Raw genomic sequence first — 144,179 nt, forward strand, 5'->3', positions numbered from 1 at the left:
GGAGCACGCCTGCTGCTGAGCAGCACTATCCATCCATTGTGCACATAGACTATGCAAGGCCTACCAATTCAAAATTAATAATGTAAAATAATAAATAAAAAAAAGTAAACTAAAAAATGAAAACAAATAAGGTAACCAGAGTACAATAGCAGGAAATATTAGAAATACAAGTAAAAATAAAAATGCAAGAAAAAAAATATAAGAAATAAAAACATGTGAAAAAAAAATGAATGAAATAAATGAAATAAATAAACCAAAATAAACACTGTAATAGTAATGAATCATAATAAATAAAACTAGTTTTAATAAATACAAACTATGTAAGTCCCATCAGCTCCTGTGTCACCATCCTTTTTAACTACAACACTGTACATAGAATATCAATTAGAACTATAATTCAATTATCCAGAGCGGCCACATGGGCATCTTCCATTTTCGTATAACTTCAAATACTAAAGAAAAAAAAAAAAAAAAAAAACAATTACCTTCATGTAATATATATATAGTTATTAGTGGTGTCATATCTAATGAATTGTATCCAACTCATGCATCAAGCGAGACATCAAAGATACAGAAGACATTATCTAGCTCACAGTATATTTAAACCATATTAAACAATATTAAACTCAATCGTAAATCCTTATCGGTATGTCCCATCTCTGCATAACGTTTAGAGACAGGAAGATCCATTTTACGTTTTCGAATACTGTATCAATGATTGTTGATACATACCTTGAGGGTCCATGTGGTTTGACTCACATAGAGCAAGTTACAGGGAGATATCAATACATATATTACCCAACTTGAGTCACATGTCAAATAATGTCTCAACTCATACGTCTGATCTAATGTAGGTTGAGTAAAAGTTTGTCCCTTTTGCATCTGAGAACAGTTTACGCAATCAAGGCAAGGAAAATAACCTTTCTTTTGAGATCTCAGAAATGTCTGCCCTACATGTTTTGTCTGAGAAAACTTCTGATTTCACCAACTTGTCTCTTAAGTTAAATCACCTCCTATATGACATCAGGGGATTAGATTGAAACTTATCTAAATGTTTAAAACTGTCTCGTAAAATTAGCCAATGTTTGTTCAAAATTTTGGATATAGATTGCTATGGGAAGAGTGAGTGGAAATAAATGTAACTCTGACATGTTTGGTTCTCTCTCTGGTTTGGAGTGTAGAACTCCTATCAAGAGCCAATATTTCATTCTTATGTGCTTCCATGATCTTATTAGGATAGCCACGTTGTTGAACATTTTTTGACATATAATCCAAGGTGTTTATTATCTCAGAGTCATCATCCACAATTCTCCTCAGCATCTGGCTATAGGGCAAGGAGTTCTCCATCTTTCTTGGAATATAACCTTGTATGCAGCTGATGTCCTACCTTGCAAACCATAACATCCAGAAAGCTATCTTCCTCCATAGAATGGAGGGATCATTTTGAATTTAATATTTTCTTCAATATGATTAAGAAAATGGTGGAACGCATGTAGTTCTTCCGCAGAACCATTCCACAGGAGGAAGATGTCATTGATATATCGCCACCAACCCAGACAATGTCTGAAGTGGTGTGATACATAGACGACATTCTCCTCCAATGAACACACATATAAATTAGCATACATTGGCACAACATTCATCCTCATGGCGGTCCCAACTAACTGTAAATAAAACTTTTCCTCAAAAACAAAATAATTATTGGTTAGAATTAACCATAATAACTGTAACATAAATTGTTGGGCCGCCATGGGGAAGTCTAATGTCGCCAATGCATCTCGAACTGCTGCCAAGCCTTTCTGATGATCAATAGTGTTGAGCGGCATAGGCCATATTCGAATTCGCGAATATTCGCGAATATATGGACGAATATTCGTCATATATTCGCGAATATTCGCATATTCGTTATATTCTCGTTTTATTTTCGCATATGCGTATATTCGCGTATGCGAAAATGAACATATGTGAATATTAGCATATACAAAATTAGCATATGCAAAAATTAGCATATGCGAAAATTAGCATATGCTAATTTTCGCATATGCAAATTTTCGCACGCCAGTCTCACACAGTAGTATTACAGCCTTCTTTACACCACGCAAGCTGGAAGCAGAGAGGGGTGATCACTGTGATGTGTACTGTGAAAAAAAAACAAAAACCAAAAAAACGAATATTCGTAATTACGAATATATAGCGCTATATTCGCAAATTCGCGAATATGCGATATTCGCGAATAATATTCGAATTGCGAATATTCGCAAGCAACACTAATGATCAATAGATGTGTAAAGGCTAGAAATATCAAAAGAAACCTGGATACATTTTAAATTTACAGAGCCGGAACTACAGCGCTTGTAGAAAGTAATGCCATGAGCGGCGTTCCACGCTGCCGGCGCCATGCTTGTGTGTTTACATATACAGAGTGGTGTGCACAGGTATCTTCATTATATATCATAATTAATTACTGTCAGCAGGTTTGTTTATTATTATATTTTGCATGAATATATTATTAATTCAAGCCTGTTTTAATCCACTATGCACTTTATTATATGGCACTTTATGATACACTGTTCATTGGTATATGTGATGTACTGCACGATTTTGTAGATGTGATTTTTATATGGATTTTGTATATTTTGATGTTTAATTGAAACACTTGGAATGTATTTGCTTAATCACTTGTGTATGGGTTTACAAACCCTCTTCTTGAATTGTATCACTGAGCCTGAAAATGGTCTTATGGTAGGACAGAAACTTTGCTGCTATGTAAGTGAATAAATTCACTTTTTCTACTATCTGTATCCTATGGATTGTGATCGAGTCTGGGGCGCTTGCACCTGATGTGGACTTGGATAAGTAGTGCTGCAATAATTTTTGTATACATTATAGATATAGAAATTATATATCTGTATATATATTTTTATATTTTTCGCTCATGTAAATGTAGTTGTTAACTTTCACATTAGATCATATATATATTTGTTATATATAAATACAGTGTATATAGCTATCCATATATATATATATATATATATACACGTCTCACGTCTCTCTTTTATATATATATATATATATATATATATATATATATATATATATATATCATATCTGTATATATATATATATATATATATATATATATATATATATTATTTATTTTTTTCGCTCCAACAGCAGACAGAGGAATGAAGAACAGGAAATAGGAGGGAAAGGGAAATTAAATGAATAATGAAGGCACAGCCAATTAAGCTCAAACCACTTCACCTACATTCCTTTGATGTGTTCTATTACCAATTTGACCTTTATTGGCTGTGGTCTCGTTCAAAACTTTCTTTTTTCATTCATACGGCTCCAGTGACTCCCTGCCGTTCCCTGCTGCAACCACTGTGATTGCAAGCGGCGAAAACTGGAATTCAAGAATTACAACTCCCATCATCCCCTACATAAAAATTGTAAGATTTTTCACATATATAAAAAAAATAATCCAACATCCATGGTTACATATTCCCTTCTATAGTTTACAGCAATGAAATTATAGCACCCATCCATGTCTTCCTGCATATGCAGAGACATTGGAATTGCAAGAAGAGTTTTGCAGTAATTTGTCATTTAAAACCAGCTCATATTGTATAATTACAATGACATCGTCCTTCACAATTACATTAAATACATACATATATTATTATCCCGGCCATCTACAATTTGAAGTATCTTTAATTTCTGATAGAAGACCTCTGTAAACTGTCCTCTGCTCGTCTCTGAACCCCGCAATTATTCGTGGCAGCACATCTAAATGCCTGAAAAAATTAAATAAAATAAATTGGGCTAAAATACGGAAGTGAAAATAAAAAAAAATTATGATTTAGAATGAAAACTAGAAAAAAAAAATTATGAAATGCACTCCTCATTAATTTGTAATGGTGATCACGGAATTTTCTGGTCCCTGCCAGCTCCCAAAAATTGTAAGATAAAAAAAAATAAAGATAATGTTTCTAAACAGGGATTAATTTATGTGGGTGGGCAGGGATCTAAAAAATGTAGACGGCAATAATAAAAATGTAGAAAGGGGCCATTTAAATGTAAAAATATTATATTATTTTATCATTAATTTTGAATTTTTTATTAGTAATGTATTTTAATATTATGTTTAATAAAGTGTGTGTGTTTCATTTTTTTCTCTATTTTTTACATTTTTTTAGGTAGTACTACTGCTCCCAGCATGGAACATACTGTTGCATAATGAGAGCTGTAGTACCTGTTCTAATAGACAGATCACCCCGGGTCTCACTCCTGACACTCGTTGCAATTTTATGTTAGGAACAGTGGCAAAATGTTTCCCCTTTAGGCGCAAAAAATTCTCCAGATGGAATCAGGCAGGATAATATGTTTAAGTAAATATTTTATTTAAACCAATGACGCGTTTCAGGTATACACCCTTCCTCAGATTGGAAACTTTTTGCCACTGTTCCTAACCTGCTCTATTGTGGACGGACACCAGCCTGCAACCACCATCCCATGGCTTCTGCAACCCCTCCCGGAATCCAGGATCCATTGCACCCATTTGATTTGGTGAGCACAATACCATTCGCTCATTTCACTTTAATATCTGGGTTAATGCATTAGGCGCCTCGTGTGGTCTTTTTTTCTTCTCTTCTCACACTCGTTACGATTGTCCTTTCTATTGCAGAGATTGAGCGGCTTTCTCCTGTGCTCGCATCTCTGCACTATACTCCAGCTGGCCAGTGATGCAAATATAATTCACATCACTTATTCATATTTCCCGCAGAGAGCTGTTATTGGCCAGATGGTTCAGCCAATCACAGCTCTCTGTGAGAAATAGGAATATGTGTATATATACGGCCTTGCAGGGGACCATAGGAGAGCGGCCGCAGCATCCATACATTATACAGGAGGATCACAGTGGGTGTCAGGAGTGATACCCGCAGTGATCTTTCCTTAACTACAAGTACTACTACTCCCAACATGGAGTACACTCTGCTCCATGCTGGGAGCTGTAGTACCTGCATTAATAGAGAGTTCGCAGCGGGTGTCAGAAGTTACACTCGCTGTGATATGTCTATTAATGCAGGTACTACAGCTCCCAGCATGGAGCAGAGTGTGCTCCATGTTGGGAGTAGTAGTACCTGCAGTAAAGGACAGATCCCAGCGGATGTCACTCCTCCTGACACCCGCTGCGATCTTCCTGGAGTGACTGTCGGGATCAGCTGTTCTCAAGGCTACAGAGCCGGGAGAACAGCTGATCCTGAGCCGTAGGTATATATCGTATATCTACTGCCCAGCAAGAACTTACAGTGAGTCTGCAATGTGTATACACTATACACATTGCTGGCTCACTTAACCCCTTGCTGAGCTGTGCGCTATGCGCAAGCCCAGCAACGAAAGAGTTAACTTACACAGCTGGACAGTGTAGGTTAACCCTTTGGGCGGTATACACTATATACAGCTATCTATAGATAGCTGTATATAGTGTATACAGAAGACAAAGTCCGCTTACTTCCCTCGAGTCCCGAGCAGGTCTGTGTAGCTCCACCCCCTAACAATGATGTCATTAGGGGGTGGGGCTACAGACGGGATTCAGGCTAGTCTGAAGCTCTGTTCACATTGTCCGTTTTGGATAATGGGAACAGACCCTTCTGCCAGTGTCTACCCAGACATGGAGACTCCAGCTGTTGCTAAACTACAACTCCCAGCATGCTGGGAGTTGTAGTTTTGCACCAATTGGTGGCTCCCTGTTTGGGTAGACATTGCATCATGGGTGCTCTCCCCAGCGGACAGCGCCAAAAATGTCATACCCAATTTTTTGTGTTTTTTTCTTCTCGTTTCAGATCCGTGTATGCAGAGGATTCGATGAATTACGACGGATTAATTTTTTTTCTTTTAATAAAATGGTTAACGAGGGCTGTGGGGGAGTGTTTTTTAAAATAAAATAATTTTTCCAATGTGTTGTGTTTTAATAACCTGAATATTATTGGATCATTAAGGCCATACACCAACAGAAAAAAAAAATATACCATTTGCAACAGCTGGAGGTTCGCTAACTGAGACCCACTGCTGCATGTTTGCTAATACAGGGGCATGCCGGCAGCCACTCCCGCAAGTTCCTATCCACCTCCAGCTCATGCACATCTCTCCAGATCCCTGACGTTCACCAACTATAGGCAGGACGCCAGCCATGCCAGTCAGAGTATCGGGAACAGCGGAGCGTAACGTGCAGGTCCCCCGAGATGGCCTTTTTCCCCAGGGCCGGTGCTTCCATGCCAGCTCCGTCTACAAGCTATTGGGACCTCACAGGAACAGGGCGGTGAGTGGTGCTGTGAACCAACAATATACAAGACTATTTTACCATTTTGGAAAACGTTTCTCATACATGCATAAAAGATACAGAAACTACCACTGTATCCCCAACGAGTGTCTAAGGAACTTTGTTGCTTTATACCTAACTTTATACTTTGTTGCATTATACCAAAAGGAACTCTAGTATACTAACTGTATATCGATACACTATTGTACTAAGAAGATACCAGTACCAGTTGGTAGTTTTGGCCTTTTCTTTTAATTGTTATCTCAATATTTTACATTATTTTATAATAAATAGCCTATACTGCCCCGAGCAAGGTCACAAGCTAATAACCAATATGTTTATATTATATGTATTTTTCTAAATAAAAACTAATCAATATATACAGACCGAATCCTATTGCATTATTATTATTTTTACATTTTTACATATACATACTGTATGTGTATATATATATATATATATATATATATATATATATATACACATTTCTTTAAATATCCATTTTTTATATACAAGCTTTTATAAAATATTCTATAATCAAGTCCAGCCTTGAGGAATGCGTATTCTATTTACACATGATTGTGTATATACCTACCTATATTAATTTTTCGTATGTGTTGTGTTTTTTTAAAATTGAATTTTCAGGCTTAGTAGTGGAAGCCGGTCTTATTGACGGAATCCATTACTAAGTCAGGGCTTAGTGCTAGTACCAAAAACAGCTAGCGCTAACCCCCAATTATTACCCCGGTACCCACCGCCACAGGGGTGACGGGAAGAGACGGTACCAACAGGCCCGGAGCGTCAAAAATGGCGCTCCTGGGCCTAGGCGGTAACAGGCTGGCATTATTTAGGGTGGGGAGGGCCAGTAACAATGGTCCTCGCCCACACTGGTAACATCAGGCTGTTGCTGTTTGGTTAGTATTATGCTGAGAATGAAAATTCGGGAAACCCTATGTGTTTTTTTATTTATTTATTTAAATTAAAAAAATTAAAAAAGAAGAACCAGGTGTTGGCGAAACGTTGGGTAGCGTTGACTCATATCCCCTCTGGTCCACTTGGTAATACTATTCCTTACAATCTGTGTAGAGTTGGATGTCTCTTATTTAGCCCCTATGGGTTTTTTTTTCTTAGGACTGCACTTGCGGCAACATACTTATGTATTGCTAATCAATATGTTTATCTTTAACCTGTTACAATGTATGTGGGTATGAGTCTCCATTTCTTCGGCTCTCTGCCAGTTGTTTCCAGTTCATGTTTTTATAGCTTTTTGTGTATTTTTACTACATATCTGTGTATTTTATGTGTTTTAAAAAATTTGTAATTATCCCTTATCACGCAGTTGTGTATGTTGTTCTGTTGTATTGAGATAGCGTGGGATTCACGCCTAGTGGGACACTTTTGTGATTCTACAATACCAACCAAACAGCAACAGCCTGACGTTACCAGCCTAAATAACGCCAGCCTGTTACTGCATCTATACATTATACAAGAGGATCGCAAGGGACCCCGGCGATCTGTCAATTAGTACAGGTAACTACTACTCCCATCATGGAACAGTGTGTTTCATGCTGGGAGTAGTAGTACTACCTAAAAAATGTTAAAAAAAAAGTGAAAGACACGCACACACTACATTTTTATTATTGTCGGCTACATTTTTGGTGCTTTACCCGCTGACATAAATTGATCCGTGTTTAAAAATTAATAAACATTTCATAATAAAAAAAATATACATTTCGTTAGATACAATTTTTTCCATCACTACTGTATCTTTTTTATAATTTTTTTTTTTATGATACCCTACGACATTTTAATAAAAAAGGTATCTCCATAATTTTTTAGGATTGCTAAAGTCCAAAAAAGAATAAAAAGATTTACCCGAATGTACGCGAATACCAAATGTATCCGAAAGAATATAAAAACCCCAATACCGAATGTATCCGAAAAATCAAACCGGACACCCGAATACCGAATGCATATGCATACGCCCTGCATCCCAAGTCCCGAAGGACGTGGGGCGTATGCATACGCCCGTGGGAATTCCGGTCCCTGCCGCTAGCCGGTTGGGGACAGGACCGGGATGCCTGCTGAAATCATTCAGCAGGCATCCCAGCACATCGCCGAGGGGGGTCCTGAGAACCCCCCCCCCATTTCGGCAATCGCAGAAAATCGCATGTCAATTCAGGTCTCTGGTGACCCGATCCCCCGGAAAATAGGGATGATCGGAGCTGTCAGTGACAGCCCTGATCATCCTGAGGGAAAGGAGAGAGGTCGCAGTGCTGCGATCTCCTCCTATTCCCTGCCATTGGTCAGAACTCATTCTGACCAATGGCAGGGCAGGGCAGGACAGTGGGTTGCCATGGCAACTCCTCGTTCTGCCCACCCCTGGATGTCGAGGGGAATGTAGGGAGAAGATGGAGGCCGGTACCTGGAGGAGAAGAGGCCTGGGGACCCCAGATCATCGCTGGAGACTGTTGGATCCTTGCTCAGGTAGGGAAACTACGGTGGGGGGGGGAGGTGAATGAAAGTGAAAGTAAAGTGATCTTTACTGTGGCAACCACTAGGAAGGCCAAACTGCAACTCCCAGCATGCCCAGACAGTCAAAGACATCTGGAGGGTCACAGTTTGGAGACCACTGTTACAGTGGTCCCCAAACGGTAGCCCTCCAGATGTTGCCAAACTACAACTCTCAGCATGCCTAGACTGACCAGGCATGCTGGGAGTTGTAGTTCTGTAACATCTGTCCCTTCAGATTTTGCAATTTTCATGAAATTTTTGAAAATTGCTGCTCTATTTTGAAGCCCTCTAATTTTTTCAAAAAGCAAAAGTATGTCTGTTTTATGATGCCAACATTAAGTGGACATATTGTATTTGTGAATAAAAATAAAATGTATTTGGAATATCCATTTTCCGTACAAGTAGAGAGCTTCAAAGTTCGAAAAATGCAAAATTTTCAAAATTTTCATGAAATTTTGGGATTTTTCACCAAAAAAGGATGCAAGTAACGCTGAATATTTACCACCAAAATAAAGTAGAATATGTCTCGAAAAAACATTCTCAGAATCAGAATATTCGGTAAAAGTGTTTTCGAGTTATTAATTTGTAAAGCGACGGCGGTCAGAATTGCGAAACAGGGCTCAGTCCTTAAGGTGAAAAAGGGCTGCGTCCTTAAGGGGTTAAGGATTCAGCATTTTTCGTTTTTTTGCATTTTAATTTTTTCCTCATCACCTTCTATAAATCATAATGCTTTAAATTTTGCACATAAAATTCCATATGATGGCTTATTTTTTGCGCCACCAATTCTACTTTGCAGATGTGCCCCTACGCTGGGGTGGAGGTCCTGCACTTGCTATGGGCGATCCCCAGCATAATATGCATACAATGGAGGATGCCTGCAGACGGTCACAAGTACCACAATGACATCCTACACCAGATAAATGTGTATGTGGATGTGTATTACATAATTTAGACATTGAACAACTACAGGTATGTCCTTCATAAAAGGATATACTGGCTAATGTCTAAATTTTACATCAGTTTTAAGGGTTAACTAATGTCATTGTTTACATCTACCACAGGAGTGAACCCATAATGTGGTCTACAAGTGCAGGTCCTATCACTTTAGACCACGGTAATGTAGTTGTTTAATGTCTAAATTATGTAATACGCATCCACATACACATTTATCTGGTGTAGGATGCCATTGTGGTACTTGTGACCATCTGCAGGCATCCTCCATTGTATGCATATTATGCTGGGGATCGCCCATAGAGACGGACCACAAGTGCAGGACCTCCACCCCAGCGTAGGTGCACAACTGCACTTGGGGTTGAGTGTCTCCTGCTATGACCACGTTAAAGTTTAATGTAAGCCGTCTTTGATGCTTAAAGCTTATACTAATGCACCCTTTTATCATATTGTGTAGCATTACGGTTTCACCTGTGAGGCCGGCAATATATTAACCAACCAGGGTGGGGCTTGTAGCCTGTCTTCCCCCCTCCCATTGTATGTGTCTAGTCACACTGGAGGTAACCTGGGAAGCAGTCTACAAGTCAGACCTAAGGCTGCTGTAATTTGGCTCCTGGCTTTGCTCATCTGGCACAGGTAGGCTAGTGTTAGGTCCTGCACCATATGAGAAACCTTGGCGTGGTGTGCGGGCTCAGGTATGTCCTTTATATACGGACATACTGGCTAATGTCTCACTTTTACATCAGTTTTGAGGGTTAGCTAATGTCATGGTTTACATCTACCACAGGAGTGAACCACGCTCATTTAGTTGTTCACTGTTCTGTAGTCCTTGCTTCTTTATTGTGCAATTCTTCACTGTGGTGGATGTGGAGAGCTGTGGGGGTATAGCAGCAGTGGCTGACAGTCCATATTGTGTGGTGTGTGCTTCATCAGCTGCTGTATGCTCCACAGTAAGTTCTTTTCTTTTTGAATTTCTTTTCTGTCTGACCACAGTGCTCCCTGCTGACACCTCTGTCCATGTCTGGAACTGTCCAGAGTACAAGCAAATCCTCATAGCAATCCTCTCCTGCTCTGGACATTTCCTGACATGGACAGAGGTGTCAGGAGAGAGCACTGTGGTCAAACTGAAAGAACTATGCAACTTCCTCTGGAGCATACAGCAGCTGATAAGTACTGGAAGGATTATAATTTTTAAATAGAAGTCATTTACAAATCTGTTTGACTTTCTGGCACCAGTTGATTTCCACCGTAGTACCCATAGTAACCATTTCTAATACTTGAAATACTTGAGATATTTGAAAAGTGAGAGCTGAAGATCTTTATAAGTTAAGAAATAAACAAAAGAGTAATCGTGAAGATTATAGGATATCTGCCTTAATTTATTCATGAAATGCAGCTTGTTACCTTTTGAGTATCCTGTGAATCTGTTCTTAAAGAGTTATTATCCAAGCACTAGATGAATGAATTAAAAAGATTTGTACAAGGTTCTCTATGGACCTCAAAAGACTTGATAGGGATGCAGGTACATGGAACATCTAGGTTCAAGCAGATGCAGACAAGCAGGGTCAACTAAGGACTGTTAAACAAGTATTGGGATATTGGAATACTTTTCATTTAAAGGGGTTTTGTGAGATAATCATATAGATGGCCTAAGATTATAGAGGACTGACCTTGGCACCTGACCCCTGATCACCTGTGTAAAGGGTCCATAGTGCGGCAAGCTGGATACTTAATCGCAGATATGCAGTGCATTGCTTGCTTGTCCCATAAAGTATAGGTTGTGCAGGAATATGAACCCAGATAACAAATAGAAGGTGCTCATCCAAGAGCATTTACCGTACCAACAGCTTATGGAGGGGTGCTGAAAGCTGCCCCATCCACTGATCTTCTATTGATGGCCTATTGTAAGAATAGGCCATCAATGTTCCTATCTCAGGAAATCTCTTTAACCCGTTATGGACCAAGCCATTTTGACCTTAAGGACCAGGCCAATTTTATTTTAGCATTTTAGTTTTTTCCTCCTCACCTTCTAAAAATCGTAACTCTTTTATATTTTCATCCACAGACTAGTATGTGGGCTTTTTTTTTTGCGATACTAGTTGTTCTTTGCAATTACATCACTTATTTTACCATAAAATGTATGGCGTAACCAAAGAAATACTATTTGTGTGAGGAAATTGAAAAGAAAACTGCAATTTTGATTTCATTTTATTTTCATTTTCGTTTTCACCGTACAATTTATGGTCAAAATGACATGTGTTCTTTATTCTGTGGGTCAATACGATTAAAATGATACCCATAATTACATACTTTTATATTATTGTTGTGCTTAAAAAAACGCTAACTTTTTAGCCAAATTAGTATGTTAAAAATCCCTCTATTTTGACAACCTATAACTTTTTCATTTTTCTGTATAAGCGGTGGTATAAGGGCAATTTTTTTTCACTGTGATCTGTACTTTTTATTTATACCACATTTGTGTATATAAAACTTTTATTCATTTTTTAATGAATTTTTTTTAAATGTGACAAGAAAAGCAGCAATTTTGGACTTTACACTTTAATAGTCCTCATAGGGGACTATTTATAGCAATCAATTGATTGCTAATACTGTTCAGTGCTATGCTTAGGGCATAGCACTGATCAGTGTTATCGGCTATCGTCTGCTTTGGTCTGCTAGATCTCAGACCAGAGCAGAAGAAGCCGGGAAGGCGGTGGAGGCCAGTGAGGGGACCTCCATCCGCCATGTTAGCTTATCTGATCCGCTCGGCCATGCCACAGGCGATCAGATCAGCATAAAATGTAGCCGGGCTGCCGCCGATTCGTGATCTGTATTGATGGTTTAATGGCAGACATCTATCAGCAGCCGGGACCTGCCGCACATGACCCGATCATCGCTCCACTGCTCGTGGTCACGTACAGGATGTAAATGTACATCCTGGTGCACTAAGTACCACCGTATCAGGACGTACATTTACGTTTGTGGTCGTTAGGGGGTTAGGGTTCAGAAAAAGTGACAGTGTCGCGTCACAGCTAGCGGTTGTCTATGGCAGAAAGTCTAAATTGTACAAAAACTGCATTTGACAGATGTCCTTTCGGTTACTTAGATTTAAAAAAAAGTTAAGCCGTTCAACTATAGTGGTGATAAAATTGTAGTAGTTGGTTTTGTCTACTTTTATTAATTACTAGCTGAGTACCCAGTGCTGCCCGGTATTTCATACCATATCCTTGTGGGGGAGGAAAATCAACAAAGGAGTAAGCTGTTGTCCTCATATGCCATCCTTAAATCCTGACCCCATATCCCCTCCTCGTATCCCGACCCCAAATCGCCTCCTCATATTCCAACTTCATATCCTGTTCTCATGTTTTGTCCTCATATCTCAGCCTCATATCCCATCCTCATATTGCGCCCTTATATTCCATCCTCATATCTCAACCTCATACCCTGTCCTCATATCGCAGCCACATATCCCGACCCCATATCCCAACCCCATATCCCATCCCCATATCCCAACATCATATCCCATTCTCATATCCCGTCCCCATATCCCGACCTCATATTCAGTCCTCATATCCCGACCCCATATCTAATCCTCATTTCTAATCCTTATATCCCATCCTCAGGTGAAGCTGTGTTGTGGTAAAAATATTGAAAGCTAAAAAAAAAAGGTGTGGCTTAAAGGATCGGCATGTCTTTGCACGATGGGGCATGGAAGGCAGGGAGGGTGTGGCTTGCCAGCCAGACTTAGGCATTCACCAGGAGATGCAGAGCTTGTGTAGCAAGGCACTAGAAGTCCCATATACTTGCATGACATATGACACATCCTTCATGTATGGGGGTAGGTTAGGTGTTAATGTAACTATTATATATTTTTATTTGACATATAACTAACATGTGACCAGGTATTATCAAAATATCTCCAGCTGTATGGAAGTTATGCTGGAACATACATTTCCCATAGATTTGCATTGGACTTTAAACAAAAACTCTGACCCTGGTGAATGGGGGGTAGCTTAGGGTTAATTTTTCTATCCTATGTTCTTTTGTGGACATATAAGTAACATGTGACCGAGTATTATCGAAACATGTCCAGCTGTTTGGAAGTTATGCAGTAACATATATTCCCAATAGACTTGTATAGGACTTTAAATAAAAAACCCTGACTCTCGCAAATGTGGGTGGTTAAGGGTTAAATTACCTATCCTATGTTTGTTGTTGACATATAAGTAATATGTGTACCAAGTTTCATGTTTAATATATTTAGCCGATTGGAAGTGATGCTGGAACAAACACACACATACATACATACATACATACATACACACACACACATTGGGGGACATTTATAAAAGCACTTGCTGAGTACCTGGTGCTGCCCGGTTTATACTACGCAATCCTTGTGGGGAAGGAAAAGCAATAAAGGAGGAAGCTTTTTTCCTCATATTCCGTCCTCAAATCCTGACCCCACATCCCCTCCTCATATCCCAACCCCATATGCCCACCTCACATCCCGTTCTTATATCCCGACTTCATATCCCGTCCTCATATCCTGACCTCATATCCCGTCCCCTTATCCTGTTCCCATATCCCGTCCCCATATCCCGTCCCCATATCCCGTCCCCATATCCTGTAACCATATCCTGACCTCATATACATATAATGTCCTCATTTCTAATCCTCATATCCCGTCCTCAAGTGGGGCTAAATTGTGATGAAGATATTGTAAGCTGAAACTAAAAGGGGTGTGGCTTAATGGGTGGGTGTGTCTTTGCAAGACATGGAATGTGGAGAGGGTGTGGCCTGCCAGTGACTGATGCATTCATCAGGAGATGCAGAGCGGAGCTTGTGGAGTAAGGCACCAGAAGTCCTATATACTTGTATGGGACTTGAAGCAAAAACCCCATCCTTCACATATTGGGGTAGGTTAGGGTTAATTTAACTATTATACATTTTTATTTGATATATAAGTAACATGTGACCAGGTGTTATGAAAATATCTCCAGCCGTCCCCATATCTAATCCTCATTTCTAATCCTCATATCCCGTCCTCCAGTAGGGCTGAGTTGTGGTAAAGATATTGTAAGCTAAAAATAAAAGTTGTGTGACTTAAAGGGTGGGCGTGTTTTTGCAAGATGGGGCATGGAACGCAGGGAGGGTGTGGCTTGCCAGCCAGACTGATGCATTCCCCAGGAGATGCTGAGCTTGGGGAGTAAGGTACCCGAAGTCCTATATACTTGCATGGAACTTGAAACCCCATCCATCATATATGGTGGTAGATTAGGGGTTAATTTAACTATTATATGTTTTTATTTGACATATAAGTAACATGACCAAGTATTATCGAAATATCTCCAGCCGCACAGAAGTTATGCTGGAACATACATTTCCCATAGATTTGCATTGGGCTTCAAACAAATACCCTGCACCAATAAGGGTGGGTAAGGGTTAAATTACCTATCCTATGTTTGTTGTTGACATATAAGTAACATGTGTGCCAAGTTTAATGTTAATATCTTTAGCCGTTTGGAAGTGATGCTGGAACATACACACACATACATTGAGTTTTATATATATACTAGCTGAGTACCCGGCATTGCCCGGTTTTTCCTTCCTAATCCTTGTTGTGGAGGAAAATCAACAGAGGAAGCTTTTGACTTCATATCCTGTCATCATATATTGTTGTCATATCCTGTCCTCCTATTCCGTCCTCCTATCCCGACCTCCCATCCCGACTTCCCATCCCGTTCTCCTATCTCGACCTCCTATCTCGACCTCCTATCCCGTCCTTATATCTCGACCTCATATCCCATCCTTATATCTTTTCCTCCTATCTTGACCTCCTATCCTGTCCTCCTATCCCGTTCTTCTATACCGTCCTCATATCGCGACCCGTAGTATGTGAACCAGGTATTGAAATATCTCCAGCCGTACAGAAGTTATGTGGGAACATACATTTCCCATTGATTTGCATGGCACTTTAAACAAAAACCTGACCCTCACAAATGGGGGTAGTTAAGGGTTAAATTAACTATCCTATATTTTAAGTGGACATATTCTACTTTGCAGTGACATTAGTCATTTTACCTAAAAATCCACGGCAAAACGGGAAAAAAAATTATTGTGCGACAAAATTGAAGAAAAAAAATCCTTTTGTAATTTTGGGGGCTTCCGTTTCTACACAGTGCATTTTTTGGTAAAAATAACACCTTATCTTTATTCTGTAGGTCCATACGGTTAAAATGTTACCCTACTTATATAGGTTGGATATTGTCGTACTTCGGGAAAAAAAAATCATAAATACATGCAGGAAAATTTATATGTTAAAAATTCTCATCTTCTAACCCATTATAACTTTTTTATTTTTCTGCGTACCGGCCGGTATGAGGACTGATTTTTTGTGCCGTGTTCTGAAGTTTTTATAAGTACCATTTTTGTATTGATCGGACTTTGTGATCGCTTTTTATTAATTTTTTCATGATATAAAAAGTGACCAAAAATACGCTATTTTGGACTTTGGAATTTTTTTGCGTGTACGTCATTGACCATGAGGTTTAATTAACAATATATTTTTATAGTAGAAAGTGCTGAGTGCTGAGAGGGTATCACTCCTTGGCTAAATTCTCGGTCAGATTTTTGCGTGGTAGATAGAGTACCTCCATGCTTTAGTGTTTCCCAATATATTTTTATAGTTCGGACATTTCCGCACGCGACGATACCACATATGTGTATTTTTATATAGACAGGTGTTTTTTCAATGGGAAAAGGGGGGTGATTCAAACTTTTATTAGGGAAGGGGTTAAATGACCTTTGTTAACTTTTTTTAACTTTTTTTTTGCAGTGCTATAGCTCCCAAAGGGAGCTATAGCACTGCACACACTTATCTCTTATGCTGATCCCTGCAAAGCCATAGCTTTGCATGGATCAGCGAGATATGGGCTCGATTGCTCAAGCCTGTAGCTCAGGCTTGGAGCAATCAAACCCAGAGGTGACGGAGCAAGGTAAGGGGGTCTCTGCTCTTGTCCTAGCTGATCGGAACATTGCATTTTTATTGTGATGTCCCAATCAGCCTGACTGAGCTGCCGGGAAGCGTTTACTTTAATTTTTAGACTTTTTTTTTTACATTTTTAGATTGCCGCATCTAAAGGGTTAATAGCGTGCGGCCCAACGATCGGTGCTGCACGCTATTAGCCCAGGGTCCCAGCTATCGTTAGCAGCTGGGACCGACCCAGTGTGTTTTAAACAACGGGACCGGGAGAGGGGCGTACAGGTACGTCCTTCGTCCTTAAGGAGTTAAACAAAAACCCTGACCCTCACAAATGGGGGTAGTTCAGGGTTAAATTAATTATCATATTTTTTAAGTGGACAAATAAGTAACATGTGATCAAGTAATATTGAAATATCTCCAGCCGATTGGAAGTTATGCAGTAACATATATTTCCCATAGATTTGTATGGGACTTTAAACTAAAAAAACCTGCCCCTGGTAAATGGGGGTGAGTAAGGGTTAAATTACCTATCCTATGTTTGTTGTTGAAATATAAGTAACATGTGTGCCAAGTTTCATGTCTTTAGCCATTTGGATGTGATGCTGGAACATACACACATACATACACACATACACACACACATTAAGTTTTATATATATATAAAGCTGCGTACCCGGAGTTACCCGGTTTTTCCTTCCTAATCCTTGCTGTGGAGGAAAATCAACAGAGGAAGCTTTTGACTTCATCTCCCGTCCTCAAATCTTGTTGTCATATCCCAACCCCATATCCCATCCTTCCACCCTGACCTCCTATCCCGACCTCCTATCCCGACCTCCTATCCCGTCCTCCTATCCCGTCCTCCTATCCCGTCCTCCTATCTCGACCTCCTATCTCGACCTCCTATCCCGACCTCCCATCCCGTCCTTCTATCTCGACCTCCTATCTCGATCTCCTATCCCAACCTCCTAGCACGTCCTCCTATCCCGTCCTCCTATCCCGACCTCCTATCCCGTCCTCCTATCCCGACCTCCTATCCCGACCTCCTATCCCGACCTCCTATCCCGACCTCCTATACCAGTGGTCTTCAACCTACGGACCTCCAGATGTTGCAAAACTTCAACTCCCAGCATGCCCGGACAGCCAACGGTTGTCCGAGCATGCTCGGAGTTATAGTTTTGCAACATCTGGAGGTCCGCAGGTTGAAGAACACTGTCCTATACCGTCCTCATATCCAGTCTTCCTATCCCGACCTCCTATCCCGACCTCCTATCCCGACCTCCTATCCCGTCCTCATATCCCGTCCTCATATCCCAACCTCCATCCTTGTTGTGGAGGAAAATCAACAAAGGAAGAAGCTTTTGACTTCATATCCCGTCCTCATATATTGTTGTCATATCCCAACCCTATATCCTGTCCCCATATCCCTTCCTCATATCTCAACCTCATATCCGACCTCATATCCCGACTTCATATGCTGTCCTCCTATCCTGTCCTCTTATCCCGTTCCTCATATCTTGACCTCCTATCCCGACCTCCTATCCCGACCACATATCTCGACCTCATATCTCGACCTCATATCCCGTCGTCATATCCAGTCGTCATATCCCGTCGTCATATCCCTTCGTCATATCCCGTCCTCATATCCCGTCCTCATATCCCGTCCTCATATCCCGTCCTCATATCCCGTCCTCATATCCCGACCTTCTTTCCCGTCCTCTTATCTCAACCTCATAACCCATCCTCATATCCCATCCTCATATCCTGGCCTCATATCTCGACCTCCTATCCCGACCTCATATCCCATCCTCATATCCTGACTTCATATCCCATCCTCATATCTCGACCTCCTATTCCGACTTCCTTTCCCGACCTCCTATCCTAACCTCCTCTCTTCGTGAGATGCGGTGTGGCTTGCAAGCCGGATTGACACATTCACCAGGAGATGCAGAGTGGAGCTTATGGAGTAACGTACTGGAAGTCCCATATACTTTCATGGGACTTGAAACAAAAACCCATCTTTTATGTAAGAGTGTAGGTAAGGGTTAATTTAACTATCACATATTTTTATTTGACACATAAGTAATATATGTATCAGGTATTATTGAAATATCTCCAGCCATACGGAAATTATAATGGACAAATATTTCCCATTGATTTGCATGGGACTTTAAACAAAAACCCCAACCCTCACAAATGGGGGTAGTTAAGGGTTAAATTAACTATCCTATATTTTAAGTGGACATATAAGTAACATGTGACCAAGTATTATTGAAATATCTCGTTTGGAAGGTATGCAGTAACATATATTTCCCACAGAATTGTATGGAACTTTAAACAAAAACCCTGACACTGGCAAATAGGGGTGAGTAAGGGTTAAATCACCTATCCTATGTTTGTTGTTGACATATAAGTAACACATGTGCCTAGTTTCATGTTAATATCTTCAGCCGTTTGGACGTGATGCTGGAACATACTCACACATACACACACACACACATTGGGGGATATTTACTAATCTAGTCTATTCTGGGTATGCTTATAGACCAGCGTATGTGGTAGTCTCCTGTCTATTGTGCTCCTAATTTATCAAAGGTCTCACAGCCCTTGATAAATTTTGTGCTCAGACTTCAGGGTCAACAGCTTAAACTGCATTTAGACTTGCTCCAACATGGTCTGACATTGCAGCGTATTTTGGGCAGATGCGACTTGTCGCACAAAAGTCACACTTGATAGATTCAGCACCAATGCATTTTCCAATGCATTTCCGTCTAAAATAGACTTGCATGCATCATGTTCTAAAAATCCTCTACAGCAAAGGTCGCAGAAAAGTCGCACATATTTAGACTGCGACTTTCTGTGCGACAAATTTAGACAGGAAAAACCAGTCTAAATCCTTTGATAAATCTCCCCCATTGAGTTTTATATATATAGATATAAAGGACCATATGTTGGTAGATACCAGCTGTTCAGAGATCTGTATGCAATATAAGTGATTGTATACAGGACCATATGGGGGTAGATATCAGCTGTACACAGGATCTGTACACCATAGAAGTGATTACAGTTACATCTAGGGACTCACAATTATGTTGTTTCTGATCAGCGGCATCCTCTTTCTTTTTTCTTCTCTATCCAGTTTAGATCGCCATGTTGATCTTTTAACATCTGCAAGACAACACGTTGGAATGCATTTTTCCAGTGCCCTCTCCTCCTTTATACAATCTCCCCATCTATAGGCCCACAAACTGTAATAATGCCCTCCTTGGTGTCCTGCACAATAAAAGAGCAGGTCGGTAGGTAAGCAGGTAAATAGGTAAATAGGTAGGTACATCAGGAAGCCATATATGTAGGTAGGTGACTAGCCTGGTAGGTAGGTAGGTAGGTAGGTATCCAGGCATGTAGGTAGGTGGCTAGCTAGGTAGTTAGGCAGCCATGTATGAAGTCCAGGTATGTACATAGTAAGATAGCCAGGTATGTATGTAGGTAGCAAGATATGTAGGTTGGTAGTTAGGCAGCCTGGTATGTAGGTAGTTAGATAGCCAGGTAAGTAGTTAGGTATTCAGGTAAAACGGTAGGTAGCCAGGTAATTAGTCAAGTAGATCGTCAGCACCCCCTCCAACCAGTGGCAGATCCAGAGTCTAGTCAGAGTATTTTGTGTTAGCGGACAGAAAATAAGGTGTTGCTTACGGAAGTTACAGGTAGGTAGTGTCCCCAGGAGGTAGTGGCCCCTAGTAGATCATGCCCCCAGGTAGTCAATGTCCCTCAGGAGGTAATCATGCCCCCTTTAGGTAAATCCCCCGGATAGCTGTCCCTTGCATGAAAACCCCCCATGTAGTTAGGAGGTAGCCCTTCTGTTAGTTTGGAAGTTTGTCCCCATATTAGCTAAACAGGAACATAGTAGATAGTCCCTCACATTAGGTGTAGGCAGCAGAGTTCCCCCACAGTAGGGCGTAGGCAGCAGATTTCCCCCCATTAGGTGTAGGCAGCAGAGTTCCCCACAGTAGGGTGTAGGCAGCAGAATTCCCCCACAGTAGGTGTGGGCAGCAGAGTTCCCCCACAGTATGTGTAGGCAGCAGAGTTCCCGCACAGTAGGTGTAGGCAGCAGAGTTCCCCCACAGTATGTGTAGGCAGCAGAGTTCCCGCACAGTAGGTGTAGGCAGCAGAGTTCCCACCATTAGGTGTAGGCTGCAGAGTTCCCCCACTGTAGGTGTAGGCTGCAGAGTTCCCCCACAGCAGAGTTCCCCCACAGTAGGTTTAGGCAGCAGAGTTCCCCCACAGTAGGTTTAGGCAGCAGAGTTCCCCCACAGTAGGTGTAGCCAGCAGAGTACCCCCATGAGGTGTAGGCAGCAGATTTCCCCCACTGTAGGTGTAGGCTGCAGAGTTCCCCCACAGCAGAGTTCCCCCACAGTAGGTGTAGGCTGCAGAGTTCCCCCACAGTAGGTACAGGCAGCAGAGTTCCCCCACAGTAGGTGTAGGCAGCAGAGTCCCCCCCCATTAGGTGTAGGCAGCAGATTTCCCCCACAATTAAAAAATCTTTATCCTTCCAGTACTTATTAGCTGCTATATAGTATGGAGAAAGTTATTTTCATTTTGGATTTCTTTTTTTTTCCCCACAGTGCTCTCTGCTGACACCCCTATCCGTATCAGGAACTGTCCAGTACAGGAGCAAATCCTCATAGCAAACATATGCTGCTCTGGATATTTCCTGATACAGACAAAGGAGTCAGCAGAGAGCACTGTGGACAGAAAAAAAAATTAAGGAATCCAAAAACAAAAGAACTTTCTCTGTAATATACAGCCTCTAATAAATACTGTATGGATAAGGATTTTTTTTTTATAGAAGCAATTATCAAATCTGTTTAATTTTCTGGCACCAGTTGAATATTTTTTTTTTCCCACCGGAGTACCCCTTTAACCACTTAAGGACCCAGGGCATACCTGTACGACCTGAGCCCGGTCCTGGTGTTTAAAACAGGGTTACGCTGTGACCCCGCATCACACCGGGTCGGTCCCTGCTGCTATTCATAGCCGGGACCCTGGGCTAACAGCGCGTGGCACCGATCGTTGTGCTGCGTGCTATAAAACCTTCAGACCTGACGATCAAAGTTGACCTCTGCTTCTGCAAGTGAAAGTAAACGCTTCCCGGCAGCTCAGTCGGGCTGATCGAGACAGGACGCGACTGGGAACCCCCTTACCTTGCTCCATCGCGTCCGATCTGGGTTTGATTGCTCCAAGCCTTAGCTACAGGCTTGAGCAATCGAGCTCCTATCTCACTGATCCATGCAAAGCTATGGCTTTGTAGGAATCAGGGTAAAAGATCAGTGTGTGCAGTGTTATAGCCCTCTATGGGAGCTATAGCACTGCAAAAAAAAAAAATAACAAAGGTCTTTAACCCCTTCCCTAATGAAAGTTTGAATCACCCCCCATTTCCCATAAAACTGTGTAAATAAAAATAAACATGTGGTATCTCCGCGTGCGTAAATGTCCGAACTATAAAAATGTAGCGTTAATTAAACCGCACTGTCAATGGTGTACATGCAAAAAAATTCCAAAGTCCAAAATAGCGTATTTTTGGTCACTTTTTATATCATAAAGAAATTAATAAAAAGCGATCAAAAAGTCCGATCAATGCAAAAATGGTACTGATAAAACCTTCAGAACACTGCGCATAAAATGAACCCTTATACCGGCACATATGTGGAAAAATTAAAATGTTATAGAGGTCAGAACATGACAATTTTAAACGTATACATTTTCCTGCATGTAGTTTTTCAGAAGTACGACAAAATCAAACCTATATAAGTAGGGTATCATTTTAATTGTATGGACCTACAGAATAAAGATAAGGTGTTATTTTTACCAAAAAATGTACTGCATAGAAACGGAAGCCCCCAAAAGTTACAAAATTACATTTTTTTCTTCAATTTTGTCGCACAATGAATTTTTTTTTCCATTTTTCAATGGATTTTTTGGTAAAATGACTAATGTCTCTGCAAAGTAGAATTTGTGGTGCAAAAAATAAGCCATCATATGGAATTTTATGTGCTAAATTGAAAGCGTTATGATTTTTAGAAGGTCACGAGGAAAAAATGAAAATGCAAAAACTGAAAAATGCGGAGTCCTTAAGGGGTTAAAAGGAATGTGTATCAGAAAAGGACCGGTTGTTTAAATCAGGTTTGTATGTCAAACATATTTTTTAATAATTTTTGGCGATATTTTTTCTTATTTTCTATTTTTATATCTATTATTTATTATTTTCTACTATTTTATAATAACACTGAAATCTTGGAGTTTCCATTCTGGCCACTAGGGCTAAAACTAAGCTGAGATAATTTTCCAGTAAGGCCCTTCATCACAGAACAGACAAGGAATACAGTGAAAGGTCATACCAGTGAAATAAACACACACAATAGTTTTTTTTTCAGAGAAAAGCAGCCCCCCTACCTGTAGAATGACCTCTGAAAAGGACACAATTCCTCTGAATGGAACAGGTTCTGCCCATAGTCGTTTATGTCTATAAATCTTGCCTTAAAGGAGATATCCAGCCAAAAGTGTTAAAAAAAAACAACTTAAATAATTTATAGATATAAGCTCACCATGACTCCACAAGGCATCCCAACTGATTTGTTTCAAAGCCCCCATAAACAGCCTTTGAAAATCCTGCTGAGCAAAAATATACACAAACTGGGCTTGTATCCTGTGTGAGCTGCAGGGAGGGGCTGCTGAGAGAGAGAGAGAGAGAGAGAGAGAGAGAGAGAGAGAGAGAGAGAGAGAGAGAGAGCAGGGAGGGGTTTGTGTTGCCCTCCAGCCAATTGGGAACACTTAAACATGGCACACTGAACCTGGGGAGAAGGGAATGTAAAGTGTTGCCTATCATAGAAGCTAGTCATCATGTGTGATACGATCTCCTGGATTTCCTGCCTGGAGAAAAACTGAGAGAAATTGTGTATTTGTTCAGCAAAGATTACACTTGAACATTACAAAATTATATAACTTTATCATGTGCAGCTATATAAAGTTACTTTCATTTGGCTGAAGTCCTCCTTTAAGGCATATCATTAAATGTTATTAAAAAGAGATCAGCTCAGTTCAGACAAGATGGAAGCCCACATAATAATGCACAAACAAATAAAAAAAAATACATTCAGAAAATAGAAATGGATTGGGAAAAAGAACATGTTTCAGTATCTGGCTCTAATCAGAAATAACATTTAGATGACACATTTCATTTAAAGGGCAAGTGTCTGCTTCTTCAATGTGTACTCTAGCTATCCCTGCCTGAAATTTCCAATTTAAGGCTGCTCTGCCCACTTACCAGTGCCAAAGTAATATTGTGTTTTTGCCATAGTGAAGATTTAAGTTTCTGATATGCTATCCTGTACCTGACCAGTGCTGTTTTACTTGTGATTGTCTCTGTCTGACTTTTGTGGACCTTCCAAAAACTACTGTGAATGACCTAGACTGTCAACATTGAACCTCTGACTTTATTCCACCAGTTTTTCATGCTGCTGATACCAGTACCTCTCCAGCTCTGTTACATCTCCACCTACAGGCTGCTAAACTTTTGATGGACTGAATCCTTTGCTACTGACCAGCATCATCTACTGGAGATACTTTCTGCTACTGACTGTTTAAACCCACTCTTGACTGTTCTATATCTCCTGCTACTGTCTCCAAACTACAAACCTTGTGCATCGCCTCACCTCTGCCTGTGTTCCCGGTGACTGGCTTTGGGTTTGGCTGGACTAATGTGGCAGCAGTTTCCTTTACTAGGAATACCTCTTGGGGCAGCGATCTAGTATCCAGCAGAAGTTCTGTTTCCGCATCTGTGAAAACCTATAATATACTTAGATATATATCAAATACAGAAGTGTAGAGAAATGCAGCACTCTCCCAGTCTTTAGTAGAGAAAACTTATTTATTGCATCAGAGAAATTTTGGCATTCTCATGGAGTGCGGGAGAGCAGACAGGAACGGGTGGAGGGGGGGGTAAGTGGGATGTGCGATGGTCCGTATCGTGCAGCCAGCGCTTCGTCAGGCCCCTAACTTGATTATACAGGAGGAGGTGTTTTTAAAGACAAGGTGTGCTTTACTATAGTAACCAGGTAAATCAACAACAATTATACACAATTATTATTTGTATTTAAAAACAACAACAAGAAGACTCCTTAAGTGTGAAATAAATGAACAGACTAAACCGGGCATTAATTATAATTTCTTTCATTTCTATCATTCAGCCCGAGACCTTCGGTGACGTTCAGTCTAGAAATCCACCTTGCCCCTTTAACAAGTAACTGTTGGTGTCTGTTTACTTTGCTTGATCTTTGTTCTAATCTTTGTATAGCAGCAAACTTGAGCGATTTGAAGGGACCATCATGATATTCTGTGACATGTGAGATAAATTTTGTTGCTCACACTCCAGTTACAAGAGACCTAAAATGCTCTCTTATTCTATGAAAAAGTGGGCATATCGTTTTACCAACGTTAAAATATCCACAGTCGCAGAAGATAGTATAAACAACTAAATGTGATCCACATGTAATAAAGTTTAATTTTAATATGATAACCTCCTAGTTTTAATTATTTGGCTTTAGAGTTATGCTTACAGAAGGAGCACGACCAACATGGATGATTACCAATCAGTCCATGTTCAGACAGCCAATGCATCTGAACATGGGACTTCGAACATAACGAGGTCTTCACTTGGGGAAAAAAGCAGGCATTTATGAGAAAAAACAATCACAGCAGTTTTAAGAAAAAATCATTCAAAAAGAATAACAAAAAAAAAAACACTGATTATCTAACCACAGAAACCGAATCAAGTATCCCAGATGACGCTCCATCTGATGCTTCCAATCCTACAACATCGCATCAAAACCCAGTAGCCCCTTTAGGAGAAGGACTCGTCGGGGCGGTAGGAGGAAGAGAATTGCCGCAACGAAGAAGAAGAGAAAAACCATCACCTGGCAACAGAAAAGAGGACAATATTGTGATCAACCTGACAGACTGAGATTTTGGCCAAGACCATATATCCGTCCTAAACAAAGAACTTAATTTTGGGTTTAATGATTCATTTAAATACCATCTGTTTGAAGAGGAATTGCATAAAAGCATCCGAAAACTACATTTAAAAAAGTTTTTTTTGCCACATCTAGCAATAAAAATAGTACCATTGCAAAGAGCTATAAGGAAGGGGAATTACAGTGTAGCATTAGCCCTTTAGGATTTACCCCAATAAAAGATTTGGAAGAGAATGAAACAGATACCCTCAGAGAACTTGTAGAACTAGCCAACGACTGTCCCTTAGAGCCCACTAGTTCTAAAGAACAGAACAGGTTTACAGGAGGTAATCCCTCTAGATTTAACCCTGTCACTACTCCGGGTGGGGCAATAGACCTTTTCCACCGTGCAGTATGAAGGGAGGTGAAGGCTCTTATTTACCCTCAACCTAAATACAATATCTATAGGAAAGAGAAGTGGGCTCTCGATTGTCTAACTAGTAACAAAGACATCATTATTTCTAAATCAGATAAAGGGGCGCTATCATTGTGTGGTATAAAGAACATTACGTAGCAGAAGCTAACACACAGCTCAGTGATAACAGGGTTTATGAGAAATTGTCTGGTGACCCCACATCAAGAATAATGAATAAACTACATTCTCTTCTTAGGAAACACACAGAGAAGGGTATAATATCCACGCAGACAGCTGAAAAACTTCTTCCCCTGTCCCCTAAAAATGCTCGCTGGTACATTTTACCAAAAACACACAAAAATCGCATGCCTCCTCCAGGCCGCCCTATTGTAGTGGGCATATGTAGTCCCACTGAATTTCTATCCAGTTATGTAGACTGGTTAGTTTCCCCTTTCTTGCAGCAAATGCCCACATATTTGAGTGACACTGGAGATCTTATTTTGGCCTTGGAGGGAGTAGAATGGCAGTCCGATTTTAGACTTGCATCGATTGATGTAGAGAGCCTGTATACCCGCATCCCTTGGGATGCGGGTATGCAGGCTCTAAGATAGTTCCTCACCTGCTGAGATAAGTCCCCCGAAGGGATTGATTTCCTCGTTGAAGCAGTGGAATTTATTTTAGCAAACAAAACTTTCCAATATAATAACACCTGGTACAAACAAATTAACAGTACAGCGATGGGGACACCCATCTCCTGTGCATTCGCTAATATCTTCCTAGCCATCTTTGAGAGAAACTATACCTTTACCATCACTAATCCATATGTTAAATAAATTAAAGCAATTTGGTTTTACGTGGACGACATATTCGTTATTTGGAATGGCACTGACCTACAATTCAACAATTTTGTTAAATATTTAAATACAACAAATAAAATGAATATGTTGTTCACGTCACATTTTGGTGGTTTGGAATTAGAATTCCTTGATGTCCTAGTCAAAATTGGGAACGACAAGGTGATTACAACGAGGTATAGGAAACCGACTGCCGAAAATGCCCTGCTGCATTACAACTCATCCCATACTAGCCACACTAGGAATAGCATTTCTTTCAGTCAAATAATTTGACTGAATATAATAAATAATGATGAAGATAATTACAAGAAACAAGTGACAGAGCTAGAATCCGACTTCGCAAATGAGGGTATCCAGAAAAAAATATTAAGAGAGGCAAGAGAAAGAGCAGACAAAATAAATCGCAAAGAATTATTCAAAAGGAAACCTAGACAAACTAGTGAAAGCTTTGCTTTTGTGTTCCCCAATACTCCGATGAATGAAACCCTTAGGAAAGCCATCTCTAATAACTGGTACATCCTACAACAGGATAAGGATCTCACTGAACTCACTATCAATAACCCTATAGTTACTTCCAGAAGGAGCACCACCATTGGTGACTATATAAAAAGACAAATGCGAAAAAATTTAAATAAGAAAAAAACGCATTGGCTGTCTGAACATGGACTGATTGGTAATCATCTATGTAGGTTGTGCTCCTTCTGTGCGCATAACTCTAAAGCCAAATAATTAAAACTAGGAGGTTATCATATTAAAATTAAACAATTTATTACATGTAGAACAGATTTTGTTGTTTATACTATCTTCTGCGACTGTGGATATTTTAATGTTGGTAAAACGATACGCCCACTCTTTCATAGACTAAGAGAGCATTTTAGGTCTCTTATAACTGGAGTGTGAGCAACAAAATTTATCTCACATGTCACAGAATATCATGGTGGTTCCGTCAAAACGCTCAAGTTTGCTGCTATACAAAGATTAGAACAAAGATCAAGCAAAGTGAACAGACACCAACAGTTACTTGTTAAAGAGGGAAGGTGGATTTCTAGACTGAACGTCACCGAAGGTCTCGGGCTGAATGATAGAAATGAAAGAAATTATAATTAATGCCCGGTTTAGTCTGTTCCTTTATTTCACACTTAAGGAGTCATCTTGTTGTTGTTTTTAAATACAAATAATAATTGTATATAATTGTTGATGATTTACATGGTTACTATAGTAACGCACACCTTGTCTTTAAAAACACCTCCTCCTGTGTAATCAAGTTAGGGGCCTGACAAAGCGCTGTCTGCGCTATACGGACCGTCGCCCATCCTACTTTTCCATCCCCCCCCCTTCCTGTCCACTCTCCCGCACTCCATGAGAACGCCAAGATTTCACTGATGTAATAAATAAGTTTTCTTTACTAAAGATCGGGTGAGTGCCCCATTTCTCTACACTTCTGTACTGGATATATATCTCACCTTATATGCGAGCACCGGTGGAGTCTTACAGCTGTAGGAGTCTGATGAATATTCCCATATGTGAAGTAACAGTGCTGGGTAGTTTCTGTGTTGGACTGATATAATATACTGAGTCAATGGTAAGGTAACCCAGCAAGTATATATCCACTGGGGGTTATAATAGCTGTTTTTTTATTTTTATTTTTTATATATCTTCCCTTTATTTCTAGTTTATTTCAATGTCTTCATATACAATACAATAATCCTATAATGTTATCAGATAAATCCAATATGCACATGCACATGTTTCATGGAGGTGAATATTAATAAACATATAAGAAGCTAGAATTTTATATTGACATTTACTATAACTACTTTTTCTGTTCTGTTCTACCGAAAGAAAGTAAAAATTTATTGGCAGTGTGTCAGAATACAGTGCAGTAGAAAACATGAAAAAAATCAATAGAGATTTCACATTCAATGAAGACGTGAAGAAGAAGGTAGACATTCTGATTAAAAAGTTCCAAGGATAATTTAACTTCCAAGTCAGATGTCTAACTGGAGTGACAATTTAACTACCTGAAATTTTCTAACACAAAGTATTTTCTTGAACCTAGGTACTAACATTTCTTGTCAGAGCTCAAATGTAATTTATTTATCATATCTATTTTTTCAAGTTACATTTAACATATTTTCAGTTTGAACTAAATATTCTTTTTAAGATTAACAGTACGAGGTCTTTTTATAAATAACTGAAACAATGCTTCTTAGTAAATGCACTAAAAATATGATTTGTATGGTATGCAAATGAAAATCCTGAGAATGTGAAAATGTCTTGCAAAGAAAAAGTTGTCCAAAATGTCTTTGCACCAAAATGGTTTTCCAAAAATTACCCATTGGGAACACAGAACATATCTTTACATACATGTATGCCCTGAGTCCCGTTCCAGCTATGAAGTGAGACCAGGAGCTGATATTGTCACAGACTTTAAAGGCCTCAACATCCATCTCACTACAATTTGTGTTGGTGACAAGTAAAACTTGCCTATCCATTGGAAATGCACAGGATTTGACATACATGTCTGATAGATGCAGGTCCTACCTATGGAACCCACTTATATGTTACAATTAAGGACTCATAGCAAAGAAAGACATATAACCGGGAATTGCACCTAAAAGTTCCTTTTTATCTCAATTTTCATTCATTTCAAAAATGCAGTGAGAATTCAGAACATATTCACCCAGTGCATAAAAACTGTTCAGAGATCCTTCCATACGGTGTCTTCGGAACTATCCATTCGGAACTTGCTGTCTGTAGGACGGTATGTTCCTGGCCGCATGGACGCTGTGCAGGACAAGGATATGTATATGTCAGAAGCATTTAACCAGCTTAATGTAAATACAGTGTATAGAAGGTTACATAATGACCCAACAAGGGAGATTAAAAAGGAGGTTGATAATGTGATAGACAAAGCTTTTAATGAAGGTATAATATCTAAAGATATCAAAGATTTGTTGATTAATGACCACCCTCGCGTACCCCTTATGCACTTGCTGCCAAAAATTCACAAAGATATGAGTCGACCCCCGGGACGGCCTATCGTCTCTGGGGTTGACTCTGGCTTATACCCATTAGCGGTATATGTTGATACGTTTCTTCAAAAGGTTGTAAAAAAATTTGACGAACTGTCTGCAGGACACTAATGAGTTCCTAGACCATATCAATGAAAGTAAAATAAGAGAAATCTTATTATGCACATTGGATATTAAACGTCTGTACACCAATATCCCCACAGATGAGGGAATATTGGCTATAAAAGAAGAACTGATTAAGGATGTCACACTGAGCAATGCTCATATACAATTTATAATGGATCTGCTGGAATTAATCCTGTATAAAAATTATTTTAGGTTTGGACAAGAATTCTTTTTACAACAACAGGGGACTTCGATGGGGTCCCCTGTCGCACCTAGTTTAGCAAATATATTTATGAGTAAGTTTGAAGAAAGATTAATTCCAGCGCATCCATTGTCAATACATGTAAAAAAAATGGCTGAGGTACGTTGATGACTGTTTTGTCATCTGGACGAGGACCCCTGAAGAGTTAATGACATATATTCAATATCTCAATTGTTGTCATCCACTTATTGAGTTTACATGTGAACATAGCCCTAATTTGATCCATTATTTGGATGTGGAAGTACAATATGAAAAAGGAAGGTTTGAAACTACTCTATACTCCAAAGAGAGTGATAGAAATAATTTGCTACATAAAAACAGTGGCCATGCCCCACAAGTATTCAGAGGAATACCGAAGGGGCAGATAATGAGAGCTAAAAGGATCTGTAGTTCAGAAGAAGAGTATATTAAGAATAAAGAGAAAATAATTAAAACATTTGTCCAAAGGGGCTATGAGGAAAAATAATTGATGAGAATTGCAGATGAAGTAGATCTTATTCCCAGAGAAGAGTTGAGAAAGAAAAATAAAAAGAAAGGAGAAAGATAGAGGTTTTACATATCTATCTACATATGATGGCCATGTCAAATTAATAAGAAAGGTAGTGAATAAATACTGGGGTTTACTTAAAGCTAATGAAAAATATGGGAAATTATTCAAACAGAAACCTAGATTCATTTATCGGAAACATAAGTCCATTGCTAACCACTTGATCAGGGCAGGTATAACAGAGAAAAAAGAATCCAGACAGTCCTTCCTAAGAACACAAAAGGTGGGGACATTCCCATGTAGATCTTGTCAAAACTGCAATAATATAATTAGAGGTGACAATGTCATTCATCCCACATGTGGAAATAAAATTAGATTAAAAGGATTTTACACCTGTGATTCAAAGCAGGTCATTTATATGTTAAAATGTCCTTGTGGAATGTCGTATGTTGGGCAGACAGTTCGTGAAATAAAAGTTAGATTGAATGAACATAGGAGTTCCATTAGGACATATAAAAAGAAAGTTGAGGAAGATGACAATGTATCCAGAGAAAAATATGGGGCAACCAGCCTTGCTAGACATTTCATTGAAAATATACATCAAATAAATGAATTACGGTGGCAAATACTGGAAGAGACAGAGGGCACTAATATTGAACAGATAAAGAAAATATTTGATCAAAGGGAGGTATTTTAGATACATTGTCTTGATTCTCTGGCACCAAAAGAGATTAATGAGAGCTGTAATTTAAATGTCTTTCTATAAGTACTTTCCGGTCACGAACCTGTTTTAATAATTTTATGTCATTTTGTGTATAAAAAAGTGTTTGAATTAATACAATTAAGGACTCCCAATCTCCTGAGCTGCACTGTTTAACTAATATAGAAGTTAAGGAAATAGAATAGTAGGTGATACTACACTATTTACATATCTTCCATAAAAGTAATAACTATGGGAATTGGCAAACTGCCTAAAACCACTGGCTGAGCTATTTTCAGATTTCTGACAAGGAACAGGCCAGAAATCCATTTCTAAAAAGGTGAGAGGCTCAGAAATTAGACCAACAGCTATCAGACATTGATGGCACCACCCATGGAAGGGGATACCACTTTAAGCTTTAAAGGGGTACTCCAGTGGAAAACTTTTTTCTTAAAATCAACTGGTGCCAGAAAGTTAAACAGATTTGTAAATTACTTCGATTAAAATATCTGAATCCTTCCAGTACTTATTAGCGGCTGTATACTACAGAGGAAATTCTTTTCTTTTTGGATTTATTTTCTGTCTGTCCACAGTGCTCTCTGCTGACACCTCTGTCCATGTTAGGAACTGTCCACAGCAGGAGAAAATCCCTGTAGCCAACATATGCTGCTCTGGACAGTTCCTAAAATGAACAGAGGTGTCAGCAGAGAGCACTGTTGACAGACAGAAAAGAAATTCAAAAAGAAAATAATTTCCTCTGTAGTATACAACAACTAATAAGTACTGGAAGGATTAAGATTTTTAATAGAAGTAATTTACAAATCTATTTGTAAAAAACCTGTGTATCGGCGCACAAGTATGAGGATAGATGGAAAAATGCAGTTGTACTTACTGAGGATATTATGTTATAATCACAAGGATGGAAATTGGTATATGATGGTGATTCCTGGTCAGTTGTAAGGATCCCTCCCAAGGGGGTAAAAGTGGAATTATTCAGATATTGTACCTGGTACAACAATTTAGGTGTATAATGTAACAGTTAGATTCATAATAGTATCATGTCAATACCATAGGAGTTAAAGATAATTAAGCAGACAGGCAACTCACTTATTATAATGTTTGTCACACCTCCAGGTGTACATGTATTTCACTTGTTTTTCTCAATATGTACTCCTTGCGGCGGTGATCTGTCACTTTAAGGTAAGATGCTGTGTATCAATGTTAGTTTCACTTTAGATACACTGTGTTCCAATGCGATACTTATGTTGCGATCCTCTTACTGGCGATCATACTACAATGTATAAATAATACTGTCACTTTCAGGGCAATGTGCTTTGTAGTCTATTTCTTATTATGCACTCTATGATATTCAAATGAACTGTGTACCGCTCTATATAGTCGATGCACGCTGCTCAAGCAGCTTGTCAATGCATACTCCACACTGAGGGCTTGCTATACTGGGTTCGTCTGTCATCCAACGCTGTTTGAGTCCCAGAACTTCCAACGATGTCAGCGTCTTGCCGCCAGGAGAACTCAGGGTCCAATGATGTCGCGGGTCAGTAAGAAGGAGACTGCGGAAGTCTGGGTGATATGCACCGGGTATATGCACCGGGAGAACTGCTCCTGCCGGTAGCGTCTCACCGGTGCTACCGTGCTACTAATTGTCCAAGGGTTAACTGGAACCTGTACGCTGCTCGTGACATCACAGTTACAGCAGGGCGCAGGGGCCAAAAAACCATCTAACGCGTTTCGGTCGGTACGCCGACCTTCGTCAGAGATGAGTGGATGTACCAGGTCCTAGCTATTTATACCGGTTCCCCTATGATGACGCCAAATTGTCTCCATATTTCCTCCCATTACGCTACACCAATTGAGTACTATCATATATGCATTGTTCCAAAAACATTAATCAATAGGGTACACAGCCCTTATATTCCTCTTCTTGGATTTGTACTGTATTATATGCAGTATCCTTAATGTGTTAGTCCAAAAAAGGCATCAGAAAGGCACCTGTACTACCACACTATGTGAATGCGGTGTACATTTGAATTGTGTAAAACCATGGAAAAAATTATTATTATTGCATTTTATGCATACTTTTTTCTTCCACGAGCTTCACATTTTTATTTTTTATGTTTTACGTTTTTATATATTTATTTGGAGCAAAGTCATTCAAAATTGCAAGGCTATAATTAAAGGAATGCAAATAGCTCCAGGTCCATATTCAAGCCATTTGGGGATATGGTGTTCAAATTAAAAATCCAGCGGCTCTCTGCCCGTGACATGGCCGCTATATGATCCCCCCCTCTCCAGTGTTTTTTCACCTTCTCTGTACCAAAAAAATGTGATTGTGAAAATGAGGCATTGTGTTTTTCAGCAAAATGTTTAGAGAGGGGGTGCCCCAAATACTTTCGCTCAATGTTGTAAATGTGTTCTCCGATCCTGGTAGTTAAAAGGCGCTTGGTTCTCCCCACGTACGTTTTCCCACATGGGCATAGGAGGCCATAGATGACATATTTAGACTTACAATTAATGTGGGATTTTATGGAACCTATATATGATCCATCCCAGCTCTCCACTTTAAATTGTGGGGTTCTTTTTGCCCCTGCTTTCTTACAGCATTTACAAGAGCGGCACGGAAAAAAGCCTGGCTCCTGAAAAAAGGGTCGCTGGCCCTTACATTTGTACTTTATAGTTGGTGCCACCCTGTTTCCTATATTTGATGTTTTTTTTTTTTAAATAAAGGATGGTTTGGCCTATAGAAAGTGTTCCACAGTACGATCTTCCTTCAAGATCTCCCAGTGGTGATTATTGGGATTTTGATATCCTCTGGGTTTTCTTCAGAAGGTATTCTTTGTTTATTCACAAGTAGAGTGTCCCGGTCCATATTCCATGAAGAAAACCCAGAGGATATCAAAATCCCAATAATCACCACTTACAATAACCAGAGCAATTTCTTCAAAAAAATAGTGAGCAAGCACTGGGAGATCTTGAAGGAGGACCGTACTGTGGGACACTTTCTACAGGCCAAACCGTCCTTTATTTAAAAAAAAAAACATCAAATATAGGAAACAGGGTGGCGCCAACTATAAAGAACAACTGTAAGGACCAGCGACCCTTTTTTCAGGAGCCAGGCTTTTTTCCGTGCCTCTCTTGTAAATGCTGTAAGAAAACAGGGGCAAAAAGATGCCCACAATTTAAAGTGGAGAGCTGGGATGGATCATATATAGGTTCCATAAAATCCCACATTAATTGTAAGTCTAAAGATGTCATCTATGGGATCCTGTACCCATGTGGGAAAACGTACATGGGGAGAACCAAGCGCCTTTTAACTACCAGGATCGGAGAACACATTTACAACATTGAGCGAAAGTATTTGGGGCACCCCCTCTCTAAACATTTTGCCGAAAAACCCAATGCCTCATTTTCACAATCACATTTTTTTGGTATAGAGAAGGTGAAAAAACACTGGAGAGGGGGGGATCATATAGCGGCCATGTCACGTGCAGAGAGCCGATGGATTTTTAATTTGAACACCATATCCCCAAATGGCTTGACTATGGACCTGGAGCTATTTGCATTCCTTTAATTATGGCCTTGCAGTTTTGAATGACTTTGCTCCAAATAAATATATAAAAACATAAAACATAAAAAATAACAATGTGAAGCTTGTGGAAGAAGAAAAAGTATGCACAAAATGCAATAATAATAATTTTTTCCATGGTTTTACACAATTCAAATAGTGTTCACATAGTGCGGTAGTACAGGTGAGCTTCTGATGCGTTTTTTGGACTAACACATTTAGGATACTCCATATAATACAGTACAAATCCAAGAAGAGGAATATAAGGGCTGTGTACCCTATTGATTAATGTTTTTGGAACAATGCATATATGATAGTACTCAATTGGTGTAGCGTAATGGGAGGAAATATGGAGACAATTTGGCGTCATCATAGGGGAACCGGTATAAATAGCTGGGACCTGGTACATCCACTCATCTCTGACAAAGGTCGGCATACCGACCGAAACGCGTTAGATGGTTTCCGTAGTCTCCTTCTTACTGACCCGCGATATCATTGGACCCTGAGTTCTTCTGGCGGCAAGACGCTGACATCGCTGGAAGTTCTGGGACTCAAACAGCGTTGGATGACAGAGGTACCCAGTATAGCAAGCCCTCAGTGTGGAGTATGCTTTGACAAGCTGCTTGAGCAGCGTGCATCTCAGCAGTGGCCCGACTATATAGAGCGGTACACAGTTCATTTGAATATCATAGAGTGCATAATAAGAAATAGACTACAAAGCACATTGCCCTGAAAGTGACAGTATTATTCATACATTGTAGTACGATCGCCGGTAAGAGGATCACAACATAAGTATCGCATTGGAACACAGTGTATCTAAAGTGAAACTAACATCGATACACAGCATCTTACCTTAGAGTGACAGATCACCGCCGCAAGGAGTACATATTGAGAAATACAAGTCAAATACATGTACACCTGGAGGTGTGACAAACATTATAATAAGTGAGTTGCCTGTCTGCTTAATTATCTTTAACTCCTATGGTATTGACATTATACTATTATGAATCTAACTGTTACATTATACACCTAAATTGTTGTAACAGGTACAATATCTGAATAATTCCACTATTCCCCCTTGGGAGGGATCCTTACAACTGACCAGGAATCACCATCATATACCAATATCCATCCTTGTGATTATAACATAATATCCTCAGTAAGTACCTATGCATTTTTCCATCTATCCTCAAACTTGTGCGCCGATACACAGTTTTTTTTTTTTTACAAATAGCTATATATAATACGTGAGCATTAGCCAATACTCACCTTTGTGCATCAGGACTGCCGTATTGAGGTACCATTGTTTGTGAAAGTATTATTTACATATATTTAATTTACAAATCTGTTTAACTTTTTGGCAGGGGTTGATAAAAAAAAAAATAATAATAAGTTTTCCACCGGAGTACCTCTTTAATCTGAATAAATGAAATTCCATTCCACTAATACTTGCCAACTCTTCTGCACAAATGAACTGAAAATTGAACAAATATATGCTGTTTCCTCGTGTGTCAGGTAAACTGACAAGAGGGTCACCCACACTGAAGATATAGGCTTATAGTTTGGATGACACTCTTTCAAATGAGGAGTCACTCAGTAGACCCATTGCAGTGTTATGAGCAAATGTAAAAATAGGCTGATTTAAAGAAACAGCAATGGGGTGCTTTCATTGCTTTCTTTTAGTGACAATCACACTGCTATCTCCTGCCGTCACATCCATCTGATTATTACTATTCACTACTTCATCTGGTCACATCGCTCCCTTCCGCTTAGTGAAGTGATTCATCACTGCTCCTGTTGCTGTATCTGCAGCTGTGCAGTGGAATCTCTCAGATATAAGGAGCAACTAGTGTTGAGTGCGAATATTCGCAATTCGAATGTTAATTGCGAATTTTGCATATTCGCGAATATAGCGATATATATATCCACAATTACGAATATTCGGAAAAAAAATTCCCCACAGAACACATCACTGTGATCTCATCCCTCCCTGCTTCCAGCTTGTGGTCTAAAGAAGGCTCCTATACTATTTACTGTATTAGACTGGAGAGCAAATTTTCGTAAATATGAGAATATGCGAATATCATCACAAAAGAATATTAGGAGATAGATAATATACATAGATATATAGATAGTTATCCGCATACGCACATGTGAAAATAACTGCAAATATATAGCATATGCGAATGTCGCGAATATAGGACGAATATTCATCTATATATTCGCAAAATATTGCCAATTCGAATATGGCATATGCCGCTCATCACTAGAAGCAACGTCATCAGAAGAAGGAGAAAATAGAAATGAAGGAGCGGATGGGATGGGGGAGATAGAGTGATCGTCACTAAAGGAGGAATGGGAATGTCCTCTCATTGCTCTTGATTATATTTGAGATGTTTTTACACCTTGATTGGAGACCTTCTGGAAGTGTCTCCGATCTTTGGTGCTCAGCCAGTATAATCACCGGGTTCTTGGTCACTAATTTTACCAAAGCCCTTTTCCCCCAATGACATGGTTTGGTCAACTGGTTGTTCAAAACATCTTTTTTTTTATTTTTTTTATTTGCTCTAAATTTTGAGCATCATATCTGGAGGAAACCAGGCATTGTTCATCACCTGCCCATAATAGTAAATGGGAGCCATCGGGACCCGTTGTTGCCCATTTTGGACAAAAAGGCACAAAAAAAGAGACTTGATGGGGCACAACGGCAGTATGAAAGGGGCCTAACTCAGATTATATTTCCTAACTACGCTTAACACCCTTCCTGCCCTTATCCCTAAAAAATTTAAAAATTAAAAGCTAAAAAATTGAGCTTTAAAAAGCTCTGTATCATTCCTTTCCCCTTGCTCACATTGTTTAAGCTCCCGGCAGGAAAAAGAAAGTGGGCGTTCCCCAGCAGGTGCGAGATCACTGAAGCCTGTGAGAGCTGTGCCTCGCCATGCCCGGCACACACTTCCTGGGTTTGGTCTCCTGCCAATAAGGTACAATATATTTAAAGAGTTTATTTACAGGTCCTCTTAAATGTTTTTTATTTTAGTTTAATACAAGGCTACAACGTAACAAAATGAGAAAAAGTAAAAGGGTCTAAATACTTTCCAAATGCATTGTAGATTGTAAGGTTACAAAAGTGTTATATGTTTATTCGCATTTACTTCATTTTAACTGCCACACAACCCTGTGTTCCAGGAGTAATTGATTTCCATGGGAGAGAGCTTTGACCATGACATTTACAAGTTAGTCATGCCTAGGAAAGACTAACTAGCGTCCAGTCTTCTCAAACTTTGTTAGTTTTGACAGTGAATCATTTCTATGTGACAAACTGTAATACTTTTGGCTATTTTCTTTAGTGCCATTGAGAATAAAGGAATAAGGTCAATGGGCGAATAAAAAACATTATTCATTTTCCTACGGTGTATTTAAAGGTATTGAGCTAAAATCTTCCTTGAATGAAACAATATTATTTTTAATATGAATTTCAAATGTTAACATTTTGTAAAAAAAAATTAAAATGCAGATGCTTTGATGATAAAGCTAAAGGGGACTTGTTATGAGGAAATCAGGGGTGTAAATAGCTATATTTGGGGGGGATTTATCAAAACCTGTCCAGAGGATAAGTTGACTAGTAGCCCATAGCAACCAATCAGATCGCTTCTTTCATTATGCAGAGGCCTTGTCAAAAATATAAGAAGGGATCTGATTGGTTGCTTTTGGCAACTCAGCAACTTTTCCTCTGGACAGGTTTTGATAAATCTTTTTGGTAATTATGCAACTGAGTCATAACCTCCTTAGGACACAGCCAGCTTCATTTCTAGATGAACAGTTTTTAGTTTTTTCCATTTTGAGGCCTTATTTATTGGCATGACCAATTGAACTTTGTAATGACACATTTCATTTAACCATAAAATGTATGCAACAACCCAAAAAAAAAATTGGGGGGAGATTTATCATAACCTGTCCAGAGGAATAGTTGCTGAGTTGCCCATAGCAACCAATCAGATTGCTTCTTTCATTTTTTTAGGGCCCTTTAAAAAAGGAAAGAAGCGATCTGAGTGGTTGCTATGGGCAACTCAGCAAATTTTCCTCTGGACAAGTTTTGATAAAGCTCACCCATTGTTTTGTGGGAAAAATCTAAAGAATGTTGGACATTTTGGAGGGTTTTGTTTGTACCCAGTGCAACTTACAGTAAAGCAGGCATGTTTTCTGTGGAGCAGTATGATTAAAATGACACACAACTTTAAATGCTTTACTATTATTGTACCACTTTGAAAAAAATGGTTATGTTTAAAATTGTTAAACTTTTTAATGTCCCCATAGGGCACTAATTATAGAGATGGCTTGATTGCTTATACTGTTTAGCATTATGCATAGGCACTCATCAGTGTTATCTGCAATCTATTTCTCTGGTCTGCTAGAAGGTAGACCAAAGGGCAAGATTTATTGTGTTGTCTTACAGTAAGATTCTCTTTGTTACATATAACAATCTATCAGAGCTCAGCTTTCATTTTACCAGAGCAATATAAGAAATGAAAGCTAAGCTGTGATTGGTTACTATGGGGACTAAAAAAATCTTACTATAAGACAACTTGATGAATATCCCCCATATTGTCTAAATAATACCACAGTTTGTTGTTACTTACTGTTACTTTACTGAATAAAAACATTATTAAAATAATCTATATTACTTTCAAATAGTGACCTAATAATGATAAATACAAGCTTTACACAAATGATTTTCAATTCATAAACAGTGACGACATATTAAAATGACCTCCCAAAATTGCATTTATTTTACAGTAATTTATTATTAGAGTAATTATCTTCCATTTTTATTCATCCAACTGAGATCACCATGACAATTACACAATGATTGCAGAATTTGCTGCTAAAACATCTTTTTGGTCCTTTACTCCTTCACCCAAACCCCATGCTCTATGGCAACACAAATCCTTCCAGCCTTTAACCCTTTAAGGATGCAGGGCGTACAGGTACACTCTCGTCCTCTGGTACAAAGGGTGTATCTGTGTGCCCAAGCGCCTTAAGTAGTTTTATAAGCAAGCGCAGGCAAGTGTTGTCTACCATCAATAGCCACAGACTCACTGCTTATGCTGGGCAGCGGCTATATATATATATATATATATATATATATATATATATATACATATATATATATATATATATATATATATATATATATATATACACATACATGTATAGCTGTATTTAGTTTTTTTCTGCATAGGTTCAGCATTGCAGTTCCGGATTAAGTTTGCACTTTGCATTTTATAATTACACAGTAATTTGATGGGAGATGCTCGCTGGCTCCTGTGCACTATATTAACCGAGCTTGCCACACACACCTATACCCTAAGTGTCTAGAATAAAATAAATCTGCAAAAATACTGTGTAGGCATTCAATGTTACACGGAATCAATTGTCCAATTCAGCAGTGAAACCATGGAATTTATTAGTATAAATATATCAATAAAGCCATATCAATAAAAACACTTCCAGTGAGACTCAGGGCCCTTGAGAGTCACAGAGAGTCACAAATCTGTTTAACTTTCTGTTACCAGTTGATTAAAAAAAAAAGTTTTTCAACGGAGTACCCCTCTAATGAGCTTCATCAGCTCCAGACCTAAATGGAGTAGGCAGACTGGAAACAAACTCTGTCCACTGCTCCACATTCTCCACCTGTGTGGCATAGAACAGTCTCCATGTAGACACACTGACATATGTTACATCATTATATTGTGTAAACTTCCAAAAAGAAAAAGAGCTCGGCACAGCTCTCATACACCCGATCTCTAGACGATAGGGACCCACAATTTGTACACCTTCCACGGGGTGCTCAATCCGAAATTCAATGAATAATGCATGAAAAAAATGATGATGGCACTTACCATGAGCAGGGTGTCAACTGTACTTTATTCAGAAAACCGGCAGATTTCAGCTTGGGGAGGAGGGACGCCAGGAGCGTGTTATAGCTATTTCGTGCACCAGGTGCACTTCTTCAGACCACTCCCCCACTGTCGTCAGTGCCGGTGAGAAATACCTTAAAATACACCAAAAGTGAAACAAGTGTACAAAAAACGATTAAAAACATACGATTAGACCAACATTGTGCAAATAAAAAAAGAGAGAAGAGCATACGTTACAAAAATATGCTTAAATCCACCTTATCATTGAGGCCAGACAGACCCTGCGCACGCATGCGCAGGATCCACCTGGCCTCTCTCTGCAGCAAAAGTTTCCTTCTGTCGCCCCCGGCAACCGGGAGGACTCTTTCTAGTCCGAAAAATTTCAAAACTGAGGTATCTCCTCCATGTTCCTTATTAACATGTTCGATGATTCTTGGACAGCCCTTAAGCGTTTTTATAGACCTGTTATAGACATGTTCGCGGAACCTAGTGTGCATGGGGCGGATAGTGCTGCCTATGTAGAAGCGGCCACATGCACACTCGATCCTGTAAACAACATGATCGGTCCGGGAGGTAAACAGACTCAACATAGATATCAACACCACCTAAAAGGAAATGTTTTCCTTTTTTAAGATTGAGACACCATTTGCAGCTGCCAGAGGGATAATTCCCTGTGGGAGCGGCACTGCTGAGCCAATCCAGATCACCCTTTTTCTCAGAGACATAGCCGCTATTGGTCAGGAGATTACCGATATTCTTGACTTTTTGGAAGGCTATAACTGGCCTGTTAGTAGTAACTTCATTTAAAAGGGGATCCTTTACAAGAAGAGACCAATTATTGTTTATGGCCTTTTTGATGGTATTAGAAAGGGGACTGTAATCGAACACACACAAAAATCTGTCACTTGTCTCATCTTTTTCTGTGGACTACACTTTTTTGAACTGATTAACATTTCTACGTGTTTTATCGTCCTTTTTCTCAGCAATGTACTACGATCTTGTGAGGCTGCTTTTTCGAAGGCAGCATTAATAATATCTTGAGTATAGCCCCTTTAAGCTAGCCTAAGTGCAAGATCTTTGCCTTGCCCAAGAAAGCTATCAACCGAGCCATTAATGCGTCGTAAACGCAAGAATTGACCAAAGTGTAAAGCGTTTTTACATGGCTCGGATGATGGCTTTCAAAGTGCAGGAGGGCATTACCAGCGGTGGGTTTTCTGTAGCCCCTCGTGTGGAGTGTATCATCACGATTGGTCTAATCTTATGTTTTTAATAGTTTTTTGTACACTTGTTTAACTTTTGGTGTATTTTAAGGCATACGCCCACTGACGTCACTACAGGTATTTCTCACCGACACTGGCGACAGTGGGGGACTGGCCTGAAGAAGTGCACCTGGTGCACAAAATAGCTATAACATGCTCCTGGCGTCCCTCCTCCCCATGCTGTAATCTGCCGGGTTTCTGAATAAAGTACAGCTGACACCCTGCTTATGGTGAGTGCCATCATCATTTCTTTCCTGCATTATTCATTATATTGTGTAATTTCTTTGTATCTTTACTTAGTAGTATATACTTTTTGCAGGTTTACACATGCACTGCTTATTACTCTGTACAATACAAATTAGGTTTGTGGACACAATTTTTGATTGTAGCATTCAACTGCATTTGCATCCTTAGAGCACTCTTTTAAGATTGCCCTGTTGTACGTTGCAAGCAAAAGAAAGTACAAGACCACTGCCAGCATTATATCCTGCTACTGACCCCATACCAAAAGAGAAGAAATATGTGTAAAAGAAATAGATTATCAAAACTTGTACAAAACAGGTTGATTTAAACCAAAAATGTATACACACCCTTTTTGTATTACATGCACTCCTTTTAGTTTAGAGTTGTATTTTCTTTCCATATCTTGGAACACTACAGTGTGCCACTTGTATGGGATGGCTGCTTATAAAATGCTTATGTGGCGAAAAACATGCTCACACAAAGCAGCTGAAGGAGTTTACTTCTTTTACTGGAGAGAAAGGCAGAAACGTAATTGCCAGACAGCTTTGGTACTTTTGTTTTACTTTCACATAGAGAAAGGATTGGGCATGTTGTTATAAAACATTAGTTAATCGGCCAATGCCTCGCCTAAACAAATACAATTTTTAATTTTATTAGCTTAATACATTTCTAGAGATAAAAGATTAAATCTAATTTGACTAGAAGATTCTGAATAGAATTTGGACCATGCTGTACCTTAATTATGTTTTACAAATATTTAAACAACCAAGCAATAGTGTAAGTGTAATAATGTTGAGTTTTTTTTTTTTTTTTTTTTTAAACTTTAATGCAAAATAATGCAAATCCTTTAGCTAATAAAGCACATTGCAAAGGTTATTGAACTTTTGATACAATCAAGAAGATATAATTCCCTGAGCTTTGCTGTAATTCAATCAAACGTAATCGATTGCTTTAAATAATTAGCATTTTCTGAAATCTAGAGGTTAATTATAAACACACATTGCACCAAAGATCAATTAGTTCAATTTACAGCTAATTGCATGTGCAGGGTTCAGCCATGAAATGTCATTAAATACCCATGCATTACTACCAGCAAAACAACTAGTATTTACTTTACAGCACCAGGTCATCCTATGCATATTTATAAACAGAACGGATAATTGTTCCCTTCTTTTACCAAACCTCTTTGAGCTCATCAATCAAAATTGCATTGGGAAGTGGTCTTTTAGGGAAATGCTCTTCTTAAAGAAAATGACCAGTATGTATAATAGGCTGAAGCTGAAAATAGGTCACAGAAAATCTGGTGTTAATTAAGGGGGGTGCTTCTGTCAAAGATGTAGCCTCTCGGAGTGGCATCACAATATATCATTAAAGTAATATTGCTGAGAAGGAATATAGGATGTCACTCACGTACTGCGTTGTAAAAACTTTGTATTCTTTATTGATGGGGTTACAAAGCAGTAGCTTGGAACAACGGCCTTATCGCAGGTGCTACCTACTTCAACTGGCCCCAATATCATTCAAGTATTAAAGGAGTCATGTGACAGTTTTTAGCACATGTTATATTGTATATAATGACATTTATTTTTTAATATAAATACATACAGTACATTATTATTATTGTAAAAGAAAAAAAAAAAAAAGAAAAACATAAATTACGCTCCCACCTAAGGAAAAATGAAAAGGAATGGACCCCTCTCCAAAAGATATCCAGAAATATAGATCACTGCTTAAACAAAAGCAAAATGTAGCAACGTAGATAGATATATGGATCACTACTTACTGTCTGGCCTCAAGGAGCAGAGCCCTCAGCTTGCCAAGGGCAACTTCTGTTTTCTTGATCCTCTGGCATAGTGAAGTCCATGTTATGCTGCTGTTTCGCTGCTTGTGGTGGTTGGGGTGGGGGAGCTGGATGGGGCCTGGGTTTCAGAATGAGTTGGTGTTGGTAATGCCTGCTCCTTGTGTTCCACCAAGTAACCAATGTGACACATGTCTGTGGAACTTGTCCCAGAGCCACCTGGATGGAGCGCTGTACCATTAACTGGACTGTCTTGAAGAGGGAGATTTGGGTATAGGATGAGCTTGTGAAGCTAATGTATATGATCTCCGGTGAGCTCTGGAAGACTGTCGGCCTCTGAGCCATCTGCTTGCTCTGTTCACTGGAGGCTTTCTGCGCCTTCTTGGTAAGGTTTGCATGGCTGCTTGATTACTAATGTTGCTCAAGAATATTCGCAATTCGAATATTCATCGCGAATATTGCATATTTGCGAATTCGCGAATATTACAAATTTCGCGATTCAAATTTGCTATTATGAATATTTGTCTTTTTTTCAAACTTTTTAAAAAACTGAGCACATTGTAGGGATCTTCTTCGACTGATAAATGCAATGCTTGTAACATTTCATTAAGGACCCAGGGATGAGACTGTGAGATGAAAGGTTTATGCATGCGAATATTCGCATTGCGTATATTCGCTATATGAATATTCGGAGTGCGAATATTCGTGGAAATTCCGCCCTACTTATGCCTGTGAGCTAATGAGAGTTCTGCAAGCACAGTTGTCAGAGCTTAGCAACGTCCCTAGCAACGTCCCTCGCATGATGTTATAGCGCGCATGCGCAGCCGAGCGAAATTTCGCTATTAATTTCGCATTCGCAATAGCGAAATTTCACAATTCGAAAAAACATCACAAATTTAACGAATATTCGAATTTCACGAATATGGGACAAATATTTGTCCTCATATTCGCGAAATATTGCGAATTCGAATATGGCATATGCCGCTCATCACTATTGATTACTTTCTTTTGAGAAATTTCTCAATCTGTTTTTTGTAGACTTTGGGGGAAAAAAAGGGTAACCCTAGATTTATCATCTACATTGTTTTAGTAAAGCTCTGCCTATTTTTAGTTCTCTAGATTTAGTATGAGACACGTGTCCAGAATCCAGTAGTGCTGTGGCTTTTAATCTTTAGACCCAAAGTTAGAAGTGGATCGAGCTGGAAGTATAGCTTTCTCTATTCCTTTTAACCACTTAAGGGAGGCGGGGACCGAACAGGGATGACTGCGGCGATTCCGGGTAATACGGGTCTCTGGTAACCCGGAAAATAAGGGGGATTGGGGCTATCCATGACACCCACGTTCTCCCTGAAGGGACAGGAGTGAGGTGGCAGGGGTGTCACCCCTCCTATCCCTGCTATTGGTCGGCCAGAAGTGATGGCGTGCGGCTGGCTCTCTGGTGCAGACTACTGAAGCCGGTGAGTTGCCTAGCAACATCTGGAGGGCTACAGTTCGGAGACCACTATACAGTGGTATCTAAACTGTTGCCCTCCAGATGTTGCAAAACTACAACTCCCAGTATGCCCAGACAGCTGTTTGTCGTTTGGGCATGCTGGGATTTATAGTTTTGCAATCACTTCCATGATCAGTACATACTGGGAGTTGTAGTTTTGCAACAGCTGGAGGCACAGCGGTTGGAAAATACTGAGTTAGATAACAGAACCTAACTGAAGGTTTTCCAACCAGTGTGCCTCCAGCTGTTGCAAAAGTACAACTCCCAGCATGCACAGTATGTCAGTGCATGTTGGGAGTTGTAGTTTTGCAACAGCTGGAGGCTTGTCCCCCCCATGTGAATGTACAGGGTACATTCACACGAGCGGGTTTACAGTGAGTTTCCTGCTTCAAGTTTGAGCTGCTGCAAATTTTCCGCAGCAGTACAAACTCCTAGCGGGAAACTCACTGTAAACCCCCACCTCTGTGAATGCACAATAAAAACACTACACTACACTACACTAACACAAAATAAAGGGTAAAACACTACAGATACACCCCCTTACACTATTCCCCTCAATAAAAGTGAAAAACGTATCATACAGCAGTGTTTCCAAAATGAAGCCTCCAACTGTTGCAAAACAACAACTCCCAGCATTTCCAGACAGCCACTGACTGTCTAGGCCTGCTGGGAGTTTAGCAACAGCTGTAGCCACCCTGTTTGGGAATCACTGGGGTAGAATACCCCTATGTCCACGCCTTTACAATCCCTAACTTAGTCCTCAAATGTGCATGGCGCTCTCTCACTTCGGAGCCCTGTCGTATTTCAAGGAAACAGTTTAGAGCCACATATGGAGTATTTCCGTACTTGGGAGCAATTGCCTTACAAATTTTGGGGGGCTTTTTCTCCTTTTACCCCTTATGAAAAGGAAAAGTTGGGGTCTACACCAGGCTGTTAGTGTAAATTTTTTTTATTTTTTTACACTAACATGCTGGTGTTGCCCCATACTTTTTATTTTCACAAGAGGTAAAAGGAAAAAAAGACCCCCAAAATTTGTAACTCAATTATGGTTGTAAAATTATCTGCAGACGCACAACATGGTTCAGGAGTGAGAGAGCACTATGTACATTTGAGGCCTAAATTGGTTATTTGCACAGGGGTGGCTGATTTTACAGCGGTTCTGACATAAACGCTAAAAAATAAATACCCACATGTGACCCTATTTTGGAAACTACACCCCTCACTAAACGTAACAATGGGTATAGTGAGCCTTAACACCCCACAGGTGTTTGACGAATTTTCATAAAATTTGGATGGGAAAATGAATTTTTTTTTTTTTTTTTTACTAAAATGCTGGTGTTACCCTAAATGTTTCCTTTTCACAAGGGAAAATAGGGGGGGGGGGGGAATTGTAACCCCATTTCAGAACATACCCCATATGTGGATGTAAAGTGCTCTGCGGGCGAACCACAATACTCAGAAGAGAGGGAACACCATTGGGCTTTTGGAGAGAACATTTTCCAGAATTAAAGGCCATGTGCCCCTATAGTGCCAGAACAATGAATCCCCCCACCATGTGACCCCATTTTGGAAACTACACCCCTAATGTAATGTAATAAGGGCTACAGTGAGCATTTATGCCCAACAGTTGTCTGGAACAGTGGTCTGTGAAAATGAAAAATTTAATTTTTCCTTTGCTCAGCCCACTGTTCCAAAGATCTGTCAAACGCCAGTGGGGTGTAAATGCTCACTGCACCCCTTATTAATTTCTGTAAGGGGTATAGTTTCCAAAATGGGGTCACATGTGGGGGGTCCACTGTTCTGGCACCACGGGGGGGGCTTTGTAAACGCACAAGGCCCCCGACTTCTATTCCAACCAAATTCTCTCTCCAAAAGCTCAATGGTGCTCCTTCTCTTCTGAGCATTGTATTGTGCCAGCAGAGCACTTGACATCCACACATGGGGTATTTCCATACTCATAAGAAATGGGGTTACAAATTGTGGGGGGCATTTTCTTTTAATATCACTTGTAAAAATAAAAAATTTTGGTAAAAAACAGCATTTTAGTCAAAACATTTAATTTTTTTTCATTTACACATCCGAATTTAACAAAAAGTTGTCAAACAACTGTGGGGTGTTAACGGTTACTGTACCGCTTGTTACGTTCCTTGAGGGGTGTAGTTTCCAAAATAGTATGCCATGTGGGGGATGTTTTGCTGTTCTGTCACCATAAAGGCTTCCTAAATGTGACATGCCACCCAAAAACCATTTCAGCAAAATTTGCTTTCCAAAAGCCAAATGTGACTCCCTCTCTTCTGAGCATTGTAGTGCGCCCTCAGTGCACTTATCGTCCACACATGGGGTATTCCCATATTCAGAAGAGATGGGGTTACACATTTTGGCGGACATTTTCTCCCACTACCCCTTGTAAAAATGTAAAATTTAAGGAAAAAAACTGCATTTTAGTGAACATTTTTTTTTTCATTTACACATATGACTTTAAGAAAAGTCGTCAAACACCTGTGGGGTGCTAAGGCTCACTGTATCCCTTGTTACGTTCCTTGAGGGGTGTAGTTTCCAAAAAAGTATGCTATGTTTTTTTTTTAGTTTTTTTTTGTTTTTGTTTTTTGCTGTTCTGCCACCATAGGGGCTTCCTAAATGTGACATGCCCCCCATATACCCTTTTAGAAAAACTCACTCTCCAAAATCCCATTGCCACTCCTTCCCTTCTGAGCCCTCTAATGCACCCACAGAACACTTGACATACACATATGAGGTATTTCCTTACTTGAGAGAAATTGGGTTACAAATTTTAAGGTGATTTTTTTCTTTTTATTCCTTGTAAAAATAAAAAAAATAAAACCTGGATCTACAAGAACATGCGAGTGTAAAAAATGAAGATATAGAATTTTCTCCTTCACTTTGCTATTCCTGTGAAACACCTAAAGGGTTAACACACTTACTGAATTGAATACTTATTTTAAATACTTTGAGGGGTGCCGTTTTTTTTATAATGGGGTCATTTATGGGTATTTCTAATACAATGGCTCCTCAAATCCACTTCAAAACTGAACTGGTCCCTGAAAACTTCCGATTTTGAAAATTTTGTGGAAAATTGCTGCTGAACTTTGAAGCCCTCTGATGTCTTCCAAAAGTAAAAACATGTCAACTTTATGATGCAATCATAAAGTAGACATATTGGACATGTGAGTCAATATATAATTTATTTGTGATGCCCATTTCCTTATAAGCAAACAGTTTCAAAGTAAAAAAAAATGCTACATTTCAACATTTTTCATAAAATTTATGAATTTTTCACCAAGAAATTATGCAAGTATCGACAAAATTTTACCACTAACATAAAGTAGAATATGTCATGAAAAAACTTTCTCGGAATCAGAATGAAAAGTAAAAGCATCCCAGAGTTATTAATGCTTAAAGTGACAGTGGTCAGATGTGCAAAAAATGCCCAATTCCTTAAAGGGGTATTCCAGGGGAAAAAAAACGTATTTTTTCTTTTTTTTTTTTTTTTTTTTTTATATCAACTGGCTCCAGAAAGTTAAACAGATTTGTAAATTACTTCTATTAAAAAATCTTAATCCTTCCAAAAATTATCAGCTGCTGAAGTTGAGTTGTTCTTTTCTGTCTGGCAACATTGCTCTCTGCTGACATCTCTGCTTGTCTCAGGAACTGCACAGAGCAGAAGAGGTTTGCTATGGGGATTTGCTTCTACTCTGGACAGTTCCCAAGACAGGTGTCATCAGAGAGTACTTAGACAGAAAAGAACAACTCAACTTCAGCAGCTCATAAGTACTGAAAGGATTAAGATTATTTTTACTAGAAGTAATTTACAAATCTGTTTAACTTTGTGGAGCCGGTTGAGATATATATATATATATATATATATATATATATATATATATATATATATGTAGAAAAGTTTTTTTTCCTGGAAAACCTCTTTAAGGTGAAAATGGGCTGGGTCCTTAAGGGGTTAGACCAATTCTGTCTTTGACTCACAGCAATTAATTAAAAACTGCCAAAATACAATGTGTGTGCACCTCTCCAATATTAAGAAACTGTAACGTATAATTAATATTAACCTCCTCTCACATTTCGAGTTACTTTGATTAGGATACAAAAAAAAATGTAAGTTTAAAATTAGGATTTGCAAAATCCCTAGAGTTATATCTAGATAAAAAATACTTTATTCTCAGTCTAGCCAGCTTGCATCTCCAAACAAGATCATATGGTACACTATCAATAATCGTGACTATATTATTACTTATCAGTACAGGAGAGTTAGAAAGGACAAACAGCAGCTACAGGAGGAGAACTATTTTAATTAACACAATTCTATCAGCCATATTAAGTGGCAGCTTATTCCACATTTTAATCTTTTTTGCACATTGCAGCTAAAAGAAGAATAATAATAAGAGGAATTTATTACGCTTCATCTCTAGGAAGTTTCAGAAAAAGATATGTGAAATATGCACCTGAAGCAACTTTCGATAGATCACACTTGGGAGACAGAGCTATGTCTAAAGGCATGAGGGCTGATTTATTCTGATTAACTTTTTAATTAGAAAAGTAGTCTGGTAAAAATATAATTTATTGAATTTACAGTGTCATTGACATATAATATTGTTTTTAGCATGTAAAGAGATTTTTCCACACACGATCACTAGAGCTAAAGACCTTTATAAGCGCATTGTAGAAAATACTGTAAATCTACTGATCTCCCCCAAATGGCTACCCCCTATCCCTCCTAATTTACATACTATCCTTAGAACTGCTAGCCCAAGCAATTTGTCTGGATGACAGGATTTCAGGAATTATTATTATTAGAGATTCTGTTCACACTACATCACACTATATTGTATGCTGATGATGTCATACTTACTTTATCAAACTCCTTATCCTCTCTACCTGGAGTTATGGACAGCATTTCTAACTTCGGCATACTTTCCTATTACCATATGAATTACAAGACGCAAGCATTACCGTTGAATATTCCTCTTGCCGATTGTAGTTTCTTACGCTCCCAATATGCCTTTGATTGGCGCACACATATTATAGACTATTTAGGAGTTCACCTCTCCTATCCCAAATCAACTATATATCAATCTAACTATGAGCCTCTCCTAACAGAACTTCATTCTGAAGCTCTGAAGCTATCAAAAAATGAGATCTCTTGGCTAGGCAGAGTTGCCATATTCAAGTTCTTGCTCCCCAAATTATTGTACGCATTCTGAACTATTCCAATTTCCCTCCCAGAAGCATTCTTCCATAAATCACAGAGCCTTTTTATCTGATTTTATATGGGCAGGGAAGAAACCTAGACTAGCAGCTACTCTCTTATCGAAATCCACCTTGGTGGGCGGACTGGGTACTCCAGATATCAAGAGTTATTATATATCTACATTACTAACCCAATTAAAATTTTGGTGGGACATAGACGCCCGCTCCCAACACTGGGTGCAAATAGAGAATGCCTCGGTGTCTCCTAGTACTCTTCGTGACATATTGCTTCTCTCTGCATGGAACCTAAAATCTCTGCCACTTTCTAACCCAATTGTTACAGCATCTGGTTATCTTTTCTGTCCAAGCAAAATGTCCCCCGCCGTACAGATTTAAATAACCTACCTTTATCACTCCTACAGATATCCAACACAGATTTGAACTTAAACAACTGGATAGCTAATGGAATCTCTCATGTGGGTCTTCTATACGTCAACTCATCCTTATTGCCTTTTAGTTTTATTCAACACACTTATAACATACACAGGATGGACTTCTACAAATATCTATACCTACACTTACACGCCACAGTTAAACCTTCCCACTTAGGTATTAAGGATACTGTATTGAAGTTTCTGTCCCCATCTCTTAAAGGTCTTAAGTCAATTTACAAGTCCCTTATACAGTCAGCTACCCCCCTTAGATTGTGGGAAAGAGACCTAGTAGTTACCGTTAACATTTCCGAATGGCAGGGTGCTTTTAATAATATCAACAGAGTGTTCCAGTGTTCCTCCCACAGGGAATCTGCCTACAAGACTTCACTTAGGTGGTACTTTACCCCAGAGAAATTTGCAAATACTTATCCTGGCTCCTCCATTCAATGCTGGCGTAGTTGTGGTTGCAAGGGCACGTTGTTCCAGATTTTATGGACATGTCTGGTTATAATCCCCTTCTGGGATCATTGTAAACAATCGCTGGATAGCATTTTGCCATTTCCACTCAAGGGGTCACCAAGCTCGGTATTACTATTTCTTGATATTGATTACATACCTGACCCATACCGTGACCTCTTTTGCAATGTGTGTATAATAGCTAAAACCTTGCTCATGGGCTGCTGAAAAACTGCTCTACTATCACCCACAGAGGCCATTATCAATAAATTCAGCACCACTTACTCTTACGAAAAAATATTAGCTATGGGGTCATATTGTTCACACTACAGGCATTATGGCCACAATATATTATATTCATGATTTCTATCTTGTTAATGAGCTCAGGTGACACACATGTTCTCTTTGCTACTGAAGATATAATACATCACTATTACTATTTACACATTTGCTGTCCTATCTCTTCCCATGTGGAGTGCCGGTGGTTTACTTTTCCTTTATTGATAAGAGCACCCATAATGTTCTTCTATGTTTGTGTTTTCTCTGTTCAAACAGTTGGGACTGTCAATGTGTTGTTTGCCTCTTTTGAAAATGAAAAACTTAAATAAAAAACTATTGAACAGAAAAATCATGTTTAATGACAGAGCCCATTTAAGTTTGTCTGCTATTCCATTTACATGTATTTTTTTATTGTATATAATCCTCTAATTGAAATTTTCACTGAAAATGTAATTTCAAAGCATGTTTTAAATATGCGTAAGGAAAATCACTCAATGTTTGTTTTAAGTTATACATATAATTCTATATTTTTCTTATACATTTCCAATTCCAATGAGCTCTCTGATCATCTGTGCTGGAAAGCCATGTATCCTCTGGTGGTTTCTAATGTTCCAGTTTTGAAAGAAATAGTAAATGAATTATTGTAAGATACGGTATTTTGCTGCCTGGAGAATATATAGATAAAACGCTGCTGTACAAGCCTCACCAACATTGAATGTTTTAGTTATGGAAATTGTGGGTACATGACTAATTTAGATTGTAGAAAAGTAGTGCTAAAATCACCTCATTATGAAAAATGTATGGGGCTAAATCCCTCTAAACTGAACCAGAAACCAACTGGAAAGATACATTTGCATTTTTAGAAAATTAAAACTAAAACTTAAGAAACTCTATGCATACTACAAACTTCCTTATTCATTTTGCAAACAAAAGGATTGGCTAGCTACAGCTACTGCATTTGAGTGGGGATACACTTCTGTAAAAGTCACTGATATAGTTAATGTGCAAGCTGTGAGTGTACTGTGCTTTTACACAAGACTGGACCAAGGTCTTGTGCTTCACTGGTCCAAGAATGAAATGCTCCCCATATCACCCCCACCATGCCAGCAATAATAGGATACAAAGCAAAACAGAATAGTAATGACAATAATAATAGAAAGCATAGCAAAAAAAGAATAATAAAAAAAAATTATATCTTGAACAAAAAAGGTTTCACCATAATCACAGAATACATAACAAAAAATAATAATAATAATATTACAAAATAAATGCAACATATATATATATATATATATATATATATATATATATATATATATAGTAGAAGGAATAAAAAAGTGTCCGCTATTGAGAGATTTTGGGAAAAAAGGCTCAAAAAAATCTTTCTATATGATGGAATACTGTACGATACTCATTCCAGAGTGTAATTACCTATAAAACATAGTAAAAAGCAATATTACAGTAGAATCTCCAGTGCCACCTTATTACACCTTATCCCACTCCCCTATCATTTCATCCCCCCTTTTTACCCTGTGCCACCTTATTCCCCCATGCCTTGTGTCAAATGATGCCCCCCTTACCCCTGTACCATTTTATTCCCCAATTGTTATCCTCTATGTAAATTCATCACCCCCCTCTTTATGAAATGGCACAAGAGATAAAGGGTGAATGAAATGGCACAAGGGGTGGTAAAGAGGGGGTGATAAATTTGCACAGAGGGTAACAAAGGGGGAATGAAATGGCACAGAGGCAATGATGTGGCACAGGGGGGGATGATTTGGCACAAGGGAAATAAAGTGGCACAGGGGGATCAGGGAAGGAGAGGATGAATGATGTGGCCGGAGAACGTACAGAAGCAGGAGACCACTGTTTAAACAGCGGTCTACTGCTTCTGCGCCTGGGCTTCTGCAGGGGGGTGTAGCAGGAACCTGGAACCCTTACTGGGGTATTGGGTGTACCCCCTGATGGCAGCCCTATGTACAAGGTAGGGCTGGCACATAAGCCTGGTTGTCCCCTATTGGGAGTGCTTTGTCCCCTATTGGGAGTGTTTTGTCCCCTATTGGGAGTGTTTTGTCACCTATTTGTCCCCTTTCAGGTGTGTCCGCATCCACTAATGAGAATGTCCCCAATTCGGGGGGGTGCAAATACATTAAGTCTTATGGGACTCTGACGGGGAATTTAAAACTGTCCGCTATTGGGAGGTGTCCCCTATTGGGAGGTGTCCACTAAGGGTGATTTTACTGTATAGCAAAAAGAAAAAGAAACATAGCCAGCACAACTACCTAATACACGGTGCATGCTGCTGTGGCAAATACAGTGTATACAAAAAAGAAGGTTGCAGCAGCACTCTTGGTCAAAAAATGGAGGCTCCTAGCGCACTTTTTGATCAAAAGGTGTCCCCCGTCCACCATGCGGAGGTGGCCTCATTTCGGATGGGACCCTAACACTCATTTCACTCACCTCTGCTGGGCATATGGCCTCTGACTGGGTGACATGCTGGATCCAATATCAATTTAAAAACCTGAGAAAAAGGGGAGGGGTGCACGGTTAGAGAGGGTGCCACTCCCCCTAAATTACACAGCAAAAACAAAAAGAAACATAGCCAGCACAACTACCTAATACACGGGTGCACGCTGTTGTAGCAAATACAATGTATACAAAAAAGAAGGTTGCAGCAGCACTCTTGGTCAGAAAATGGAGGCTCCTAGCCCACTTTTTGATCAAAATGTGTCCCCCATCCACCACATGGAGGTGGCCTCATTTCGGATGGGATCCTAACACTCATTTCACTCACCTCTGCTGGGCATATAGCCTCTGACTGGGTGACATGCTGGATCCACTACAAATTTTAAAACCTCCTGTGAAAAAGGGTAGGGGTGCATGGTTAGAGAGGGTGCCAATCCCCCTAAATTGCACAGCAAAAACAAAAAGAAAAATAGCTAGCACAACTACCTAATACACGGGTGCACGCTGCTGTAGCAAATACAGTGTATACAAAAAAGAAGGTTGCAGCAGCACTCTTGGTCAAAAAATGGAGGCTCTTAGCGCAGATTTTACTGTGTGTGTGTGTATATATATATATATATATATATATATATATATATATATATGTATTCCCATGACGAGGGGACTAGATCAAGAAGAAACAAGGTTTCACCATGATCACAGACGGGGATTCTTTACTGTAAGACCAGTGAGACTATGGAACTCTCTTCCACATATTATGATGTCTGACTTAATAAACTATTACAAGGGAGGCCTGGATGTTTTTTATTTTTATTTCTTTATATTAAATGCAATGTTCACAGGTCATTGATCCAGTCTTTTTACTTTTTTAATCTTATGAACTTAATAGACTCTTGTCTTTTTTCAACCTTATGAACCATGGGGGAGGTTTAGCAAAACTTGTGCAGAGGACAAGTTGACCAACTGACCAGTTGCCCATAACAACCAATCAAATTGCTTCTTTCATTTTCAAAAAGGTCTCTGAGAAATAAAAGAAGCTAACTGGTTGCTATGGGCAATTGGTTTTGATAAATCTTCCCCTATGTAACTATGTTCTTTATGATACACATTTGCCGCATAACCAGATGACTGTGGACAATGTAAGTCATTACTAGAATGTTCCTGGTAAGACATAGAACAGAAGAAGAGATCCATAAACACTTACATTTTTTTGTGACTCGAGGGCATAAAATACATTTAAGTATAGAAACACAGTCCCTATCTTTAAACAATACACACAAAATCAGAGTGGAGTTAAATTGAACAGTTTCAGTCTAATTCTTTTTCAGTTCAATAGCCTAGCTAATACTTCATATAGAGCTTTTTGTCTTTGCACAGAGCTGAAAAAACGAGTCTGCTCAGAGGAGGCACTACGTGGATGATGATGGACTGCCAAGTAACCCATTGTGAGCAGTTGGTTGTGTTATGAAATAAATGTTGTTGTTTTTTCTGTTAAAAGGAAGATGAACATTGCAGCATTTCAGCCTGAAATTTCCATTCTCTAAAAAGCCTTTTTACCATGTGTGACAATAATAATAATAATAATAATAATAATATATCATATTATTACATTTTCTATGTTCTTTCCTTTAGGCGATTATTATACTTTGATCTTGGCTTGACCAAAACTACACATTATTGGGGCCCTATATGTCCTCCAAATATGATTCTACTACTAATCAAATGTAACTTTGAATCATATCAAATAAACACAGGTTATGACCGGGGCATCCATTTTCCAGACTAATCTAGGCATAGGGGTAGGGATAGTATTCTGTAGAGTAATTTTGTTTTATTTTATCTGTATATAACAGGATATGGAAAGCTGCATAAGGATAATGAGTAGAGATGAGCAAACTTACATTAAATTTGATTCGTCACAAACTCGGCGGTTGATGACTTTTCCTGCATAAATTAGTTCAGCTTTCAGGTGCTCCCGTGGTCTGGAAATGGTGGATACAGTCCTAGGAGACTGTATCCACCTTTTCCAGCCCACCGGAGCAGCGGAAAGCTGAACTAATTTATGCAGGAAAAGTCAGCAACCGCCGAGCTGAGAAGTTCGTGACAAATCCAATTTACTGTAAGTTCGCTCATCTCTTATAATGAGTCTGCTCAGAAGAGGCACTACATGGATGATGATTGACTGCCAAGTAACCCATTGCGAGCAGTTTGTTGTGTTATGAAATAAATGGGGTTTTTTTTTCTGTTAAAAGCAAGATGAACATTGCAGTATTTCAGCCTGAAATAGGGCACACACTTGAAAAAAATACAAATAATAAAAAGTTTGTTTATTATTATTTTTTAATTGGAGGCTGTATTAATTTTCATTGTCTAAAAAGCCTTTTTAACCATGTGTGATAATTTTATTATTATTATTATTTTAGCACAAATCGTATCAGCTCCCCCTCTTGACTGGCGCACAGAACCGGCATAGAGCTCGCCCGAGTAATGAACAGAAAGAGATAGTCCAGAGCTATTATTATTATTTATATCATATTATTACATTTTCTATGTTCTTTCCTTTAGGAGATTATTATACTTTGATGCTGGCTTGACCAAAACAACACATTATTGGGGCCCTATATGTCCTCCAAATATTATTCTACCACTAATCAAATGTAACTTTCAATCATATCAAATGAACATAGGTTATTTTTCAGACATAGGGGTAGGGACAGTATACTGCAGAGTTATATTGATTTATATTATCTGTATATAAAAGGATATGGAAAGCTGTATAAGGATAAGGATTTTTGTGGTTAATTGATTTTCAAGATGAGTCCTTCAGCTTGACAAGGCAAGGTTAGGGTCAGATAACTGTTCCTGCCTTGATTTATTCTGAAGTAAGTCAAGTAGAAAATAGAGTCTTGATACAGACTTGTGAAGGAAACATTCAGTGAGAACTCCTTCACCCTGATACGAAAAGACCTAGTCTATTTCCAGACTTACCCTCTCTAAAATGAACACTTTGCTGAGGAGATGTGAGCTCATTGTGGGCCTAAGAAAACTCAACTCAGTGCTTTTAGATACCGTATTTGGGAAAAAAAATTGGTGGTAACTTATACATACCCTTTGGGGTACATGTGTATTATCTATGTGATTTAAAAGATATGTTTCACAGTCACATTTTTTGAGGGGAAGATTAATTTTTTCAGTATTCATTTTCACATATAAATTGGCAATCCCACAATACGGTGGGTGACCGTGGTACTAAGTGTTCTACATCTACAAATTAATCAACACTTCACCACTAGGATGTCTGATCTCAACAACACATTCACGGACATTACAAAGTGTTCCAACATGTTTCCCCACATGAAATCAAGGGCTCATCAGGGGCAGAAACTGCAATTATGAAGCACAAAAGTACAAGCTAATATTAAATATAAATAAATCATGAAACTTATGTTCAATACAAGTACAACCATCACATGCATAACTAAAGTCAGCTAAACCCCCTTTTTTCATTTTGTACTAATAAAGTTAAAAGTCTACTTTATTATAGAAAGGATCGATTCTGTTAAAAATTCTTAATCTTTTTAAGTTCATAAAAAAAAACATATTTGGACACTAGTGATAATGTAAACAAGATGCATGCTGTGGTTAGGAGATATTTTGAATATTTGAAACACAGCCTTGCCATGGCATGTAGCTTGTTTACATGCTCTTTTATACACAAGTATTTTAAACTGAATTTCCACTCTGGGAGCTGGATCTTTTTCTATTACAAGTATAACCATATAATTCTTGATAATTAGGCTCCATGTGGAGTAACCCACTTAGGGCCTTGTGTTTGATAAAAGTTTGTATTGACTATGAATATTCTAATTAAAAAAATTAAGTCTTAAAAGGCAGTATGGTACTGTAATATCTTACTTAGAGATGAGTGAATCGATGCTGACAAACCCGAATTTGTTACAAATTTCATGAAATATTCGATTTGGCAACGAATGTGAATATGGCCGAGATTTGATCGCACAAATTGTTTCATTAAACTAAATTTACTGCTGTCCAGGCTCCAGGGCATCTAAAATGGCGGATCCACATGTCAATACATGGGGCAAGGAACGCTGGGAAGGCGGGAAGGCAAGGCGGGAAGGGAAGTAGGCGGGATGACCCGGAATCACATGCAGGATGCAGCCTATCGCCAGCCAGTCACCCCTGTGATGTCACAGCCCTATATAATCGGCAGCCATTTTGCAGCTCGTCAAATTATTCAATACACTGCATACAGATAGGACGGACAGCCTGTGTGTGTGTGTTACACAAAAAAGCTCATTCCAGCAGCGTTTCACATTCTAGTCACATCAGCGTTCTGGTGGACAGAGAGCAGTGTTTTTTTTTACTGAAAAGGTCTCCTCATGCTTCAGCCAACTCCAGGCTGTGTCATTCAGCCGATATATGGTTCACTGATACTGCTGGGCCTGGGCCTAAAATTTTTTTATGGTAGCACTAGCTACCCTAAATCTTCAAATTAAATTTCAAAATTCATCTTTTAATCTTAGGGATTGTAAAGCCCTAGTGTCTACTCATGCTGCTGCCAGCTCCAGGCTGTGTCATTTAGCAAATATATGGTCTCCTCATGCTGCCAAGAGCTCCACACTGTTTCATTCAGCCACTATATGGTCTCCTCATGCTTCAGGCACCTCCATGCTGTGTCATTCAGCCACTATATGGTATCCTCATGCTGCAAACACCTCCACACTGTGTCATTCAGCCACTATATGGTCTCCTCATGCTGCAATCACCTCCACACTGTGTCATTCAGCCACTATATGGTGTCCTCATGCTTCAGCCACATCCAAGCTGTGTCATTCAGCCATTATTTGGTCTCCTCATGCTGCCAACACCTCCACGTTGTGTCATTTAGCCACTATATGGTCTCCTCATACTAATTCCACCTCCAGGCTCTGTCATTGTGCCGCTCAGCGGCAATGATTCTAAAACGATGCCTGTAATCTGCATGTCATTCTGAATGACAGTATTATTTCACTACCCCAGCACAATCCATATGCATGTTAGAACAAAATAAAGTGTTCCACACCCCTATTGAGGCTCTGTGTAGTCCAGAAATAGCCGTTTTTAACCCCTTAAGGACCACAGACGTATGTGTACATTCTAGCTCCCTGGTACTTAAGGACCAAGGATGTACACGTCCATTTTATTGGAATTCTGGTCCCCGCCACGTGCCGGGCGGGGACCGGACCGGGGTGACTGCTGATATCTATCAGCAGGCACCCCCTGAAAATGCCAAGGGGGGGGGTCACAAGACCCCCCTATGTCGGCGATGAATTCACACCGGCGATCGGCGGCAATTCTGGTCATACGGGTAATGTGGGACCCGATGACCAGGAGAGACATGGTGATCGGGGGTGTAGGATACATCCCAATCACTTCCTGTATTTATGGGGAGGTGGAGATTTCGTCAACCCCCCCCCCCCCCAGGAGTACTGATATTAGCTGGCAGGGGAGGGGTTAATGACCTCCTTTCGCATCTCGGTCAGCTTACTCTCTCTGTCAGCAAGCAGAGCTGAAAGAAGGAGCAAGGGACCCCCCCTCTGCTGAGATCAGAGCCCCTCACGGCAGAAGAGATCTGGGTAGTGCAGGGAGAGAATACAATAAAGGGACAGGAAGGAGTGCAGTTTTTTCAGGACCCAGGCCCTATTAGAGGTTCAGGGCGCTGCGATTTGTCACCCTTTTATTTTTGTCCGCAGCATTTTTTTCCCCATATAACAGTGTGTGATTATAAAGTGACACCGAGCACACACTACATACTTCCCCACCCCCCCACACACACACCCTCTACCCCCCCCGCCACCGCCCCCCCCCCATCCACCACCATAGAAAAAAGTCAATGGTTCGCAGGGCATTTTCGGCGGAGGAGGCATATGCCTTACTTGCCTCTGACTCCGAATCTGCTAGTAACAACGAGGAAGATCCTACTTTTCTATGTTCTTCCTCATCCTCCTTATCATCTAGTACTGATCATGAGCCCCCCAAAAGGTGGTGGAGATGCAGCCAGGCGAGGCCACGCACCCCCCATGAAAGTGACCCAGTGGCCGGCACTAGTACAAGTGGCCATGCTGCTCGTAATAGGAGTTTGACCCCCCAGACAATTTTACCGGAGCCCCCTTCTGGTGAACCTGTCTGGAGACCTCCAGAGGGTTATCATCCACGGATAATAGTCCCCAACAAACTCAGAAATCCGGATTGACACTGCTGGATTCATTGAAATTGACTATTTTAGTTATTTTTTCAGTGACAGCTTTGTAAATCTAATGGTCGAGCAGACGAATCTGTATGCCCAGCAGTTCATCACCCACCACCCAGATTCACTTTTGGCCAGGCCCAATGAATTGTACGCCATTGATGAAGCAGAAATGAGGACATTTTGGGGCCTTGTGCTGCATATGGGCCTGGTCAAAAAAAAACTTTGTCAGACAATACTGGAGCGGGGACATCCTCTACCAGACGCTGCTCAACAGTATGGCAATGACACGGAGGTGGTTCAAGGCCATTTGGAAATGCCTACATTATGCAGATAATGCAGCATGTCCTCCCCAAGGTGATCCTGCCTATGACCGGCTTTACAAAGTGAGGCCGGTAATAGATCACTTTGGGGCCAAATTTGGTAGGCCTACGTACCCCTCAGGGAGCTCTTGGTAGATGAGTCTCTTATCAGTTTTAAGGGGAGACTCACCTTTCGCCAGTACATTCCCTCGAAGCGGGCAGGGTATGGTGTGAAGCTCCACAAACCCAGAGTGGGGGAAAGGGGTAAAATCGTCTGGGACCTTGTGCACTCATTGCTGGATAAGGGTTACCACGTATACGTGGACAACTTTTATATCAGCATCCCTCTGTTCACATCCCTTGCCGCCAGATCCATGTCTGCTTTTGGGACCATGCGGAAGAACCAGAGAGGCCTCCCTTTAAATTTGATCGAGGCACCTATGCCCAAGGGTGAGTCCCGTGCCCTTACCCATGAAAAGCTGTTGCTAGTCAGGTATAAGGATAAGAGGGATGTCCTTATGCTGACCACGATTCATGGTAACGGCAGCTCACCTGTCCCTGTGGAGGTACCACAACATCGGTCCTCAAGCCCGATTGTATTCTGGACTACAATCGGTATATGGGGGGAGTTGATCTCTCAAGTCCTCAAGCCATACATTGCCATGCGGAAAACACGGATATGGTACAAAAAAGTTGCTGTCTACTTGGTACAGGTTGCCATGTACAACTCTTTTGTACTGTACCAGAATGCTGGCAACACAGGGACATTCCTCCAGTTCCAAAAAGAAGTCCTAAATGCCCTGTTCTTTCCTGACCGGGAAAGAGCAGGCCGGACTTCCCAAGGAACTGAAGTTATAGGTGCCAGGATCGTCCCAGGCCAACACTTTCCAGGGGAGGTCCCCCACACTGAAAAGAAGGGACGATCCCAGAAAAGATGTAGAGTGTGTTACAAGAAGGGGAATAAGGAAGGACACCACCACTCAATGTGACACTTGCCCCGATCATCCGGGCCTCTGCATTAAGGATTGCTTAAGGGAGTATCACACTTCCATGGAGTACTATATTTTCCCTCTTCATTTTAATTTTCGATAATTTGACCCCAATGCACCAAGTCTAGAGTACATTCCAAATTTTAACCCCATAAAACAACTAAATTGCCCCAAAAACTATTTTATAAAAAAAAAAAAAATTATAAGACCTCCGGGGGTATTTTTCCCAAAAACAGGGTCAATGAGTCACTATCATCTGGGACTTTTTATGTTGCCTCAAATGTGCAGCACTCTCTTTCCACCTGACTGGGGTGCGCATTTAAGGCAACAGGTTTGGGACGACCACACACATCACATTTCCAAAATGATTATTCAGAGTGTTTGGGGTTGGCATATTTTTTAGTTTTGACTATGCTCTGGGTCATGATTCTGGGAATATAACCTGTTTTATAATTGTTTGTACCACTGTACCCCTTGTTAGTAATTTACCCCATGTAACGTTCCTTGAGGGAGGGGACCCGCTGTTCTGGCTCCACAGGCAGCTATGTAGAAGCTCAAGGCCCCTGACTGGTGTGCACCCACAGAGCTGTTTACGCCCAGATATGAGGTATGTCCTTACTCCAAAGAAATGTATTTACAAATTTACGGTGGCATTTTCTCCTAATACCACTTGTGAAAATTGAAAATTTTGGGTAACCCCAGCCTTTTAGTGTACAAAATCAAATTTTTCCTTTTCACATCCCATTTTAACCCCTTAAGGACGCAGGGCGTAAATGTACGTCCTGGTGCGGTGGTACTTAACGCACCAGGACATACATTTACGTCCTGTGCATAACCGCGGGCATCGGAGCGATGCCCGTGCCATGCGCGGCTGATCCCGGTTGCTGATCGCAGCCAGGGACCCGCCGGCAATGGCTGACGCCCGCGATCTCGCGGGCGTCCACCATTAACCCCTCAGGTGCCGGGATCAATACAGATCCCGGCATCTGCGGCAGTGCGCGATTTGAATGAATGATCGGATCGCCCACAGCGCTGCTGCGGGGATCCGAAAATTCATAACGCCGCACGGAGGTCCCCTCTCCTTCCTCAGTCCGGCTCCCGGCGTCTCCTGCTCTGGTCTGAGATCGAGCAGACCAGAACAGAAGATAGCCGATAACACTGATCTGTTCTATGTCCTATACATAGAACAGATCAGTATTAGCAATCATGGCATTGCTATGAATAGTCCCCTATGGGGACTATTCAAGTGTAAAAAAAAAATGTAATAAAATGTAAAAGTAAAAAAAAGGGAAAAATCCCCTCCCCCAATAAAAAAGTTAAACGGCCGTTTTTTTCCTATTTTACACCCAAAAAGCGTAAAAAATAAATTTTATAGACATATTTGGTATCGCCGCTGGCGATCCGATCATTCAGAACGCCGCATGGCGATCCGATCATTCAGAACGCCGGGCGATCCGATCATTCAGAACGCCGTGGGCGATCCGATCATTCAGAACTCCGCACGGAGGTCCCCTCACCTTCCTCCTTCCGGCTCCCGGCGTCTTCTGCTCTGGTCTGAGATCGAGCAGACCAGAACAGAAGATAGCTGATAACACTGATCTGTTCTATGTCCTATATATACAACAGATCAGTATTAGCAATCATGGTATTGCTATGAATAGTCCCCTATGGGGACTATTGAAGTGTAAAAAAAAATGTAAAAAAATGTAAAAGTAAAAAAAAAGTGAAAAATCCCCTCCCCCAATAAAAAAGTAAAAGGTCAGTTTTTTCCTATTTTACCCCCAAAAAGCGTAAAAAATAAATTTTATAGACATATTTGGTATCTCCACGTGCATAAATGTCCTAACTATTAAAATAAAATGGTAATGATCCCGTAAGGTGAACAGCGTGAACGTAAAAAAAAAAAAAAAAGTCCAAAATTGCTACTTTTTTAATACATTTTATTAAAAAAAATTATAATAAATTTATTAAAAGTTTTTTACATGCAAATGTGGTATAAAAAAAAGTAAAGATCATGGCGCAAAAAATGAGCCCTCATATCGCTGCTTATACAGAAAAATAAAAAAGTTAGAGGTCATCAAAATAAAGGGGTTATTAACGTACTAATTTGGTTAAAAAGTTTGTGATTTTTTTAAGCACAACAAAAATTTAAAAGTATGTAATAATGGGTATCATTTTAATCATATTGACCCTCAGAATAAAGAACACACGTCATTTTTACCGTAAATTGTACGGCGTGAAAACGAAACCTTCCAAAATTATCAAAATTGCGTTTTTCTTTTTAATTTCCCCACAAAAATAGTGTTTTTTGGTTGCGCCATACATTTTATGATATAATGAGTTATGTCATTACAAAGGATAACTGGTAGCGCAAAAAACAAACCCTCATACTAGTCTGTGGATGAAAATATAAAAGAGTTATGATTTTTAGAAGGCGAGGAGGAAAAAATGAAAACGTAAAAATTAAATTGTCTGAGTCCTTAAGGCCAAAATGGGCTGAGTCCTTAAGGGGTTAATGAACATTTATTAAATACCTGTGGGGTATTAAGACTCACTGTACCCCTTGTTACGTTCCTTGAGTGTGGTAATATCCAAAATAGTATGCCATGTGTTGTTTTTTTTTTTTTTTTGGTGTTCTGGCACCATTGGGGCCTCCTAAATGTGAAATGCCCACCATTTCAGCAAAATTTGGAAATGTGACTTCTTCACTTCTGAGCATTGTAGAGCGCCATTGTTACGATCCTTAAGGGGTGTAGTTTCCAAAATAGTATGCCATGTGTTTTTTTTTTTTATTTGCTGTCCTGGTACCATAGTGGCTTCCTAAATGCGACATGCCCCCTCAAAAACCATTTCAGCAAAATTTGCTTTCCAAAAGCCAAATGTGACTCCTTCTCTTCTGAGCATTGTACTGTGCCCACAGTGCACTTGATGTCCACACATGGGGTATTTCCATACTCAGAAGAAATGGGGTTACACATTTTGGGGGGCATTTCTCCTATTACTCCTTGTACAAATGTAAAATTTGGGGAAACACCAGCATTTTTGTGATTTTTTTTTTTCAATCTACACATCCGACTTTAACAAAAAGTCGTCAAACATCTGTGAGGTGTTAAGGCTCACTGTACCCCTTCTTACCTTCCTTGTAGTTTCCAAAATAGAATGCCATGTGAGGGATTTTTTGCTGTTCTGGCAGCATAGGGGATTCCTAAATGCGACATGCCCTCCAAAAACCATTTCTGCTAAATTTGCTTTTGAAAAGCCAAATGTGACTCCTTCACGTCTGAGCATTGTAGTGCGCCAGCAGAGCACTTGACATCCACACATGGGGTATTTCCATACTCAGAAGAGATGGGGTTATAAATGTTGGGGGCATTTTCTCCTATTACCCCTTGTAAAAATGTAAAATTTGGGGGAAAGCCAGCATTTTAGTAAAAAAAAAGTAATTTACCTATCCAACTTTAACGAAAAGTCGTCAAACACCTGTGGGGTGTTAAAGCTCACTGTACCCCTTGTTACGTTCCTTGAGGGGTGCAGTTTCCAAAATAACATGCCATGTGGGGGGGGGGTTGCTGTCCTGGCACCATAGGGGATTCCTAAATGGGACATGCCCCCTCAAAAAACATTTCAGCAAAATTTGCTTTCCAAAAGCCAAATGTGACTCCTTCTCTTCTGAGCATTGTAGTGCACCAGCAGAGCACTTGGCTTTTACGCATGGAGTATTTCCATAGTCAGAAGAAAGGGGGTTACAAATTTTGGGGGGCATTTTCTCCTATTACACCTTGTAAAAAGAAACATTTCGGGGATAACCAGCATTTTAGTGAAAATAATCTTTTACACATTCAACTTTAATGAAAAGTCATCAAACACCTGTGGGGTGTTAAGGCTCACTATACCCCTTGTTCTGTTCCTTCAGGGGTGTAGTTTCCAAAAGAGTAGGCCATGTGTTCTTTTTTTTTTTTTTGCTGTCCTGGCACCATAGAGGCTTCTTAAATGGTGCCCCCCAAAAACCATTTAAAAAAAACTCACTCTCCAAAATCTCATTGTCGCTCCTTCCCTTCTGAGCCCTCTACTGCGCCCGCCGAACACTTGACATACACATATGAGGTATTACCTTACAAATTTTGAGAGGATTTTTCTCCTTTTATCCCTAACATGCGAGTTTAAAAAATGAAGATTTTGAATTCTCTCGTTCACTTTGCTGCTATTCCTGTGAAACACCTAAAGTGTTAACACACTTACTGAATGTCATTTTGAATAATTTGAGGGGTGCAATTCTTATAATGGGGTCATTTATGGGGCATTTGTAATAAGAAAGTCCTTCAAATCCACTTCAAACCTGAACTGGTCCATGAAAAATTCAGATTTTGATTTTTTTTTTAAAAATTGGAAAATTGCTGCTGAACTTTGAAGCCCTCTGATGTCTTCCAAAAGAAAAAACATGTCAACTTTATGATGCAAACATAAAGTAGACATATTGTATTTGTGAATCAAAATATAATTTATTTGGAATGTCTATGTTCCTTACAAGCAGAGAGCTTCAAAGTTAGAAAAATGCTAAATTTGCATTTTTTTCATCAAATTTTTGAATTTTTCACCAAGAAATGATGCAAGTATTGACAAAATTTTACTACTTACATAAAGTAGAATATGTCACAAAAAAATTATCCTCGTTTCGCTCTTATCTGGTTTTGTCTGGGCACACGCAAGACCAAGGGTGGCCCGGCGCATTTTGACTAGACGTAGAGCCGATGGAGGGCTGGGTCTCCCTGACTGCCTTTTCTACTTCCTAGCAGTGATCCTGACCAGAGTGATGGATTGTCGTGCAGCCCCGACTATTAAACAGTGGGTGACGCTGGAGAGCCACACCTCCTCCCTGGACCCTAAAACTCTGTTGTGGCTCCCTACACCATCCCTAGCGACCGTTTTCACCCCAGAGATACCTCCTGTAACCTCTTCAATTGTATTTGCCCGACGATACTATTTGACGGCCACCTCCCTCTTCACCCCAGATGGTCCCCTAACACCAGTTTTCGGAAACCCAGCCTTCCCTCCAGCTCTCTCCTCCACCTCCTTCCTTGGCCGATCTAGATTGGATGGTGTATCATTCTGCACCTTCCTGGACCACTCTGGCCTGAAGCCACTTGATGACCTCGTCCCTGATTCCGCCGCCACGCCTGGCCAACGCTTCCAATATATACAACTCCAACACTTTTACTCCTCTCGAGGAGCCGGTCTGCACTTACATCGCCCCCTTTCCTCGTTTGAGAAGCTATGTGTATCTACGTCAGGGCCTGGTCGCCCAGTTAGCGCTATCTACTCACTCCTCCTTGACTCCCTCGGAATGGAATCCCTTCCCTTCAGAGCAAGCTGGGAGAGGGAGCTGTCGCGTGGGTTCTCGGACGAGGAATGGAATAAGGCTGTTCGTATGTGTCATAAATCCACCATCTCTAGTAAAGCGCAGGAGACGAACTATAAAGTTCTGTCGAGGTGGTATAGAGTTCCGACACTACTGTCTCGTATGTATCCCGGGGTGCAGGACATTTGCTGGCGTTGTGGCGGTGGAGGAGGCACGATGTCACACATTTGGTTACATTGCCCCATCCTAACCCCGTTCTGGTCGACTGTCCGAGAGGTCATACGCAAACTAACTTCTGTATCACTTGACTTAGATCCGGCTGCTCTCCTTCTTTCCATCCTCCCGCACTCTGTCCCAAAATAGCACTCTCGCCTGATCAGTTTTATGCTCCTAGCGGCCAGATCAGTTATCCCGAGGCTCTGGAAATCCACTACATCCCCGTCTTTCTCTTCCTGGGCCCAAGAACTGTCCAAAATACATAGGATGGAGGAGCTTATTGCTGACTCCAAAAACCAGGTGACAAAACATCATCGAATCTGGAGCCCTTGGACTACGTTCTTGTCGTCCAGTGACTACAGAACCTCTTACACAACACCCTAGCCGCCTCCTTGACTCTCTTGTGCCTTTCTCGAGTGTGTTGCCCTGCTCAGCATAGCCAGCAAGCCTGCCCCGTGAGGGCCCTGCCCGCGCCTGTCGCCTCCCGAGGTACGTACACCATCTAACTTGCCCAGTCTCCCTCTATCTAACCCTCTCTCATATTCCCTATTACTCATATTCTGCCTATCTCTGGCCCTTCCTCCCTTTTTCTCTGTCTCTCCTCTCCTCTCCTTTTCTCACATCCCCTGCATCTCATGGGAACTATCAACCTACTCCCACTTTGTTGCCGCCAATTGCTTCCTCAAGTTCCGACTGGTAGTTATGGCTCCTCAGGGTATGACCTAATATACATGCACTGCTGATAGTGTTCACCCACACTTGTCTTCCCTAGATATTGATATGTGTCCTCCTGTCCTCTCATGAGGAGATTTGCTCAGGCCACCTACCAGTGCTCTACTGTTCTTCCTTTTTTGGTCTTTCTGTTTTGGCGACCTAAGCAGGCTAAATATGATAGTCCCACATTTACTTTGAGTTTGATTTCCATATGTCTAGTGCTCTACCATGCATGTTACTGTTACATGACTTCACTGACATGTTGGATATGTTGCTGTTACCCCAACTATGTATGACTTTACAACTTAATAAAAATTTACTGTTTAAAAAAAAAAAAATATATCTTGGAATCAGAATGAAAAGTAAAAGAATGCCAGAGTTATTAATGCTTAAAGTGAAAGTGATCAGGTAAAGTGAATGTGCAAAAAGCGCTCTGGTCCTACAGTGAAAATTGGCTTGGTCCTTAAGGGGTTAATATTGATTTTCTGCGAATAAATTTGGATCGCTCATCTCTAATCTTACTTATTGCTAACTGAGTCCTTGTGTACAACTACAGTATCTCTATTCTTTTGTACTTTATTGATATAGGTCAATGCAATAGGTAAAGCAATCCATCACTTATCAAGTAAGCTACATATCATATTTAAAGGGTATTCCTGAATTTATCTTTTTATTTCACTATGCTACAAAGGCTGTAAAAGTTAGTGTAGTTCATAATATAGTGTCTTTACCTATGTGTGACAGTGGTCTCACAAATTTTTTGTGATTGTCGCCCCAATATTTATTTTTAAAAGCATACAAAATCGGGTTTTCCCTGGTTGCAGTATGGCATGACAACACTAGACAGGTGTGCAAAGGGAGCCTGTCCTGCTTCAATGGATGGAGAGACTGCTCGGTGGGAGAGAGATCATTTTGCAACAGCTGTTGGCACCCTGGTTACAAAATCCTGGTCTTTTGAATGGAAAGCAGCTCATTTGTTTTTTAATGGGTGAGATGGCTGATGTGTGGAAGGAAGAAAAAGTGACCTCACACTTACAAGCTACTCAACTATGAGATGCTTAGTTTTAAAGACTAACTCCAACAGGAAATACTCAGTTCACAAAAAGATAGCCATATTGTTATGGTAATCCCACAACATAGCCATTTAGCCCCAAGACAAGCACAGGTCAATTTTAAGCATGTCCATTATTGTCTGGCAGGTACGTACTAAAATCAAGTATGCAAATTTAACCACACCTCAAGGATATCCCCCTACTGGGTACACAATGAATAAAAAATGAGACAGATGGTTTCTGAAAAAATGCAAATTTTAATAAAAAACAGAAATATCAATATAAAATAGTAGTTAAAAGATCAGAGCATTAGTATTAATAAACTGTCATTGGGCCCTAATGACAGATAGATGTTGAAGCAACTACCTAAACAATTCTAGGATAGTCCATGGATATTGCTCCGAATTGGACCGTTAGTCCGGCAAAAAAATACAGTAGATGTTTCAATGATGGCACAATTTTTAAACTGGCATTAGATGGATTCACTCACAGTTTGTATATCTGTACTAAAATCACCTTATGGTGGATAACACTGTAACAATAGCTAAGGTTTAGGTTTAGATATAGAAAAGATGCAACAGTGCCCCATAGCAGAAAAAAACACAGAGAAAGAAACATATTCTGTCATGCATGGTTAATACACCATTAGGAGTGTTCTTGCTCAATCATGTAGAAGATGTTTCTTATGCAGCTGCCTTCCTTCCAAATGGAGCTGTATTTACCATTAGATTATCATTTATTAGAAAGGGCTGTGCCAAGTTTATATCCTTTTACCTATTCACAGAATGTTGACCCCTTAAGCACTCAGGGTTTTTCCGTTTTTGCACTTTCATTTTTCCCTCCTTACCTTTTAAAAATCATAACCCTTTCAATTTTCCACCTAAAAATCCATAGTATGGCTTATTTTTTGCATCACCAATTCTACTTGGCAGTGACATCAGTCATTTTACCCAAAAATTCACGACAAAACAGGAAAAAAAAATCATTGTGCGACAAAATCGAAGAAAAAACACAATTTTGTAACTTTTGGGGGCTTCCATTTCTACGCAGTGCATATTTCGGTAAAAATGACACCTTATCATTATTCTGTAGGTCCATATGGTTAAAATGATACCCTACTTATATAGGTTTGATTTTGTCATACTTCTGGAAAAAATCATAACTACATGCAGGAAAATTTCTACGTTTAAAAATGTCCTTTCTGACCCCTATAACTTTTTTATTTTTCCACGTACAGGGCGGTATGAGGGCTAATTTTTTTGTGCTGTGATCTGAAGTTTTTATCGGTATGATTTTTGTTTTGATCGGACTTTTTGATCACTTTTTATTCATTTTTTAATGGTATAAAAAGTGACCAAAATGCACTTTTTTGGACTTGCGCATACGCCATTGACTGTGCGGTTTAATTAACTATATATTTTTATAGTTCGGACATTTACATGCGGCGATACCACATATGTTTATTTCTATTTTTATTTACACTGTTTTATTTTTTTTATGGGAAAAGGGGGGTGATTCAAACTTTTATAAGGGAAGGGGTTAAATGACCTTTATTAACACTTTTTTAAAACTTTTTTTTGCAGTGTTATAGGTCCCATAGGGACCTATAACACTGCACACACTGATCTCCTATGCTGATCACTGGTGTGTATTAACACGCCTGTGATCAGCGTTATCAGCGCTTGACTGCTCCTGTCTGGATCTCAGGCACGGAGCAGTCATTCGTCGATCGGACACCGAGGAGGCAGGTAAGGTAATTCACCGCGGCGGTCCCGAACAGCCCGACTGACTAGCCGGGATACTTTCGGTTTAGAAGGGTTAATACCGGGTTAATACCGCACATCGCCGCGATCGGCAATGTGTGGTATTAGCCGCGGTCCCGGCCGTTGATGAGTGCCAGGACCGACGCGATGTGATGCTTCATATCGCGGGAGCCGGCGCAGGACGTAAATATACGTCCTGCGTCGTTAAAGGGTTAATACATTATATGAGTCATGAGTCAGAGAAGACCTGCCTGTAATGACCTGCATACAAGGGAAGGGAGAAGAAGCAGAAGGTGAGGAAGGAAACTACTTATATGGTAATGTAAAACCAGTAAGATTATTGTAGGTCATAGGCTTTTCTAAATCGGTGTGTTTTCAGGAGGATTTTGAAGGGTGGAAGAGTTTGATTATTTGGAGTTACAAGTTCTACTGTATGGATGATAAATAGGAGAACTCTTGGAGATGAGTGAGAAAGCAGGCATGACAAGAGAAATTAAAGGGGTACTCCAGTGCTTACACATCTTATCCCCTATCCAAAGGTTAGGGGATAAGATGCCTGATCGCGGGAGTCCCGCAGCTGGGGACCCCCGGGATCATGCACGCGGCACCCCGTTTGTATTCAGTCCCCAGAGCATGTTCGACCGCAGGGCCGGCGGCGTGTGTCACGCCCCTGCCCCCGTGTGATGTCATGCTCCGCCCCTCAATGCAAGCCTATGGGAGGGGGCGTGATAGCAGGACGGGGGCGGGACTCCCGTGATCAGGCATCTTATCCCCTATCCTTTGGATAGGGGATAAGATGTGTAAGCACCGGAGTACCCCTTTAAAGAGATCTTGTGAGGATTGGAGATTATGTGTAGGGAGGTTATCAGAATTTTAGGTTAGAGGTGGATGAAGAGAACACCTTGCAGAAAACTTTGTCATTAATATTTCTAACTGAACTTACAACACAATGGCTGACATTTATCATTGCCTTTAAACAGTTTTTTGTGCCTAGAAAAGGCGCAAAAAAGGTGCAAGCAGGGTTTATTTACGCCTTTTGCTTTACACATTTCTGCTGATTTTGAGTTGCAATCCACTGATTTTGGCAAAACACATGATATGGAAGAGTTTTATCAACTGCGCCTTTTTGTGAAAAGGCACAAAAAAGGTCCAAAGCCACTGGAATGTCTCAAAAACTACACAGGCTAGAATTAGCTTAGCTTTTCGGTGTATGTGAAGAGAGAAATTTCAGAAAATGTGACCTGCACAAAATTTATCAAATGCTCTGTGACCATTTAATAAATTTGGTGCTACTACACATTACCAGCACACAAAAAAAGGTGTAGAAAAATTCTTCACTTACACCTACAATGATAAATGCCGGTCATTGGGTAGCAAGTGAAGGGATTGACAGAGGGCACAGACAGAAATGAAATGAGGGGGAGGTGGATGCACTAAATATAAGACTTGAGGTTGGATTAGAGCAGGGGTCTCAAACTCCCGGCCCGCGGGCCATTTGCGGCCCATAGAACAAAAGTTTGTGACCCGCACCAGGTATATGTAATTTGTATTGCCCGACGCCCGGGACATGCAGTTCCGGGAGCCGGGCAGGTAATTTCTTCAGGCATTTAGCCCTGCTTCGGGCAAGCAGAGCTGAATGCCGGAAGGCTTCACTTACCCTGCCCTCCTCCACGTCTCCGGTTGGCCGGCCCCAGTCTGATGAGGGATGTCCCGCATGTGACGTTCCTCCGCAGACCTGCACTGGAGGACGTCAGTGACGTCACTCGTCAGGCCGCCGCCGGAGAGGAGAAGTGCAGCGCAGGACAGGTAAGGTTGTCTATGTGTGTGTGTGTGTGTGCGGGTGTCTGTCTGTCTGTGTGTGTGTGAAAGTCTGACAGGGGAGGGGGGAAATGACAATGCTACCTAATGTGGGGAACCTGTTACTACCTAATTTGGGGAACCTGCTACTACCTAATATGGGGAACTTGTTACTACCTAATGTGGGGAACTTGCTTCTACCTAATGTGGGGAACCTGCTTCTACCTAATGTGGGGAACCTGCTTCTACCTAATGGGGGGAACCTGCTTCTACCTAATGTGGGGAACCTGCTTCTACCTAATGTGGGGAACCTGCTACTACCTAATGTGGGGAACCTGCTACTACCTAATATGGGGAACCTGCTACTACCTAATGTGGGGAACCTGCTGCCTACCTAATGTGGGGAGCTTGCTGCCTACCTAATGTGGGGAACTTGCTGCCTACCTCTTGTGGGGAACCTGCTGCCTACCTAATGTGGGGAACCTGCTACTACCTAATGTGGGGAACCTGCTGCCTACCTAATGTGGGGAACTTGCTGCCTACCTAATGTGGGGAACTTGCTGCCTACCTAATGTGGGGAACCTGCTGTCTACCTAATGTGGGGAACTTGGTGCCTACCTAATGTGGGGAACCTGCTGCCTACCTAATGTGGGAAACCTGCTGCCTACCTAATGTGGGGAACCTGCTGCCTACCTATTGTGGGGAACCCCCAGAAGTAACACCCCCATCATCCTTCAGCTCATGCTATTACCAGACGGGGTAGGGGGAATGGGGGGGTTTCTTGTGGATTATGGGGAGGCTACTGCTGGTGGGGGGTGTTGCTGGTGGATGATGAGGGTCGCATGATGGGGGCATTATATGTGAGGGGCGCATGATGGGGGCATTATATGTGAGGGGCACATGATGGGACATTATATGTAAGGGGCGCATGCGGCCCAGCCTCACCCAGCTGCTACCTCCAGTGGCCCCCGGATAATTTGAGTTTGAGACCCCTGGATTAGAGTGTGCTCCAGAGTGTTGGTATCGGACAACACAAAGAAAAATGTTGAAGTAGTCCTGTCTGAAGATGAGGAGGCATTTTTGTTAAGGAAGGTGTAGCAAAGAGTTTATGTGAGATTTGTTTTTGAGATGGAGATGGCAGGAGGTGGCAAAGACTTGGATGTGTAGATTGAAAGACAGTGTATCAAAGGTTATTTTGGGACATGAGGACTGGGGAAAGTAACTGTATCAATGGCCAGCATTTATCATTGTAGGTGTAAGTGAAGCATTTTTCTACATAATATCTGAGAGAGGGACAGAAGGCACAGTCTAATAATATTCTGCCTGTAATAGTAATAACTTTGCACAGTCTGATAGTGTCCAGTGGTCGTAACTGGTAGTGTGTATACTGGTGGGGTGCTAAGTATTAGAAGAAATAGTAGGCAATCCAAAAAATATAAAGAAAGGGGAACTTGCACTCACCGACCATGTAGTAGACTTAGAGCACTCTGAGGGCTCCCATCCTAAAGTCTCCCTGCCACATGGAGATTCCGTGGATCGAAGCATTTTTCTACTCCTTTTTTTTTATTTGCTGGTAATATGTAGGAGCACCAAATGTATTAAATGGTCGCAGAGCATTTGATAAATTTTATGCAGGTCACATTTTCTTAAATTTCTCTCTTCACATACACCAAAAAGCTAAGCTAAGTCTGGGCTGGTATAGTTTTAGAGATTCTTCAGAGGCTTCAGAGGCTTTGTGCCTTTTTTGTGCCTGTTCACAAAAAAAGACGCAGTTCTTAAAATCCTTCCATATCACGTTTATTGCCAAAATCAGTGGATTGCAACTCAAAATCAGTAGAAATGTGTAAACCAAAAAGGTGCAAAAAAGGCACAAATAAATCCTGCTTGGGCCTTTTTTGCTCCTTTTCTAGACACAAAAAACAGTCAATAGACAATTACAAATGTCAGCCAATATGTTTTGTCAGTTTTTTAAAGTATTGGAAGATGTGCATTCAAGTTGAACATTTTTTGGCACATGTGAGTATTATTTACTTATAAAAACAATGACTCCTTCTCCCATGGGATTTGCTGGGCGCCACCATTCAGGGTTATTTAAAAAACAATAAAACAAAGTCATAGACCAGATAATGGTTAAAAGGTGCTTTCCTATGTTTATTTGTACAATGTGTTTCAAGGCCGGGCAAGCCTCTTCCTCAGGTAGAATGCTCACACTCACAAGGCATGTTTAATACAAAAAAGTCCTGATCACATGACTGGAAACGACTTTAAAAATGATTACACATTATCATATAAATAATCACTAGAGATAAAGCGAACTTTAGAAAAATTTGATTCTGACGATTTGCCAAATTGTTCAAAAAAATTATTTGATCCAAATTTATTCGCAGTGAATCTATATTAAAAGCGGCTATTTGTGGACAACAGAGAGCCCCAATAGGGATGTAGAACACTTTGCTTTGTTCTAACACGCATATGGAGTGTGCTGGGGTAGTGAAATAATAATGTTATTCAGAATGATATGCAGATTACAGGCATCACTTTTAGAATCACTGCCGCAGAGGGGCACAATGACAGAGCCTGGAGGTGGCATCAGTATGAGGAGACCATATAGTGTCTGATTGAAACAGCGTGGAGGTGTTGGAAGCATGAGGAGACCATATAGTGGCTGAATGACACAGTGTGGAGGTTTTGGCATCATGAGGAGACCATATAGTGGCTGAATGACACAGCTTGAATGTGACTGAAGCATGAGGAGACCATATAATAGCTGAATGACACAGCCTGGAGTTGGTTGAAGCATGAGGACACCACATAGTGTCTGAATGGCACAGCCTTCAGTTGGCAGCAGCATGCGTAGATACTAGGGCTTCACAATCCCTAAGATTAAAAGATGAATTCTGAAATTTAAATTGAAGATTTTGGGTAACTACTGCTACCATAACAACATGTTTAGGCCAAGAACCAGGCCCAGCAACATCAGTAAACCATATATTGGTTAAATGGCACAGCCTGGAGTTGGTAACAAAATGAGTAGACACTAGGACTTCACAATCCCTAAGATTAAAAGATGAATTTTGAAATTTAAATTCAAGATTTTGGGAAGCTAATGCCACCATAACAACATTTTTAGGGCCAGACCCAGGCCCAGCAGCATCAGTAAACCATATATTGGCTGAATGGCACAGCCTGGAGTTGGCTGAAGCATGAGGAGACCATTGAAATGTTAGAATTTTAAATAGAAATTTAAGATTTTTACATTGAAATTGAGGATTTTGAAATTTAACTTTTAACAAGTTTTAGTGTCCTGGGCCCCGGCATGTGGGTACAAAGGACCAAATCTAACAAGGAGTCACATGTCACATGGCAGCAGAATGACAGAGCCTGGAGGTGGCATCAGTAGGAGAAGACCATATAGTGGCTGAATGGCACAGCGTTGAGTTGGCTGAAGCGTGAGAAGACACAATATAGTGGATGAATCAGATGGCCTGGAGGTGACATCAGTATGAGGAGCCCATATAGTGGCCGAATGACTGCCTGGAGTTTGTGGCAGCATGGGAAGACCATATAGTGTCTGAATGGCACAACCTGGATTTGGCTGAAGCATGATGAGACCATATAGTGGCTTAATGGCACAGCCTGGAGTTGGCTGAAGCATGAGGAGACCATATAGTGGCTGATTGGCACAGCCTGGAGGTGGCTGAAGCATGAGTAGACCATAAAGTGGCTGAATGGCACAGCCTGGAGTTAGTGGCAGCATGAAGAGACCATATTGTGGCTGAATGGCACAGCCTGGAGGTGGCTGATGCTTGAGGAGACCATATTGTGGCTGAATGGCACAGCCTGAAGTTGGTTGAAGCAGAAGGAAAAAATACAGTAGCTGAATGACGCAGCCTGGAAGTGACTGAAGCATGAAGAGGCCATATAGTGGCTGAATGCCACAGCCTGGAGTTGGCTGAAGCATGAGAAGAGACCATATAGGGGCTGAATGAGACTGCCTGGAGGCTGCAGCAGCAGCAGCAGCAATCAGGAGTCCTGAAAGTGACCCGGTGACAGAGTGGTGTGGTGGGTGGCAATACAAGTACCCGGTGACGAAGGTGAGTGAAAAAAGGTCTGATGTGGAAGAATGTTTGTAACTGGGGAGCAGCACCTTAAATCTGTTTGGCACTATCCATATTTGTGAAGTGTCAGTGTGGTACCATGGTCAATCTACTCTCATGCATCAGGCATTGGTGGTTGGAAATCCTGGCTGATCCATGTCTGTTTCATTTTCACAAAGGTCAGTCTCTCCACATTTTTCGTGGACAGACAAGTTCTCCTTGGGGTGACTATGAACCCCGCCGCATTAAACAGCCGCTCTGATGGCACACTACTGGCCGGGCAGGACAGCTTTTCCAGGGCAAACTCTGCTAGTTGTGGCCACAAATCAAGTTTGGCTGCCCAGAAGTCCAGTGGATTTTTGAGGTGTGTTGGCATGGGCATGTCAATGTATGCCACCACCTGCTGATTCAAGTCCTGCTCCAGGTGTACCTGCTGCTGATGAGTTGCTTCACTATGCAGGTGAAGAAAGGTACTCATCGGTGACTCTAGACTCAGGCTGCTGCTGATGGAGCTGGTACTGTTCCTGCCACCCCACCCCTCCCCAGCAGCCATGGCAGTGGAAGATGAGCGCAGGGGGCCCCCTGATTAAGACCTGCGAGAGGATGGACAATGGCGCTGATAGGCATGACTACATAGGATGCCTATGTAGTAGGTCAGTTTACCCTCCCTCTCAATGGGTGTAAAAAAGTCCCCATTTTGTGGCAGTAGCGAGGGTCCAATAAGGGGGAGATCCAGAAGTCATCCCGCTGCTGAATGGTGACAATTTGGCTGTCACTACGCAAGCAACTGTGCATGCATCGTGCCATATGTACACGGGACTCGGAGGGACTCCCTGCCTCCATCTCCACTGCATACTGTCACGGTGTGTCTGGGTCCTCTGTCTAGCCTTCTTCATAACCTTTTAGCTCCTCTGGCTGCCCCTGCTCCTCCTCTCCTGTCAGATTACTAGAAAAACTGCCCATTTGGCGAAACTAAACTGTGCTCCACTGTGCCCCTCCCCCTCCTCCTCCACCTCCAGTTCAGCCCCCTCAGGGCTCATGTGGCCGTGAGATGTAGGTGCCACATCTACAGTGCTCTGGCCAGCCATCGTTTCCAACACTTGTAAGAAATGAAGCAGTGGAATTACGTTGTGCATCCCGTAATCCTGTCAATTTACTAATAATGTGGCTTATTCAAAGGGCCTGAGCAAACGGCAGGTGTCACGTATGAGCTGCCACTGGTTCACATTATAGTTACAAAGGGGAGTACCCCTATCCGCTTGGATCATCAAGAAATCAGTGATGGCTTTTCGCTGTTTGTACAGTCTGTCCAACATATGGAGGGTGGAATTCCAACATGTGGCAATGTCACAAATAGTGTTGCTCGCGAATATTCGCAATGCGAATTTTATTCGCGAATATCGCATATTCGCGAATTTGCGAATATTCGCGAATATAGCACTATATATTCGTAATTACGAATATTCCTATTTATTTTATTTTTTTTTCACAGTACACATCACAGTGATCATCCCTCTCTGCTTCCAGCTTGTGTGGTGTAAAGAAGGCTCTAATACTGCTCTAATACTGCTAATTTTCGCATATGCAAATTTTCGCTTATACTAATTTTGTGTATGTAAATTTTCGCATATGTTAATTTTCGCATTCGCGAATTTTCGCTTATGCGAAAATAAAACGAGAATATTACGAATATGCGAATATTCGCGAATATATGACGAATATTTGTCCATATATTCGCGAATATTCGCGAATTCGAATATGGCCTATGCCGCTCAACACCAGTCACAAATCAGACTATGTTGGGGGATATCTAAAGAGCAGAAAATACCAGCTCACTCCTGTTGGATACGCCCGGACTGGACTTGGACAAATCCACATAAAAATTGGAAAAAGAAAGAAGTGTCCAGCGCTGACTCTTAATCAAGGAACTGCTTTATTGAGACATCATGGTTGCCATGGGATACAACAAGGAATCATGTAACGTGACGCGTTTCTGCCCGCAGGGCCTTAGTCATACATGATTGTTGGGGGATACCCTTCTGACGCTGCAGCACAAGGAGGGTGTGCTTTGCAGTGTACGAGTGCATGCAAAGTTTACTTCCCATTGTTAGGATGTCTTGCAAATGGGGGGAACACTTCAGGAACTGCTTCACAACCAGATTTAACAAGTGTGCAATGAAGGGCGCATGGCTCAGCCTTCCCAGTCACAGCGCATGCAAGATGTTCTTCCCGTTTTCACTCACCATGGTTCCCACTTCCAGTTTTCATGGAGTAAGCCATGCTCCGATTTATAACGAAGGACTTTTAGCAGTTCCTCCCCTGTGTGACTCTTTTCTCCAAGGCAAACCATTTGAAGAACATCGTGACACCGCCGTGCCCTGCACACATGGTATACTGAAGGGCCACTGGGATTTGTCTGGGCAGTGGAGGCTGAGGAGGCGGAGTCGCACACTGTCACAGGACCAACGGCCTGAGAGCGTGGAGGAGGAAGCGGGGTGACCTGTCCAAGTTGTTGTGGGTGTGCAGGAACCACATTCACCCAGTTAGCCGTAAAGGACATGTATTTTCCCTGACTGTAGTTACAGCTCCAGACGTCGGTGCTGCCGTGCACTTTGGTACACACCGACAGGCTAAAGGACTGGCCCACCTTCTCTTCCACAAAATTATGCAGGGCTAGTACGGCCTTCTTCGCAAAGAAATGACGGCTTGGCACTCTCCACCTCGGCTCAGTACAATCCATCAGTTCTCTGAAAGGTGCAGAGTCCACCACTTGAAAAGGGAGGGACTGCAGCACCAGCAACGTGGACAGGAGCACATTCATCTTCTGCGCCTTTGGATAAGTGGGCGCATACTGTTATCTCTTGGACATGGCTTCGCCGATGGATTTATTGGCGGAATGGCTGACTAAAAGTAGGAGGAGCAGGAGCATCTAGAGCGACAGGAGGGTGTGATAGTTCCCTTTGGCTGAGGTGGTGGAGCCTTGGTTGGCTGAAAGAGGGAGCGGCTGGCCACTGGGTGATGCAGCAGGCTGGACCACTACATCGGAGCCACGGTTCTCCCAGGCCGCTTTATGGTGGCGAAGCATATGTTGACGCAGGGCCGTGGTGCCAACATTGGGACCCTGGCCACGCTTCACCTTCTGACGACATATCTTGAATGTGGCTATGTGAACTTCCTTGATGATAAACTGCCACACCGCCGAGTAGCTGATTTTCCCACCAACAGTCCACAGTAATTGACTGCTATTGTCGTCATCTCCATGAACCCTGTTCCACTACCTCCTGGGAAGGTAGGCTGTCGCGAAGCAGGTGGACTCCCCCAGGTACGTTTGGCTCCAGAATTTCCACTTCTGCCGCCATGCTGACTGCCAACTATGCTATCACCTTGCTGGCTCAGCTGTTGCCTCATGGGCAACCTGCAACGCTCTACTCCTGATGATGATGATGATGATGATGATGATCATGATGAAGCCCCTTCTGCACCCGGCTCCTAATTGCGATCGGCTTCATCATCATCAACAAGTTTCTGCACGTCACTGATGTCCTCTTCAGGTTCCTCAACAGTTTCTGCTTCAGGACCCTGAACCCTGGCAACACTGCCTCCCACGTCACTCTCCTCATCACTACTTGCCTGCCTAGCGGAGGAAGCGGCGGATGTCTCCTCCACTTGTTGGCTGGCCATTAGCTGCAGATTGTCCTCTATTAGATGGTTCTGAGTGAATAGTGGAGCTGAACCCACAGGAGAAGATACTTGTGTAGGGGAGGGAGCAGCATAGGACAGAGGCAATGGGAGGACAGGGACTGCTCCCGGGCCATGCCAACTAAGGGTTATGTCTGAGGAACCCACCGACTATTGACTGGGGTATCAGATGACACTCGTGATGGAGTGGATGACCGTGTTAACCAATTGATGACAGCAGATGGGTTGCTGGTCGAGACACAACCGCTAGCTGATACCGGGAACTCAGGCCTCTCGCTGTGACCTGTTGTCACTCGCCCCTATTCTGCTGCGACCTCTGACTGATGAATTTAGGCCTCTGCCACTCCTCTGTGCATATCCTGGCACTCCTCTGCCTGACATACTTGTGTATATGAGGGGAGTACAGTACGCTTCACTACGCTATTTTCACTACTAAAATAGTATTTGTCTAGAACAGCAGCTGGTGTGTACTTTTGCATGGACTTTCACAGTATCTAGGCCCATGACAGATTAACAGGTTTAAAATAGTACACTACTTAGATGTAGGTATGTGGTATGCACTTATGAGGGCAGAAAAATGCACTACTGTACGCTTAATAAACATATTGGAGTAAAACACCAGCCGGTGATTACTTTTGGCTGTCCTTTCACAGTATGTAGGTCCTTGTAGGACCCTTGTAGAACCCTGCCTTCCTGCCTTCCCAGCGTTCCTTGCTTCAGTGGCTCGAGCGATCGCTTGGTGGTAGAGAGCTCAATCTGCAACTAATGCAACAGATGTAAGCACCCTGATTGAAAACCACAGGCCTTTTGAATGGATGCAGCTCATTTATGTTTCAATGGGTGGGGTGGCAGATGTGTGGGAGGGAGGAAAATGGAATTATGGGATTTGTAGACAAGAAAGAAAAGTCAAACAGGAAATACCTGTTCCAAAAAGATAGCTACAGCATTATGGTAATCTCACAACACAGCCATTTAGCCCAAAGACAAGTGCAGATCCTTCCTAAGCATGTCCATTACTGTCTGGCAGGTATGTACTAAAATCAACTTATGGTGGATAACCTCTTTAAATCTAAAAATCCAAGGATTTGCAGTTTACCAACCACTGGAACCTATTTGAATAGTGTTTAGACATCTCTTCAATTATAGATAACCATAATATCTTGTGCTAAAGACTCATGGCGAGAAATGGTCTGTTTTATAAAATTGTGCTGAATGTTGAAGTGGTGTCCATTAATTCTTGAATGCACTGTCTGCATTGTATCGTATTGTACAGTATTGTACACTCAACAACATGACAAGAGATACACCACAAATTGGGATGTACAAGAGAAGGAGTTATTGACTGTAAATTTCTCACCCATGGAAGTAAAGCACAACACTGAGCTCCCAGGCTCCGTGATCCATGGGCAGCAGAGACAGTGGCTCCCTCCACAGTGAAAGGTACCAGTAGATGTATAACATGATTATTTTTTTCCCTATTCTACGTCCTGGCACCCTGTGCCTTAAGAACGAAGGACGTCCCCTGACGTCCTGGTGTTTTTCCGGTCTCTGTCGCCTGCCGGGCAGAGATCGGAACGGCATTGCTGCTGAAATCCTTCAGCAGGCATGCCGTGCAAATGCCGAGGGGGGTCATCAGACCCCCCCATGTTGGCGATCGGCGCAAATCGCGAGTGAATTTACACTTTCAATTTGTGCCGATTCCTGGTCATACGGGTCTATTGTGACCCGGTGACCCGGAATAGAAGGGGGGTCGCGGTTGTCAATGACACCCAGGATCCCCCTGTAGAGATAGGAGTGAGGTGGCAGGGGTGCCAACCCTCCTATCCCTGCTATTGGTGGTCTAGACGCGACCACCAATAGCAGTTCGGGGGCGGGGGGCTTTACTTTCAGTTTCCCCGTTCTGCCCACCCACAATAGGCGGGGCAGGACGGGGAAACCGACAGGCATCGGGCGCCGAAGTCCACTCACCCATCGGCGACGGCAGTGGGCGACGATCGGCGGCAGCGGGTGACGATCGGCGGAAGAAGAAGATGGCGACGCAGCTCCCTGGATCCTACGGAAGCCGGTGAGTTACTTAGCAACATCTGGAGGGCTACAGTCTGAGACAACTATAGTGCTCTCTAAACTTGTAACCCTCCAGATGTTGCAAAACTCCAACTCCCAGCATGCCCAGAGAGCTTTTAAGGCATGCTGGGATTTGCAGTTTTGCAACAGCTGGAGGTCTACAGTTTGAGACCACTGCACAATGATCTCTATACTGTGCACCTCCCAGATCTTGCAAAACTACAACTGATAGCATGCCCACACAGCAGTTTGCTGTCCGGGCATGCTGGGATTTGTAGTTTTGCAACATCTGGAGGTCCACAGTTTGGAGACCACTGTACAGTGGTCTCTAAATTATAGCTCTCCCGATGTTGCAAAACTGCAAATCCCAGCAGACCCAAACAGCTGTCTCGGCATGCTGAGAGTTGTAGTTGCGTACCTCCAGCATAACTATATCTCCCAGCATGCCTTTCGGTGATCAGTACATGATGGGAGTTGAAGTTATGCAACAGCTGGAGGCACACTGGTTGGAAAATACTAAGTTATGTAACTGAAGGTTTTTCAACAAGTGTGCCTTCAGCTGTTGCAAAAGTACAACTCCCAGCATGCACGGTCTGTCAGTACATGCTGGGAGTTGTAGTTTTGAAACAACTGGAGGTTCCCCCCCCCCCCATGTGAATGTACAGGGTACATTCACACAGGCAGTTTTACAGTTAGTTTTCTGCTGGCGGGCGTTGACATTGAGTTTACCGCTAGGAGTTTGTGCTGCGGCGACAAATTTACCGCAGCCCAAACTCCTAGCGGTAAACTCAATGTCAACGCCCGCCAGTGTGAATGTACCCTAAGAACACTACACTACACTACACTAACACATAATAAAGAGTAAAACCCTACATATACACCCCTTACACTGTCCCCCCCAATAAAAATGAAAAACGTATCGTACGGCAGTGTTTCCAAAACGGTGCTTCCAGCTGTTGCAAAACAAAAACTCCCAGCATTTCCGGACAGCCACTGACTGTCCAGGCATGCTGGAGGCATCCTGTTTGGGAATCACTGGCGTAAAATCCCCCTATGTCCACCCCTATGCAATCCCTATGAAGTCCTCAAATGCGCATGGCGCTTTCTCACTTCGGAGCCCTGTCGTTTTTCAAGGAAACAGTTTAGGGCCACATATGGGGTATTTCCGTACTCAGGAGAAATTTCACTACAAATTTGGGGGGCTTTTTATCCTTTTACCCCGTTATGAAAAGGAAAAGTTGGGGTCTATACCAGCCTGTTGGTATACATTTTTTTTTTTACACTAACATGCTGGTGTTGCCCCATACTTTTTATTTTCACAAGTGGTAAAAGCAAAAAAAGACCTCCAAATTTGTAACGCAATCTCTCCTGAATACAGAAATACCCCAGATGTGGGCATAAAATGTTCTACGGACACACAACAAGGCTCAGGAGTGAGAGTGCACTATGTACATTTGAGGTCTAAATAGGTGATTTGCACAGGGGTGGCTGATTTTACAGTGGTTCTGACATAAACGCAAAAAAAGAAAACTCACATGTGACCCCATTTTGGAAACTACACCCCTCACGGAATGTAATAAGGGGTACAGTGAGCATTTACGCCCCACAGGTGTCTGACAGATTTTTGGAACAGTGATCAGTGAAAATTAAAAATTTAGTTTTCCATTTGCACAGCCCACTGTTCCAAAGATCTGTCAAACGCCAGTGGGGTGTAAATGCTCACTGCACCACTTATTCAATTCTGTGAGGGGTGTAGTTTCCAAAATAGGGTCACATGTGGGGGGGTCCACTCTTCTGGCACCACGGGGGCTTTGTAAATGCACATGGCCCCTGACTACCATTCCAAACAAATTCTGTTTCCAAAAGCTCAATGGCGCTCCTCCTCTTCTGAGCATTGTAGTTCGCCCAACTTATGGGGTACCTCCATACTCAGAAGAGATGGGGTTAAAAATTGGGGGGGGGGGGTATTTTCTGCTATTAACCATTGCAAAATGGGAAATTTGGGGGGAAACACATTTTAGTGAAATTTTTTTTTTTTTACATATGCAAGTCGTGAAACACCTGTGGGGTGTTAAGGCTCACTTAATACCTTGTTACGTTCCTCAAGGGATCTAGTTTCCAAAATGGTACGGCATTTTATTTTATTTTTTTGGTGTTCTGGCACCATAGGGGCTTCCTAAATGCAACATGCCCCACAAAAACCATTTCTGAAAAACGTACTATCCAAAATCCCCTTGTCGCTGCTTCGCTTCTGAGCCCTCTACTGCGCCCGCCGAACAATTTACATAGACATATGAGGTATGTCCTTACTCGAGAGAAATTGGGCTACAAATATAAGTATACATTTTCTCCTTTTACCCCTTGTAAAAATTCAAAAATTGGGTTTACAAGAACATGCGAGTGTAAAAAAATTAAGATTGTGAATTTTCTCCTTCACTTTGCTGCTATTCCTGTGAAACACATAAAGGGTTAAAATGCTGACTGAATATCATTTTGAATACTTTGGGGGTGCAGTTTTTATAATGGGGTCATTTGTGCTGTATTTCTAATATGAAGACCCTTCAAATCCACTTCAAACCTGAACTGGTCCCTGAAAAATAGTGAAAAATTGCTGCTGAACTTTGAAGCCCTCTGGTGTCTTCCAAAAGTAAAAACACGTCAATTTTATGATTCAAACATAAAGTAGACATATTGGAAATGTGAATAAAAATTATTATTTTTTTGGAATATCTATTTACCTTACAAGCAGAGAGCTTCAAAGTTAGAAAAATGCAAAATTTTCAAATTTTTTATCAAATTTTGGGATTTTTCACCAAGAAAGGATGCAAGTTACCACAAAATTTTTACCACTATGTTAAAGTAGAATATTTCACGAAAAAACAATCTCGGAATCAGAATGATAACTAAAAGCATTCCAGAGTTATTAATGTTTAAAGTGACAGTGGTCAGATGTGCAAAAAATGCTATGGTCCTAAGGTGTAAAATGGCCTGGTCCTTAAGGGGTTAAAGGAGGGTGATTTACTTGGGGTGAAGAGGCTATTCAGATTTCTCACTTTTCGATATATAAAAAGCTTTAGTTAGGTGACAGGTACTCTTTAATCTCTCTGCTACAATTATTAAAATGGGTCACAAAATGTAATTCATATTTCAGGAGAATAGACCTGTCAGACCATTGAGACTGCATGATAAATTGGGACTCGAAGTGCCCCATATACAAATTTGTATAACTTGCAACTGCAAATCGGGGCAAATCATCAGGTGATCAGAGGGAGCCTGCCTTTGTTTCAATGGGTGGAGCAACCACTGGGTGGGAGGAAGATTATTCTGTTTTTGCAACAGATGGATGCACCCTGGTCAGAAAACACTTGTCTATTGCATTGAAGGGATCATAAGTGTGTCAATGAGTGGGGTCGCTGATGTGTGGGAGGAAGTAAAGTGACCTTACACTTACAAGCAAGGAATCATGGGATTTTTAGTTTGAGGTAACAAACGCCAACAGGAAATAGCCAGTTCACAAAAAGTTAGCCTCAGCATTATGGTAATCTCACAACACAGCCATTTAGCCTCAAGACAAGCGCAGATCCTTCCTAAGCATGTCTATTACTGTCTGCAAGATACGTACTTAAATCACCATATGGTGAATAACCCCTTTAATGAATCTGGAACAGGCTGCAATGGGGAGAGACATTTACTCAGTATTAATATGGTGCACTTGTATTAATAAATGTCCCTTAACCCCTTAAGGACGAAGCCCATTTTGACCTTAAGGACCAGGCCAATTTTAGTTTTTACACTTTACTTTTTTCCTCCTCCCCTTCTAAAATTCATAATGTTTTCAATGTTGCACCTACAGACCCATATGATGGCCTGTTTTTTTGCATCACCAATTGTACTTTGTAATGACATTGATAATTTCAAAACAAAAAAAGAGTTTTGGGGCTCGAAATCACAGATCTTAGGATAAAATATCATATATTTATTCAAATATTTAGTAAACAATAGTATACAGTGGGGCAAAAAATAGTATTTAGTCAGCAAACAATCGTGCAAGTTCTCCCACTTAAAAAGATGAGAGAGGCCTGTATTTTCAAAATATGGTGGAAAATAAGTATTTGGTCAAAAACAAAAGTTAATCTCAATACTTTGTTATATACCCTTTGTTGGCAATGACAGCGGTCAAATGTTGTTTGTATGTCTTCACAAGGTTTTTACACACTGTTGCTGGTATTTTGGCCCATTCCTCCATGCAGATCTCCTCTAGAGCAGTGATATTTTGGGGCTGTCACTGGGCAACACAGACTTACAACTCTCTCCAAAGGTTTTCTATGGGGTTGAGATCTGGAGACTTGCCAGGCCACTCCAGGACCTTGAAATGCTTTTTACAAAGCCCCTATTTCGTTGCCCGGGCGGTGTGTTTAGGATCATTGTCATGCTGAAAGACCGAGCCATGTTTCATCTTCAATGTCCTTGCTGATGGAAGGAGGTTTTCACTCAAAATCTCATGATACATGGCCCTATTCATTCTTTCCTTTACATGGATCAGTCGTCCAGGTCCCTTGGCAGAAAAACAGCCCCAAAGCATGATGTTTCCACCCCCCATGCTTCACAGTAGGTATGGTGTTCTTTGGATGCAACTCAGCATTCTTTTTCCTCCAACTCAACGAGTTGAGTTTTTACATAAAAGTTCTACTTTCGTTTCATCTGACCATATGACATTCTCCCAATGCTCTTCTGGATCATCCAAATCCTCTCTAGCAAACTTCAGATGGGCCCAGACATGTACTGGCTTAACCTCTTAAGGACCAGGACCATTTTGGCCTTAAGGACCAGACCAATTTTATTTTAGCATTTTCCTTTTTTCCTCCTCGCCTTCTAAAAATCCTAACTCTTTTATATTTCTATCCACAGACCCATGTGAGGGCTTGTTGTTTGTGTCACTAATTTTAGTTTGTAATTACATCACTTATTTTACCATAAAATGTACGGCACAACCAAACAAATAATATTTATGTGGGAAAATTGAAAAGAAAAATGCAATTTAGCAAATTTTGGAAGGTTTTGTTTTCACGCTGTACACTTTCCGGTAAAAATGACATGTTTTCTTTATTCTGTGAGGATCAATACGATTAAAATGGTACCCATGTTATATGCTTTTCTTTAATTGTACCGCTTAAAAAAAATCTCAATCAATTTTAATAAAATTAGTATGTTTGAAATTGCCCTATTTTGACCACCTATAACTTTCTAATTTTTCCGTATATGGAGCGGTATGAGGGCTAATTTTTTTTCTGTAGTTTTTATCAGTACCACTTTTGCTTAGGTTTGACTTTTTATACATTTTTTATTAATTTATTTTGGAATACAATGTGACAAAAAAGGAGCAATTTTGGACTTTTAAAATTTTTTTTTACATTTACGCCGTTCACCGTACGGGATAATTAACAATATATTTTAATAGTTCAGACTTTTATGCACATGGCGATACCAAATATGTGTATTAATTATTTTTTTTTTACACTTTTTGGGGGGGTAAAATGGGAAAAATGGACGTTTTACTTTTTTATTGGGGGAGGGGATTTTCAAATTTTTTTACTTTTTTATTTTACATTTTTTAAACTATTTTTTTACACTTTAATCCCTTAAGGACACAGGCTTTTTCCGTTTTTTCATTTTCAATTTTTCCTCCTTAACTTAAAAAAATCATAACTCTTAAAACTTTTCACCTAAAATTATATATAATAGCTTAATTTTTGCGTCACTAATTCTACTTTGTAATGACATTAGTCATTTTACCCAAAAATCTACGGTGAAACGGGAAAAAAAATCAATGTGCGACAAAAGTGATGAAAAAACACTATCTTGTAAGTTTTGGGGGCTTCTGTTTTTACGCAGTACATTTTTTGTCAAAAATGATACCTTATCTTTATTCTGTAGGTCCATACGGTTCAAATGATACCCTACTTGTATAGGTTTGAATTTGTATCACTTCCGAAAAAAATCATGAATACATGCTGGAAAATGTATACGTTTAAAATGGTAATCTTTTGACCCCTATAACTCTTTTATTTTTCTGTGTTCAGGGCGCTTTGAGGACTCATTTTTTTGCGCCGTCATCTGAAGTTTTTAGTGGTACCATTTTTGTTCTGATCAGACTTTTTGATCACTTTTTATTCACTTTTTTGTGGTATAAAAAGTGATAAAAAATGTGCTATTTTGGACTTTGGAATTTTTTTGCGTGTACGCCATTGAACGAGCGGTTTAAAAAGCAGTATATTTTTTTAATTCGGACATTTCTGCACGTGGCGATACCACATATGTTTATTTTTATTATTATTTACATAATGTTTTTCTTATTTTTGGAAATGCCGGGTGATTCAAACTTTTATTAGGGGAAGGGATAATTGAAAGGGTTAATGATTTTTTTTTACACTTTTCTTATGCAATATTATAGCTCCTATAGGGGGCTATAACATTGCATTAACTGATCTTTTACACTGATTGATCCATCTCCATAGGAATGGATCAATCAGTGTTTTCGGCGATTGAATGCTCAAGCCTCGATCTCAGGCTTGAAGCATTCATTCGGCGATCGGACAGCACAGGAGAAGGTAAGAAGACCTCCTCCTGTGCTACAGCTGTTCGGGATGCCGCGATTATACTGCGGCGATCCCGAACAGCTCCCTGAGCTAGCCGGGCACTTTTACTTTCGTTTTTAGCCGTGCGGCTCAGCTTTGAGCCGCGCGGCTAAAGGGTTAATAGCGCGCGGCACAGTGATCAGTGCCGCGCGCTATTAGAGGCGGGTCCCGGATTCACTATGACGCTGGGCCCGCCGCGATATGATGCGGGGTCACCGTGTGACCCCGCGTTATATCGCAGGACCGGGACTCATGGCGTACGCATACCAGAGCAGAAGACCCCGGGAGACAGCCTGGCCAGGTAAAGGACCTCTGGCTGCCATGCTGGATGATTGGATCCCCGCGGCAGCGCTGCGGGCCATCCGATCATCCATTCACTGCTGCAGATGCGGTGATCTGTATCGATCACGGCATCTGAGGGATTAATGGCGGACATCCGTGTGATCGCGGATATCGGCCATTACTTGCGGGTCCCTGGCTGCTCATAGCGGCTGCTCGCGGTCATGGCGGCGCGTAAATGTACGTCATGGTGCGTTAAGTACCACGGCACCATGACATACATTTACGTCCATTGTCGTTAAGGGGTTAAGCAGGGGGACACGTCTGGCACTGCATGATTTCAGTCCCTGGAGGTGTAGTGTGTTACTGATGGTAGCCTTTGTTACTTTGGTCCCAGCTCTCTGCAGGTCATTCACTTTGTCCCCCGTGTGGTTCTAGGATTTTTGCTCACCGTTCTTGTGATCATTTGGACACCATGCGGTGAGATCTTTTGTGGAGCCCCAGATCGAGGGAGATTATCAGTGGTCTTGTATGTCTTACATTTTCTGATCATCTGATAATTGCTCCCACAGTTGATTTCTTTACACAAAGCTGCTTGCCTATTGCAGATTCAGTCTTCCCAGCCTGGTGCAGGTCTACAATTTTGTTTCTGGGTTCCTTCGACAGCTCTTTGGTCTATACCATAGTGAAGTTTGGAGTGTGACTATTTGGGGTTATGGACCGGTGTATTTTATAATGATAAGTTCAAACAGGTGTCATTATTACAGGTAACAAGTGGAGGACAGAAGAGACTCTTAAAGAAGAAGTTACAGGTCTGCGAGAGTCAGAAATATTGCTTGTTTGTAGGGAACTAACACCATAATTAGTAAATAAATTCTTTAAAAATCAGACAATTTGATTTTATAGATTTTTTTTTCTCATTATGTCTCTCATAGTTAAGGCATACCAGTGAAGAAAATTACAGGGCTCTCATATTTTTAAGTGGGAGAACTTGCACAATTGGTGGCTGACTAAATACTTTTTTGCCCCACTGTATAAAGAATACATATTAAAATAATTAAAATGACCTGTGGTTCACAGGGCCCTTGTGTACCGCTCCGGTCACCTAAAATAGTTAATGAAGACAATTGTGAATATACATAAGTACTATAGGATAACTAACATGGACCACTTAAATAATACAATATAAGAGAAAAAAATCCTTGTAGAAATAAAGTCCAAACTAATAGATAAGGCAAATAGCACGGGATAATGATTCAAGAAGTGTTGGCAGTTACTACCATTGCACAGGTTCCACTGTGATAGCCATATTTGAAAAGTTCAATGTGAATCCAAGTTCGACATATAGCAACACTCACTGGATGCGCTGGATGTAGGTTTCCTATGAGGATAAATTGGTATTGTATACAGCTGGTCTACCTCCTCAGTAGTGGCTGCGAGTGCTGGTCTTCATTTGCTCGGATCCTCTGTCCTGTGCTGGAGAGAACAATGCGGGGGGGATATGGCTATCTTCTCTATTATACACAGCAGATGATTGATGTTGGTTCGGCAGACTGTAATGCTTGGAGTTTTAACCCAATACAGCAGTATGTCTGGACTGGTGTTGGGAGTGAGGTTCTCCTGGCGGTAACATGTGCACGCTGTGATTGACAGATGGAATAGTAGTTTGGATTAGGATGACTCTGTTGGGCATATAGCAGTACCATTTTTATGTTAATGGAACTTTTTTATCACTTTTTATTAGTTTTTTATGGTATATGAAGTAATTAAAAAATGCACAGTTTTGGATTTTGGTATTTTTTTTTTTTTTACATCATCGACCGTGTGGTTTAACTAAGCTTGTATTGTAATAGTTCTGACATTTACGCACGTGGAGGTGCCACATATGATTATGTTTATTGTTGATTACATTGTTTTATTTTAAAAATGGGAAAATGTCAGTGATTTAAAATTTATTAGGGAAGGGGTTAATTCACTTTTATTAACTTTTTTTTTACCTTTTTTTTTTTTTTTTTTAAGTCCCCATAGGGGGCTATACCATGCAATCTAAAGATTGCATAAACTGTTCAATGTTATGCATGCTATACTATTGATCAGTGTTATTGGTGCTCTGCTTCTCTACCTGCCATTCCTGGCCAGAGCCTCAAAGCACCAATCGGACGGCGAGGAGGCAAGTAAGGGCCCTCCCGCCGTCCACTACAGATGTCCCGATCAGCTCCACTGTGCTAATCTGCACCATTAACCTGTGTTTTAGATGCCGCAACTTTGATTGCGGAGTCTAAAAGGTTAATGCCGGGCATTGTTTATTGTTGATTACATTTTTTTATTTTAAAAATGGGGAAAGGGCAGTGATTTAAAATTTATTAGGGAAGGGGTTAATTCACTTTTATTAACTTTTTTTTAACCTTTTTTTTCTTTTTTAAGTCCCCATAGGGGGCTATACCATGCAATCTAAAGATCTAAAAGGTTAATGCCAGGCATTGGCCCGATCGGCGGTGCCCGGCATTAACCATGGGTCCTGGCTGCTCATAGCAACTGGGACCCACCAGGTTTAAAGTGTTCTTCACTTGTGAGAATGGTTTAAACCCCGGTAATGTGACCAGGGCTTACTGAGGTACGCCCTCAGTCCTTAGGTCCAGCATGCAAAGCCGTACCCGTATGGTTATAGTCTCTATTTTTTAGTCCATTAACAATTACTAATTTGTATTAATTTAAATCTACACTAATTAATAATGAAAAAAAATCTTTTTTTATTTTTTTTTACTCTACACAGTAGAAGAACCAAGAATGAGAGACCCAGTACTAGCTTTAATATGGAATAATTAAAAACTAAATACCTTAAATAAACACATCTGTGATAGGTTTTAGTACAGGGTTCCAGTCCCATGGGCAACTTTTTCTACTGGACATAAAAATATTGGCAGGAGAATTGTGACACAGGCACCAACACTGCTACCTCCCATTCTCTGCATGCTCTGCTCATCTGACATTGTAATCACTGCTGTTCTTGTCACTGACAGAGCGTTCCCTGTTCCCCTTTCAGTTTTGTTTGAATTCCTAACAGTTTATCTGATTTTACAATTTATGTTATTCTTCACTTAGTTAACTAGCAAAAAAAAATAGTTTTGTAAAATATAAAAAAAATCTTTTCCTAATAAAAATTTCTACTACCGCTCTTTTCCCGTCTCCTCCCCCCCGCCCCCCCCCCAAAAAAAAAAAAACACACACATGTAGAATAATCTGAACTAATAAATTATCACATTACTGATCCCACATGGTCAATAGTGTAAACGCAAAAAAATTACAAATGCCAAATTTTCAGATTTTTGGTCACAACACCTCCCAGAAAAAAATGTAACAAAAAAATACAAACTCTTTCTAAATGGAAACACTAGCAGGCATATTCACAGCAGACATACCTGTATTGTCTTTACTATGCTTGCTCCAGGGTGCGATACTGTCAGGGTTCGGCAGGCTGGTGGTGGATCCTCTGTGTCAGTGAGGGATTGGCGTGGACCGTACTGGAGGATCGGTTCTAAGTTGCTACTGTTTTCACCAGAGCCCGCCGCAAAGCGGGATGGTCTAGCTGCGGCGGTAGCAACCAGGTCGTGTCCTCCAGTAGCGGCTCAACCTCAATGACTGCTGAGACAAGTGTAGTACAAAGGAGAAGGCAGAAGCGTGGTCGGACGTAGCAAAGGTCAGGGCAGGCGGCAAAGGTTCACAGGCGAGAAGACAATAGCAACGGATAGGGCAACGGGCAAGGCAAAACTGTAGGGAACGCTTTCAAAATGGCACTAGGCACAAAGATTCGGCAAGGCCAGGAAGGGGAAGAGCTCTTAAATAGGCAGGGACACAGTGGGGGAATCAGGAACCAGCACATCAATTATTGGTCCGCTGGCCCTTTAAATTTACCATAGACGGTGCGCGCGCGCCCTGGGGAGCGGGGCCGCGCGAGCCGGAGTGCCGAGGACAGAGCCGCAGCGCACCGGAGCGCAGGTGAGAAGGAGGGGGACGCGGCGCGTGAGCGGTGGCCAGTCGCCACGCGAGCCGCATCCCTGGACAGTAGGACCCGCTCTCCCAGTCGGTGTCTCCGGGGACCTGGGGCAACGGAGGTAGGCAGCGGGCCCTCCGATCCGGAGGTGGGGATTGGAGCGCTCGCTGTAACAGATACCATCTAAAGGCCCAAGTATTGTGTCCATAAAGAAAAAAGGTTGCACTCACCCCTTCAGCACAGATAAAAATTTTGTTTTATTCAGTGCAAACTTGTGGGTGCAGATACATCTTAGCACAGACAGGTACAAGGCCTATCTGGGTTACAACTTGTGCTTGCATACTGCACTGTTACGCCGAGCGCTCCGGGTCCCCGCTCCTCCCCGGAGCGCTCGCAGCATCCTCACATTCGCAGCGCCCCGGTCAGACCTGCTGACCGGGTGCGCTGCAATATCTCTCTCAGCCGGGATGTGATTCGCGATGCGGGAGGCGCCCGCTCGCGATGCGCATCCCGGCTCCCGTACCTGACTCGTTCCCCGTCTGTCTTGTCCCGGCGCGCGCGGCCCCGCTCCTTAGGGCGCGCGCGCGCCGGGTCTCTGCAATTTAAAGGGCCACTGCGCCATTGATTGGCACAGCAGGCTTAATCAGTGTGTTCACCTGTGCACTCCCTACTTATACCTCACTTCCCCTGCACTCCCTCGCCGGATCTTGTTGCCATTGTGCCAGTGAAAGCGTTTCCTTGTGTGTTCCTAGCCTGTGTTCCAGACCTCCTGCCGTTGCCCCTGACTACGATCCTTGCTGCCTGCCCTGACCTTCTGCTACGTCCGACCTTGCTCTTGTCTACTCCCTTGTACCGCGCCTATCTTCAGCAGTCAGAGAGGTTGAGCCGTTGCTGGTGGATACGACCTGGTTGCTACCGCCGCTGCAAGACCATCCCGCTTTGCGGCGGCCTCTGGTGAATACCAGTAGCAACTTAGAACCGGTCCACCAACACAGTCCACGCCAATCCCTCTCTGGCACAGAGGATCCAACTCCAGCCAGCCGAATCGTGACAGTCACGCTTCATTTTTATCTGCGCTGAAGCGGTGAGTGCGACCTGTTTTCTTTCTGGAAAAATAAAAATGTCACTGATCTTCCAAAGTGAGCACAGAGGAAAAATTTTGGGAGTCCGAGATGAAATTAATCTTCTGATTTATTGGCAAAAAATCTTAATGCTAAACTCAGTATAAGTGCTGTCATTGGCTTGTTGTATTAATGTTTTAATCTTTTACAATGCCCAAACAGCACCACAAATAACACAACAGTAAATAACAGGCATGAAAGGTTTTCAATAGGTCACAATGGAATGATGGAATAACAGGGAAATAATTATTTAGGAGTTGCGTAAATCCTTATTATTCAGACATATTTATAATAGGCCATTAGTCATTTTTCTTTCATATTGGAGATTTCCTTTATAAATTATGGGGGGTGGGGGGGGGGGGAGAAAGGAAAATAATTACGAGATTCATTTAGTCATTAATGTACAAAACATCCTGAATACATACATTAAATCTTTCTTTGCCTGCTGAGTTTGCTCCTACTTTATTTATGATCGTCTTGGTTTTCCTGGTAATACACCCGTCATTGTCAATAGATATTTTAGGCAATGTTTTTAGCCTTTGTTTAAAAAACAATGCTAAATTATTCAGATGTATTAAAATGTAGTTACTAGCATTAGACTGTGGTTAGTGCGATTGAAAAGTTTCTGTGAAAATCATTTCTTATTACTATTACTAACTTACTGACACAGGCGTTATGGGAACACACCACTATAGACCACCATAAGGGCCACCTACCAGTGTTGTGTTCCTGATCCTGAACAAACATGGCCCTCCAACTGATCACCCCTAAAGTAGAAAATGTAGGGAGGAGCAAATTCTCCAGAAGTATTACTTATTAAATAAAAACATAAATTGAAACAAAATCCAATAACACTTTTCAGGTGCTGCACCCTTTTTCTCAGATTGATCGATCTGAGAATGGGGTTCAGTATATACTCAAGGTAGGGTTGCTTTTCCACTTTTTTGAATCCTAATACCCACATGTATCCTTTGGTCACAATCTGAGAATATCTCCTGTCTTCAGTGCAAGCTTTGGGGAACAAATTTAATTTGTGTTACAGGGATATTGATCACACATCAAAATCCACTCTAGCAAAGAGCTGGCATATACACTTATGTATAGGTACTCCTGTTCAACTGGTTGTTGACACAAATAGCTAATTAGCCAATCACATGGAAACAACTCAATGCATAGTAGAAATACACAACAACTCAGTGCAGGCATATACACTGTAGATATGATCAGGACAACTTGTTAATGTTCAAACTGATCACCAGATTGGGAAAGAAATGTGATTTAAATGACTCTGAGAGTGGCATGGTTGTTGGTGTCAGAATGGCTGGTCTGAGCTTTTTTAAAAACTGCTGATAATCTTCAGGGGTTTTCATATACAACCATCTCTAGGGTTTACAGAGAATGATCAAAAAAAAAAAAAAGTTAAAATATACTGTGACAGTTGTGTGAAGACTGGTTTGAGATGACAGAGAGGCAACAGTAACTCAAATAACCACAACCAAGATATGAAGAATACCATCTCTGAATGCACAACACATTGAACCTTGAAGCTGTTGGGCCACCATGGCAAAAGACCACACTTGTCAGCTAAGAACAGTAAACTAGGCTACAATTTGCAAATGCTCACTAAAATTGGGCAATGGAAGACTGAAGGAATGTTGCTAAGTGTGATAAGTCTAGATTTCAGTATCAATATTCAGATGGAAGGGACAGAATTTGGGGAAAAAACAGCAAGAAAACATGGACCCACCTTGCCTTATATGAACAGTTCAGGCTGGAGATGGTGTAATGGTGTGGGGGGCTATTTTCTTGGCACACTTTGGGCCCCTTAGTACCAGTTGCAAAATCCTACCTGAGTGTTGCAAAATCCTACCTGAGTGTTGTTGCTGACCAGATAAACTAGATAATGAAACATGCGAATCATCAAAAAAATTGCACATGTTTTCCAGCTCCAAGGTCATGTCATTGCTTTTCTTGGTGTGCCTGACAGCTTACCTTGTCATCTTGACAATAGCTATTGCAAGGCTGTTTGTCAGTGAGTGATGTGCCTGATGGTCTAAACAGGAGGTGAGATTACTAGACCAATATGCTTGGTGCTGGTCTGCACACCTCCTATAGGCAGGGCATTTAACCCCTTAACCTCTTAAGGACATAGGACGTTCTCTAACGTCCCCACTACCTGGGCTTTAATGCCCAAGGGCGCTAGAGAACGTCCTGTTGTATTTCCGATCTCTGCCGCGCGCCGGGCAGAGATCGGAAGCGGATGCCTGCTGAAATCCTTCAGCAGGCATCCAGGGCAAATGCTATGTAGGCCCCCCATGTCGGCGATCGCCGCAAATCGCAAGGGAAATCGCCCTTGCGATCTGCGGCGATACCGGGCTGATCGGGTCTCTGGGACCCGACCTCCCGGTAATTTCGCATGATCCCGGCTGTCAGACAGCCCGGACCATGCTGAAGAATAGGAGTGAGGTGGCAAGCCTGCCACCTCCTCCGATGCCCTGCGATCCGTCGGTTAACTAACCGACCAATCGCAGGGGGGGGGGAACGGGGGAGTGCTGGGGACCGGCCCAGGTACTTACCTCGTCCCTGAAGACCCGGATGCCGGCGACGGAGACGGCGGCAGCGGCGACAGGTGAGTAGATCTTCAGCCGCGGTCGGGCCCTTTACAGCAATGCACGTCGCCGTAAAACGACATGCATTGCTGTAATGGGACCCTGTAAACTACAACTCCCAGCATGCCCAGACAGCCCTTGGCGTCTGGGCATGCTGGGAGTTGCAGTTTTGCAACATCTGGAGGTCCACAGTTTGAAGACCTTCCAGATGTTGCAAAACTACACATCCTCAGCATGCCCTTACTGTCCAGGCATGCTGGGAGTTGTAGTTCTGTAACATCTGGCCCTTCAGATGTTGCAGAACTACAACTCCCAGCATGCCTGGACAGTTTTGGCATACTGGGAGTTGTAGTTTTGCAACATCTGGAAGGGCACAGATTGGGAACCAATGTATTAGTGGTCTGCAAACTGTAGTCCTCCAGAAGTTGCAAAACTACAACTCCCAGCATGCTGGGAGTTGTTGTTCGGCAACATCTGGCTCTAAAGATGTTGCCGAACTACTACTCCCAGCATGCATGAGAATGCTGGGAGTTGTGGTTTTGCAACAACTGGAGGCACACTGGTTGGGAAACATTGTCTGTTTCCTAACTCAGTGTTTCCCAACCCGTGTGCCTCCAGCTGTTGCAAAACTATAACTACCAGCATGCACTGATAAACTGTGCATGCTGGGAGTTGCAGTTTTGCAACAGCTGGAGGTCCCCCCCCCCCCTGTGAATGTACAGGGTACATTCACATGGGCAGGGGGCTTACAGTGAGTATCAGGCTGCAAGTTTGCGATGCAGCAAATTTGGCGCGGCAGCTCAAACTCGCAGCGGGAAACTCGCTGTAATCCCCCGCCCTTGTGACTGTACCCTAAAAACACTACACTACACTAATACAAAATAAAATAAAAAGTAAAAAACACTACATATACACATACCCCTACACAGCCCCCCTCCCCTCCCAATAAAAATGAAAAACATCTGATACGCCACTGTTTCCAAAATGGAGCCTCCAGCTGTTGCAAAACAACAACTCCCAGTATTGCCGGACAGCCGTTGACTGTCCAAGCATGCTGGGAGTTTTGCAACAGCTGGAGGCACCCTGTTTGGGAATCACTGGCGTAGAATACCCCTATGTCCACCCCTATGCAAATCCCTAATTCAGGCCTCAAATGCGCATGGCGCTCTCATTTTGGAGCCCTGTCGTATTTCAAGGCAACAGTTTAGGGTCACATATGGGGTATCGCCGTACTCGGGAGAAATTGTGTTACAAATTTTGGGGGGCTTTTTCTCCTTTAACCCCTTATGAAAAGGTGAAGTTGGGGTCTACAACAGCATGTTAGTGTAAATAAATAAATTTTTTACACTAACACGCTGGTGTTGCCCTATACTGTTCATTCACTGTTCCAAGAGGTAAAAGGGAAAAAAGCCCCCCAAAATTTGTAATGCAACTTCTCCCGACTACGGAGATACCCCATAAGTGGGCGCAAAGTTCTCTGGGGGCGCACAACAAGACCCAGAAGGGAGAGTGTGCCATGTACATTTGAGGTGATTTGCACAGGGGTGGCTGATTGTTACAGCGATTTTGACAAACGCAAAAAAAACACATGTGACCCCATTTTGGAAACTGTACCCCTCATGGAATGTAATGAGGGGTGCAGTGAGAATTTACACCCCACTGGTGTCTGACAGAGTTTTGGAACAGTGGGCTGTGCAAATTAAACATTTTGTACAGCCCACTGTTCCAAAGTTCTGACAGACACCAGTGGGGGGTAAATGCTCACTGTACCCCTTGTTACGTTCCTCAAGGGGTCTAGTTTCCAAAATGGTATGCCATGTTGGGGTTATTTTGCTGTCCTGGCACCATAGGGGCTTCCTAGATGCAACATGCCCCCGAGCAAAATTTGCTCTCCAAAAGCCAAATATGACTCCTTCTCTTCTGAGCATTGTAATTCGCCCGTAGTGCACTTCAGGTCCACTTATGGGGTACCTTCATACTCAGAAGAGATGGGGTTACAAATTTTGGGGGGTATTTTCTGCTATTAACCCTTGCAAAAATGTGAAATTTGGGGGGAAACACACATTTTTGTGAAAAAACTAATTTTTTTTTACATATGCAAAAGTCGTGAAACACCTGTGGGGTATTAAGGTTCACTTTACCCCTTGTTACGTTCCCCAAGGGGTCTAGTTTCTAAAATGGTATGCCATGTGGGGATTTTTTGCTGTTCTGGTACCATAGGGGCTTCCTAAATGCAGCATGCCCCCCAAAAACCATTTCAGAAAAACGTACTCTCCAAAATCCCCTTGTCGCTCCTTCGCTTCTGAGCCCTCTACTGCGCCCGCCGAACACTTTACATAGACATATGAGGTATGTCCTTACTCAAGAGAAATTGGGCTACAAATATAAGTATAAATTTTCTCCTTCTACCCCTTGTAAAAATTTAAAAATTGGGTCTACAAGAACATGCCAGTGTAAAAAATGAAGATGGTGAATTTTCTCCTTCACTTTGCTGCTATTCCTGTGAAACACCTAAAGGGTTAAACGCTGACTGAATGTCATTTTGAATACTTTGGGGGGTGCAGTTTTTATAATGGGGTCATTTGTGGGGTATTTCTAATATGAAGACCCTTCAAATCCACTTCAAACCTGAACTGGTCCCTGAAAAATATTGAGTTTGAAAATTTTGTGAAAAATTGGAAAATTGCTGCTAAACTTTGAAGCCCTCTGGTGTCTTCCAAAAGTAAAATCACGTCAATTTTATGATGCAAACATAAAGTAGACATATTGTATTTGTGAATAATTTTTTTTTTTTATGGAATATCCATTTTCCTTGCAAGCAGGGAGCTTCAAAGTTACAAAAATGCAAAATTTAAAATTTTCTCATCAAATTTTGGAATTTTTCACTAAGAAACGATGCAAGTATCGACACAATTTTACCAATAACATAAAGTAGAATATGTCACGAAAAAACATTCTCGGAATCAGAATGATAGGTAAAAGCATTCCAGAGTTATTAATGTTTAAAGTGACAGTGGTCAGATGTTCAAAAAACGCTCCGGTCCTAAGGTGTAAAATGGCCTGGACCTTAAGGGGTTAAGGATTCAGGATTTTTCCGTTTTTCACTTTCATTTTTTTTTTCCTCCTTACATTTTAAAACTATTAACCCTTTAAATTTTGCACCTAAAATTCCATGTTATGTTTATTTTTTTTGTGTCACCAATTCTACTTTACAGTGGCATTAGTAATTTAAAAAAAAAAAAAATCCACGACGAAATGGAAAAAAAATTGTGCAACAAAATTGAAGAAAAATGCAATTTTGTAACATTTGGGGGGCTTCCATTTCTGCGCAGTGCATTTTTTTGGTAAAAATAACACATTTTCTTTATTCTGTAGGTCCATACAATTAAAATGATACCCTACTTACTGTATGTAGGTTTGATTTTGTACTTTTGGAAAAAATCATAACTACATGCACAAAAATGAATACGTTTAAAATTGTCATCTTTTGTCCCCTATAACTTTTTATTTTTCCACGTACAGGTCGGTATGAGGGCTAATTTTTTGTGCCGTGATCTGAAGTTTTTAGTGGTGCCAGTTTTGTATAGATCAGACTTTTTGATCACTTTTTATAAAATTTTTTCATGATATAAAAAGTGACCAAAAATACGGTATTTTGGACTTTGGAATTTTTTTGCACGTACACAATTGAATGTGCGGTTTCATTAACAACATATTTTTATAGTTTGGACATTTCCACACGTGGCGATACCGTATATGTTTATTTTTATTTTTTATTTACACAGTTTTTTTCAATGGGAAAAGGGGGGTGATTCTTACTTTTATTAGGGAAGGGGTTAAATGATCTTTATTAACTTTTTTTCACACTTTTTTTGCAGTGTTTTAACCCCCTCTAGTGGCTATAGCACTGCACACACTGATCTGCTACACAGATCATTGCCGTGGATTAGCATGGCAATGATCAGTGTTATCAGTGGTCGATTGCTCAAGCCTGGATTTCAGGCTTGAAGCAATCAATCGCCGATCGGATGTGCAGGAGGCAGGTAAGGCACCTTTCTGCTGCTTCCTAGCTGTGGACGTGGAGATCAACTTTAAATGCTGTGCCTAAAGGGTTAATAGCGTGTGGCACAACAATTGGTGTCGCACGCTATTAGCCCAGGGTCCCGACTTTCATTAGCCACTGGGACCAACTCATTGTAGACCGGAACCAGGCGCAGGGCATACAGGTACGCCCTGCGTCCTTAAGAGGTTAAACCGGCTATGATTGCAAACCTGTGCCTGTGATAGTGTTTTTCCCATCACTAGCTTTCCTTGTTCATATTTTTTCCTGTGATCTGACCTGTGTACCTGACCTCTGCTTGTGACTTTACTAATCTTTGTTTACACATTTTGTACTATGCAGGTATCTAGGTTTGATCCATTGCCTGTCCTGGCTATCCCCCGGTTTTTAATTTTGTACTGTGTTGCTCTTTGAATTTTTTGACATTTGGAGGGTTTTCTGATTAATCCATTGTTTGCTGGTTTAGTACTTCTTTGCTTATGTAGTGCCAACCCGGTTTGTCTTACTATTCTCACTACTTTGATGCCCTGCACTTAGGTCAGTGTAGGGAACGTTGTCCAGTTGGTGGTTCTCATTTATAGTGGATTTTCTAAGTAGATAGGGACAGTGACTTGGCTGAAATCCAGATTACACTGCCCCTAACCCTGGATGTTTCAACTGGTTTCTTGAACATGACAATTAATTTACTCTACTCCAATGGCCTCCACAGTCACCAGATCCAATAATGCACCTGTAGAATGTGGTGAAACAGAAGATTTTCATTGTGGATGTGCAGCCAGTATTTCTGCAGCAAATTTTTGATGCCATCATGCCCATATAAACCAAAATCTCTGGTTTCCATCACCTTGTAGAAAGTTTGCCACAATGATAGCAATCCTGAATGCAAAAGGGGAACCAATCTTGTACTAGCAAAGTGTACTTAATAAAGTGACCAGTCAGTGTATTTCCCCAAAAATGTTAGTACATTTCTGGCTAAATATTTGAGACTTTGGGAGGTCTCCTCCTCCCCTGCTAAGCCCCACCCAATTCTTAAAGAGTGTCAGCATCTCACAGGTAAAGTCTTCTCTGGATATAGATGGTTCTTTCTATATCTTCTCCATCTGGCCCATGACAGTATGATAACTTCTGAAAACTCAAGATTTTTTTTCTGGCCGGACATCTTTAGCTCCCTACTTCTTTAACATTCCATTCCTGTTGGTACTATCAGTACTGTGTTTGCTGCTGCCACATATTTGCCCAGTACAGTATTTATTGTGCTGTCTAATTTCCCTAAAATACTCCATTCTCACCTTCTGTTACTTTAACTGCTCCTAATGGGCCCATCTTTTTAAGGTAGACTGCTCCCCATGATTTCCCCTTTCACACAGACTGGTGTTTATTCCCCGTATAAACTGCTGCTCATGGCCCATTAGGTTCACATAGATGCTAAAAAATACTGCATATGCTCCCCCTCCCCTACAAACACTGCAGCTCATTACCCCCTGTTAAACTGCTGTACATTGCCCCTTTCCTTAAAACTGCTGCTCATTGCCTCCCATACAGACTTATTCTCATGAACCGCTCACATAAATTCTTTAAAAACATCTACTCATTCCATATTCTACCCCCTCATTCTCTTACATGCTTTGTATCTGTGGTGCACTGTAAGCAGCCCTGCAGGACCTACAGTTTTGATGATCTATTTGCAGCTTTAGATGAAAATATACAGGAAACAGCCATATCATAATATACAAAGGCGCTAAGGTGTTTTTTTTTTTTGTTTTTTTTTTTACCAAATTGGATAAAACAGCATCACAAGCTGTAAGGTTCTGCTCAAATTTCAATACTTTTAAAGAACCATGTAAAAACATGACTCTGGCCCCTTAGGTCTGCACAGGCTCACTATGGAATCCCCCAGCTTCCCTAGTTGGCCAGTCTGAGGACCATCTTGAAAGAGCTGTAGAAAAAGTTTCTCCTATCATAGTGCTTTCTTGTAATAGATAATAGAAGTCTATTTTAAATTTCATAGAGTAGAGATTTAATTGTAAACACTTTTGTGAGGTGAGAGAAAATATACAATATCAATTGTTGGACTATTCAAGACAGAATATTTGCATAAAGGTATATACATACAGCTGTATATTTAGATCATTCAAAAACATACATTAGTTTGAAATGTCTATATTTTTAAACATAACTCTTTCTGTTATTACTTTAATTTAACATCGACTGATCACAAATGGAGTAATTAAAGATGCAATGAAGTGTCACAGGTAGGTAATGGTGGCAATATGTTATTGTAATTACTATAGGTCTTACTTAGCTTTGAACCTAGATTTTATCATCCAGCACAATGAACAATTGTTGCATATAAAACGTCAAATATATTTACATAAATTGAGACAGGATGGAGTGGGTTCCCTCACTCCCTTCTACAAATTGAATATTTGTTAATGCTCTGTAGATGTTATCAGCCTATATGATTCCATTTCCATTTTATCTTTATTTGGTTTCAGCAATAATATTATTTCTGCCTCTCTCATAGATTTGGGGAGCTTTCCCTCTCCCAGTGACTTATTTACTGACGTGTTCCCCTTAATCTCATTTAGTACCATCTCCAACTCACCCAGAGTTATAGGGTTACCAAGTTTTTCTACACATTGCTCTGATACCTTAGGTAGTTCTATACCGTCCAGATATTTTTTAATCTCTTTTGTTCGCCTCACTTCTGAGGTACATAACTTTTTAAAATAAGTATAAATTGTCTTCCCTTTTATACTTTTAATTTATGAAATGTAGGACTTACTCTGTTGATTTTGTATTATATTCATTAATATCTTATTTGGTTTTCCTGATTCCAAAATCCTTTTTTGTCCTTTTTTTTTTAATTATTTATTTTTCTTTAAGATGGCCCACATCACTTCTCCACTCAAGAAGGATTTAGCAATATCCCAGACTATCTGGTCCGGTGAAGTATCCCAATTAAAAGGAATGAACTCTTCTAAATGCTCCTCTATAACCTCAATATCAATTAGCTCCAACCAATATGGATTTATTTTTTTCATCCCATTGCTAACAGGTATGTCAGTGTTGATGACTATTTCCAGTGGTGTGTGATCTGATATTTGACGTGTCAACTATCTTATTCTGTTTATTTTTTTTAATCCTTCTCTATTACCCAGACATAGATCTATCTGTAATAAAGTTTGGCATGTTTTGTTCCAGCAGGAATATATCCTTTTCCCAGGATTTTTATTCTCCACATATCAACTAATCCTACTTCTTGACAAAATAATTGTGTATTTGTTTACAGGGGATTTTGTTTGTACTTAAAGGGTAGCACCATCATGTTTATTTTTTTTCTGTCCCTGCCTATTGCCCTTCTATCAATAACACCCTCCCTGCCTTAATTTTTTTTTACTATTTTAAAAATGGCATTTAGTCTGCCTGGTAGTGTGCTCACTATCAGGCAGACTTCCCCAGCAGGCACCACATCACTGATGCCTGCTGGGGGGCCAACTTCCACCCTTAGTTCTCCTAACAGGGTGCCTCCAGCTGTTTCAGCACTACAACTCCCAGCATGCCCTGACATTTATTGGCTGTCAGGGCATGCTGGGAGTTGTAGTGGTAAAACAACTGGAGGCACCCAGGACAGGAGCTTCATGGGGGAAGGAGTGAGCCGGGAGCAGATACAGGAGGGACGGGTGCGGGGGAGCCTCTTCCTGCCGCTTGGTGAGTAACACCCAAACTCCTTTTTTACAGACTGTACCGAAGCAGGGAGTTGGATGGACCAGGAAGGGATAAAATGATTGGTTACCCTCACTATGTAGCCTCTTGGGCCAAAGAATTAAATTTAACACTATCTGACACGTACATATCCCTCATGCTTAAACATTCACATGGCTTCTCTAGGTGTGTGAGGCTACAGGAAATGCAATACAAACTTACCTCTCGATGGTATAAGACACCTGAATTCCTCTACAACCATGGTCTCTCGGCTACAAGTTGGAGATGTAGGGCTCACGTGGGTACGCTTGCACATATCTGGTGGACATGTCCTTCCTTAGAGCCTTTCTGGTTGGAAATAACCAAAATTCTAGATTCCATTATGAAAACAACCACCCTACTCTCGCCTGCAGCCGTGTTACTGGGCCATAAGTGACGTTGGATAGAGACCGGCTAATGATAGCGTGTCACGAGAGGGAAGGAGGGAGGGGGGTAGGGGATGGGACCGTCGGGGGTCTAAATTTTTTTTTGTAGGGGATAATGTCGGATAAATTAAAGGTGTTATTTTGGAACGTGAGGGGAATGGGGGAGCGACGCTAGAGAATGGCCATATTCGAAAGGGTACAACATTATTTGCCAGCAATAGTATGTCTGGTTGAATCTCATGTTACTAAGGAAACTGAAGTGAAGATTGCTAGGAGATGGGCACAGTTGGAGTTCCACTCCTCGGCTTCTAGTTATTCAGCGGGGGTATCAGTTTATATACATAAGGCCATTCAGTTTAGAATTTTTGGTAGGAAAATTGATGAGTATGGACATTATGTCTTTTCACATGCTAAATTTAACGATTGGGTTGGCGTGATGGCCTTCTTCTATGTCCCTCCCTCCTTTTCCAATCGTCCTCTATTGGATCTAATCGATTTTTTACGAGGGAAAGAACACCTTCCTTTACATATGCTAGGGGACTATAATTGTGTATTGCATACCTCCCTGGATAGATCTTCTCTTGAGAGGGGTAGGGAATCGGAAACCCCCCTTTATAAGTTATGTGTAGAAATGGGTTGGAGAGACCCGTGGCGTATTATGAATCCTGATAGGAGGGTCTATTCATGTTTCTCAGCCTCTCATAAAGTCGCATCACTTATTGATATAGTTCTCTCAAATGATAATGGCTTGCAATTTATTCAAGGTATTAGGTATGAAGGGAGGACTATTTCTGATCATTCTTCGGTAATCATGGAATTGGGACCTGGGGCTAAGGGAAACAATAAGGAGAAGGTTTTCTGTTTAAACTTGCATTGGCTTAATTTGATAGGTAAGAAGGAAGAAATTATGAAAGAGATATGGGAATGTTGGGAACTTAATAAAAACTCGGCTACATACCCAGTGGTGTGGGACACTATTACGGCAGGGGATCTTATATAGGGAAATACAAAGGAAAAAAAGAGAATTTAAAAAAATGGAATTTGACCTGAAAGAGAAGGTTGAAGCGGCAGAGAAAAGATATCGGTCCGAAGAGTTCTTTAAGGAGTTAGAATTAGCACAAGGTAAACTGACAGATAACTTCTTAGGGAAAGCCCAACACAAGGTTTTTTTTTCAGGTCAGAAAGACTTTGTGGAGGGAGCACGCCCGGGGCAACTATTGGCGGATTTGGTTAGAGCTCAGAGGGGAAGCAGTGAGATCCTGGTCTTGCAAGATAGTAATGGAATCCTGCAATCAGCAGGGGAGGAGTTACAGAAGATAGCCCAAGTATATTACCAACAGTTATATAGTACAGAGGAATCAGGGGGGGGGGGGGCGGGGAGATAGAGGATTTTCTAAAAGAAATCAAATTACCAAAAATTAGGGAGGAGGAGTTAGAAAGCCTTAATAAAGAAATTACAACACAGGAATTAGGGGGAGCACTGCAGTGCTGCTCTCTTACTTCAGCCCCAGGGCTGGATGGTCTCCCGTATGCAATATATAGAGAATATGGGGAAGTGTTACTGCCCATTCTTTGTATGGTTTTGAAGGAAGCTGGAAAAGGGAGTGGATTGCCCCCCTCCATGCTTGAAACTAAAATAGTCCTAATTCCCAAAAAAGAGAAAGATAACGCAAAAATGGAATCCTACCGCCCTATTTCATTAATAAACTCTGATGCCAAGATTTTGGCGAAACTATTGGCCAAAAGTTTGTCCCCACTACTTTCTGACATGGTAGGAGTGGAGCAATCTGGGTTTGTACCGGGATGCTCAATCCATAATAATATCTTAAGAGCAATGGTTAATATCCAACTGGGGTCGGGTCCCTTCAGCTCCACCCTGTCACTTGACGCAATGAAGGCGTTTGACAGGGTGGAGTGGAGGTTCCTATGGAGAGTTTTGGGTAAGTTTGGGATTGAGGGGGAGTTTGCAGAGTGGATTAAATTGCTATATAGGAATTCCAAGGCCAGGGTGGCAGTGAATGGGTCCCTCTCAGCACAATTGATGATTGAAAGAGGTACAAGACAGGGCTGTCCGCTCTCGCCTATATTATTTGTCCTATTTTTGGAACCATTGGCAGAAAAATTTAGGAAAGCAAGAGGGCTGAGGGAATTAAAGGGGTAGAAGAAAAAATCCTTATGTATGCAGATGACATCCTCCTGTTTCTAGAGGATTCATATGAGGGGGTTCCAGAAGCAATTAAAGTAGTGGAGAATTTTGGGAAAGTTTCTGGTCTTAAAATTAACTGGAGTAAATCGTCCTTAATGCCACTGGTTCCAGGTAATGTCAGGGGAGAAGTAGGGGTGAAGATTCTGACAGAAGGGGAGAACTTGGATTACTTAGGAATTGCTCAGTCACCCTCAATAGACTCCTTCATGCAATATAACCTAACAAGGCTGGTGAGTAAGTTAAGGAAAAAAGTGGACGCCTGGGCCTTATATGTCTTGGGGGCCTCTTGGGGGCATCCCCTTGTTGGATTCCATGGTTTGGGTTCCATGGTTTGGAGGCTTTGATGGGTAGTCTTGTCAGGGGGAGAGGTAGGGTACGAATGAAATACTTAAGGTGGGCACAGCCTAAAGGAGAAGGTGGAGGGGGTTTGTCTGATTTTTTGTTGTATTTCTTAGCTAGGAACCTTCAGAATATTAGACAAGGGTGGAGTGAAACACTTTGGGCAGAATTATTTAAGGATTATAAAGGGTACTATGTGAATTATTTGGAATTCGTGGAAGGGGGGCTCCCAGTGAAGAAAGAATTGGGTCATTTATCACTAATAAGCTTATTTAGGAAAACGTGGCAGGATATGAAAAAGAGATGTAAAATTGATGGCAGTATTAGGAACACTGTGATTTGGGATAATATATAATTTGAACATTTTAAGAAAGGGCTGGGTAGGGATTTTTGGAAAGGTAAGGGGATTAAATATGTTGCACAGATCTTTCAAAATGGAGAGATTAAAAAATTTGATACACTACAGAAAGAGTACGGTTTGAGAAATGAACACAAATTTTGGTATATACAGTTGTGTGAAGCTTATAGATGCACGGAAAAAAAAGGGAAATTTAGGATATGTACACACAAGGTGATAGAATATATGAATTCAAAGGGGGGTAGGAAGTTAAATATTGTATATAAATTACTTCTTGGTACTGTGCCTGTCAAGTTTCAAGAAAATAAAAAGAAGAGATGGGAGAACGTCCTTGGCCCAATTACAAGTAAAGCATGGAGGATATTCTCAGGAATGTTAAAAGGTGTTCTATTAATAAAATACATCAAATCAAGCAATTAAGAATAATCTACTAACTGTACTACTCACCAGTACAATAAAAAAAAAATTAGATGTAGGAATAAGGCAGACTGCCCAAAGTGCGGGGCATCAGATGCAGACCTATCTCACTTACTGTGGACATGTCAGATAGTTAGAGAATTTTGGGCCAGGGTATGCCAGACCATTGTACACAAATTAGATCTTAAGAGAGAATGGTTGGGTACAGAGGTTATTTTTGGGAATTTGTGTGATATTGGGGAAGATCGAGACTTAATAAATCGTACATTTATGTTAGCTAAGGTAGTGATATTGAGAGGACTGTTTGGGGATACGGGTCCAAATATAATAGAATGGAATAAGTTGGTCCTTAAAGTTAGGAATTATGAGGAATGGTGATTTAATAGCTCCAGAAGAGGCTTAATTAGGCACAGAGCAAACTGGGCAAAATGGCGTGATTAATTTGAGACAACTATACATTTCTCTGACCTATTTATATAATGTTTTTTTTTCTTTTTCTCTCCGACAGGGGGTGGGGAAGGGTGGGTTGAGTAATTATGTATTATGTTCTTATTTTATTACTTTTTAAGTATGTTAATTATGTGAAATTTGTAATACAATTTTTTTGAAAATACAATAAAATAAAAAAGAAAATAAGTTCCTTTGAAGTATACAGCTGCTAATAAGTCCTGGAAGGTTAAATATTTTTTAATAATAGTAATTTACAAATCTATTTAACTTTCTGGAACCAGTTGATTTAAAAAAAAAATACGTTTTTCACCGAAGTACCCCTTTAACCCCTTAAGGACCCAGCCATTTTACACCTTAGGACCCGCCATTTTTTGAACATCTGACCACTGTCACTTTAAACATTAATAACTCTGGAATGCTTTTAGTTATCATTCTGATTCCAAGATTGTTTTTTCGTGACATATTCTACTTTAACATAGTGGTAAAATTTTGTGGTAACTTGCATCCTTTCTTGGTGAAAAATCCCAAAATTTGATGAAAAATTTGAAAATTTAGCATTTTTCTAACTTTGAAGCTCTCTGCTTGAAAGGAAAATGGATATTCCAAATATTTTTTTTATTCACATATACAATATGTCTACTTTATGTTTGCATCATAAAATTGCCGTGTTTTTACTTTTGGAAGACACCAGAGGGCTTCAAAGTTCAGCAGCAATTTTCCAATTTTTCACAAAATTTTGAACCTTTTTTTCAGGGACCAGTTCAGGTTTGAAGTGGATTTGAAGGGTCTTCACATTAGAAATACCCCACAAATGACCCCATTATAAAAACTACACCCTCCAATGTATTCAAAATGACAATCAGTAAGTGTTTTAACCCTTTAGGTGTTTCACAGGAATAGCAGCAAAGTGAAGGAGAAAATTCACAATCTTAGTTTTTTACACTCGCATGTTCTTGTAAACCCAATTTTTGAATTTTTACAAGGGGTAAAATGAGAAAATGTATACTTATATTTGTAGCCCAATTTCTCTCGAGTAAGCACATACCTCATATGTCTATGTAAAGTGTTCGGCGGGCGCAGTAGAGGGCTCAGAAGCGAAGGAGCGACAAGGGGATTTTGGAGAGTACGTTTTTCAGAAATGGTTTTTGGGGGGCATGTTGCATTTAGGAAGCCCCTATGGTGCCAGAACAGCAAAAAAAAAACATATGGCATACCATTTTGAAAACTAGTCCCCTTGAGGAACGTAACAAGGAATTCATTTCGGGTAGAATACAGACATAGTGCACATCTACAATCTTGTTTAATGATATGACTGCTTCTCAGCATAATATCAAAAACTAACAGGTTGTTAGTATACATTTTTGATCAAAAAGTACAAGCCCACTCGCCACGTCAAGGCCACCTATTCAGAGTGGGTCCCTAACATCCCTAGCATAAAATGGCGTAGCACCGGGCGGCGACCACCACCGACTCGACACAGGTGCCCACGGGGGGGGGGGGAGCGACCCACTGGCAGAGCGGCCCCAATGCCACTCAAACCAGTCTATGGGCCGCACCCGCCCGCAGACACAGCACCACGGCAGCAATGGACGCCGCCTTGCACCACACCAGTGTGAACAAGGTGTAATGACTCACTTACCCTGCTCTCCCAGTCAGACTGAGAGGCTGCCAGGAGTGAAATGGCCCTAGTGTGGCTAATAACCACCTATATAGGGTTGGGCTGAGGTGGTGGGGAAGAGTGCAGCACATGTTCAAACAAAAACAAAAAAAAGGAAAGGATAGAAATCACATTATGAATTTCGGGTAGAATACAGACATAGCCCACATCTACAATCTTGTATAATGATCTGATTGCTTCTCAGCATAATATCAAAAACTAACAGGTTGTTAGTATACATTTTTGATCAAAAAGTACAAGCCCACTCGCCACGTCAAGGCCACCTATTCAGAGTGGGTCCCTAACATCCCTAGCATAAAATGGTGTAGCATCGGGCGGCGACCACCACCTCCGCGACACAGGTGCCCACGGGGGGGGGGGAGCGACCCACTGGCAGAGCGGCCCCAATGCCACTCAAACCAGTCTATGGGCCGCACCCGCCCGCAGACACAGCGCCACGGCAGCAATGGACGCCGCCTTGCACCACACCAGTGTGAACAAGGTGTAATGGCTCACTTACCCTGCTCTCCCAGTCAGACTGGGAGGCTGCCAGGAGTGAAATGGCCCTAGTGTGGCTAATTACCACCTATATAGGGTTGGGCTGAGGGGGTGGGGAAGAGTGCAGCACATGTTCAATTCATATTGTGATTTCTATCCTTTCTTTTTTTTTTTTTTTTTGAACATGTGCTGCACTCTTCCCCACCCCCTCAGCCCAAACCTATATAGGTGGTAATTAGCCACACTAGGGCCATTTCACTCCTAGCAGCCTCCCAGTCTGACTGGGAGAGCAAGGTAAGTGAGCCATTACACCTTGTTCACACTGGTGTGGTGCGGGGCGGCGTCTGTTGCTGCCGTGGCGCTGTGTCTGCGGGCGGGTGCGGCCCATAGACTGGTTTGAGAGGTATTGGGGCCGCTCTGCCAGTGGGTCGCTCCCCCCCCCCGTGGGCACCTGTGTCGCGGCGGTGGTGGTCGCCGCCCGGTGCTACGCCATTTTATGCTAGGGACGTTAGGGACCCACTCTGAATAGGTGACCTTGACGTGGCGAGTGGGCTTGTACTTTTTGATCAAAAATGTATACTAACAACCTGTTAGTTTTTGATATTGTGCTGAGAAGCAATCAGATCATTATACAAGATTGTAGATGTGCGCTATGTCTGTATTCTACTCGAATTCATATTGTAACAAGGAATTAGGTGAGCCTTAATACCCCACAGGTGTTTCACAACTTTTGCATATGTAAAAAAAAAAAAAAAATTTTCACTAAAATGTGTGTTTCCCCCCAAATTTCACATTTTTGCAAGGGTTAATAGCAGAAAATACCCCCCAAATTTGTAACCTCATCTCTTCTGAGTATGGAGGTACCCCATAAGTTGACCTGAAGTGCACTACGGGAGAACTACAATGCTCAGAAGAGAAGGAGTCCTATTTGGCTTTTTGAGAGCAAATTTTGCTCGAGGGCATGTCGCATTTAGGAAGCCCCTATGGTGCCAGGAAAGCAAAATAACCTCCACATGGCAACCATTTTGGAAACTAGACCCCTTTAGGAATGTAACAAGGGGTACAGTGAGCATTTACCCCCCATTGGTGTCTGTCAGATCTTTGTAACAGTGGGCTGTACAAAATTTTTTATTTGCACAGCCCATTGTTCCAAAGATCCGTCAGACACCTGTGGGGTGTAAATTCTCACTGCACCCCTCATTACATTCCGTGAGGGGTGTAGTTTCCAAAATGGGGTCACATGTGGGGTTTTGTTTTTTTTGCGTTTGTCAAAACCGCTATAACAATCGGCCACCCCTGTGCAAATCACCTCAAATGTACATGGTGCACTCTCCCTTCTGGACCTTGTTGTGCGCCCCCAGAGCACTTTACGCCCACATATGGGGTATCGCTGTAGTCGGGAGAAACTGCATTACAAATTTTGGGGGGCTTTTTTCCCTTTTACCGCTTGTCAAAATGAAAAGTATAGGGCAACACCAGCATGTTAGTGTAAACATTTTTTTTTTTTACACTAACATGCTGGTGTAGACCCCAACTTCCCCTTTTCATAAGGGGGTGAAAGGAGAAAAAGCCCCCAAAAATTTGTTAGGCAATTTCTCCCGAGTACGGCGACACCCCATATGTGACCCTAAACTGTTGCCTTGAAATATGACAGGGCTCCGAAGTAAGAGCGCCATGTGCATTTGAGGCCTGAATTAGGGATTTGCATAGGGGTGGACATAGGGGTATTCTACGCCAGCGATTCCCAAACAGGGTGCCTCCAGCTGTTGCAAAACTCCCAGCATGCTTGGACAGTCAACGGCTGTCCGGCAATACTGGGAGTTGCTGTTTTGCAACAGCTGGAGGCTTCATTTTGGAAAGAGTGGCGTACCAGACGTTTTTCATTTTTATTGGGGAGGGGGGCTGTGTAGGGGTATGTGTATATGTAGTGTTTTTTAATTTTTATTTTGTGTTAGTGTAATGTAGTGTAGTGTTTTTAGGGTACAGTCACACGGGTGAGTTTCCCGTTGCGAGTTTGACCTGCATCGCAAACTTGCAGCCTGATACTCACTGTAAGCCCCCTGCCCGTGTGAATGTACCCTGTACATTCACAGGGGGGGGGGGGGGTTGGGGAAACCTCCAGCTGTTGCAAAACTACAACTCCCAGCATGCACAGTCTATCAGTGCATGCTGGTAGTTATAGTTTTGCAACAGCTGGAGGCACACGGGTTGGGAAACACTGAGTTAGGAAACAGACAATGTTTCCCAACCAGTGTGCCTCCAGTTGTTGCAAAACCACAACTCCCAGCATGCCCAGGCAGCCGAAGGGCATATTGGGAGTAGTGGTTACGCAACAGCTGGAGGAGAACAGTTTTGGACCACTGTGTAGTGGTGTCCAAGCTGTAACCCTCCAGATGTTGCAAAACTACAACTCCCAGTATGCCAAAACTGTTCAGGCATGCTGGGAGTTGTAGTTCTGCAACATCTGAAGGGACGTATGTTACAGAACTACAACTCCCAGCATGCTTGGACAGTAAGGGCATGCTGAGGATGTGTAGTTTTGCAACATCTGGAAGGGCACAGTGGTCTCCAAACTGTGGACCTCCAGATGTTGCAAAACTGCAACTCCCAGCATGCCCAGACGCCAAGGGCTGTCTGGGCATGCTGGGAGTTGTAGTTTACAGGGTCCCATTACAGCAATGCATGGCGCTTTACGGCAACGTGCATTGCTGTAAAGGGCCCGACCGTGGCTGAAGAGGAACTCAACTGTCGCCGCCGCCGTTGTCTTCATCGCCGGGATCCGGGTCTTCAGGGACGAGGTAAGTACTGGGGCCAGTCCCCAGCACTCCCCCGTCCCCCGCCGTGTCCTCCGGTCTTCCTCCCGTCCTCTCCGGACTTCAATGGGCCGGGCAGGACGGGAGGAAGTAACTGCCCCCCCCCCCTGCGATTGGTCGGTTAACTAATCGAAGAATCGCAGGGGATCGGAGGAGGTGGCAGGCTTTCCACCTCGCTCCTATACTTTAGCATGGTCCTGGCTGTCTGTGACAGCCGGGATCATGCAAAATTACCGGGCGGTCGGGTCCCAGAGACCCGATCAGCCCGGTATCGCCGCAGATCGCAAGTGCGATTTCCCTTGCGATTTGCGGCGATCGCCAACATGGGAGGCCTACATGGCCCCCCTCGGCGTTTGCCCTGGATGCATGCTGAAGCATTTCAGCAGGCATCCGCTGCCGATCTCTGCCCGGGGCGCGGCAGAGACCGGAGAAACACCAGGACGTACTAGTACGTCCTGGGTCCTTAAAGCCCAGGGTACCAGGACGTTCTAGTACGTCCTGGGTCCTTAAGGGGTTAAGCTACAGTAGCACAAACAGGCAAATATGTGCACATCCCAGTTCACACTTTAATAGCATATCCTTTTCTTGAAAAACATTTTCAAAGCATAGACTCATATTATAAACATCAATGATTTCACTGTTAATCTTTATTTTTAAATAAAGTTCCTTCCTTATGTTTATTCTTCGTTGGGTTTTATCTTTTGATTTAAACACTCATCTGCTGTGAAAAATTTAGGGAGAGTATATAAATGTTTTTTTTATTACAGTATAAAAGGAATTATAACTTTACGAATAATGTGTAAATAGTTTGGCAATACATAAAACCATTATTTTGCATAGTCTTTATTGTAGTCTATAAAATATTAACCGTATACCAGGTTTTTTTTTTCTACTAAAAACTTATATTAAAAGGGCGTTAGGAAGCTGTCTCATATTTTTATCTGGAATAGAAGATAATGTTACAATTTATAGGATCCAATATTGTCTGCAATGTGTCTCGACTCAATTATGTCAACGTTCCTCCAGATGGAATTTCTAGCAAAAGAGCACTTCACATGCAAATTGTCAGAGCTCTTAATTAAAAGGACCTATGTACACTAATACAAACGGTGCTATGCAAAATTATTTAGTATTCTCGAAAATTAGTGATAAGCTCTTGAATAAGTAAGCCAAGGGAATATTGCCCTTGAAAATATTTACTTATGACTAAATAGGACACTCAAACTCAAAATAGTTTATGTTTTTATAAGGGGAAACTTGAAGAAAATCTTTATTTAAAATTTACTTTTATTATAATTTTTTTTATAGCCATCTATATTTGTGCAACGTCAGAAACTTCCTTTGAGGAAAATAAATAGCACTTCAATAACAAAAAATAAATAAATAAATAAAAGAAAGAATTGTGAATTTATTTACATTTATTTTAATTCGTACATTTAAGGAAATATTTAATTTCAATTAGTAACAGCAAAGTAAGCTGTCATTTAGTAATGCCACAAATAAAAAGCTTAAAGGAAAACTGTCAGCTTGCTCCCCCCACACTAACCAGCAGTACTGGCTGGTAGTGTGGGGGACCCTGATCAGTTTGATGCCTACGGTGATCGGATCTGCCCCACCGTTCGGCCAAAATCTTCAATTTTAGGTATATGCTAATTAGGTGCTAACTGGCACAGGCTACTGGTTACTGGCACTCTGACGTCAGCGCTGCTGGCCGCAGCATCGGCCAGCTCATCAATATTCCTCCCCTCCCACCGCTTCTCCCTCTTCATTACAGAGTGGGGAGAAGAGGGAGTGGCGGTGGGAGGAATATTGATGAGTGGGTCGATGCTGCGGCCAGCAGCGCTGTTGTCACAGTGCCATTAACCCCGCCTGTGCCAGTTAGCATACACAGAAAATCAAAGAGTTAGGTCGAACGGCGTGGCGGAACCCGGCACGGTAAGCCTCAAACTGATCAGCGTCCCCAGCACTACCAGTCAGTCCCGTTGGTTAGTGCGGGGGGAGCATGCTGACAGTTTTCCTTTAAGTATCTTATAAAGGTCAGTACACCCCTCACACATTTGTAAACATTTTATTAGATCTTTTTATGCAACAACACTTAAGAAATTAATCTTTGCTACAATGTAAAGTAGTGCATAGCCTGTATAAGTACATCCTCGCCGGACATGTGGCACACTCCATTAATTTGAATGAGCCAGAAGTAGTCAGATAGTGGAAGAAGTCAGCGAATTTTTGGGCCGTATCCAGTTCTGTTGCTGGTCTGAAAACCGTGATCTGCCACAGTTTTTTAGTCTTGCAATAAAACTGATACAGTTCAAAAAATTAGCTGACTTCTTCCACACATCTGTCCTCATTTTGTGTGTGATACTACAATTCAAGTCCATTCACTTAAATGGAACTGAGTTGCAATACTGCACACAAAAGACACGAGTGGCACTGTTTCTAGAAAGCAGCTGTGTTTTTCTATTCCTAAATAACCCTTTTAACACCTTAATTTCTACAACTTAAATAGACAACACAGTATAAATGAAAAAGAGAGGGATTGTGATATCTATGTTTGTGGTCAAGGCTACAACATGACCTGCTTCTTGCGACTAATCCCTACAATAACAACAACACACAATGACGGTAATAACGATAAACCGTAACACCGATATAGTGATGAAGATAACGATTATAACAAGAACCACAGTAACGATAACCGTAATAAGAATAACCATAATAACTTTGCCATAATTACAATAACCGTTATAATGATAACAGTAAAGATGATAATAATAATACCCATGATAATAACACTACAAATGACACCAATAATAATAATACCAATTCCATTGAATATAACAATAATGAGAGGAATAAATGATTACATACTTACAGCGGTCAGAAGTGTGCCAAAAACCACAACCGTGGGCATGCCCATAGAGGGCCTACCCAGATGGAGAATGACAGAATAAGGGAGGGTTGGGTGGGTGTCGCCGAACACCAGACACGCCCTAACCTGTATGCAGGGGGCGTTAATTACTCTCCTGCCCCTCCCACAAACTCAGCCTTAACAGGCTTACACTTGTGGTCGAGGCTACAACATGACCAGCTTCTTGCGACTAATCCCTACAATAACAACAACACACAATAACGGTAATAACGATAAACCGTAACACCAATATTGTGATGAAGATAACGATTATAACAGGAACCAAAGTAACGATAACCATAATAAGAATGACCATAATAACAATGCCGTAATAACGATAAACGTAATAATGATAACAGTAAAGATGATAATAATAATAATACCCATAATAATAACACTACAAATGACACCAATAATAATAATACCCATACCATTGAATATAACAATAATGACAGGAATAAATGATAACATACTTACAGCGGTCAGAAGTGTGCCAAAAACCGTGACCGTGGGCAAGCCTATAGAGGGACAAAAAACCCTCAAGAAACCAATTATCACTTACCTCATCCAAAACTCAACCTTGAAGAATAGTATGGAATACCAGGAACCACATAATAAGGTACCCTCCGCGTTGAAGTGCCAGGGGTGTACAAATGCACTTGTAACATCTGTCCGCCTGGCTGTAAATGTTATATCTGTACCTGTATGATTGATAATACTTAACATGATAGTTAATAGTGAGCTATAACCTCTTGCAGGGCCCCGCCCATAAAGGGCCAAAAACCCAAACAATGTCCTTTGACTCCCTACCATCACCTACCCCTGATATTATTGCTCTGAATCCATGTCAGTAACAATAATTACGCAGTGCTTGACCCTGCAGACGTTGCAGGCAAAAAGGTATACTACCTCTATGGGTTGTGATATTAATGCTCTGAAGATGTGTCAGTAACAATAATTACACAGTACATCCCCCTGCAAACATGGCAGACACCACGGGAATACTGCTTCCTAAGACCCTTGATAGTATTGCTCTGAAAATGTGTCAGTAGCAAATACGTAAATGCATCTCCCTGCAGATGTAGCAGACATAGTACCGCATACAGGACATGTCAGTGTCTGAAATGTGTCAGTAACAATAATTGCGCTGTACATCTCCCTGCTGACAAGGCAGACACAACAGGTATACTACCGCAGAAAAATTGTAATATTATTGCTCTGAAGAGGTGTCAGTTACAACAATGTGCAGTGCATTCCCCTGCAGGCATGGCGGGCATAATGGGTATACTACCGTCTATGGGTCATGACCTTATGCTCTGAATATGTCATTAACAATAATTACACAGTGCATCTCCCAGCAGACGTGACAGGCATAACAATTATACTACCGCACAAAAGTCATAATATTATTGCTCTGAAGAAGTGTCAGTAACAACAATGCACAGTGAATCCCCCTGCAGGTGTAGCAGGCATAATGGGTATACTACCACCTATAGGTTATGATATTATGCTCTGAATGTGTCATTAAAATAATTATGCAGTGGCAGACATAACAAGTATACTACCGCATACAGATCGTTATATTATTGCTCTGAAAATGTGTCAGTAACGATTATTGCACGGTGCATCCCCCTGCAGACATGGCAGGCATAACAGTTATACTACCGCATACAAGTCGTAATATTATTGCTCTGAAGAGGTGTCAGTAACAATAATGCGCAGTGCTTCCCCCTGCAGGTGTGGCAGGCGTAACAGGTATACTACCGCATACAGATCGTGAGATTATAGCTCTGAATGTATCAGTAATAACACAGTGCCTCCCCCAGCAGTCGTGGAAGGCATAACATGTATGCAATCGTCTAGCCTGCAATCAGTTATAATAACCCAAACACTAAAATCCTCTATGCCGCACATTATAAATTTGAACATACCACATTCTACGATATAACATAAATACAGTATGTACTATGAAAGTGAACATGCTATAAATGCTAATGTACCGTGTACGTATTATGGATGTAATGAAGGAACAAACTTATGAACATATGATGCTGTAATTCCATGAGCGTTTGCATCCCATACAAGTTACTAAGAACACTTCACACTAACAATGCTATGAACATATACACACCCTAATGCATGGAATTACTTATGCTGCTATACCTATGAACATATTATGTAAATATAATATATATATTTTTTTATATTTTATAATGCTATGTGTGAATGGTAACAAACGTATGTATAGTAAGTGCTACGAGCGTATGTACAGCATAGATGCTACGAGTGTATGTACCGTATGAACCCTACAAACGTATATGCAGTCTAAATACTATGACCGTATGTACCATATGCTACTAGCATATTACAAAAATGTTATGGGCGTATGAACAGAATCACTGCTATGAGCATAAGTACCTTGTAAAGCTATGAATAAATTCCCGACATAACAGCTATGAGCTTGTGACTAGTATAAACTATGCACTTATGTACCACCATTTTCTCACTATAGCCCAAGAACTGCTATGGGCGTATGTGGGATATACAAGCTATGAACGTATTTGCAAGAGCATATGCGCCATATAAAACTATGAGTGTACGTGCAGTACAGTGCTATGATCGTACATGCAGTATAATGCTACGAGTATACATACAGTACCAATGTTATGGGTAGAGATGAGCGAATCGAACTTGACGAACCCGAATTCGTAACGAATTTTATGAAAAATTCAATTCGCAATGAATACGAATATCGCCGCGATTCTATCGCACGAATCGCTTCATTAAACTCCATTTTACAGCGTTCCAGGCTATTGTAGAGCTAAGATGGCGGATCCACATGTGAGTACATGGGGCAGGGGATTATGGGAGGGCTGAAAACAGCGGCAGGAATGAAGGTAGGCGGGCTGACCCTGAATCACATGTGAGATGCAGCCTATCAGTGTTCACTGACCCCTGTGACGTCACAGCCCCTATATAATCGGCGGCCATTTTGCCTCTCTTCATTTCATCTATGCACTCAGATGGAGAGGACGGGACTGTGTGTGTGTGAATAGCTCATACCACAGCGTTACACTGCAACTGCTAGTCACATCAGCATTAGGGAAAGGCAGGAGTGCAGAGTGCTGTGCTGTTACACTGAGAAGGATCATTGATTGCTAAACCTCCTATTCACGTTATTGAGCATTGCAGCAGAGAGGGGCAGATAGCTGTCAGCTGCCTCTTACAGATCTCCAAGCTGCCTGAACTTTCTGAAGCATCTTATCTCCTCATTTTTCAGCTCTATTGAGTTATTATTTCTCCACAAATCTTCTGCTGCTCAGAATTGTGTGACAGAGTGCAATTTAGGGTTTAATCCCTGGATTTTATTTTTTTTTGGTGGTGCTGAACTGTTGGGTCCTGCTGCTGTTCAGAAATAAGTCATATTAGTGTGGACTTTAGTGCCTTTTTACCATTTTTCACCTGTTACTCTGTCTCTGTGCTAAATGCAGTGTTATACCACACGTTATACACCTGCCGGTGTATTAAAGAAAAAAAAGTTTTTCCTGAGTACAAATACGCTTTTTCAGTGGCATTATCATTGCAAAGGGCCAACATACAAGCAAAATAGCGTACCATATACCACCTTTTTTTCTGTCTCTGTGCTAAATTCCGTGTTATACCACATGTTATATACCTGCCAGTGTATTAAAGAAAATACATTTTTTCCTGAGTAAAAATACGCTTAACAGTGGCCTTATCATTGCAAAGGGCCTAAATACAAGCAAATAGCGTACCATATACTACCTTTTTTTTCTGTCTCTGTGCTAAATTAAGTGTTATACCACACGTTATATACCTGCCGGTGTATAAAAAAAAAAAAAAGGTTTTCCTGCGTAAAAATACGCTTAACAGTGGCCTTATCATTGCAAAGGGTCTACATACAAGCAAATAGCGTACCATATGCTACCTTTTTTTGTGTCTCTGTGCTAAATTCAGTATTATACCACACGTTATACACCTGCTGGTGTATTTAAAAAAAAAAATAGGTTTTCCTGCGTAAAAATACGCTTAACAGTGGCCTTATCATTGCAAAGGGTCTACATACAAGCAAATAGCGTACCATATACTACCTTTTTTCTGTCTCTGTGCTAAATTCAGTGTTATACCACACGTTATACACCTGCCAGTGTATTAAAGAAAAAAAAGGTTTTCCTGAGTACAAATACGCTTTTTCAGTGGCCTTATCATTGCAAAGGGCCTACATACAAGCAAATAGCGTACCATATACCACCTTTTTTTCTGTCTCTGTGCTAAATTAAGTGTTATACCACACGATATACACCTGCCGGTGTATTAAAGAAAAAAAAGTTTTTCCTGAGTACAAATACGCTTTTTCAGTGGCATTATCATTAGTGTTGAGCGGCATAGGCCATAATCGAATTCGCGAATATTCGCGAATATATGGACGAATATTCGTCATATATTCGCAAATATTCGCATATTCGTTATATTCTAGTTTTATTTTCGCATATGCGAAAAGTCGCATATGCGAAAATTAACATATGTGAAAATTAGCATATACAAAATTAGCATACGTGAAAATTCACATATGCGAAACTTAGCATATGCGAATTTTCGCATATGCGAATTTTCGCACGGCAGTCTCACACAGTAGTATTACAGCCTTCTTTACACCACACAAGCTGGAAGCAGAGAGGGGTGATCACTGTGATGTGTACTGTGAAGAAAAAAAACAAAAAAGAAAAGGAATATTCGTAATTACGAATATATAGCGCTATATTCGCGAAATTCGCGAATTCGCGAATATGCGATATTCGCGAATAATATTCGAATTGCGAATATTCGCGAGCAACACTAATTATCATTGCAAAGGGCCAACATACAAGCAAATAGCGTACCATATACCACCTTTTTTTCTGTCTCTGTGCTAAATTCAGTGTTATACCACACTTTATATACCTGCCGGTGTATTAAAGAAAATAAATTTTTTCCTGAGAAAAAATACGCTTAACAGTGGCCTTATCATTGCAAAGGGCCTAAATACAAGCAAATAGCGTACCATATACTACGTTTTTTTCTGTCTCTGTGCTAAATTAAGTGTTATACCACACGTTGTATACCTGCCGGTGTATTAAAGAAAAAAAAGGTTTTCCTGCATAAAAATACGCTTAACAGTGGCCTTATCATTGCAAAGGGCAAACATAAATGCAAATAGCGTACCATATACTACCTTTTTTTTTGTCTCTGTACTAAATTCAGTGTTATACACACGTTATATACCTGCCGGTGTATTAAAAAAAAAAAAAGGTTTTCCTGCGTAAAAATACGCTTAACAGTGGCCTTATCATTGCAAAGGGCCTACATACAAGCAAATAGCATACTATTTAGTACCTGTATTTCTGTTTTATACCACACGTTATACACCTGCCAGTGTATTAAAGAAAAAAAAGGTTTTCCTGCGTAAAAATACGCTTTTTCAGGGGCCTTATCATTGCAAAGGGCCTAAAGTCAAGCAAATAGTGTACCATATACCACCTTTTTTTCTGTCTCTGTGCTAAATTAAGTGTTATACCACACGTTATACACCTGCCGGTGCATTAAAGAAAAAAAAAAAGGTTTTCCTGCGTAAAAATACGCTTAACAGTGCGCTCATCATTGCAAAGGGCACACATACAACCAAGTAGTGTACTATTTAGTACCTGTATTTCTGTCACAGTGCTAAATTCAGTGCTATTCCATACATTAGTATACATTGGCTGGTGTATACAACAAAAAAATAGTTTTTTTCTGCGTATAAATACACTTAACAGTGCGCTCATCATTGCAAAGGGCATACATACAACAAAGGAGTGTACTATTTAGTAACTGTTATTCTGTCTAGGGCCTATATACTTTGAAAGGACAGCTGTAAGTAATCGCCTGCTGCTGTTCTATACCCTCATAAACGCACTAAGTATGTCAGGCAGGGAAGTGCCAGGACGTGCACAGAGAAGGGGCAGAGGCCTACATACGTCAGGCAGAGTTGGCAGCAGACTTGGGGCGAGTGGCAGCAGGAGTCGCAGCAATAGGCCTGAGCTCCCGTTAACAACCAGCGGTCGTGTAGTCGACCCATCTCTCCTCGTCAATTGGTTTGCACACTCATCCCCATCATCACAAGCGACATCTGACAACCCCAGTCAAGAGTCAGTGGGTTCCTCAGACACAACCCTCAGTTGGCATGGCCCGGGAGCAGTCCCTGTAATCCCATTGCCTTTGTCCTATTCTGTTCCCTCTCCCAAAGAAGTATCTCATGCTTTGGGTTCAGCTCCCCTATTTAGCGAGGACGATGTAATAGAGGACAGTCAGCATCTAATGGGCAGCCAAGAATGTGAGGAGACATGCGTCCCTTGCTCCGCAAGGCGGCCAAGTAGTGATGCGGAGAGTGACGTGGGAGGCGGTTGCTCAGGGTCCTGAGGCAGACACTGTTGTGGAACACGAGGAGGACATCAGTGACGTGCACACATCTTTTGATGATGATGAAGCCGATCGCAATTGGGAGCCGGGTGCAGAAGCCTGGGCTTCATCATCATCAGGAGAAGAAATTTGCTCTTTGTCTATGAGGCAGCAAGGCGGTAGCATGGTTGGCAATCAGCGTGGTGGTGGCAGTAGTGGAAATTCAGGAGCCAAACGTGCAAGGGGGAGACCACCTGCTTCGCGGCAAGCTACCATTCAGGGAGGTAGTGGAACAGGGGTTCCTGGAGACGGCGCCATTAGCAGTGAAATAGTGCGAACTACGGGTGGGAAAATCAGCTACTCTGCGGTGTGGTTGTTTTTCAAAAAGAATCCGGAGGACCTTAGCGTAGTCACATGCAAAATCTGTGGGCAGAAAGTGATGCGGAGCCAGGGTCCCAATCTCTGCACCACGGCCCTGCGTCAACACATGATTCGCCACCATAAAGCGGCCTGGGATAACCGTGGCTCCGAGGTAGTGGTCCAGCCTGCCGCATCACCCAGTGGCCATCCGCTCCCTCCGTCATGCAGCCAAGGCTCCACCACCTCAGCCGAAGGGAGCATTGTGTCAAACCATCCTTCTTGCGCTCCTGCTTCCTCCGCTCGTAGTCAGCCATTCCGCCAACAATCGATCGGCGAAGCCATGTCCAAGAGACAACAGTATGCTCCCACTCATCCAACGGCGCAGAGGTTAAATGTGCACCTGTCTTTTACGGCCCACTGGGTAAATGTTGTTCCTGCACAGCCACAGCAGCAACTTGGACAGGTCACACCGCTTCCTCCTCCACGCTCTCGCTCCCAGGCAGTTGGTCTTTTTACAGTGTGAGCCTTCTCCGTGTCCTCGGCCTCCACTGCACATCCAAATCTCGGTGGCCCTTCATCGCACCACGTGTGTAGGGCACAGCGGTGTCAAGCCATCCTTCACATGGTTTGCCTTGGCGAACGGAGTCACACAGGGGAGGAACTGCTGAAGTTCATTAGGGAAGAAATCCGAGTATGGCTTACTCCACGAAATCTGGAAATGGGAACCATGGTGACCGACAATGGGAAGAACATTGTGGCTGCGCTGCAACAAGGAAGTGTGAACCATTCGCCCTGCATGGCACACGTGCTGAATCTGGTTGTCAAGAAGTTCATCAAGTCTTCACCCCATTTGCAAGATGTCCTGACAATGGCAGGGAAACTGTGCATGCACTTCAGCAACTCGTACACCGCCAAGCACACTTTGCTTGAGCTGCAGCGTCAGAACAGTATCCCACAACATAGTCTCATTTGTGATGTTGCCACACGTTGGAATTCCACCCTCCATATGTTGGACAGACTATACGAACAAAGAAAAGCCATCACGGATTTTATGATGATACAAGCAGATTGGAGTACTCCCCTGTGTAACTTCAATGTGAACGAGTGGCAGCTCATACGTGACACCTGCCCTTTGCTGAGGCCCTTTGAGGAAGTCACATTTTTTGTTAGTCGCTCGAATTACGCCATGAACGACGTAATTCCACTCCTACATTTACTCCAAAAAATGATTGAAAACGTGGCTGGTCACGGCAATGGAGACGTTGCGCCTACATCAGAAGGCTACATGAGTCCTGTGGGGGATGAACTGGAGGAGGATGATGAGGGGCAGAGCGGAGCACAGTTTACGGTGGATGAGATGGCTGGTGTTTCTGGTCATTGGACAGGAGAGGAAGAGCAGGAGCAGCCAGAGGAGCTGGAGGGTTATTACAAGGGAGGCGAGACAGAGGACCCAGACACACCGTGGCAGTATGCAGTGGAGATGGAGGCAGGTAGTCCCAGCGAGTCACAAATGGCACGATGCATGCTGAGTTGCTTGCGTAGTGACCCCCGAATTGTCAAAATTCGTCAGCGCGATGACTTCTGGATCTCCACCTTATTAGACCTTCGCTACCGGCCCACAATGGGGGCCTTTTTTACACCCACTGAGAGGGAGGACAAACTGACCTACTTCAGGGAGCTTCTACGTAGTCGGTTGGCCGATGCCTATCGGCCACATGGTCAATCCACTCGCAAGTCTGACTCTGGGGGCCCTCTGCCCTCACCTTCCACTGCCACGGCTGCTGGGGAGGGGAGGGGTGGCAGGAGCAGTACCATCTCAATCAGCAGCAGCCTGAGTCTACAGTCGCTGATGAGTAGCTTCCTTCAGCCGCATAGTGAAGCTACTCAACAGCAGCAGGTGGACATGGAGCAGGACCTGAACCAACAGGTAATGGCTTACCTCAACATGACCCTGCCAACAACCGTTGAAGATCCGCTGGACTTCTGGGCAGCCAAACTCGATTTATGGCCGCAACTAGCGGAGTTTGACCTAGAAAAGCTGTCCTGCCCGGCCAGTAGTGTGCCATCAGAGCGGGTGTTTAGTGCGGCCGGGGCCATAGTCACCCCAAGGCGAACTCGTCTGTCCACTAAAAATGTGGAGAGACTGACGTTTGTCAAGATGAACCAGGGATGGATCAGCCAGGATTTCCAGCCACCAATGACAGATGGGTCTGAGTAGATTGACCATGCTCCTACAACAAAATTTTCTCTATTGTGGTTGGTTATGAAACCCTCTGGGGCAGACCTGGGGATAGTACGGCTCGCTTGACACATACGGCCCTTTGATTGGCTCTGACCGGCCCGCGCTGATTGGGGGACAACTATGCTGCCTAATCTGGGGGACATCTATGCTGCGTAATCTGAGGGACAAGTATGCTCCTAATCTGGGTGACATCTATGCTGCCTAATCTGGGGGACAACTATGCTCCTAATATGGGGAAAACTGAAGCTTCTGGTTTTGGGCCTATAATTTTCTGAAGTTTAGCAGTAGCTAAATACATGCTTAATGCAAATGTCAACATTGATCTTTAAATGTAAGGGGTTATGAAACCCTCTTGGGTACTGCGAATGACTGCTCCAGACTCATTCTGTGTCTTTCAGGAACTACTTGCCTCCCTGGTGCCTCTGGCCTTGGACCTTACATTTTTGGATGTTTAGCAGTAGTTAAATACATGCTTAATGCAAATTTCATCAATGATCGTTAAATTCTCGGCGCTCTGCCAGGGCCTTCTCCTACCCCGTCTGGGCCGATCCGAGGACCTCACTAACCAACTCACTAACTAATCCAATCGCTTATAGCGACGGGCGGTGTGTACAAAGGGCAGGGACTTAATAAACGCCAACTTATGACCCTCCCTTACTGGTAATTCCTCGTTTTAAGATTAAATAATTGCAATCACAGATCCCTATCATGAACTAGTTTCAGCGTGCAACACTCACCTGTCCTTGAAAGATAGAGAGACGCTAATCCGTTCAGTGGAGCGCTAGTGCGGCCCAGGACATCTGAGGCCAAAACACACCTGTTATTGCTCGATCTCGCAATTGATCGGGCAAGGTAAGGGGTTATTAAAGCCTCTTGGGTACTGCTGAGGCCTACTCCTGACTGCTCCTGGTGCAATGTATGGGGTAATTAAACACTCTTGGGTAGTGTTATTGTTAAATTTACTGGTAATTTTATCAGTAATAAAATTGAATTTTGCAGAATGCTAACCCACAACGGAACTGTCACGATTCGGCTTACAGGTAGTGGATCCTCTGTGTCAGCGAGGGATTGGCGTGGACCGTGCTGGTGGACCGGTTCTAAGAGGCTACTGGTGTTCACCAGAGCCCGCCGCAAAGCGGGATGGTCTTGCTGCGGCAGTAGCAACCAGGTCGTATCCACTAGCAACGGCTCAACCTCGCTGACTGCTGAGAAGGCGTGGGGCAGAAGGACTAGGCAGAGGCAAGGTCAGACGTAGCAGAAGGTCGGGGCAGGCGGCAAGGTTCGTAGTCAAGATGGATAGCAGAAGTTCAGGTAACACAGGCTTTGGACAACACTAAACGCTTTCACTGGCACAAGGCAACAAGATCCGGCAAGGGAGTGCAGGGGCAGTGAGCAGATATAGCCAGGGAACAGGTGGAAGACAATTAAGCTAATTGGGCCAGGCACCAATCATTGGTGCACTGGCCCTTTAAGTCTCAGAGAGCTGGCGCGCGCGCGCCCTAGAGAGTGGAGCCGCGCGCGCCAGCACATGACAGCAGGGGACCGGGACGGGTAAGTGACTTGGGATGCGATTCGCGAGCGGGCGCGTCCCGCTGTGCGAATCGCATCCCCGACGGCCATGTCAGTGCAGCGCTCCCGGTCAGCGGGACTGACCGGGGCGCTGCAGGGAGAGAGACACCGTGAGCGCTCCGGGGAGGAGCGGGGACCCGGAGCGCTCAGCGTAACAGTACCCCCCCCCCTTAGGTCTCCCCCTTTCTTTGTCCGGTAACTGCTTCCCATGGGATGAGGACACCGGGAGTGATTGAAGGGTTTCCTCAAAGGCAGGCCGTACAGCAGGAGTGGGAATGGGGAGGGAGGGCAGAGGGTGAAGCTTGGCCCGGGGCAGGGTGACAACAGGACGGGGGCCATGAGGAGGCACTGAGGCTTGCCTGACGGGACTGGGAGGGGGGGAGAGGCATTTCTTGTGGCAAGCAGAGTCCCTGTTCTTGATCTCCCCGGTGGTCCAGTCAAGGGTGGGAGAATGAAGCTGGAGCCATGGCAGACCGAGGAGGACCTCAGAGGTGCAGTTGGGAAGGACGAAAAATTAAATCCTTTCGTGGTGGGGTCCAATGCACATTAAGAGGGGTTTTGTGCGGTAACGCACGGTGCAATCCAATCTAACTCCGTTGACCGCGGAAATGTAGAGCGGCTTGACGAGACGGGTCACCGGGATGCAGAACTTATTCACCAAAGACTCCAAAATGAAATTCCCAGAGGCACCAGAGTCCAAGCAGGCCACGGCTGAGAGGGAGGAATTGGCTGAAGGAGAAATCCGCACGGGCACCGTGAGACGTGGAGAAGCAGACTTTGAACCAAGAGACGCCACACCCACGTGAGCTGGGTGCGTGCGTGCGTTTCCCAGACGTGGAGGACGAATAGGGCAATCCACCAAGAAATGCTCGGTACTGGCACAGTACAGACAAAGATTTTCTTCCCTACGGCGATTCCTCTCTTCCTGGGTCAGGCGAGACCGATCCACTTGCATGGCCTCCTCGGCGGGAGGCCCAGGCGTAGATTGCAAAGGATGCTGTGGGAGAGGTGCCCAGAGATCAAGGTCTTTTTCCTGGCGGAGCTCCTGATGTCTCTCAGAAAAACGCATGTCAATGCGGGTGGCCAAATGGATAAGTTCTTGCAGGTTGGCAGGAATCTCTCGTGCGGCCAGCACATCCTTGATGCTACTGGATAGGCCTTTTTTAAAGGTCGCGCAGAGAGCCTCGTTATTCCATGATAATTCGGAAGCAAGAGTACGAAATTGGATGGCGTACTCGCCCACTGAAGAATTACCCTGGACCAGGTTCAGCAGGGCAGTCTCGGCAGAAGAAGCTCGGGCTGGTTCCTCGAAGACACTACGGACTTCAGCGAAGAAGGACTGGACTGTGGCTGTGGCAGGATCATTGCGGTCCCAGAGCGTTGTGGCCCAAGACAAGGCCTTTCCTGAAAGAAGGCTCACTACGAACGCCACCTTAGACCGTTCTGTAGGAAACAAGTCCGACAACATCTCCATATGCAGGGAACATTGAGACAGAAATCCACGGCAGAGTCTAGAGTCCCCATCAAATTTGTCCGGCAGGGACAAGCGGAGGCTAGGAGCGGCCACTCGCTGCGGAGGAGGTGCAGGAGCTGGCGGAGGAGATGGTTGCTGCTGTAGCAGAGGCAGAAGTTGCTGTAACGTGGCGGTCAACTGCGACAGCTGCTGTCCTTGTTGGGCAATTTGCTGCAATTGCTGAGCGACCACCGTGGTAAGGTCAGCGAGACTTGGCAGCGGCACCTCAGCGGGATCCATGGCCGGATCTACTGTCACGATTCGGCTTACAGGTGGTGGATCCTCTGTGTCAGCGAGGGATTGGCGTGGACCGTGCTGGTGGACCGGTTCTAAGAGGCTACTGGTGTTCACCAGAGCCCGCCGCAAAGCGGGATGGTCTTGCTGCGGCAGTAGCAACCAGGTCGTATCCACTAGCAACGGCTCAACCTCGCTGACTGCTGAGAAGGCGTGGGGCAGAAGGACTAGGCAGAGGCAAGGTCAGACGTAGCAGAAGGTCGGGGCAGGCGGCAAGGTTCGTAGTCAAGATGGATAGCAGAAGTTCAGGTAACACAGGCTTGGACAACACTAAACGCTTTCACTGGCACAAGGCAACAAGATCCGGCAAGGGAGTGCAGGGGAAGTGAGGTGATATAGCCAGGGAACAGGTGGAAGCCAATTAAGCTAATTGGGCCAGGCACCAATCATTGGTGCACTGGCCCTTTAAGTCTCAGAGAGCTGGCGCGCGCGCGCCCTAGAGAGCGGAGCCGCGCGCGCCAGCACATGACAGCAGGGGACCGGGACGGGTAAGTGACTTGGGATGCGATTCGTGAGCGGGCGCGTCCCGCTGTGCGAATCGCATCCCCGACGGCCATGTCAGTGCAGCGCTCCCGGTCAGCAGGACTGACCGGGGCGCTGCAGGGAGAGAGACGCCGTGAGCGCTCCGGGGAGGAGCGGGGACCCGGAGCGCTCGGCGTAACAGGAACGCTTGTTGCGTGCGATTTTTTTATGAAAAAAAGAAATAGATGGAGAGGGATTAACTCTGCTTAATCATTTTTGGCGAATAGAATCCTTTTGCCATCTAATGTAATAATTTTTTTAACCAAATTTCAAACATTATGTGGTTTATTACTTTTGAGAAGAATGTCTTTGGGTGGTCCACCATCCTGCATTATAGAGTCTTCTGAACTGCTGTATATGCGCTTGTTTTTTTAAAAAAAAGGTATTTTGTCCGACAATTTCGATAAAATTTTGCGGTTTTTTGGGGTGGATTGTGAAGCCCGGGTGATGGGTGTGTAGTGTGTACTCGTGCATCAGTCAACTCCAGTCTGTGTCCGTTAGGCAATATACGGGTAACTGATGCAGCAGAGGTAGGGCCTTGGCCTTGGAATTTCAATTATTTAAAAAAATGTGAACATATTGTGTGGTTTATTATATTATAGAAGAATGTCTTTGGGTGGTCCCCCATCCTGCATTATAGAGTCTTCTGAACTGCTGTATATGCGCTTGTTTTAACAAAAAGGTATTTTGTCAGACAATTTCGAAAAATTTTGCGTTTTTTTGGGGTGGATTGTGAAGCCCGGGTGTGTACTCGTGCATCAGCCAACTCCAGGCTGTGTCTTTCAGGCAATCTAAGGATTACTGATGCAGCTGAGGTGGGGCCTGGGTCTAGGAATTTCAAATTTTTTTTTTTTAAATTCAACAATTGTTCATTATTTTTGAGAAGAAAGTCTTTGGGTGGTCCACCGTCCTGCCGTATAGAGTCTTCTGAAATGTTGGATATGCGCTTGTGCTTACACAAAGTTGTAAATAAAAAATAAAAATTATACAATTTTGTTGATTTTGGGGCGGATTGTGAAGCCCTGTGTGTACTGGTGCATCAGCCAACTCTAGGCTTTGTCCTTCAGGCAATAAATGGGTTCCTGATGCCGCAGAGGTGGGGCTTGGGTCTGGGAATTTAAAATTTTTGGATTGCAGGTGCTACAAAAAAAGATGGACACACCCTAAACCGTTCAGTGGAGCGCGCCTGCGGCCCCGGACATCTGAGGGCATAACACACCTGTTATTGCTCGATCTCAGGAGAAGGGGGTTCATCATCGGGAGAAGAGAGTTGCAGGTTGCCCTTGAGTCAGCAAGGCGGTAGCACGGTTGGCAGTCAGCGTGGTGTGGCAGTAGTGGAAATTCTGGAGCCAAACGTGCCCGGGGGAGACCACCTGCTTCGCTGCAGTTTACCTTTCCAACACCGGTCGATGAAAGATAGAGACACGCTAATCCGTTCAGTGGAGCGCGCCTGCGGCCCCGGAAATCAGAGGGCATAACACACCTGGTATTGCTTGATCTCGCAATTGATCGTGCAAAGGTAGGGGGTTATTAAAGCCTCTTGGGTACTGCTGAGGCCTACTCTTGACTGCTCCTGGTGCAATGTATGGGGTAATTAAACACTCTTGGGTAGTGTTTTTTTTTTTTATTTACTGTTAATGTTATCAGTAATAAAAATGGAATTTTCCAGAATGCTAATCGTTACTCAACGGAACGCTTGTTGCGTGTGATTTTTTTAATGAAAAAATAAAATAAAATACGGACAGGGATTACCTCTGCTTCATCATTTTGGGCGAAAAAAGTCCTTTGGTGATCTGATCTTTTGGAGACAGATGTGCTTACACACATATTGAATTTGTTTTTGTAAAAAAAAATTCAAACATTGTGTGGTTTATTATTTTTGAGAAGAATGTCTTTGGGTGGTCCACCATCCTGCATTATAGAGTCTTGTGAACTGTTGGATATGCGCTTGTTCTTACACAAAGGTATTTCTTTTAAAAATTTCTAAAATGTTGTTGTTTTTGGAGGGTGTGTACTGGTGCATCAGCCAACTCCAGGCTGTGTCCTTCAGGCAATATATGGGTTCCTGATGCCGCAGAGGTGGGGTCTGGGTCTTGAATTTTCTAATTTTTGGATAGCGGGTGCTACCAATGAGAAATCTTTGTCAAAAATTTCATATATTGTGTTGGTTTTTGCGGGGGATTGTGAAGCCCTGTTGTGTACTCTTGCATCAGCCAACTCCAGGCTGTGTCATGCAGGCAATATATGGGTTAATGATGTCACAGGGGTGGGGCCTGGTTCTGGAAATTTCAAATTTTTGGATAGCGGGTTCTACCAATGAGAAATCTTTGACAAACATTTCTCAATGTGTTGATTTTGGAGGGGGGATTGTGAAGCCCTGGTGTGTACTGGTGCATCAGCCAACTCCAGGCTGTGTCCTACAGGAAATATATGGGTTCCTGATGCAGCAGAGGTGGGGCCTGGGTCTTGAAATGAAAAAATTTTGGATAGCGGGTGCTACCAATGAGAAATCTTTGACAAAAATTTCATATATTGTGTTGGTTTTTGGGGGGAGATTGTGAAGCCCTGGTGTGTACTCTTGCATCAGCCAACTCCAGGCTGTGTCATGCAGGCAATATATGGGTTACTGATGCCGCAGGGGTGGGGCCTGGTTCTGGAAATTTCAAAATTTTTGGATAGCGGGTGCTACCAATGAGAAATCTTTGACCAAAATGTCATATATTGTGTTTTTTTTTTTTTTTTTTTTTTGGGGGGGGGGGGGGGATTGTGAAGCCCTGGTGTGTACTCTTGCATCAGCCAACTCCAGGCTGTGTCATGCAGGCAATATATGGGTTACTGATGCCACAAAGGTGGGGCCTGGTTCTGGAAATTTCAAATTTTTGGATAGCGGGTGCTACCAATGAGAAATCTTTGTCAAAAATTTCATATATTGTGTTTTTTTGGGGGGGGAATTGTGAAGCCCTGGTGTGTAGTGTACTAGTGCATCAGCCAACTCCACGCTGTGCCATTCAGCCACTAAATGGTCTCCTCTTGCTGCCAACATGTCCACGCTATGTCATTCAGTCACTATATGGTCTCCTGACACTGATGGTCTCCTGACAATGATAAATCGTAGTGCAGTATAAACGCTATGAGCGGGAGTGCGGTATAAATGCTATGAGCGTAAGTGCAGCACCGATGCTGTGAACGTAAGTGCAGTATAAATGCTATGAGGTAAGAGCAGTATAAATTCTATGCGTGTATGTGCAGTATAATGCTGTAAGCGAAAATGAAGTATGAATACTATGAGCAATGTGTAGTATAAATGCTGTTGGTGTACATGCAGAATTAATGCTGAGAGCGCATGAGCAATGTAAGTGCTGTGAGTGTACATGCAGCAGAACGTGATCGGCATATGAATAGAATAGTTGCTATGTGTGTAAGTGCAGTATAAATACTGAGCGTAAGAGCAGTATAACTGTTATTAGCATGTGTAGTATAATACTATGGACGTAAATTCAGTACGAATAAAGTGCAGTATAACTGCTATAACTTATATGCAGAGTAAATGCTGAGTGTACGTGCAGAATAAACGCAATGTGTGTATGGACAGAACAACAGCTACGAGCGTATGTGCAGTATAAAATTATGAACGTATGAGCAGTGAGCCTATGTGCAGTATAAATGCTATAAGCAAACGTGCAATATAAATACTATGAGCAGAAGTGCAGTATAAATGCCACGAGCGTGCGTACTGTATAAATGCTGTGAGTGTACAATCAGTATACATGCTATGAGCTTATGTACAGTGACTGCTGTGAGCGTATGTGCAGTGTAAATATGAAGAGCATACCAGCAGTATGAATGCATTGAGTGTGCGAGCAGAAAATGCTAAGAGAGTGAATGCGGTCTGAGCGTGCATGCAATATAATGCTGTGAGCGTGCATGCCATATGAATGCTATGAGCATGTATGCTGTATGAATGCTATGAGCGTGTGTACCGTATGAAGGCTATGAGCGTACGTGCTGTATAAATGCTATGAGCATGTGTGCCGAATGAATGCTATGAGCGTGCATGCCGTATGAATGCTATGAGCGTGAATGGCATATGAATGCTATGAGCGTGCATGGTGTATGAATGCTATGAGCGTGCGTGTCGTATGAATGCTATGAGCATGCATGCCGTATGAATGCCGTATGAGCGTGTGTGCAGTGTAAATGCTATGAGTGTATGTGCCGTATAAACACTATGAGCGTATGTGCCATGTAAATGCTATTAGCATGCTTGCCGTATAAATGCCATAAGCGTATATGCCGTATAAATGCTATGAGCGTGGGTGCCGTATAACTGCTATGCGCATGCGTGCAGTATAGATACTATGAACGTGCATGTAGTATGAACACTGAACGTATTAGCCACGGAATGCTAAGAGTGTACGAGCAGTATAAATGCAGTGAGTGTATGTGCAGAAGAAATGCTATGAGCGTATGTGCAGAATGAGCGTATGTCCCCATTGCAATATACCTACTAAACAGAAGTAGGGCAAAGGTAAAAGTGTGAAATTAAGCTTATTACCCACCATGTGACTTATAAGTGGTTCAGAACTCCTAATCAAATAGGTGCAATATGGGTGGCGAGTAATTATAATGCTGAATGTCCCTGGTGAGTGTAACATTCAGTAATCCCTGAGGAAGAGGAAACTATTTTTCATTTAAAAAAACATAATCCCAAATGAGTGGCATCTTCTGACAAACCCTCACGTGATGTAACGCTGGAGGAGACCGGACACAAAATATGGAAATCACCCCTGTAAATGAAAACATAACACAGGCCTGAGGTACCAGCTATAGCTGCAAGAGAGCCCCCCAGCGTATTGAACCAGCCCGGGCAACTTCCGCTGATGGTCACGTGACCCAGAGCAGATCTAGCTGGAACACAAATTCAGGAGACCCTATAACAGACCACTGCCACGGCCCAGCCCATATTCCACAAATCAACGTCACGCCAATACCTCTAGAGTTGGCTGGCAATGCCAAATCAGGGGAGCCAGCAGGAGCCCCCAGATGGAACCGCCAACCCCATGCAAGTTACCGCTGCCATCAGTCTTCTGTCCTGAGGCAGCCAGCGGGCTGGCCCGTATGTAATAACCATACGGTGCTCCGGACAGCGGCTCCAATTGAGAGAATGGGCGCCAGTGCATGGTGGGAAAATCAAAACGTCCTCTGCTGCACAACCAACTGGAGTCGCCGAACGCCAGACAAACCCTAATTTGTATGCAGGGGGTGTTATTTACTCTCCCGCCCATCCACCAAACTCAGCCTTAACAGGTTTACACGTGTATTTTCCCACTGACATAAATGTACTCATTAGAGGATATGATATGATCGCCCACGCCCAATTCTGACCCCTATAGCTATTTTAATTTTCCATCTACAGAACTGTGTGAGGGACCATTTTTTGAGGGCTATGATCTGTAGTTTGCTTTCATAGATGGGACTTTTGGAACACTATTTATTATTTTTGTTTCTGATATATGTGTCTAGAAATCAACAATGCTGGCACCTGGTATCTTCTTTTTTGTTTTGTTTATGTCAATCACTGTGCAGGATCATAAAGGTTACATTTTAATAGTTTGGACAATTCTGCCTGCGGCAATACTAAATAGGTTTATTTTCTTTGTTATTATTTAATTATTTGCAAAATGGGAAAAGGAGGTGATTTGAATTTTTAATTAAATCCTATTTATTGCAACTGTCACAAAGCCCAAACATCATGCTGCACAGACTTTACAAACTATACCAGCAGGAAATGTGGATCTCCAATATGAACCCTTAAAATAAGTTTTATAAAATATAAAGCTAATAAACTTTAAATAGTAAAAAAATATATATTATTCTGAATACATTAGGGAAGGGGATTTGATTGTGCTTATTATATATATCATGTATATTTTACTTGTTTTGTATACTTAACTACTATACTCTTGACCAGCTTTTGATTGATGCATAGCAGTATTGAGTATGACTACGATAGGCTGATGACTGATTTTACCTTTGTCATTGGGTTGATTTGGTTATAATTTTTTGTTGGGATTCACTTTACTGTTTTGTGGACATATGGGAAGATTCATCAAAACCTGTCCAGAGGAAAAGTTGCTGAGTTGCCCATAGCAACCAATCAGATCGCTTCTTTCATTTTCATAAAAGGCCTGTGAAATATGAAAGAAGCGATCTTATTGGTTGCTATGGGCAACTCAGCAACTTTCCTCTGGACAGGTTTCGATAAATCTCCCCCATAATGAATTTTAATACATCATTTAAAGTTATGTTTTAGATGGCACCTTAGGTATTTATTGCTGTATTATTTGATTTTCCAGTTTTTCCCCAGTGAGCTTATTTGGCTTGTGTGTAGCCCACTTTACCATATACACATATCATTCTACTACATTTGACCCCTTCCCACCATTGTTCATAAATATATGGCATGGTTGTCTGGGCCTTAATGCACCAGGCCATACACCAGGCATGTAGTACAGTTTGTAGTGCATTCTTTCTATAAAGCAAGAGCTCCGTTCGCTTCATAGATGTAAGTGACACAGTCAATGACATACAACAGCGATCACATAGACGTCCCTCATTGTAATCAATAGCAATTTAGGGTACTTAAAAAGATATATGCTGGGTTTTAATCAGTTTTGAAGGCAGGCAGTTGCTTTCATTGTGTCTGCCACAGGATGATCTTCTAATAAAGCCTATCTGAGGCAGACTCTACTAGCAGAGTGCAGATCAGTATAAGCAATCCAAGCATTGCTTATAAACATCCCCTAGAGGGACATAAAAAGAGTTAAAAAAAATGTTTGTTTAAAAAAGTTTAAAATAATACAAAATCTACGTTAATATTGTTATTGTTGTAACCATACAGACTCACAGAATAAAGATAACATGTGAATTTAACAATGAAGCACACTGCTTAAAAAACAAAACTCCCCAAATGTGAAGCTTTTGTTTTTCAATCTTCCCTCAAAAATAATATTTTTTGGTGGTGCTGTACATTTCATGGTAAGTTGAAAGGCATAATTACAAAGTACAATCGGTTGCTCAAAAAAAGAAAAAAAAAAAATGGCTATGTGTATGGAAAAGATTTATGTTTCTTAACCCCTGAAGGACCAAGCCCATGCCATGTTCACCTTAAGGACCAGTGCGTTTTTTGCAAATCTGACCACTGTCAGTTTAAGCATTAATAACTCTGGGATGCTTTACTTTTACTTCTGATACCTTAATAGTTTTTTCGTGACATATTCTACTTTAACGTTGTGGTAAATTTTCAACATTACTTGCATCGTTTCTTGGTGAAAAATCCCAAAATTTGATGAAAAATTTGAAAATTTTGCATTTTTTTTTTACTTTGAAACTCTCTGCTTATAAGGAAATTAGGCACATATAATATGCATACTTTATATTTACATCATAAAGTTGACATGTTTTTACTTTTGGAACACATTAGGGGACTTCAAAGTTCAGCAGCAATTTTCCAATTTTTCACAACATTTTCAAAATTTTAATTTTTCAGCAACCAGTTCAGTTTTGAAGTGGACTTGAGGGGTCTTAATATTAGAAATGCCCCATCAATGACCCCATTATAAAAACTGCACCCCCCAAAGTATTAAAAATGACATTTAGAAAGTGTGTTAACCCTTTAGGTGCTTCACAGTAATAACAGCAAGGTGAAGCAGAGAATTCCAAATCTTCATTTTTTACACTCGCATGTTCTTGTAGACCCAGTTTTTGAAATTTTACAAGGGGTAAAAAGTGAAAAAGCCCCCAAAATGTGTAACCCAATTTCTCTCAAGTAAGGAAATACATGGATGTGGATATGTGGATGTCTAGTGCTCTGCGTGGATGTCTAGTGCTCTGCGTGTGCACTACAAGGCTCAGAAGAGAAGGAGCGACAATGGGATTTTGGAGAGTGAGTTTTCAAGACTTTCACAAGAGTGAGCTTTCAGTTGTTTCATGACTTTTCGTTAAAGTTGGATGTGTAAATGATTTTTTCCCCCCAAATTTAATTTTTTTACAAAGGGTTATAGGAGAAGATGCCCCCCAAATTGTATAACCCCATCTCTTCTGAGTATGGAAATACCCCATGTGTGGATGAAGTGCCCTTACAATGGCGTATTACAATGCTCAGAAGAGAAGGAGTCACATTTTGCTTTTGGAAAGCAAATTTAGTTGAAATGGTTTTTGGGGGGCATGTCACATTTAGGAAGCCCTTATGGTGCCAGAACAGCAAAAAAAAAAAAAAAAAACATGGCATACTATTTGGAAACTACACCCCTCCAGGAACATAACAAGGGGTACAGTGAGTCTTAGCACCCCACAGGTTTTTCACGACTTTTCGTTAAAGTTGGATGTGTAAATAAATTTCATTTTTGTTTTTCACTAAAATGCTTGTTATCCCAAAAATTTTAAATTTTTACAAGGGGTAATAGGAGAGAATGCCCCCCCCCAAAATTTTTAACCCCATCTCTTCTAAGTATGGAAATACCCCATGTGTGGACGTCAAGTGCACTGCAGGAGAACTACAATGCTCAGAAGAGAGTCACATTTGCAAAGCAAATTTTGCTGAAATGGTTTTTGGTGGGCATATCGCATTTAGGAAGTCCCTATTGTGCCAGAACAGCAAAAAAGAATCACACATGGAAACTACACCCCTCAAGGAATGTAACAAGGGGTACAGTGAGACTTAACACCCCACAGGTTTTTGATAAATGTTCATTAAAGTGAGATGTGAAAAGGAAAAATTTGATTTTTTACACTAAAATGCTGGGGCTACCAAAATTTTTTCAGTTTCACAAGTTGTAATAGTAGAAAATGTCACCGTAAATTGTAAACCCATTTCTTTGGAGTAAGGACATACCTCATATTAGGACATAAACTGCTCTGTGGGTGCACGCCAGGTCTAGGAAGAGCAGGAGTGCAGTCAATGGCCTTGAGCATTTACATAGCTGCCTATGGAGCAAGAACAGCGGGACCTTCCCTCAAGGAGCATTACAAAAGGTACACTAAGTTACTAAAGTGGGGTATGCTGGGCCGTAAAATAATAAAATAGGTTATATTCCCAGAATGATGACCCAGAGCATAGCCAAAACTAAAAAATATGCCCAACCCAAACCCTATGCTCGGAATCATCATTCTGGGAATGTGATGTATGTGTGGTCGTCCCTAACCTGTTGCTTCAAATGCATACCCCGCTCAGGTGGAAAGAGAGCGCTGCACATTTGAGGCAACGTAATAAAGTCCCCGATGATAGTGACCCAGAGAAAAAAATATTCCCAGAGTTTTCATCAGGTTTTTTCTTTATAAGAGTTTTTTGGCAATTTAGTGGTTTATGGGGTTAAAATTTGAAATGTACTCTGGACTTCGTATATTGTGGTCAAAATATGGAAAATTTTAATGAAAAGGGAAAATTTAGTACTGCATGGAAGTGTGATACTCCCTGAAGCAATCCTTAATGCAGAGGCCCGGATGATCGTGGCAAGTGTCAGAGTGAGTGGTGGCGTCCTTCTGCATCCCCCTCTTGTGACACCCACTGCATTTTTTCTGGGATCCTGGCAGCTATATTTCCAGTTCCTTGGGAACTCTGGCCTGCTCTTTCCCGGTCGCCAAAGATCAGGGCCTTTATGACTTCTTCTTGGAACTGCAGGAATGTTCCTGTGTTGCTAGTGTGCTGGGACAGTACAAAAGAATTGGAAAGGCAACCTGTACCAAGTAGACTGCAACTTTTTTTGTACCATACCAATGTTTTCTGCATGGCCATCTATGGCTTGAGGACTTGATTAGAGGGATCAACTCCCCCCCCCCCCATAAACTGATTGTAGTCCAGAATACAATCAGGCTTGAGAACCATTGTTGTGGTACCTCGCACAGGGACAGGTGAGCTGCCGTTACCATGAATTGTGTTGAGCATAAGGACATCCCTCTTATCCTTATACTTGACCAGCAACAGGTTTTCATGGGTAAGGGCACTGGACCTACCCCTGGGCAGAGGAGTCTGAAGAAAATTTAAAGGGAGTCCTCTCTGGTTCTTCCGCACGGTCCCACAAGCGAACGTGGATCTGGCGGCAAGGGATGTGAACAGACGGATGCTGTTATAAAAGTTGTCCACGTACACGTGGTTACCCTTATCCAGCAATGGGTGCGCAAGGTCCCAAACGAGTTTCCCGCTAACACCCAGAGTGAGGGGACATTCTGGAGGTTCAATACGGGAATCTCGTCCCTCATATACTCTAAACTTGCAAGTGTACCCGGAGGTACTCTCACAAAGTTTGTAGAGTTTCACGCCATACCTTGCCCGCTTTGAGGGAATATACTGGCAGAAGATGAGTCTCCCCTTAAAACTGATAAGAGACTCATCTACCGAGAGCTCCCTGAGGGGTACGTAGGCCTCCACAAATTTGGCCCCAACGTGATCGATGACTGGCCTCACTTTGTAAAGCCGGTCATAGGCGGGATCACCGCAGGGGGGGGGGGCGGGGACATGCCACATTATCAGCGTAATTCAGGCATTTTCGAATGGAGTTGAACCATCCTTGTGCCATGGCCATACCGTAAAGTGGGGTCTGGTAGACCCAAAAAAATTTAAATAAAGGGGGGCTAAATGCAGCGCCCTGAACCCCTAATAGGGCCCGGGTTGTGCTGCAAAATATGCAGCAGACCCTTGATGACCTATTAGGGGGTCAGGGGGGGGGATTTTTTTTTTACTTGTTCTTTTTCTTTACCTCTTACCTGTCCCTTTACTATGAATCTCACCCTGCACTATAGAGCAGCAGCACTTCAACCCTGAGAGGAACAGATCTCGGCAGAGGGGGAGGTCTGGCTCTTCCTCTCAGCTCTGCCCGCTGACTGAATGCGATGGGCGAGCAGAGCTGAGAGAATGGGACATTAGCCCCTCCTCTGCCAGCTGCTCTTGGTACGACCAATAGCAGCACTCCTGGGAAGGTGACGGGATCACCACCTCCCCCTAGCTACAGGAGGTGATTGGTGATGTATAGTACACCGCCGATCACCTTCTAATTCCGGGTCATCTGGTCATATGTGACCCGTATGACCGGAATCGCCGCAGATCGCCGGTGTGAATTAATCGCCCCCCTAGCATTGTCCCAGCATGCCTGCTGAACGATTTCAGCAGACATCCCGGTCCGGTCCCTGCTCGGCGCGCGGCAGGGACAGAAATTCCCATGGGCATACAGGTACGCCCTGTGTCCTTAACTACCAGGACTTCCGGGCGTACCCGTACGCCCTATATCCTTAAGGAGTTAAAAGGCAAGGAAGAAGAAAGTAACATGCAAAATAAAAAATTGGTTATGTCCTTAATTTTAAAATAGGCTTTGCTAGGAATGAGGTAAATTGGTAGAACAGAAATACATGCAACATTGCCTTTTTTATAGTTTACTTGGTTGGTAAACATATCTTTATTTCAGTTACAGGGGACATCAGCTAACTCATTCATAATTACAACTATATATTGTATTTAAAAATAATCTAACATAATCCAATATGGCAATCGGGAACTTTTTCATGTTCCACCTGTATTTTTATGAGATGTAAAATAATGTTAATTAAAACACTAAGTTGATACTGAAACTGTTTTACCAAATGATCACATTATCTTCCAACAATGGCAACAAAGGTTTAGGAATAGGAAATGTTTGACACAATGGGGGGAGATGTGCAGAGGCCTTTTTTTTTTTTTTTAATGAAAGAAGCAATCTGTTTGGTTGCTATGGGCAACTAGACAAATTTTATTCTGCACAAGTTTTGGTAAATCTCCCCCAATATGAGTTTAATGCATGTACAGTCATGGCTGTAAATGTTGGCACCTCTGAAATTTTTCTAGAAAATTTGTATTTCTCATAGAAAAGGATTGCAGTAACACATGTTTTGCTATACACATGTTTATTCCCTTTGTGTGTATTGAAACTAAAAAAGGGAGGAAAAAAAAGCAAATTGGACATTATGTCACAACAAACTCCAAAAATGGGCTGGACAAAATTATTGGCACCCTTAACTTAATATTTGGTTGCACAACCCTTTGGAAAATATAACTGAAATCAATCACTTCCTATAACCATCAATAAGCTTCTTACACCTCTCAGTCGGAATGTTGGATCACTCTTCCTTTGCAAACTCCCGGTCTCTCTTATTGGAAGGGAGCCTTTTCCCAACAGCAATTTTAATATCTCTCCACAGGTGCTCAATGGGATTTAGATCTGGACTTATTGATGGCCACTTCAGAACTCTCCAGCACTTTGTTGTCATGCATTTCTGGGTGCTTTTTGTCGTATGTTTGGGGTCCTGCTGGAAGACCTAAGATCTCGGACGCAAACCCAGCTTTCTGACACTGGGCTGTACAGTGCAACCCAAAATCCATTGGTGATCCTCAGATTTCATGATGCCTTGCACAAATTCAAGGCACACAGTGCCAGAGGCAGCAAAACGACCCCAAAACATCGTTGAACCTCCACTGTATTTCACTGTAGGCACTGTGTTCTTTTCTTTGTAGGTCTCATTCCGTTTTCGATAAACAGTAGAATGATGTGCTTTACCAAAAAAACTCTATCTTGGTCTCATCTGTCCATAAGACTTTTTCCCAGAAGGATTTTGGTTTACTCAAGATCATTTTAGCAAAATGTAGTCTTGCTTTTTTATGTCTCTGTGTCAGAAGTGAGGTCCTCCTGGGTCTCCTGCCATAGCGTTCATTTCATTTAAATGTCGACAGATAGTTTGTGCTGACACTGATGCTCCCTGAGCCTGCGGGAAAGCTTGAATATCTTTGGAACTTGTTCGGGGCTGCATATCCACCATCCAAACTATCCTGCTTTGACACCTTTCATCAATTTTTCTCTTCCGTCCATGCCCAGGGAGATTAGCTACAGTGCCATGAGTTGCAAACTTCTTGATAATGTTGCACACTGTGGACAAAGGCAAATCTAGATCTCTGGAGATGGACTTTTCTTGTCCTCTTTCTTCTGTCCATGTTTAGTGTGGCACACACAAACACACAATACAGAGACTAAGTGAACTTCTCTCCTTTTTATTTTTTTCAAGTGTGATTTTTTATATTGACCACACCTGTTACTTGCCCCAGGTGAGTTTAAAGGAGCATCACATACTTAAAAAAATCTTATTTTTCCACAATTTTGAAAGGGTGCCAATAATTTTGTCCAGACCATTTTTGGAGTTTGGTGTGACATTATGTCCAATTCCCTTTTTATCCTCCCTTTTTTGGTTTAGTTCCAATACACACAAAGGGAATAAACATGTGTAGAGCAAAACATGTGTTACTGCAATCCTTTTCTGTGAGAAATACTTCATTTTCGAGAAAATTTCAGGGTTGCCAACATTTACGGCCACGACTGTATTTGCCCTATTGTTATTCGCTCTAATTTTGTGTGACATGATTGATGTGTGGATACATCATACAAAACATGCTTAACAACATTTTCAATTATTAGAAAAAACTTATAATTTTCTGTCTATTATATTTGATTTAACTGAAGCATTCAAATAATTGAGGCTGCTGTAGTCTACTTCTGTCAGAATAATCAAAAATGACAAGAAAGTTTTAAGGTTAACAATGAATTAATAATATGCTCCAAAAGCACTGGTGTTGTACTTACAATTAAGCTTTGACAGACATTGTACTTTGCTTTTTTGCTTGA

At 41.8% G+C, this 144,179-nt stretch overlaps 2 long non-coding RNA genes across 2 annotated transcripts; one reads left to right on the plus strand and one right to left on the minus strand.

Moving 5' to 3' along the window:
- Positions 1-329: 329 nt before the first annotated feature.
- Positions 330-29,828, minus strand: LOC130306675 (uncharacterized). Its single transcript, XR_008856007.1, has 3 exons — positions 29,724-29,828; positions 3,675-3,797; positions 330-452 (listed from the first exon to the last, which is right to left on the minus strand). It is a non-coding gene; the product is annotated as an uncharacterized LOC130306675 (long non-coding RNA).
- Positions 29,829-55,842: 26,014 nt separating this feature from the next.
- On the plus strand, positions 55,843-104,803 carry LOC130306682 (uncharacterized). Its single transcript, XR_008856012.1, has 3 exons — positions 55,843-55,916; positions 56,155-56,222; positions 104,655-104,803. It is a non-coding gene; the product is annotated as an uncharacterized LOC130306682 (long non-coding RNA).
- Positions 104,804-144,179: the final 39,376 nt, after the last annotated feature.

The sequence above is a fragment of the Hyla sarda genome, chromosome 1 (genome assembly GCF_029499605.1).
Source record: "Hyla sarda isolate aHylSar1 chromosome 1, aHylSar1.hap1, whole genome shotgun sequence".
Classification (NCBI taxonomy): domain Eukaryota; kingdom Metazoa; phylum Chordata; class Amphibia; order Anura; family Hylidae; genus Hyla; species Hyla sarda.